The 115383-nt window shown below is 36.8% G+C and overlaps 3 protein-coding genes across 3 annotated transcripts; all 3 read right to left on the bottom strand.

Annotated features, from left to right (window-relative positions):
- Nucleotides 1-2508: 2508 nt before the first annotated feature.
- LOC126374307 (protein toll-like) lies at nt 2509-13475 on the bottom strand. The gene is made up of 8 exons (XM_050020854.1): nt 12825-13475; nt 10806-11547; nt 9921-10099; nt 9201-9331; nt 7665-7775; nt 5580-5999; nt 4471-4632; nt 2509-3549 (listed from the first exon to the last, which is right to left on the bottom strand). The coding sequence occupies exons 1-8, from the start codon at nt 12985-12987 to the stop codon at nt 2833-2835; spliced, it is 2625 nt and encodes an 874-aa protein (XP_049876811.1). The 5' UTR covers nt 12988-13475; the 3' UTR covers nt 2509-2832.
- Nucleotides 13476-16223: 2748 nt separating this feature from the next.
- LOC126374429 (putative phosphatidate phosphatase) lies at nt 16224-24577 on the bottom strand. The gene is made up of 6 exons (XM_050021078.1): nt 24244-24577; nt 20755-20906; nt 19717-19914; nt 18735-18887; nt 18262-18438; nt 16224-17563 (listed from the first exon to the last, which is right to left on the bottom strand). The coding sequence occupies exons 1-6, from the start codon at nt 24299-24301 to the stop codon at nt 17468-17470; spliced, it is 834 nt and encodes a 277-aa protein (XP_049877035.1). The 5' UTR covers nt 24302-24577; the 3' UTR covers nt 16224-17467.
- A 4348-nt stretch (nt 24578-28925) lies between these two features.
- Nucleotides 28926-112923, bottom strand: LOC126374411 (putative phosphatidate phosphatase). Its single transcript, XM_050021054.1, has 6 exons — nt 112641-112923; nt 82683-82834; nt 63941-64138; nt 33719-33880; nt 30802-30978; nt 28926-29261 (listed from the first exon to the last, which is right to left on the bottom strand). The coding sequence occupies exons 1-6, from the start codon at nt 112750-112752 to the stop codon at nt 29148-29150; spliced, it is 915 nt and encodes a 304-aa protein (XP_049877011.1). The 5' UTR covers nt 112753-112923; the 3' UTR covers nt 28926-29147.
- Nucleotides 112924-115383: the final 2460 nt, after the last annotated feature.

Here is a 115383-nt window from a genome sequence, read left to right as displayed (position 1 = left end):
TGCGTATACGGTCACGAGCATTAATATGTATACACTTTGGTACCATATCACATTAACTTTTTTGACAAATTGAACTGTATGTCTCACTAAATGTCAAATATGTTAGTGCGACAGAGTCCTAAAGTGGGTACATTATATTGCTCATGACTGTACATATCAAATATAGCTCCAGTCCGCCGTCGAGAGCTCGTGTTGCTCTATCGCGACCGTTAAAATATATCTATAAATGATTGTAACACTAGATGGTAGCCGATGCCTATAGGCTTGAGTCTATTTTAGGCATCAGCTGAAATTATTATTTTGTAACTTCAATTATTGTTAAATGGCTTTTTGTGGAAATTATTATTACGTATTACGAGTATTTTATGTAAAATGGCCGGTCACTCGGTGTAGATATTTTAAATGAGGGTCTTTCCATACAGATGGCGCTGTACAGATTTTCCTTCGTTTAACCTTCTAATTTCATGGATAAAAGACATTTGCATCTTGCTTTGCTTTTGGGTATAAATGTTGACCCTTTTTATTACACCCAGGCATAACCACATCTTCCACCCATTATTATTCTGATCAAAATACTTACAGAGAAGGAACATAGGTAGCAATATATAATTCTATACATAATGTGATCCAAATATCAAGCAACAAATATTTTTGTATATGCTTGTGCTATTTATTCACTAACATTGTATTTTGGAATAATTATGTACCCGAGTAATGAGAAAATAAGTAATTATCCCGCTAAAGCTGTACAACTACTTATATTGTTTTTGGTGAATGTTACCTGGAAAGTCTAAGTAAGTCTGGAAGTTCTAAGGGTAGAGGGGTAAAAAAGGGGTGGCAAAGTTTGTATGAAACTTCTATAGTTTTAATAGTAGGGTTTCACGCTTAGGATAAGATGCTTATGATTAAAACACGAATTATTACCAATTATTTATTATTTTAAATATTTTTTTAAACACATCTACCATAACATGGTATGGGAAACTTTGTTATCGACATCTGATATAACTTATTAACTTATAATTAACACTTTGTACAGGGTGTTAGTGACATCGTAACAAAAACTTTGAGGGATGATTCAGGCCATGATTCAAAGTTCATATCAAATGGAATTTTCCGTCGCAAGAGTAAGAAAAAATATTTTTTTAAAATACAAAAATTTTCATGACTTTTCCGACAGGAAATTCAACTTGATATCGATTCAGAATCATGGTCTGAATCATCTGTCAATCAATACTGAGAGGGGTATAGCTGATTATTCTGAGTTAATATCAAGTGATATTTTCCATCGCAAAAGTATATAGAATTGAAAATAAATTAAAAATCTAAAAAAAAACGTGAATTTTACGACGAAAAGTTCCATGTGACGTTAACTCAGAATCATGGTCTGAATCATCCCCCTTAATATTCGTTACGATGTCACTAATACCCTGTATACAAAAAAAGTTGTTTGAAGCGTTTCATATTCTAAAAAATCCTGCCATACTTAGGAACAAATTCCACAAATTCCGTCAATTCGTAGCCTACGATATGGCAGGATTTTTTAGGCTAGAACATATAATAGGTAAGTACATACGAATAGTATAGTAGGTACCTACCGTAAAAGTACTACCGTAAAAGTAATTAAACAAAGATGAGTTAAACGCTTGCACCCTCAGCGGTGGGCACGGATCGTCACGCATTGGGTGCCTCATGACGGGTACAGGCGTCGTAGTAGATCTCGAAAGAGATGGCGTAACGACTTGGACGCTTGCCGGAGGGGCTGGCCAGAAAGAGGAAGGGGAGGCCTATGCCCAGCAGTGGGATCTTGTAGGCTAGATTAGATTAGAGTTAAACGCTTGGCGCGGCGCGATATTAAACCAACACTATGCGGAACTTTCCAGGCTACGTTCCCAAAACCAATATAGATGGCGCTGTAAAGATTATCCTTCGTTTAACCTTCTACTGAAATGATGACCCTTCTTATTACTGAGACCCGGCTCAATTACATCTTCCATCCATTATTATTCTGATCACAATAAAGAGAATCAATATAGGTCTTAGTAACAATTCTATACATAATGTGATCCAAATATAAAGCAACAAGTATTTTATTATAATGCTTCTGCCATAACATTGTATTTTTTAATAATTATGTACCCGACAAATGAGAAAGTAGCTAATTATCACTGTAAATATCGAACGCGCAATCGATACAACAAAAAAAAAAAATTTTTGGGGAACGTAGCCTGGAAAGTCCCTTCTTCTTCTCTTCTTCTATCGTGTGGGTTGTGAGGTGGAATACCAACCCCATCAACCCTGGTGTCAGGGTTACTATTGAACCGCCAAAGGCCCCTGACATGGCTCATGTAACGACTACTAACTTGCATCAGTAAGTAGTATAGTAACGGCTTAACGTGCCTTGTGAAGCACGGATCATCTTACTTTCGGACAATCAGGTGATCAGCCTATAATATCCTAACGTGATTAGTAACGTGAGTAATGATTTTTGTGATAAGTCCCCTCCGAGATTCAAACCCGGGACCTCCGGATCATGAGCCCAACGCTCAACCACTGGACCACAGAGGCCGTTAAAGCCGGAAAGTCCCTCATTGGTGTATATTATCGTTTAGCTTAAAGAGTTAGTTTACTTATCGCATCGCGATAATACGCGAGTGCTATGCTATGGCTACTGGAGTACAGTCATGAGCAATATAATGTACCCACTTAAGGACTCTGTCGCACTAACATATTTGACATTTAGTGAGTCTTACAGTTCAATTTGTCAAAAAAGTTAATGAGACATGGTACCAAAGTGTATACATACACATTAATGCTCGTGACCATACTTATCTAGATTTTGGTTACCATGTCGTTGTTATCAGCCGGTGAACTAGAATTCATATTAACAACATTGGAATCTGACACGCGTTTGTGGGGCATCTCGTAACGCAACTTACCCCAGAACCTGGAATCGTTACATTTAAAATGGTTTCGAGGTAAATGCGGTTTCAGAGTTGTATACAGTAAATCAGAGTACACATCATCTAACACCACTACTAGTAACCTATCAGGGTCCTGTTGTACCGCTGCCATCACCATAAGCTTGAAATCCGCTGAGGAATGCATCGCCCTTAGCAGGTTCCTCGATAGTAAAAGAATCGTACGCTTTGAGAGGTTCACCGACCGTTCCATAGCAGACGGCACCCATTCTCCTAACGTCCAGTTTCTATAATTCACACACACACAGAAAGAGTTCGGTTTCCCCTCCAACTTTGGCAGAAATTCTTCTCTGACATAGTCTGTGTCCTCGTCAGCGAAGAGCAAAAATGCATCGTACTCTTTCCCAGGTTCGTCGTCGGGTTTGTACAGGCATGGCAGGCACAACCCACGGGAGTATAGGAATATTTTCACTTGCCGTCTGTAGAACCATAGGAACAGCGATGTTACAAGTAGTATTAGCAGCAACGCTAATATGATGTATGAGCCGACGTGACACGCCTTGTATGATGTCACAAAATACAATGGCCTCCCAGTATCTATGCACTTTATTGCCTTGAAGTCAACTATCTGGAACAATTGATAAGTTATGTTAGCTTTTTCTTTCCTTTAGGGTTCCGAGCGAATAAAAACATAGAACGTGTGATTTTATGTAAGTACCTAAGTACGTACAGTCATGAGCAATATAATGTACCTACCCACTTTAGGACTCTGTCGCACTAACATATTTGACATGTACTGAGACTTACAGTTCAATTTGTCAAAAAAGTTAATGTGACATGGTACCAAAGTGTATACATATTAATGCTCGTGACCGTACGAGACCTTTATTTAATATTGTTTTGCATCATGTTTCCTCTTTCAGTTATTGCAATACCTGAAATACCTATTTCGCTAGCTGCTCTACATCAAAACAATTTACTCACTAGGGAAGTAGGTACCTAATTGTAAATAAATATCTTTTAATTTTTCCTGTTTCAGGTACTGGTTTGAACTACTTAGGAAAAATGAACAAAAGAACATGTGTGTTTTCAACTTGACAACCTAGTATTATAGATACTTTTTACGAAACGTCAAAACTAAAGTATTCTTTGGAGATATTTTTTTTATTATTGCATGGAAACATGTATATGTCCTGTGACGTCATCAATAAAAGCAGTCAAACGACGCACTCATTGTTATCTAATTCAGAATTAAAATTCGAAAACAAGTCGAAAAGTAAAATGAGATTGATTTTTGATCATCTTAGACTGGCTTTTATTTCTAGATTAGCAATTTAAAATTTATCTTTGACACAGTCAAATACCCTATTAAGTATACATATTAGGCTACTCTGTAATACTGTATGTTTCTTCGTATAATTAATAAATCAATTGATGATTATATAATTGTTTCTCTTTCTATATTTCCTCATTCAGTTACTGAATCATCTTTCCTCAAAGAGTAGTTGAATAGAATTAACACACAGCTTTAAACTTAGATAAAATTTACCTGTTCCCTATGTTTATGCAATGTGTCAAGAAACTGTTTGTTGGCACAGTCGCATATTAGCAAGTTTCCACTCAGCCACACTCGCCGCTCAGGATTTGCAAAAAGACGAGATGTGTCATTCTCGTCCAAACGGGATATCTGGTTGTGTCGAAGGTCGATCCACTGGAAAATTAATCATCATCATCATCATCAGCCCATTAACGTTCCCACTGCTGGGGCACGGGCCTTCCCTATGGATAAGCCGTTGGTCCCGGCTGCATTAGCAGTCGTTAATAACCATCAATCCGCACTGGGCCCGCGTGATGGTTTAAGGCCCGATCTCCCTATCCATCCATAAGGCCCGGAAAATTAATAATTCATAATAATTATTATTAACAGCCTCCGTGGTCTAGTAACACCCTCCGTAGTCTAGTGGTTAGTGCGTTAGGCTCACGATCTGGAGGTCCGGGTTCGATTCCCTACGGGGACATTGTCGAAATCACTTTGTGAGACTGCCCTTTGTTTGGTAAGGACTTTTCAGGCTTGAATCACCTTTTAGATTGTCCGAAAAAGTAAGATGATTCCGTGCTTCGGAGGGCACGTTAAGCCGTTGGTCCCCGCTATTAGCCGTAAAAACACCTCCACCAATCCGTAGTGGAGCAGCGTGGTGGAGTATGCTAGATACCCCCTCCGGTTGATTGAGGGGACGCCTGCGCCCAGCGGGACGTATATATAGGCTGTTTATGTATGTTAATAATTATTGTTTACTTTACCAAACATGCAAACAAATACAATAAAGTTGACAACAATAAATAATGTAGTGACATTTTGTAGCAACGTCAATGTGGGTAGAAAACCAGTGGTCGCCGCACTAAGTACAGCTTGTAATTATTATTAATAATAATTAATCTGCAATAGTCCTCCATGAACCGGGGATTATCTTTGGGTGCACTCTCATAGTGCATACAGGGATAATCGCCGGTTGATGTCACACCACATTTGGAGTAAATGTGAGTGTGTTCTTAACCATTAATGACTACTACAACTAGTAACCAAATGGAAAAAAAAATATTTCCAAAATGACCGCCCTGAGAATCGGAGCCATAAAATATAAAGAATCAAAGCATTACCTCGAGCCATTCGTTGAATTTGATATGTTCTAGTGATTTAATTTTGTCGTTAGAAACGTTGAGACTTATCGTTCTGGCCACATCATTATCGTAAGTAGGATACAATTCGCGACTGTTTTTACCGCTACCACTATGACAGTCGACCCTTGAAATTTTTTTATCCTCTCCTTCGATTTGTGCAATCCTCATGACACACCCTCTTGCTCTTTGTGCTATGTCGCAGTTCATATTTTCGTACGGTTCGTCTATAATTTTTCTTCCGGTGTTCAGGCATCGCAAGTCAGGCGATGACAGAAAGTGTGGCATTTCTCGAATAGTCTTTGCAAGCCAATAGTTAGTGCAATCACAGTTTATCGAGGTCAACCATAATGTCACGTTAGTTGCGTTTTGGTCCTTTGTTCCCCAGAAAGCGCTGAAATTCTAAATTAAATAAAATTTAGGTTAGGTACTTTTGATAAAAGGAAGTCTGAAAGTAGCGCCCGTTAGTGAGAAATTGTGGAGCTGTTGCATGGTATGGGACGTTAGTATTATATGATCTGTGGTATGGGCATGTAATGAGAGGAGGGATGAAAGGCATACAACCAGAAAACTCTTCTTCTTCTATCGTGTGGGTTGTGAGGTGGATGACCAACCACATCAACCCTGGTGTCAGGGTTGTTATTGAGCCGCCAAACGCCCCTGACGTGACTCTAGTAACGACTACGTATTTACATCAGTAAGTAACCGGGACTAACGGCATAACCAGGAAAGTTATGAATATGAATGTGGATGGATGGATAGGGTGGATAGTGGATAGTGGACGACCCAAGAAAGTATGGATGGATTTTGAAGGATATGTGTGTGAAAGGCTCACACCTTTGATGACGATACTGAGATGACGACTGACAGAAATAAACGGAAGAGGAATACATGTTGTGCCAACCACACCTAGAGTGGGATAAGGGCAGGAGGATGATGACTTTTGATAAGAATGACTTAATAGTATTTTATGCAACAGTTGTATAAGAAGGGTCAAAAAATGCGAGTGGCGTGAGTTGCGATGTGAGCCTTGGCGAACATCGCAATAAGAGACGCCACGAGCATTTTTTGACCTAGTTATACAACGTTGCATACAATACTTTTTCTACGACGACGTAATTTTAAACGAAACACAAAAATTTTCCAATTTATTTTCCAACGCGCGGGAAAATGGCGGCAAATGTATACTTTTTTTTTAAAGTATATCTATGGCACCAAACAAAGTAAAGGTGCCAGTTTCCAGGTCAAAAAAAAAACAACAACAATGCTTTTTTGGCGACATTATAGTACAGTTACACTTTGTAAACAATGCTTTTATAGGCCATAGAGCGTACACTTTTTCAAAGAGTTTAATTATGTATGTACTTATATTAGACTTTTTGGTTATTTAAATGCCAGATTAAAGTAGAGGAGTAGAAAAAATAAATAATGAATAAAAAAATAAACAATAATGAATAAATAATAAATGAATAAATAATGAATTTAAAAAATAATGTTAAAATGAAATAGAAAACTAGGTACTTTGGTTGAAAATGTAATGAGACGACTGGACAATAAAGTATTTGAGAGTGTAGATAGAATGCTTTAAGATAAAAGTGAAAATTCTAACAAAGTTAAGTTTTTCAAACTTCACAAATTATGTTCTACATGGTCTTTATTTCTCATACTTACTTATTAAATTTCAGTTGATTGTATGCTAAACTCTGGTAAAACATTTACACATTTATTTATTTATACAAAGTTTTTGTTGTAGTTTGAGGTAAGTGACCTAACCTATATTGGGCTGGTATTCCCTTCGCGGGTCAGACAGGCAGTCGTTTTTGTAAATCGGACCTGTCAAATCGTCAGTTTAGGTAAGCGGACCCCATGTGGAACGGGATTAACGCTAGGGAGATGATGATAATTTATACGAAGTTTACTACAAATAAATTGTTTTTTTCTAGTAATTATATGTAGGTATTTTAAATATTATAAATTTCTTTATGTGTTCTAATATAAATGTAAACATAGCCAATACAAATAGAGAAATCGCTGTTTATGTGAGGCAGGTTTGTAGGTTTTACTTACCCCGTTGCGCAAGAGATTATAATGTGAGCGTCCAAAATTCACATGTTTGATCGGACGACCACGTAAGTCGACTTTCAGTTCCGTAGCGTTGGTCAGAGGTAACTTTTTAAACTGAAAAAAAGAAAGAAATAGGTAGGAACGGTCACGAGCATTAATATGTATACACTATGCACATGTCAAATATAATAGTGCGAAAGAGTCCTAAAGTGGGTACATTATATTGATCATGACTGTACTTATATTTTTTTTACGCAAACAGTCTTATTACCAGCTGTCAATTCTACAGTTTTATACCAATGGTTTTCTACAGATAGCATTTTGCTACTTGGCCAATACCAATTTCATACATCAAGCCCGTGTATGGAAGACATGTAAGTTTCCCAAGACGCAGATACGATCAACCAATATGCATACACTTTGTCACCATGTCACATGATGTTTTTTGACTAATTGCACTGTAAGTCTCACTAAATGTCAAATATGTTAGTGCGACAGAGTTCTCAAGTGGGTACATTACTCATGACTGTACCTCTCTTGGGAATGAATAAGTAACAAAACTTTACTATTGATAAACCCGACGGTTTATGGCGGATTTTCCTCAAACGGTATCCATTACTTTACCATGCAAATGGGTGAATATCTAAATGTGCCAAGTTTGGTGGCGAACTGTCACATAACTTTTTCGCGAAAAATTGGGGAAATTGGGAAAATAGGGAATTGAAAAATTCCTTTGTCATGTCGGAACCGAGGATCCTTTTGGATCTTTTTCATGTCGGAACCCAATTTTTCACGAAAAAACAACATGAAATTTCGCCACCAAACTTGAAATTCTGAGATTCACCCAAATGCGGAGTGCAGAGGGCTCTAATCGGATTGGACGTAATTTTAAGACAATTTCTTGGCGTCATTTACTGTAGTATTTTTATTTACTTACCTACCATATTTAACACATTTCGGATGAAATTTACCACGGACAAATGGAAAGCACTGAGGTCTTTCACCCGGTGCAAAACTCAAACTCAAAAAAAAAAAACTCAACATGTCCGACAAAATAAAAGATCAAGCGCTGTAAGTCGCAGTATTCGTTTGTGTCCTGGTGAGAGCCTTCAGCGCTCCCCATTTGTCCGGCCAAGTAGTTAATGCCATCTGCGTCAAATCTACAATCATTCACGTCAAAAAAAAATATATAGAATTATGTTGTTAACTATATTGCTTCTCTTTATTGTGATCAGAATAATAATGGGTGGAAGATGTAATTGTGTCTGGGTCTATAAGTACCCAAAAACAAAGATAAAAGATGCATAACTACGTCTGTTATCCATGAAATTAGAAGTTTAAGCGAAGGAAAATCTCTACAGCTTCATCTATATTGTTTTTGAGGAACGGAGTCTCAATAAAAGTCCCTCATTTATAGTTTCATCGCTATAAAGTCTTGTGTTCAGCTAAGGGGTAATGTTCTTTCGCTAAGATGTCTTGAAAAGATTAAGACTAACAGGCATTTTGGAGAAATGACAGACTGCCGATGTAGGTACTTACATCAAGTAATGGAATATTTTCTCCTGACGATAAATCCAAATATTTGAGCTTACTAAACTGTACTTTCTCAAGACAATGTACATCCACAGGCATCTTCCGTAATATTAACGTTTCTAAAGATGGTACGTGCGCTGGAAGTATAAAAAGCAAACTTTAATAAGGAATAATACTACGTATAGAATGGCAACTCTCCGCTCCCCACCAGCGGCTGAGCTAGGTTTACTTCACCCCCTCTCGAACATAGTTTAGACTTGAATCGTATGCGCCGCGCATCTACAATAAGTTACCGAAGGATCTGAAGGATGTACCTACTGATGCAAGTTTCATTGGTAAATTAAAAGTGCTACTCACACAAAAAGCTTACTATAGCGTTAAGGAGTTCATTGATGAATGAATAGTGAAGTGTTCTGATCTAGTTCTTATTAAATATTAACTACTTATTGTTACACAAAATATCTTGAATTAAGTATATAATTTAAATTGTTTTTTTTTTATAAAATAATGATGTTCAACTAAACTTAATGTTAATAATGTATGATAGATAAATAATGACAATGTATGATAAATACAAATAAATATATGAATATGAATATGGCGTCAGACGTCACACACACAGATGCGCGTGTCAACGTCAATGTGTAGTGTCTGTGTAAAATGAGGTTGTTTGTATGAAGTGTCCGAGGTGAGCTGTTGCTTAGCTCAATAAGATTTAGTACTTACATGCGAAGTCATTAAGTCGGGTTTGAAAGTTGCAAAATAGGTTGACAAACTGGTTGCCGGTCAGGTTCAAGAACTGCAGTGAGGGCAGCTGCTTCACCAGGTCAAACAACGACCAGCCCTTCAATTGATTGCGTGACAAGTCCAAATGTGTCAAATTTTTCATCAGAGGGAAGTTTGCGCTGGAATCAACGTACTTTTTTTATAAACCTTTATTCGTCTCACATAGCAATCGGCACAGTTATACAAAGAAGATGATAATCCTAATGAAATAATTATTAAATTATTATCACGACATTGTACGGTTACTAATGTGCAAAAGCAATATTATATGTAAGCAGTAAAATAAAGTAGTGATCGGCACATTGTTAATACACGAAATAAAAATAAACAAGTTTTGCATGTCAGTCGACTGCATCACTAAATCTTTGAAGGGGCAATGTTTATTTATACAATAAGATTCCCATTGACATTCAGAATTTACCTTTGAACAACTTTAAGGCAGTAATTAATAAGAAACTTTGTAAAAAAAGGTTATTATAAGATTAGTGATTATTTAGAATACATTCGTGCATGGGATTAACTGTCTGCTAATTGATATTAGGCAGCTAAGTTACTAAATTGTATATATTTTTTTAAAGGACGGCCTTTTGCCGTGGTTTTTTTGCAGCTTCTTTTCCCCGGCTATACAGGTTGTGAGAAGCTGCAGTAGTTTTAGGCGGATGAAACGTTCGTTAGTATGTAAAAACGATGATTCAAAGTGTAACTACTTATATTACCTAACTGAATAAAAATATTTTTGAATTTGAATTGAATTTACAGAAAATAGTTTCAGTTCTAGAGTACAGTTGACAAAAACATACACAACAAACATATACTGCGACTTACAGCGCTTGATCTTTTATATTGTTGTCGGGCATGCTTAATTCCAAGAGTTCTTTCGCCGCGTTGAGTAGTTTATACGGTGGTTCTTTATACTGACTAGACGGCATAGATAAAGTTTGGAGCTTTTTGCAACTTTTGTCGATACCACTTTCCAGAAGGTGGGTTAACGCAAATGCGTTCTTTTGTCTCAATCGTAGCGTGGTCAGCTGGGAGCATTCTTCTGGCCATTCTTCCGGCAAATCTGTTCTGATCAAGTTCAAAATGCTCAGTTCTTGAAGATGCTCACAGATGGGAAGCCAGCTTTTAACAATAGCGAAATTCTGTAATGACAGCACTTTGATGCGCACTGTCTCCGGCGTCGTTGGCACTTCAGATCCCCATATGATCAGTGTGCTCAGATTGGTCATATGTGTCATGAAATCCGGGTTGTCATCAAGTAGACTTGCGGTTCTCAAGTACGGTGCGCTAAGCCAGAGACCTTTTAACGACAAGCCAATCGTGTAGTTCCCTTTTGGCATCGGCGTACGGTTGTAAAACATTGAAAGTCGAAGCATTTCAAGTCTATCAACGTTTACATTGATTGACTTGAGTATCTCCGCAAAAGGAATATCCGTTGGAAGAGTACATTCTTCGACTGTCACCCAACGTGGGGTTACCGTATCAGCAAGGCGTCTGAATACAGTGGTGAAGAGGTAAGGCACTATACATATGAATGACAAAATGCCATTTCCATATTTTATTACACCTGTAATCATCAAAAAGTTTTAGTAATTGCAAATTTTAGTAAATGGAGGAGCTCGGTGGCGCAGCGGTAAACGCGCTCGGTCTGCGATTGTTGAAGTTAAGCAACTTTCGCAAAGGCCGGTCATAGGATGGGTGACCACAAAAAAAAAGTTTTCATCTCGAGCTCTTCCGTGCTTCGGAAGGCACGTTAAGCCGTTGGTCCCGGCTGCATTAGCAGTCGTTAATAACCACCAATCCGCACTGGGCCCGCGTGGTGGTTTAAGGCCCGATCTCCCTACCCATCCATAGGGAAGGCCCATGCCCCAGCAGTGGGGACGTTATTGGGCTGATGATGATGAATTGCAATGAGGGACTTTCCAGGCTACGTTCCTCAAAAACAATATAGATGGCGCTGTACAGACTTTCCATCGTTTAACCTTCTAATTTTATGGATAACAGACATGCATCTTATATCTTTGTTTTTGGGTATAAATGATGACCCTTTTTAATACACCCAGGCACAATGGCGTCTTCCACCCATTATGAGTCTGATCAAAATAAAGAGAAAATAAAAACAAAAATAAAAATAAGAAATATAAGAAATATGGAAATATAGGCAGCACATATACATAATGTGATCCCATTATGAAGCAACAATTATGTTTATATTATGTTGTTTTTGATGTACGAAGTTTGGAAAGTTTCTCAGTTCAGTAGTTTCCTTTTCAGCGGATAAGACGGGTATAACTTAAAATAAAAGTAGTTGCCCTCAAGATCATGTCAATGTGACAGTTCTTATATAAAAACAGGGACTTGAGCATGATCTTGAGGGCAGTCTCAGCTGAGATTAGTTTATTAATGGTGCTAATTCCTGTAAATACCATCTAATTTTATTTTAAGTTATATCTGTCATTTTCTTATCCGCCGAAAAGGAAAGGGACGGGTAATCGACAAGCATAAAATTAATGGAACACACGTCAATTTTAAGCACAAATCTAAACCAACCGTCTAAAAATTTTACATCCGTCAATAACCCGTCACAGTTAAGTAGACAGCACGTCAAACGGATTGCATACCAGCGAGGTACCTTTTGATTCGCCCGGGTTATTCATTCATTTACTCATTCTTCCTAAAATTAAGAGCTGTGAATCATCCGTCCCTTTCCTTTTCGACGGATATGAAAATGACGGATATAACTTAAAATAAAATTAGGCGGTGTCTGCAGGAATCGGGGCCAATGCCACCCTTAGTGTCTGCAAGAATCGGGGCCATTATTAACTTTAGTTTTATGCAACTTACCTTTTTCCTCGTCAAAGATAGAAGTATGACGTAAAATTTTCCACGTAAAGCCGTCTTGAATTTCTTCAATATCATACTTTATATCAATATCATCGTCAATATCATCATTTGCCGCAACACACACTACTAACACGGTTATAAAGTAACAAAATAAATTAAACATTTTGTTTTAAAACAATAAAGTAGATCTTACTGAGTATTTTATACTTTTTAATTGACACTGCATTCTCACCGGTGATTCTTACGCATATGAGGAGGTTCGAATTATAAACTTAATATAAACACAACAATATTACACATTTTTCCTGTTATTCTGCATTCCGTTATTCCCACAAGTTATCGCGCGCGGCAACTTTTATCGCGTTTGAAACTTTAGTTATTAGTTAGATTTATTATTTTCATTTATTGATTACTAAAACAATACATACTTTAAGATCTTTAAGTCAGAGAACGCAACGTCTTATCTTACGATGTTTACCATTTTATAACCTAAAAACGTCACAATCGAACTGGGAACTGGTAAGACAGGTTGTACGGTAGGTAGGTATGATACCTTAACATAATTTCTGCGGACTCAGCGACCTACTTTCCGTGTGCAATAAACATCGAAAGAGATAATACGCATGTGTTTCCTGTACAACTTCTAACTTACATACACTCCACTATCAAACTGCTATAAATACAACTTTACTAACTTCAAGACTGCGAGCTGTGAACTGCGGTCCGTACACAAGTTTTTTAATAAATGCCTGACAAAATATACACCGCAATAATCTCTGTGATTAAATTGCCCGTAGGTGTTAGCAGGCGTTTGAAGTTTTTTATCTTTTCTTCTTCTATCGTGTGGGTTGTGAGGTGGAGTACCAACCTCATCAAATCTGGTGTCAGGGTTACTATTGAGCCGCCAAAGGCCCCTGACATAGCCCATGTAACGACTACTTTCTTATATCAGTAAGTAGTAACCGGGACCAACGATTTAACGTGCCTTCCGAAGCACAGATCATCTTACTTTCGGACAATCAGATGATCAGCCTGTTATGTCCTAAACAAAATAGGGACCACAAAGTGATTTTTGTGATAATTATGTCCACCGGGATTCGAACCTGGAAACTCCGGGTCGTGAGCCCAACGCTCAACCACTGGACACGGAGGTCGTAATTTATTTAGGTACATATTTACCTATTTATTTGTTTAAACTAACTTCATTGTTAATGTGACCACGATGTTTCGGTGTTACAATGGGCCATGGTTGCGATAAACTAATAAGAGTAGGCAGGTACCAAAAACTCAGTGTGGGTACATAGGTATTTTAAACTACTTATATCTTATTTTATAGGCGTTTCTAAAAGTTAGAACAGAAGAGACATACCTACAAACAATCGTTTCTTGGTTGCAAAACGATTAACAGTGTTAACTAAAATTTCGGGAGTGATCAGTCAGTAGATTTGAACAGAACTGCTTCTGTGGTCCAGCAGCTCAACGTTGGGCTCATGATCCGGAGGTCCCGGGTTCAAATCCCGGCGGGGACATATCACAAAAACCAATTTGTTATCCCTAGTTTGGTTAGGACATTGCAAGCTGATCACCGGATTGTCCGAAAGCAAGTTGATCTGTGCTTCGGAAGGCACGTTAAGCCGTTGGTCCCGGTTACTACTTACTGTAAGTAGTCGTTACATGAGTCATGTCAGGGGACTTTGGGAGCTCAATAAAAACTCTGAGCTTTTTCCACCTCATAACCCACACGAAAAAAGAAGTCAGTAGATACCAAGCTTTCGTTACGGGCTCCTCCGTGCTTCGGAGTGCACCTAAAATTCTGATAAAAAGAATAAAAACAGCATGAATTGTATTTTCAACTTTATTGTTTTACTTAACTTACAACTATATTTAATTGGTCACATTTTTTACATTATAAGGTTTTAAACTTATTCGTACTTACATAATAATCTCACATTTACTTTCCATACTACTTACAAATTGCAATTTAGAAAGCATCGTAGCTTTCATAATCATCATCTCCTAGCATTATTCCGTTTTCACAGGGTCCGTTTATTTAACCTGAAGATTTGACAGGTCCGGCTTTTTACAGAAGTGACTTAACACGTACTTGACGAATATAACACGGACTTCACGTAGCTTTTCATAATTAACAAGAAAAAAAGACTCATCATCAATTTAAGACCCACGCTCTTGTCGGTGCAGCATTTTCCATGCTACTTTTTTAGGGACAAATAGGGCAGTGGTTTCCCTCTTGCCTTCCGCCCCAAAAACTTCCTTAATAAAAGAATTCCTCCTGAAAATCAATAAAAAGAAATAATCGCAATTTAAATAAGCTTAAGGCATCATTTTCAAAGCTAAAAATAGTAAGATCTAGTCCTCATTCAATGGCGATAAAAATATATAACCATGTCCCAAATGATATAAAGAATATGCAGGCGAATAAATTATTTTCCAAAAAATTAAGGGAACACTTAATTAAAAAATGTTATTATAATATCAACGAATTTTTTGATGATGACAATAAAACATAATAAAACAAATAAGTAAATATATACAAATACTACATAATAATACGTATACCGAAATAAAATTATTATTTCAGTAACAATAAACATACATAAATAAGATCACGCCTGTTTCCCATTGTGGTGGGCAGAAACCACGGAGTTTCACTCGCTACGATCCTGGCACATTGCTTGCTTCATCTACTTCATTAAATACTTAATACATGCTCGCCGGCTTAGAGTATGTATTCTTAACCTGGCATGATATAAATAAAGGTAAAAATTATAATAGTAAATAATGTAACTACATAGTTGATAAAAATTTTGATTTTATTATAATATGAAATCCCATACATTATTATTATTTGTATATTATATGTTAAATAAATTGTATAAATATAAATATAATTAGTAATAGTTATTTATAGCTATTGAACAGATGAACGTGATTACTTAATAAATGTTATACTTAAGTTGCTGTGCCCTACCAGGGTGTCACAATGTACCTACTATACCTTATACCTACCACCAATGTAAAACTGTGACCTGCAATAAATTATGATTATGATTATGATTATGATTAAGAGAGAGACAAAAACCTACCTTCTCCTTTTGTGAAGTCTAACTGACGTATCTGAAATTTTTAGCGAATCTGATTTGCACCTTTGTTATTGTCAATAAGACACAAATTAATTTGCCAAAACAATTGCAGATACATCAGTTTACAAAGTCAGCCATGATATAACGTAGCCTTGTATTAAGTGAAAACGTGGTGAAAACTTCGTAAGCGCTTTTTTGAATAATCATATTTAGACGTGATTTTTGTTAACAAATCCTCGCAATAAACAAACTAGTTTCAATCCATGTAAAAATTGAGACATTTTTTTTATCTGGATTGAAACAAAAAAAAAAAACAAAACAAACAGGTAAAAAAATGTTGTCTCAATTTTTACCCGGGTTAAAATTAACTGAAACAAATCGAGCATAAATGTATGTAAGATATTTTATATCGTAGCCTTGTAGAGAATCACATTTTCGATTTCCTTTAACAAAAACCCCTACCGAAAACAGAGGACTGTTATGAAGTTAAAAACAAGTAATTATAACGCACAAACAGATAAACCGACTATTTTTTATTTTCTTATATATAAAAGTGTTTGAATTGATTTGTATATGCCCACCTTTGCATTCGTGCCATTTTGTACTTAAAGTTCTTATACTGATTACGTACCTATATAGTTCTCAATTTTAATACTTACCCTGCATTATTGGCTTAAGTTTTTGGTCAAATGGTTTCCATAAAAGTTTCAGTCTCATTAACCTGGCTCGGGGTTAGGACAGCAGTGTTTGAGCAGACCGTTTGACGTGTGCTGTCAACTTAATTCTGTCGGGTTATAATTGGCGCACACATCAACGTCAAAATTTAGAAAAGGTTTAAGTTTTCTATATAAAATTAAGTTGTGTTCTATAAATATTTAGCCTGTCAAATAGCCGTCCTTTTCATTTTCGACGGATAAGAAATATAATGTTTGTTTCCTTTTGGTGGTTCCCTGGAAGAAATTGCTCTAGAGCAATAAGGCCGCCCAAATTGTACTGTATTCATGTGTTATTCCGATTATTGAAATTTACTTCTGTGCAATAAAGTATATTTGATTTAATTTGATTTGAAATATGATAAGAAAATAAAATTAGGAGGCTGCAGGAAACGGAACCAATGATGATCAACATAGTGACAGGTAACCAGCTTGATCCTCGTATTATGGTCCATCATATCGTTTCTGAACAGAAGTACACATTACCTTAATACTCCTGTAAACAGTAAACTCAGTCTACCAAAAAAATGTTCTGACCGAAATTCGAGAGCCAGGGAAATGAAAGTGGAAATATATCGCTTTATCGTGAAAACTACGCAGGCGCGATTTTGAAAAATCACATTCGAATGTGACTTTCGTTCACAAAAACTCGTAATATACACACTAGTTTTAATCTAGGTAAAATTGTGGTTCCAATTACCCGGGTGGAAAGACATCGAGGTATTGTTGAAGAAAACCGCAACAAAATGTGATTTTCCAAAAAGGCGCTTGCGTGGTTTTTACTAAGACGACGATAATCTTCTGTGGAATCACGCAGTCTGAAACGTAATCACCGAGCTACAACTGGTCGAGGTAGGTCTGCTTGGTTGTTCTCCGCCCAGGACTCCGGTAGACCATACTTCTTGGGTTTCAACACGAAGATGAACTGGAAAGAAATTTCAGAATTATATCAACTTTATTAAGACATTAACATTACGTTAAGCCGTTGGTCCCGGCAATTGTCCTGACGTTATCGAGAAATTCCTCTTACGTACCTACTTGTCCCATATACCGAAGCGTACGCTACTTACACATACAACCAGTATTATAATATAACATTTTAACAAAGGGAAAATCGTTTATTTTTTCAATGTTTAATATTCAATACGGTAAAAATACCTCTCACACAAGCATATTGTGGTGAGTGACAGAAGTTCTTGTACTAAAGAAACAGAGCATATTTTTTAGATTTTACGAGAGAGTGATTTTACTTGGTAGGTACCTCATTGAGATCTTCTTCTTCTACCGTGTCAGTGTCTGGTGTCAGGGTTACTATCGAGCCACCAAAGGCCCCTGACATGGCTCATGTAACGATTACTTACTTACATCAGTAAGTAGTAACCGGGACCAACGGCTTGACGTGCCTTCCGAAGCACGGACCATCTTACTTTTGGACAATCTGGTGATCAGCCAGTAATGTCTTAACCAAACCAGGGACCGCAAAGTAATTTTTGTGATATGTCCCCACCGGGAATCGAACCCGGGACTTCCGGATCGTGAGCCCAACGCTCAACCACTGGACCATGGAGGTCGTTATGTTATTATGATAATAAATACTTTCTTTCTAAAGTGACAGAGACTTACAACAAGAACAGCATAGACCGCTCCGATGGCGAAACCAGCGGCGACGTCACTCCAGTGGTGCATATGGTCAGCGACCCGCGACAGACCCACATACCACGCGGCCAGAAGTACCGTGTACTGGACCCCGTGACGGAGCAGCTTCGAGCCCCGCCACTTACACTTTGTTTGAAGGTAGAACTGAAAAAAGAATAATTCACCATTTTTTCATTAGCTTAGAGTACAACTGGTGTTATTTGAAATCATCATCATCTCAGCCCAATACGGGTTAGGTCATATACCTCCGAAAATGCATTTCTCGGGAATGTGGGTTTCCTCACGACGTTTTCCTTCATCGCTGAGCACGTGATAATCATTTATGATCCAAACATGAATTCGAAAACAAATTCGACAATCACCACCCAACCCACACGATAGATGATAGTAGTTAAGATTAATTTATCAAAATAAAACTATACTAGATAAAAGATACTAACGATGAAGAAGATAGCAGAGTACATAGAAAAGCTGGAGTGTGCGCTTGGGAAGGACAACCTGGCGTCTTTGACCAGATCACTCAGCCCGTTGCAGGTGTAGTTGGTGACATATTCGAACTCTTCCGGAGTATTGGTCGGAACTGGTCTGCATACCTGGGAAATGAGAATTGTGTTTATTAAAAACTTATTTGGGACTTCAATAACAGATTAGTATAAGTTCTCTCCTCCTCAACCCTCGATGTCACCTTCTTTCTTCTTCTATCGTGTGGGTTATGCGACAGATTACCAACCTATTCAACACTGGTGACATGATTGTTATTAAGCCACAACAACTACGTCCATAAGTAAGTAGTAACCGGCACCAACGGCTTAACGTGCCTTCAGTACCACGGATCTTTTTACTTTCGGACAATTGGGTGATCACAAAGTGATTTTTGTGATATATGTCTGTCCTCACCAGGATTCGCACCCGAGACCTCCAGATCATGAGCCCAACGCTTAACCACGGCACACGAAGGCCGTTGCTAGTTTATGATAAATATGATGCGGAAAATTTTGGAAGAATGAAGTTTAGGATAATTATGGCTATTCGTACTTTTGAATTCTCAACTTAGCCAAGTTTAACATAGTATTACAAATTTAGCTAGCATAATTTACACTGTTAGCAGTTTTTGGATTCAATGATGACGTTGTAATCACCTACGTTACTGAGTCGTCTCATCACAGTTTGCAGACTAAAAGCATAGCAGCTAGCATCTATAATTTTCGAAAGTATTGAAATGCATAGAGAAATAAAATAAAGACAACCAAATTTTCGCCATTTCTTCAAGAACGACACAGCAATGCATAAATGCATCTTTCTTTGAATGCTCATGGCCATCACAATCAGAATATGTAGGGTTTTGGATAAATCAACGAATTAGACCTCGAAAAAGACCCCATAAAAAAATAAATAAACTCACATACATCACTCTACACTTACATCGTAAAAATGTGGCCTCAATCTGCCAATGACGGGCTTGGCGAAATTGGAGGTGAGTTGCTGGCAGGCGGCTCCGAAGGTGAAGATGCCTATAGTTCTGTAGCTCTCCCACAACCATCCCGGGATCAGAGAGCCTGATAGGAACTTCTCGCCACCTCCTTTACCACGTTTGTCCCTGACCACTTCTACTGCAATTATCTGAAACGTACATGCATACATAAAACTCGCGTTTGTAATCCATAACGGGCAGAGACACAAGTAATCAAAGACAACATGCAGCCACTGTCGATACTTGTCTTGATCAGTCCTGCGGGCTTAGCACCGTAAGCGCGCGACTCTTTCTCGCCTCGACATACGTCACCCGTCACTCTCTCACAGTACTGCACAGAAAAAGATAGACGATCTCTGTCGCAGCGAGAAAGAGTCGCGTGCTTACGGTGCTAGGCTCGCCGAGATGAATATGATGAACCCTATGGTGACAAGGGATAAACCAACGCCATAACAGTTTGTTCGTCGTGTTAGACAGGACACAATCCCTCTGTCGGATTATCTGAAGCATTTTAAGGTAAATAAAATAGATGCTAGTGCTCTTATGATCCAATGTTGTGGCATATTATGGTGTAAACTGACAGTTTCCAAAGGATTAGTTCACGGGTTCACATTAGTTCAAGGGCAGAAGGCAAGAGGGAAAACCACTGCCCTATTTTTTCTAGCAAGTCGCATGGAGAGGAATGCTACACCGGTAAGAGCGTGGCTCTTAAATTCGTGATGATGATGAACAAAAGTTCACGACTATATCCCAATTGGAGTAGTCAGAGTTATATCCATCACGAACTTTCTGTTAGACCAACTTGATAGGTAGTGACCCGTATCGCAGTCTAAATGGTCGAGCCAAATGTAATAGTGATAAATTAATAACTCATTGGTGCAAGTCTGGTACCAGGGTTCGAACTGGCGCTTATAGTTTGAGAAGCAAGCCGGTAAACCACAGGACCACAGTGACATTTCTTAAAACAATGGAAAAGAAAGTCTACTTACAGTAGCAACGTTTAAAGCGAACCCAGCTAGAGCTAGGACAGCTTCAGATATGGTCTGCTCCTTGTAGGGTAGACGGATGGACTGATCGGACACGAAGTAGCCTCGGTGGTACGGCTCGGCCCATAAGCTGATCGCTAGCAGCGCAAAACCAACTGGAATTGATAAAAAATACTTATTATTTGTAGAGGTGTTTAACGTCTAATAGCCGAGACCCTCCAAAGCACGGAATCATCTTACTTTTTGGACAATGAGATAATTCAAGCCTGCAATGCCTTTACTAAACAAAGAACAGTTTCATAAAGTGATTACAACAATTTCCTGGACCTGGTCGTGAGCACTACTAGACCACGCAGGCTGTTGGTAAGTGAGCTCGCAGTGGAGCAGCTTGGTGGAGTATGCTCCATACCCCCTCCGGTTGATTGAGGGGAGGCCAGTGCCCAGCAGTGGGATGTACGAAGGCTGATTTGGATCGCACAACTGCTTGTATTGGGCCTGTAAATCAGTGGCTACCTCAGGGTAGGCCAAGACAGAAGGAGACAAGCTTTGTTCCTAAAGTGGATACCGAAAACGAGGTTACCTAGAACCCGAAAAAGTTGCGAGATGATCTTATCGGACAAACTGATGGCAGTTCTTTGAAAACCCTGCGGAGTGGAGAGATCAAAATCAAATCAAATGTTCTTTATGATCATGGCACACTTCTCTTGCTTCTTTAGTAAGACTTCTTCTTGGGTAAGAGCTATCATTTTATCCTGTCAATATAATTATTATTTACAATGGTTCTTACTTCATACTTACAGTACTTAACATACTTAAATTATTTTTGCCATAAATGTATTTATAACACTTGCTTCATAATACCCACTTAATCTTGTACGTGTGTTAGATAACATTGGGCTAAATATAGTTAACATACCTATATATTTAATCTGTATAACACTTAACCACATAGGAGCGTGTAAGTATTCAGGTATTACCTATAGTACGAAAATATAGTAGGTAATATTATTTTTATCAGTAGATAACAGAATAATGATGTCAGAGGATTTAGATAACAAATAATTAGGAAAATATTTGGTGTTCTGAGATACTTGAGATAAACAGTAGGTAATCCCTTTTTTTGACGTAGACAGCGCTGAGGGCTCTCACCCGGTTCAAAATGTAACACAACAGACCTGGGGGGTTAAAATGGCCACATCGAAGCAATTCATCTCAGAAAGCAATATTGCAATTTGACATTTGCGCATATACCTAAAAGTAAGTGCGCAATACAAACAACTGTCAAATAGCAATATTGCTTTCTTAGACGAATTGCTTTGATGTGGCCATTTTAACCCCTTTGAGGGTGCCCAGTTGGGCGTGATCCTCAGTTCAAGGTCTGAGAGGATTTGTATTAGAAAGAATTAATCCACCCTAGTGAGCCGATAGACACAAGCGCTGTATGAGGCAAATGTCGACCACGCCGCCGGGGTCCGTACCGTCCTGAAGCGAAAGCTATATTTATGGTAATATCAAGTTTATTTGTATATAAAGCAAAAGTTGATGGTAGGGCTGGCAGAGGAAGACCTAGAAGGACTGACATTGACCAAATTGGAGATGTCCTTAGAAAAGGTTTAGTACGTACTACTCTGAACCGGCGTGCGTGTATGAAGCGATTGATGAACGTGGAGGAAGCAAGAGAAGTGTGTCAGGATCGAAGCAAATGGAATTCTATAGTCTCTGCTTACCCCGGTGGGAAATAGGCGTGAGTTTATGTATGTATTTGTAGATCCAGCCACAAGTTTTTACAAAAACATTTGTCACCGGTGGAATTACCGCGGAGTAATTTCACGGCTTCATGACTCTTCCTTATTGGGTTAAGGCTGTTCTGTTTGCGTGATTTTAATGTTTTTCTCACCTTCAGCCATAGTATAATTGCTTCAGCTGATTGATAAAATATTTAATACCTACTCTTAAAAATCTTTTCTTTTTTAAAAAAAAATGGTTGGTAGCGCCTGGATACGTAAGACTGAGGATAGGGCTTTGTGGCCTTCGGAGAGGCGTCTGTCCAGCAGTGGACTGCGACCTTTTGACTTCTTGTTGGGTTAACCTCTCATCGCCGAGATTTCCAGACATAATACTTAGTAAAATAAAAGGGGTTTGGATTTTAAAAGAACACACTTACGACTTTAGAAAGAAAGAAAGAAACATTTATTACTTCCGGACACCATAGACACAGACAGACAGGTCAAGTTTCGGGTAACCACGCCTTAGCGAGTTTTCTGTTAGTCCAATAGGTGGCGAGCCGTATCGCTGTTTATAATGGGCGAGGCAACTGTGTTAATAGTTAGGGTAGATGGGCTATTAATAGACTAGCCAAACCTCCCCCCCCCCCCCACAAATACATTAGTAACCAATATATCTTAGTATAGTGGCTGTATGGTCTCCTAGCTGCTACTGTAATTATTACATTAGTATATCGAATAAGGCACGTTAAGCCGTTGGTCCCGGCTGCATTAGTAGTCGTTAATAACCATCAATCCGCACTGAGCCCGCGTGGTGGTTTAAGGCCCGATCTCCCTATCCATCCATAGGGAAGGCCCGTGCCCCAGCAGTGGGGACGTTAATGGGCTGGTGATGATGATGATATTGAATAAATATTATTTTGTTCTTTTCTTTCTTTCTAGCAGGTTGGCTGGTTTTTTTTTTGTACTATACAATTGCAATAAAACTCTTTTGATTTTGATTTTTTTTTTGGTACACTAACGTATTCATATAGTGACGCGAGCCGTGATCAGATCAAGGTTATGTGGGTGAATGTCCCCAAAAGATACTCCGTTATGGTGACTCAAAGCATACAGATTAAGTAAGTACGTACATACATTATAAGAGTTGGTAGGTAAGTACATATAACTTACAAAATTGCTAGTTATTACGTATCAATAAGGTCCACTATTGTTTTGAAACTACTCAGAAAACAGCTGTATAGCTGCATTGTATTCTGTTTTCCTGTAGGTAGGTACCTATTTGTCTTATTTCCAGTATTACGTACTTACAAATAACGAGTGTTATGTTTCCTTTGGCAGCTTAATAAAATAAACCAGGGTTGCTGAGATTGGTCATCCATCTAACAACCCACTCGATGGAAAGTGAAGCGGGAGTTGTGGTAAGTGGGTGACCTAATGTGAGTGGGGTGGTGGTGAGTGGGTAAGTGTGAGTGAAGTGGGTGGGGGTAGGGAAGTGGTCTCATGGTTTCAGGTTCCCAGGGCTATCCCCAACAGTGGGATGTAGAATATAGGGTTAAAAGTTAAAAGTTGCGTGAGTCCCTATAATAATTACTTAACGCTTATACCTATTTGAAACTTATCGTGAAAATATTTCACGTACACTATCGAAGTCGGAAGTGCAGATTACCAAGCCACAAAACAATTTGTTACTTTACACAGTAAAGTATTTAAAAAGCAGTAGGTATTTTATGTTATTATTAGGCGGAAAAAGTAAGTAGGTACTTACAGCCAGCCAAAATAACGAAATCCAATACAATCTTCCAAATCAGCCGGTCGACAGCCATCGTTCACTTGTGTAACACTCAAAACATTATTGCAAAATGTTTCTCTTTCAACCAACACTGAATTCGCTTCGTAAACGTGCCTCGCCGATAAAGGACATAGATAAAATGAGTAATACAAGGTGGGTAGTTATCTTGTACGTAATAAGTACGTACCTATTACACATCACAGTTAAAACTAAATTACCCGTTTTAATATGACTTTTATTGATATAGTAAATAAAAAGGACTTTGATAAGGATGAAAATTAAACAAGTACGCTTAACTACGATCACAGTTGAAGTGAAAGTTCAATAAATTATGATTAGGAAATATTGTCCATTAAAAGCGCCCTCTTTGGATTCTATGATAGAACTAATACATAACAGAGTTCAGTATCTGTTGCAATTGTGATTAAGTTCAGGCGTTGTCTCATAGATGGCGCTGGTAGTATACATTTCATAGGGAACTTCAACATTACTTTGGAGAGGAAATTGAATGAAACAAATTACCTCTAAAGTGTAACGTATTTTTATTATGCATTCTCATAATTTTAACCATAAATCAAATAAATATTTATCTGCCAAAATTGCTACTTTCTATAAGGCAGTGCATCTCCTAACATACATTTAGCTAGGCATGTTAAATAGGCCCCATAGTACAATAGTCCTTTTAAAATATAAAATTTATATCGTCATCTTATAGTTGACATCACGTAAGCGCCTTTTAACAAAACTTCGCAATAGACAAACTAGTTTCAATCATCATCTCCCTAGCATTATCCCGTTTTCCACAGGTTCCGTCTACCTAACCTGAAGATTTGACAAGTCCGGTTTTTTACAGAAGCGACTGCCTGTCTGACCTTCCAACCCGCGAAGGCAAAACCAGCCTAATACAGGTTAGGTCACATACCTCCGAAAATGCATTCTCGGGAATGTGGGTTTCCTCACGATGTTTTCCTTCACGGCTGAGCACGTGATAATCATTTATGATCCAAACATGAATTCGAAAACAAATTCGACAATCATTGGTTTAGGCTTGTGTTGGATTCGAAACTGCGACCTCAAACTGAGAGGCAAGCGTTCTACCAACTCAGCTACCACGGGTCAGATAAACTAGTTTCAATCCAGGTAAAAAAATTGTGGTAAAATTACCCAGAGATTTAGAATGAATGTAAGAAATCGAGGTTTTGTTGAAGAAAATCACTTCGGAATGTGATATTTGAAAATGGCGCTTACGTCGCTTTCACTACAAGAGGACGATATTGACAATCTAAGTGAAAAAGATAAAACTATGTATAAAAAACGATTGAAAAAACTGACTTGATAAGTAGGTATGTTTCGAGCTGTTTATTACAATATCATCATTGAATAAAAAAAAAACAACTACATTTTTTTCATGGATTTCTTATGAGACTCTTGCCTTGATAATCTATACATAATTCAGCTAAAAATTTAAAAAGGTAAATAGAATTTTAATAATTACATTCGTTAAACTAGCACCTAATTCATCTTAAAACTAATTAATCAATAAGAAAAGTAAACTAAAAATTCTGTTGTATAATATAATGCAAAATTACTAAGTCTGTAATATTTTTTTACAATTCTATATCACAGAATAAAATACAACCTCAGCGTCTTAGAGACTTAGAGGTAACTACGACTAAAATAAATTAAAATGAGCTGCGAAGTCAAATAAAATAAAAATATAAAAGATATTTTAGTATTTAGTACTACATGATATGGATAGTCGGGATTACGTACGAAGTACGGGATTACCTAATAATGTAATGTTATGCAGCAGTAACTATTTCTCCAATAAAAGGTTTTTTTTAATGCATGTAATAGACTAAATGTAAAAAAATATGAAAAAAAAAAATAGCGAAAAAAATTTTCTTTTTTCATCGGTTTTTTTCCGTACGCGCAATATAGTGCACACTTTAAACGGTTTACGCATTTAAGAAGTTGTTTTTTATATTCTGTAATTGTGAAAAATCCACAAAACACACCAACGCACGATCTCTACCGGCCCTACACGTCCTTACTTTTTAGTTCTACGCAAACATTCGAAGGTAGATACTTGTATTTCTTCTCCTTCTATCGTGTGGGTTGTGAGGTGGATGACCAACCTTACCAACCCGTACTTGTACTAATTCATTTACATTTTAAGGGACGTATAGAGGATTTGGTACCAAAAATGATCCGAATAATAAATGCATCAGAGCTATACATATACACTCTGTAATGTAATAAGAATATCTAAATATTTACACACAAAATATGCATTGAATAAAATAAGATGTTCAATAAAAGTTCTAACGACAATTATTGACAACATTCATTACAACACTAGTTAATAATTATATATGAAAAATCTTATAAGTATCTAAACTACTTAATTGTACTTTACACTGTGCAAGGAAGAACCAAAGATAAGATTCTCCGAAAATAAATAAAATAAATAACTAAACAAATAATTGCAATGGGATTCGTAAGTAGTAAAGCTGAGTTTATGAATAAGGAAGAACTATATACGTAAATATATTAGTCCTGAGAGAAGAACAAACTAAAATGTATATTAATTATATACACATTTTGTAAAATTGATATTTAAATATATAATTTATATATAAATTTTGAAAAAAATCTATATATAATTAATACAAATTTTAATTTGTCATTTATAAAAGTCATATCTAATTAGTTAAGAATAAAAATACTCAACAATTAGATATTAATAAGCCTACGTAGAACAAAGAAAATAAGTTTAAAAAACTGGAAAGAAAGAACGTTCAGTTAGCAATGGTAATATTATAAGCTTTTGCAAGCGGTGTACATTGTACTATGATTATAAATATTTATATCTTTTACCACATAAACTAGGGAGGCACGTCAAGTTATTTTTAAGTATACAGGGTGTTAGTGACATCGTAGCGAAAACTTTGAGGGATAATTGAGACCATGATTCTGAGTTGATATCGAGTGGAATTTTCCATCGCAAAAGTGTAGAACTGAAAATAATGAAAAAAAAAAACCCAAAAATCATGGATTTTGGGATGGAAAATTTCACTTGAAATTAACTCAGAATCATGGTCTGAATCATGCCCCTCAGTATTCATTATGATGTTATTAACACCCTGTATATGTAGATAGAGAGGAGAGAAAAACAAATCGACTCCTTATACAAGAACATTTTCATTATACTTCTCTTTTCTGTTAAACATTGTCTTGTAGCGGATTTTAACAAAAAAAGTCTGGAATTAATAGTAAAGTTGTATTGTTTTGCTAGCTTTAAAAACTCTTGCAATTGGGTCGTGTACTAAGTTCAAGATAAATTATGAAATTCTGATTACTACATAAAGACAGATCTACAATTAATGAAAAACATTTTCTTTTTTCTATTTAACTTATTTATGAATTTTGATTCAAGAAATCCGTATTAATACGTCCGAAAGTCACATTTTTCTATGACGTCACAGTGTGCTTTTTCAAACAAATTCCATAGTAATTTCGTGTTTTGACGTTTAGTAAAAAGTGACTGATTTGACCAGTTGGAAACTAACCTATTACTAGTCTATCTGGTATAAGATATAACCCAACGTTTTAACCTAATTTACTTTTACGTTACAAGCTACAGACTTACAACAATTTTGCCGAAAATATTTTCCTTTCAAATTACCATTTTAGATCCGAGATTATTTAACCGACTTTTAACGAACTGTAATGATTAGGAACACAACGAGTTTGTTAGTAATACTTCTAGTACCCGAAAGCTTCCTGCGAATAACTTGTCATCTAAAATTTTGATACGTTCCCAGTCAAATAATAAAACTGGGAATTACTCACCAACACTTTTTAGGTGGCGTGTGTATTTTAGAAGTGACAATCTTGAACTTCGAAGATTTACTAAAGAAAACTAGAGCTAAACTAAGTCTAAAATCATAATCCGCGCCATGAAAAATGTCAACGGATTTTAATGTTACACTAATTCTATGCAGAATCTGCAGCTTAAGAGCCGCGGAACTTCTTACATGACGCGAACTATATTTTAAACCTAGGGTGGTATTGATAAACTAATTTCAACTTTGAGACTGCCCCTGTGGACTGGCCTCATGTCAATGTGACAGTTCTTATATAAAACAGGGACTTAAGCATAGTGTACTAAGTAGTCGTTACATGAGTCATGTCAGGGGCCTGTGGCGGTTCAGTAATAACCCTGACACCAGATTTGATGGGGTTAGTAATCCACCTCACAATCCACATGATAGAAGAAGAAGAAGCATAATCTTGAGGGCAGTCGCAGTTGAGATTAGTATATTATTACCATCCCTAGTATATCTTTTACTCTTCGTTTTGTGATAACTCTGTTAGACTTTACGCTATCTAGTGAAATAGTTGATTGTAGATTCCGACCTTTTCTTTCGTTTACGAAACACAATAACCCTGTTGCATACAACGTCAATACACCATATTTGTTATATCTAGTATTCATAATTGACACGTTATTTTTCTTCCTCAAAATCAGACCATACACCGTGTATTCCGTTCGTTCTCACTTATAAAGGCGTTCACTTTAAAAAAGTTCATTTAGCACACCAGTTTTCCGAATATCAAAAGCGATCAAACTTATTGTTTTTATTAGGAATACAAAACGTAGAATTTTCTAGAAATAAAATACATTCCAATTTGCACTTAACAATTACATCGTTGCACGTTTTGTACACCCAAGAACACTTTTCCCTTTAGGAGTCCATGTAGCACTAATTGGCTATATATTCGTGGGAGATCCACGATATTTGGTTCTGTTGTGGTTCTGGTCATGTTACCTCCTCCTCCTCGCTTAGAGTCTGGGAGCCAGGCGGGGTGGGTTGTCAGACCTGCCAGCCAGTGGCAGTTCTAGTGTTCCCGTTGGTCACGTGTAACTCGGCATCATGGTTCGACAGCCGCGAACGGGGTGACTTCCGAAGATCAGAAATGAATGTGAACTGGAATTGAAGAAATACCTACTTTATTTATTTATCAAAAGACGAACACACAAGTTACGGGCTGTTAGTGACATCATAACGAAAACTTTGAAGGATGATTCAGACCGTGATTCTGAGTTGATATCAAGTGGAAATTTTTAATTTAAAAATACACTAAAATTTTAATGAATTTTCCGACAGAAAATTCCACTTGATATCAACTCAGAATCATGGTCTGAATCATCCTCCTCAATATATATTTATGTTACGTTGTCACTAACACCCTGTATACAATCCACGATTTTATAAATATAAAATATAGTAAGTAAGTAATTACCATTGCTTATTTAAATAGCATTTTTGTCGAATGACCTGTTAAAACTAGAGTTGTTCTAGAGATATAATCAAAAACTACTGCACTACATAGTTATACATATCGACAAACTTTGTTACCTACAGGTACGCCTACAAATTTAAAATTCGAACAATGTCCAATTTACTTTTGTTTTAATAACTATGTTAGTACGTAAAACTTTTAAAACTTTAACGAGATTAATAAATGATAGAAGTATATTCAACTGTTCTGCGATAATACTTAAATGTTATTAAGTGGTCTATAGTTGAAAAGTTTTTTCTTGATATTTTTGTATTGTTACTGTGGCGTTCTCTAATAATAAATACTTTATTTCTTTCTTAAAAGCATAATGATCAAAATACCCAAAAATTTTACGAAAAGTGGTGAAAGTAATGTAGCGACCTAATCGGATATTTTAGATCGTACCTTTAAATTTTGGGCCAACAAAGTAATATATTTTACTTGCAAGTAAATCGCCAGGTATGGGGTAGGCTGTGGTTGTCGACATAATTTGGTAGCCTAAACTGTACCAGGATGCCATGATATTCGTCGCTCGCCTTCCGAAGCTTTCGGTTTGACATCCTTCGCGTCATCGGTGCGGATGCCCATTGTCTAGATTTTATCATCAAGGATGGACATTTTGATACCTGGAGGTCTAAAAATGCCACATCAAAGCTGTTCATCTAAAAAGCAATATTGCAATCTGACATTTGCGTATATAAAAGTAAATGTGTTTTTTTCTTATTTGTTATGTGCGCAATGTCGACAAGTGTCGAATAGCAAAGTTGCTTTTTTAGGCGAATTGCTTCAATATGGCGTTTATAACCCCCCTGCTCGTCAGTAGCAGAATTACGTAGAGTGGTAATCCTTATGTCCTAAGTCCTAACCTAATTAAAAATTGTGGTCGGGACTTTTTTGTCCTTCTGCCAACCGCAATATACCTCCAAAAACATTTCTCATAATAATCTCATCGGTATCTCTATCGTAATATCTTTGGAGGGTCAATATCAACACCAGGTTTGCTGACACCAGGTTTTTTGATGACCATTCACCTCACAGTGCACACAAGCTGTATACGTGTGAGCTTGGGTTGAGTCGCCAAAGGCCAAAGGGTCATTTATGGAGAGGTCCCCTTTCTGGAGGTCCCTTGGCTATTGCCAATGTAGTCTATTCATTTATGGCATTAAATACAAAAAAAAAACTCACCACAATAACAGCGTATAGTGTGCCAATAGCGAACCCGGCGAGCACATCGCTCCAGTGGTGCTTGTAGTCGGATACCCTGGTCATGACGGTGTACCAGGAGAACATGACGAGGAGGAACTGCAACCCGTGCTTGGCCAGCTTCGAGCCTCGCCAGGTGAAACGCCGCTGGAGGTACATCTGCAAGGGGAATGTTTGTTTAGCATTGTAATTTTATCTTTAATGACACAAGCGTCCAAGTCGTCACGCCATTTCTTTCGAGGTTTACCACGACGCCTGTACCCGTCATGAGGCACCCAATACGGGACGGACGTACCGCGCTCACCGAACAGAGTGCTTGTGAAAAACATCTCCAACCCATTCAATCTGGTGGTTTTAGTCCTCCATCAGCTTGTCGGAGGGACTGGTCTGAGCGCGCACAGGACCGCGCAAAATAGAAAGAGAAAGGGGAAGCCGTTGCCCAGTAGTAGGATCTTGTAAGCTAGACTAAATTAGATACATACAACCGTATTTTGGTCGAAGGGCACGAAAAAGAATTATGATTGTTAGGTACATGTTGGGAGGGAGATAGGTACTTACCTACCTCAATCAGATGCAGCCACTTCTGATGAAATCTTAAGATTGATATGATGAACAGTAAGGTGACAGGTAATCAGCCAATTTTGTATCGTCCAATCGATTATATCAGTTGGGTTTTACGACAAGCCGAGAAGACAAGCTGAACGTGTCCTAGGTTTTAGTTTACTCCCAATCCAGCACAGAAGCAATCTAAAGATATAAATCTGTCTATCAATCAATCAAATACTTTAAAAAAAGAAGTTTCGCGTTTGTAAATAGGTAGGTAATACGTATTGCTTGTACAGAAAAAAAGGTAAGATATGTACCGCAGACTTTGATATGAAATCGGAAGCTATAACTGTAAAATCGTAATACCTAATTGACGTGATGCGCTTCAAACTAACAAAAAATCTGGGGAATTTTGCTGATAAAAACAGTTACCACGGAACCGCGCCTCGACAGTATGCCATAGATGTATCTAAGATATCCCCTTATCTTCTAACGAGTTTTTTTACGCCGTCGATCTAATTTGTGAACATTTAATCATGTTGCTAATGTTCCAATCAGCATAAGTCGAGATGCTACGAGCGTGACTAGTGTGTACCATAAATATCGCGAGCATACTTGTGTTAACGCGATGATTTAGAACTTTATACCCGTTTTGCCTTTAAGAGGCAACCGGGTGGTGTTTTTCCCTGATTCTTTTTCTTTAGCGTACCGTGTCTCATGTCCCATATCGTGAGAGCCGTGGTAGCCCAGGTGCAAGGACACATGACTCTCACTATGAGGTCGCAGGTTTGAATCCCAGCACGGGCCTAAACAGCTAATGATTTAGGAATTTGTTTTCGAATTCATGTTTGGATCATAAATTATTATCGCGTGCTCAGCGGTGAAGGAAAACATCGTAAGGAAATCCACATTCCCGAGAAAGGCATTTCGAAGGTATGTGACCTAACCTGACAAATCTTTAGATTAGGTAAGCGGACCCTGTGAAAATGGGATAACGTTAGGGGAGATGATGATAACCTATCGTGTGCCAGTGCTGACCAGATGTCTTGGCCAGTTCCTTTCGAAGGCATCTAGGTGGTCTTTCCATCTTCATTTGAGCCTGCCTCTGCTGCGAATTCCATCTGTGGACACCCATTACGTGAGCGCTCTGGGCCACCTATCCAAGATGTATTCTTTTTCAATTTCTTTCTAGGATTACGGTTCTAAAAGAAATCTATATCCCAATTGGGGTAGTCAGATGTATATCCATTGGAAAATGAACTAAGTACCCACGCGTTACCGAGCTTTCTGCTTTCTGTTAAATCCTTAAAGATGTGTGATGTGTTTAATGTACATAAAAAGGATAATATAATATAAAGCCATAAACTTCAAACGATAATTTGGACCTTGTTAATATCTAATTTTATGAAGATCATAATACTTCCTCCTAGAAATATAATTAGATTCAATTGGCAGTAATACCCAGTAAAAGGTCAGGTTAACGTTATCTTTTACGATTAAGATTATAAACTGTTAGTAATTAGTGGTTTTAAAACTACTTTTTTTTTGTCTTAAGCAGCATCAGCTCTAGCGTTTGTATGTATGCATGGGAACCGCTAGCCATATCTGAAGACATTGAAAGGTTTTTACAGAAGCGATTGCTATATAAAATAAATGATTGCTAGAGATCTAAAAGTGACTATTTAAGGCATATTGTCAATCCTTTTACACGTGCAAACTATGGGTCAACTATACTCAGGGGGCATTCAACGCCTTACGCGTACAGTATAATAACGCGTTTAGGATGCCGTTGGGGCTGCCGAGATATTGCAGTGCGTCCGGCATGTTTGCGCAGGCAAGTACCAATGGCTTTCATGCCATCATTAGGTAAAAAACTGCCTCTTTACTGCACCGGGTCCGGACCAGCTCCAACAGTCTCTTAAACGTGGTGACGGACAGAATTGACTGTCCCATTGTGAGGCATTGGATTGACGTCCATGTCTCACACTAGGTTTTTGTCATGTTATTAACATGTGCTTACTAACATAGTATAAGTCCCTTACTAACCATTATGGATGTACAAAAGTCCGAAATAAAGTTTTATTTAATTTTAATTTATATAACCTTCCAACCTGTAGGAAGCTGAAGAAGGAAGAAATAAAAAATAATACTACGTATAGGACGGTAACACTCCGCCCCGCACTAATTCGTATCAGGCGACGACTTCACCCCCTCTGAGTCTTACTATAGTTTTAAATGGCCTTAGGCTGCTAAGGAGTAAGGGACAGAGCGCGCGGACTATGTCCCGTGTTAGACGGTACACTATAAGAATGATATTATTGTATAGAATGTCCGGGTGTGTGGTAGTACTTACAGCGAAGTAAATCATGGTGTAAGCTGAGAAGGAGGAGTGCCCACTGGGGAAAGATAGTCGCATCTCTTTCAGCAGCTTAGCGTCGTTGTTGAGACACGTGAAGTTTTCAATATACCGCCACTTGTTCTCATCCAGGTTACAGTTGATGTCAGGTTTGCATACCTGGAACAAATAAAATCTAAATTAGGATACATTCCTTTTTCAAAAAATATAAATTATGTGTTATCGTCTGGCGAGAATGAAACACTATGCACGTTTGAATACACATAACACATAAACAGCCTATACACGTCCCACTGCTGGGTACAGGCCTCCCCTCAATCAACCGGAGCGGGTATAGAGCATACTCCACCACGCTGCTCCACTGCGGGTTGGTGGAGGTGTTTGGACTAGTAGCCCAGGATCAACGGCTTAGCGTGCCTTCCGAAGCACGAAATCATCAGCACCTTTGAATAGTTTTTTTTTTATTTTTCTTGTTTGTTTAACGCACTATTTCATAATCGAATCGCAAAAAACACCCTTTCACTTCAATATTTTTTCTTTCTTTCTTCTTCTTTCTTCAATTATCACACAACGTCTCCTTGCTTTTCAAAATCACTCTTCCCAATCCATTCACTCCGTTCATTTCAACTCAATCATCCATCTTTTCAGTCTTCGTTCAAAAATCAGACTCAGCCTCATACTTATCCCACAATTATGTTGAAGCAGTAGGTACGGTCACGAGTACTAATATCATATGTGTCGGTCCACCTTGTAGCGGGCCTACCCACTGAGCGTCGTCCGACACGTGGTCGCCATTCCAGAACCCTTCCGCCCTTCCAATAAACATTAAGATGGGAATATAGAAGGGGATAGTGCAATAAAGAGTTTTTGTATTGTATTGTATTGTATTGTAGAAGGATAGAGAGGAAGGGGAAGAGTAAGAAGAGCTTACATGGAACAAATGAAAGAGAAGACGAACCGGTCGTGTTTTATAAGGAAGCCAAAGAATTAGCATTTGATAGACAAGAATGGAGAATGCTAGACCGACAAGAGCGTGGCTCTCAATAAACGATGATGATGACATTTGTCTAACTTTTTCAATCGATTCCGTATATTAATTGGCATAGCAAACGAGATTTCAATGATAATTTCCTTTATGAATAAAACATGCACCATACACCATACATCACTTTCGTATGTAAAGTGTTCAGATCACCACCAGGGGTATCCAATTACGACAACAATGTCGGACTGGTCCCGTGCGCCATAAATTGTCGGACAATTAATTCTTTTTCGCTTAAATACAATCATCTTTGAGTGATGGTCAGTGTGCTTGAGGGCTTAAGTTTGTAACTAACTGATTACGAGCGTATAGCGATTTAATGGTGAATGACTTAGACCATGTTCAGCAGGCGCGATTTACTCGCGTTTTCATACCACAGAGTAATTTGATTACTTTATAGATTCCGGCACGCTTGGAGATGTGCGTCTGTATCCGTACGATGTTAAGTATTCTGTGGTATGACAACGCGTGTAAATCGCGTCATCTGGACAAGGACTTAAGTGTGTAATGCGTTCGAAGTTAGTAGTCTATAGAGTTTTGAGGTCGCGGCACAGGCCTCCCCTCAATCAACCGGAGGGGATAAGGAGCATACTCCACCACGCTGCTCCACTGCGGGTTGGTGGAGTCGGGACTTAAATAAAAAAATAAGTAGCTTACTCGCTGGCAGTGGGATACCTAAGTATCAATCCGGTTTAACAAGTGCGGTTGCAGTTTGGACGTGTATCGCTTCACTTTTTACTTTTTCAATAAATAACGAACAAGAACTGGCTTGAAGGAAGCGTTCGTTCAATACTTACACTAAAATAATATTTAATTATTCACTCTTGGTAAGTACTTAGTAGGTATGTGTATTGAAAAAGTCTACAATAATGATTTCGAACGTTAATACTAAGTAGCTTCCCGCCGCGACTTCAATCGCGTAGACTTCGGTTATCGCGGCCGACATGTCTTTTTTCCACTCCTTTTTAGTCCCTTTAAGAGATGATGAGACAGACAGAAGCACTCACATTTATAACATTAGTATGGACGTTCCATGCTGAATCACTTGACCACCATAGGGTTAAACAGGATATGACTTAGTCGGATGACTTAGGACGGCTCACCACCTATCATCACGTTGGTCTAACAGAAAGCTCGGTGAAGTCCCAATCACAGTCCGACATTACAGTCTGATCACCTGATTGTCCGAAAGTAAGATGATCCGTGCTTCGGAAGGCACGTTAAGCCGTTGGTCCCGGTTACTACTTGCTGATGTAAGTAAGTAGTCGCTACATGAGCCATGTCAGAGGCCTTTGACGGCTCAATAGTAACTCTGACAGCCAGGGTTGATGAGGTTGGTACTCCACCTCACAACCCACATGATAGAAGAAGAAGAAGAAGTCCCAATTGGGATATAGCCGTGAGTTTATGTTATGTTGACTTAGGACGACACGTAACAAAAGTGATTTCAAGTAGTCTACTGATTACACTATTGAAATGAAATATATTCGTTCTAGAGCAGTAAATACAGATCTAATTAAATAATGTAATGTGTACTACGTAAAATTAATACCATAGATGTTGTCGCCGAACGAAGCAAATACTTCTTTGGCCAAAAGCCTATGGTCCAGTCCTTTAAGAAAATATAATGGCGGACATTTTAAAAAAGAAAAGAAGACAGTTGACGATCGGGAGTGAAAAGGATTGGTCATATAATATTCATTTAGGCAGCATGGTCTTACGATCTTAGCCTGTCCCTTAAATGGGCAAAAGGAAAAGGATTGGTCATGGTTGAAGTACAAATGTTTAGTTATATAAGTTGTGTTGAATAAATACTGGTATTTGGTAGATAATCGAAACAAATGTCGATATAAATGTGTGTACGAGCACACTCGTCACATATGTAACCGTATACTATGCTTGCAAGCGTCTGCATATCGACATTATTACATGAAATCTACAAATTATTTTAGTGTGTGAATAAACGCCAATCGGCAGTTACGTTGAATTTTCTTTCTATCAGCTGACCACATTTAAGTAAAATTTTATCTACTACAGTAATAACAACAGACATACTTAATACAAACCTTTACATTAATAACATTACAATATAAATGTTGGGACACACCCCAACAATGTGTATGAACTAATGTGTTTTTTTTTTATACAATCCTTGTAGCTCACGGTCTACGACCCTAAGGTACTGTACCCATAAAGTACCACAGGTACTTTCTTACATAAATTCTGGTCGAGCTACTGCAATTTATACAGCGATAACCTGTCAAGTGGATAATGATAAAATTGTCAGCACTTTAGTAACTGCGGAAAGCGAAAGTGCAATGGAGTATGGCCCCTTTGAAGCATTGCTACTTGTGTAATAGGATACTTAAGGTGCTACGCTAGTATTCAACACCGCACGTAAGTAGATGATTTTAAAAAAATGCAATCAGCAGTAAAACAAAGAAAAAAAAGATGGCAATAATACAGGGCAATAGTGACACCGTACCGTAATTCTATATTAAAAATAAACGGATCCGAAATCAAAAACAACTTATTCAAAACTAATAAAATAAACACAAGAAGCTAAATTTTTCCGCCGAATGATAGAGAAATTCAATTTGCATTGAATTTCTTTGTTCCCTTTTATTTGTAATCTCTCTCTCTCTCTCTCTCTCTCTCTATTTAAGAGCTGCGCTCTTGTCGGTGGAGTAATCGCCATTCCTCTCTTCTTCCCGCCAAAACTTTCACCTCCCGAAACGACACGACCTGCACCTTCTGTTTTATTATTTGTTTGTTTTTTTATTTGTAATAAAGTGTTGTATTATATTTCTTATGTTTCATCGACATTGATGTTGTATGGAGCTTCCACCTTAAACAGTTCGCAAGTCCTAAGGCGATAAACAAGTATCTGTCTATACTTATTTACATTTACGGCTCTTTTATTGCCCATAACATGATCAAGCTTATTAGAAGACCTGCCATTGGTAACTACTTGCCCATAATCATTTATAAAGGCACCTAATAGGATTTGCCTAAGGCTCTGCTTGCGTTGAATTTGTGGTATTCACCAAGAACTCCATGGACAAAAAACGTAAGAGACTGGTTTAAGGCGGACAGCATAGCCAAATAGAATAAGAAATAATACCACGTATAGAACGGCATCTCTCCGCTCTCCACCAGTGGCTGGGCTAGGTTTACCTCACACCCCCTCAATCTTACTTCAATCGTAGGGCGTCAGACGTCACACACACGGATGCGCGTGTACGATAACGTCAATGTGTGGTGTATGTGTAAATAAAGGTTTTTTGTACGAACTGTCCGGGATGTAGCATAGGTTAACTGATCCGCATAACTGACGACAGAACGACATATGGACAAATGGTCGTTGACCTCCGGTATGGACATGGCACTTGAAGAAGATCATCTTCAAATCGAGGCTCTATCAATGCTATATCTAAGACTAAATAATAAATAAAAAGAGAAAACCAGACAAAATATACATTAAAATATATAGGCCTTCTCTCTTCTTCTATCGAGTGGATTGTGAGCTGGATTACCAACCCCATTAACACTGGTGTCAGGGATATTACTAAATATAGGTATCTATGAACGTTAATTATTTAACAATTCATACTCCATTTCTTTCTTATATTTCATAAGATATTTGCAACATAATATTTTTTCAACTAAAAGTTATTGTTTTTTTTTGAAAGGAAAATATTCTAACACATTAAACATAGTATCACAATGTTTGTAGAGATAAGCTAGAGATGTGCATCGTGGTTTTATTCATGATAAAGAAGTGTTGCCTGTCGCTAGTGACATATGTATGGTTTTAAAAAAAAACAATAGTATTGCTACTGCAATGACTACTGCAAGAACTATCGATAGTTCGGCAACAGTATGATAAAGTGTTATAACCTCTTGCGGCCAAGATTTCCAGACAGAATAGTTAAACAATGGGGTTTGAATTTAAAAGGACATTCGGTCTTTCGACTTTAAAGACGCGTAACGTCGTTAACACGTCCACGCCAGACGTGCGTTCTAAATCTGCATCACAAAATAACTTCACACTTACATTCCCAGACGCCCAAACGCCCTTTTAATATTCCACCGCCCCCAGCGCCGTGATCGACCTCGTCCCGTAATCACTGAATTACCAACTTACCCCGTTTTATTATTCAAAACACGAAAAATAAATACTTTACTCGTTTATGAACGCAACAAGTCGTTAAGTCCGCCAATTTCGTCCGAAAACCACCAATAAGCGGCCATTATCGGACCACTTGCGAAACTTGAGATAAACTCGTTTCAGAACGAGCGCCACTACTTGATTGGATGATTGACGTTACCATATAAAGTTGAAAAATTATTAAGAATATTCCGAGTAATAACATGTTATCGATATTGTAAACAAAGACGTAATTTCTAATTATCTTGCCGGTTTATCCTGTTACGTTTGATGACTGAGAAAAAGACTTATCGTTTTCATGTCATTAATCGTAAATGGAGTTTGATTTTTTTAATATTCAACTGACGATATAAAAGATGTAATTGCCGAATACTGCTTCCTGAGATACAGGTCTCCTAGTTCAGGAAGCAGGGTTATACTTCTGTAGCATTTGTGTGTCCTAGGTATCCAATGTTGTCAACCTTTTTTCTAATCAAGTAAACAATTTTTCATTTGTCATTTTTTCCCTGATGAAGTAAAGTTGCGCTTGAGCGGGATTTGTGCCACGGGTAACATCTTCATCATCATACCTACTATGTAAGTTGAATGACAAACTGCAGAGCTAGTAAGCTACGGCCAAAGTGTTCCACGAATTTGCCTTATATAGGTAGGTATTACTTCTAAAACTAAAAATCACATTCGCTTATTGATAATGTAGGATATCATCAGAGATCACCTTATTGAAAGTACAGATTCTGTTTTAGTTCTAAGCTACAATTTTATCATTTATCCGGCTTTGAAACGTGTTATTGTTCTGGTGAAGAAACATGAAGAAAAGTCTATTTTTAAAAGTCAATTAAAAAGACAAAGGCGCCAGTCACGCCACCACTGGCTGCGGTAGGCACATCGTGATTCCCAAAAACATTACGAAAGAAATAATTGGAAAAACAATTTATCATTCATCACGATACACCACTTATTGGACATTGGCGACGACAAACGAACGCGTGTTGAATAGTAAACGTAAAGGCGATCCCACATAGGAGTTACATAAATGTTCACGGATATAAAAACATCAAATCAAATTATACTTTATTGCACAGAACTTAATTTTAACAATCAGACATCACAGTGTATAGTTTATAATTAACAATATCACTTAGGTAGTAAAGTATGCCATCAGATATGATGGTTAGCTGCGAATATAAAAATAAGCAGTCCCCGACCAAACAGCAGCGACAGGATTAGCAGAACGTAGTGAGTAGCTCACTGGGACGGGCTAACCTATAAATTACTACTTAGGTTCTATGACGATCTTGTGACGTAGCGAGTAGGCGCCGCTACTTCAAAAGCGCACCCCTGATGCCGGGCAGCAGCGGTATCAGTACTGGTTTAAGGACGAGGAAATGGATTCTGATAAGGTTCTAGCTAGAACATCACCGATTGAGAAATTGGTCGGTGTACTGCGGAAAGCAAGGCGATTGTCACAGACAAAAAAAGTTACGTATACGTAATATATAACTATTTACTAACACTTTTAAATAAGATCAACCATCAATAATGATATATATCACTCTGTAAAATCATGCACAGTGACTTTTTTTTATTAATGGCTTAATTCGATAGAATATCTATGATATTACAATGACACGACGGAAACAAAGGTCGATAATAAGATAATTGAGTTGTCAATGGTTGTATACTTTTTATAAAAGATGCACTTAGAAAAGTTTATAGTCACAAATCTGTTAACGCCAGTGATAGAGCGCCTTATTAATATTATGTCGATAAAGGTGCTGATTCTTGAAAATAAGTGGCATTACTTTATACTTTATAAAGCTTTTTTCTTTATTTTGTCTAAGTAATGCAATTGTGCCATCGATATAACGTTAGCAGAGTTTGGGTTTCATGAACTTTACTATATTTTCGTTTGTATTGTGCCCCGACCAAGTATTTAATGCAATGTGCGGCAAATCTAAAATAAGTCTATAAAAAAGTTTATATTGGGCACAGTTTTCCTCATGAATCCGAATTCATGAAGAAAACTGTGTATCTAGAACTCATTTTCAAAATATCTGTTAGTAGCGACATCGGTGTCCAAAATATCCAACCATTAACATCATATATCTATTTATTTTTTAGCACTTACAACTTTCTTCGTTGGGTGATTTTAATAATGAATGTAACCAGACAAACCGCATGTTTATGGTGTATCTCTGTAATAATTGATCCTTTACATTTATAATCAGAGCCTCAGAGGTGCAAACTCAATCATTCTATTTTTCCAACAGTATTATTTTCATGGCCAGCTCCATATCCTATCATCAAATTTAAAATTCCGAGCAGCACCATATAAATCGATTATCGTGCGTACACCATGATAAATTCTAGAGGCGATATACGGCGTATATTCCTTAGATAGCATCGAATGTTTTTGAGCTGGACCGTGCTGAAATGCCTTAGAGATACAAAACCAACGCTAAAGGTAAAGTAGTCTTTAAAGCTGAAGAAGTAGGGGGCAAAGTGGAAGTAGCCAAAGATAGGGAAAAGGTAAAACAAAATGCAAGACAAGAACACGACACGAGGCCTATTGTGTCTAATGAAATTAGTGTTGTGGTTAAAGCAACCAGTGATTATGCTGGTAGGAGGTAATGAGATAAGAAATTTACAAGAAGAGGAAAGCGACACTGAAGGTGACAATGTAGAAATATAATTTATTAAAGTTCGAAGAAGATCGTACTTTAATAATTCATTGAATGCGAGTATCAATAATATGAGAGAATTATTAACACAATTACTATATTATTCCATAACTTGTATTCATAATAATATCATCAAAGTAATGGAATAAATTAAGCAAGTAACAGGAAATAAACAAGATAAAACAGAATGAACTTCTATTTTGTACTTTGCAATTTTCCCACCATCTATCTGACGTTGAAGATAGCACAAAATAAAGAAAATAAATGGCCTAGAGTCTAGAACTCATTTGCAGACAGGCGCGGAGTAGTGTGAAAATATTGTGGCGTTTATAATATAGCGTACAATGCCATTGAAACGTGGTGTCTTAAGCCGTGAAGGATTGATGTAGAGGATGTTGTTAAAAGATAGCTTGAAGATATGTGCAGTGATCAAGTTTGTGATATCTAGCATCTTCGAGGAAGTGATTGAGAAATTTTATGGTGAATATAACTGATGTTTATCGGAACGAAATATTATCGAAGAGATTTCTTTTGCTGACATGACAAATAATAGGGCGCCTTAAGATTTAAAGACTTTTTTCTATATCTTACCTACTTACATTTGATCGGATCTTATGTAACAATTGCCGAAAGAAAAGGTTTTTTTAATACATAACAACATTGATACCTTATTTAGAAAACCTAACCTAACCTTACTAAACGCTTTCGGAATAAAAATGATACTGTTTCGAAACCACACTGTGCAATACGTGAGGGGCAGTGAGAAACAGAACTGGTTCGCGATCCTGGCGAGATAGACGCAATTATAGAATCGAATGGGATGTATATTACCGACGAAGATTCTGATAAAGATGATACAAATCTTTACAGAAGCGGTATTATCTATGCATAAGATGATATTAGAAAGTCAGCTTATGAAGGTTTATCATTGTGTATACAAATATGTAATTTAGGTAATAATAGATTTAACACAAAATCAAGAAACTAACAATACAAGAATCTGATCCTAGAATATGGTCTGGTCTGGATACGAGACTCTGGAAACGAGAGTTCTTGAGTGAATTGTAACATGTGAAAGCAAGGTCTCCAGCCTATACGCATTTGCTCACTTTCAGTGGAGTAACATGAATGAGTATATCTACTTCATAAAGCCCCTTTCCATGTTTAGAACTGTGGACAATAAATATTATGCCAATAGAAGTGGCATAGAATAAACATTAACGCTAATTAGTAGTGCGACATAAACTGATAAATGATAAATTTGTAACTAATAAAGTAACTCTTCAAGATGTCTGACCCTTGGCAGTCTTTGGATTTTGTATTATGCAGATGTATTGTCCTAAATCACAATTCCTGAATCCAAGTAAGATTTATTACCAAGACGTAATGAGATTACCCTAATCCCAGCTTATTTAGCATCATGACTCACAGAAGCCGACGTGACAAACGTAAGGTACAATGGAAGGCTGCAAAGGAAGCTAACAGACCCTCGATAACTCTGACGCAAGTCCAGACAATGGAACTATCACTTAAACGTTCAAATACTTCATCATCAATATGACGATTGCTAATAAGGACAGTTTTATACTTAATTATTCCTTGTAAAGATATCGTCATGAATAACGCGTTATTTCGGTAACTGGTAATGTAGAAAACTGTTGCGATTGCTTTTGTTTTATTGATTTATTTATTATTGTATACACGGAAATGAGAGACAAATTGATGAGATTGGTAATCTACCTCACTACCCATACGAGAGAAGAAGAAGAGACAAAATGAACATAAAAAGAAAATGGACAATATAGGTATGTTTCTTTCTGACAAAAACGTTTTTTTTTTCCAATTATCCTAGATCTTTTATCATGTCTTCATATTTTATCATATCTGTATAATTTAATACTAAAAGTGCGTACATTTGCCTATTCTATTACAGATATAAAGACAACGTGTCTAGTAAGAAAAAAAAATAGAATTGAAACCGTCTACCGTCTATCCTAATTATTTATCCAACTCTTTATTGTTTCAACAAGTATTAACAAAGATTTAGCATGAGGTGATTTTATTTAAAGTGCAAAAAGAGCCCAATAAAGAAAAACTTCTACACTCAATATCATAATCATCGTGAGAAAAATGATTGCAAGACAAACATTCGAGTCAAGTGTTATTGCAAAACAAATGTTGAAGATGATTAATGCGTCTGATTTTGATATGTTACACTTATTAGCTACTTCGAATTGAAGGTTAGAGGCTAATATTTTGAAAATTTAACTAGTACTAACTAGTTATACAAGGTTAACAACGACATAAAAATAACGTTCACAGGTTATAATTAATTAAATTTGAGTGATACTGATCTCTTCGACAATGACACTGGAAGCGTAAATAATAACATATTCTTAATAGATACAAAAAAAAACAATACAAATACACTTTGTTGCACCAAAACAAAAATAATGACAAAAAGACTCTTAACTAAGTACATAGACAGACAGGTAGGATAGAATAGGGTAGGGTAGGGTAGGGTAGGATAGGTAGATATGAGAACTATAGATATAAATGTAAACTACGCTATATTCGTCCAACTTTTCGATTATCAAAAAGGAGCATAATATTTTTTACTGTACTGCAAATAGTGAAAAGTAGAATCAGAAGTAGTAGTTGACCGATTACCGATTGTAAGATATGTGGTGACATGCGTAAAGACACAGCTAAAAATCTTTCATTATTACCTTTAATTTCATAATATCTTGTAGACACGTGTCCTTTGCAGCGCGCGTCATAAAGCATAACTTTGTTAATTGTTTTGCATCGACTATCGCTAAGCGCAACAGTTTAATAAAATATTATGTTATTATAGGAAATATTACACAATACCCCTTTCTAAAACAATAACAACAAAATTTGGAACGTGACTGCATTCAAAACAGTGGATGTGGAACACGAATGACATCAACGTTCCAATTTTGGAATTCAAATGTGCAGTTTTAGTGTTCCGTCCCAACCTAAAGGGCAAACGACACGTTCGTACAATCGATCTGTTAAAAGTTTACTGTTGTGCTATCGTGTGTGTATGGTGAACGACTGGTCTCACCAACCCTGACTTCTTCAGGGTTATTATTTAACCGCCAGAGGCAACAAGACGACAAATGTCAAATAACAATATTGCTTTTTAGGTGAATTGATTTAAATTTTATTCTATTCTAATTACTCTAGCCATAGAAGCGGGCAATCTACTCGCAACAACACTTCAGGACCCCAGCACCGACCCCGCCAGCGTAGTTGACGATTTCCCTCATTCAGCGCTTATCGCTATCAACCCACTAGAATCGATTAATGCTTTCAAATATAATCCCCTCAGGCGACGCTTTGAGCTCAGATTCGCGACCAACTGGGCACTCTCAGACGTATAGTCTTAAATTTTGTACCGGATGTGTCCGCATTACATTATGTACCGCATTTGGCAGCCCAAGTAGTTAATTCCACTTGCGGTAAACGAACAATATGTCACGTCAAAAAAAATGTTGCATAACTTTATCAAAATGGACGTACCAATTTACTCGATTCGCTACGTTTACATCTTCTGAATCTTACCTGCCTGCATTATACAAATGTTTTTGTTCAACACAGAACACTTTTATAAACAATTTGATTCAGTCTTCACCTTGTTTCTCATTAATCTCAGCGTGGGAGTCAAATTGCTTTTGGACATGAATGACGTAATGAAACCCACACTGGCTAATAAATCCAGTGAATGAAGCACTAAAGATAGCTTAAGTGCAACGACAGATAGGTACTGCTTTCCAACGACAACACCGTTTGAATCCATTCACTTATTTACCTGTTTATTTATTGACAGTGTCGATATTTTATCGTCTGTGATAATAGTGACGTCTTGATGTAGTTATATTGGTATCTATGCTAGTAGAAAAGTGTTTTAAGCGTAATTCAAATAATCCTTCTCTTTCGGACATATTCATTTTATTAGATGTGAGAAGCTGCATATACTTTTATGAATTGTAATATTACAGACTACCTCATCATCGTATTGTAAGATATAACCTACCTTTTTAAGCATCATAATAAAAAAGAAATTGATATCTTTCGTGTGCATATTCAATGATTCGTGCATTTGTGTGCACACAAAATAAGGATGTTAAAATTTTGACTGTTATTTTTTTAATGTTTTTCTTTTCATAAGATCCTACATAAAGCTATTAATACATCACACTTATATGAAGGAAGGCTAAAGGTAAAGCAAGGTACGTGATATGAGGTAAGGCGTTAAGCATTTTGTATACGATGTGTGGTGAATAAATCTTTTACCATAGGAGTATAACGCTGTGCTGTTTAATTTACGGTACATTGGAGTACGGTTTACGTAAAAGCTTTTGGACATTTACAATATGCGATCCGATACGGACCCGAGGTATACAAAGTTGTCACGCTTATAACCACAATGCGAAGTTATTTATTTACTAGAATGGGAGTAGAAAAAAAAAAACAACGCGATCAGCTAGCATCCCGGGCTTTTCGTAAAACAGTTGTAATGTTACTATGTCGATAGCATAATTTATTTATTTATTTATTTCAAATTGGGAAACAAACAGCTTAATTTTTTTTGCAGGTTTCCTCGTGATGTTTTAGTTCACCGCTGAGCACGTGATAATAATTTATGATTTAAACATGACTTCGAAAGCAAATTCAAAAATCATTGGATTAGGCCTGTGCTGGGATTCGAACCGGCGACCTATAAGTGAGAGGCAAACGTTCTACCAACTGTGCTACCACGGCTCTTACAGTACATACAACTCACATCTATTAGTGATATTATTTTATTCGAAGATTAATATTAAGTACCTGTCTTTAATTTTTAAATTCAGCCTACAGTCGTCTAATGTAAAAGCTATGTTGCGTCTGTAAGTAATTTAACTAGTTATTTGCAACACAGTAAATGCTTTTCAATGGCTTGTTAAATCTTGACGGTTGAAGTCAAACAAGCTGTGTTCAAGAATGTTTTGGTAAACTATTCTAAGAAGTAGATTATTTTAACGATTCTTGTAGGAGTATGCTAAGTCATTGAAGATTCTTGGTTCATTTACTCTTTTGTAATATCTATAACATATTGACATAGCATTACGACTGTTTCTTCTAAGGGTTAGACAGATATGTATACTTATCATCGCCAGGTATGTTTGAGAACATTTCTCATGTAAGTAAAAGGTTACTTACTTAGCAGAATCTTCAATGACTTAGCATACTCCTACAAGAATCGTTAAAATAATCTAACGAGCGTTAAGCGATTCTATTGGTTTTTAGCAAACACAACCCTAGCTACGCAGCCTCGTTTATCTTTGGTGGAAAAGCCTAATACAAATGAAATTTACACCATACTGTGTCACGTCGTCAACAACCATACTGTTATTAGTTGTCATGAAGACACTAATTATGTGTGCGAGGTGTAACCATAGCAACTAAGGTGTGATACTAGTTTAGAAATTATGGGCTTTACTGTCACCGTGAGAGAAGATAATAATTAATAAGTATTTTTTTTTAATTTTTAACGAGGCTTTGAACACACTTTGTCATACTAGCCTCATAGGTGCTTTCGTGTACCTATCCCTTAGGAAAAGGATTGGTCAAACAGATAATATAAACTAAATAAAAGCCTTACATGATAGTGGCTCTGCCAACCAGCAATTGACTTCTCCGTTTCGGAAATCACCCCATGAGAGCGATATTATTTCGCTCTCATGTATTTGGTTCAAAAAGGAAAAAAAAACAGACTAATGTGGTAACGTCACATACCTAAAAGCGGTGCATAAGGAGCTGTTACTTAAGAACAAAAAGAAGAGTTGAAAAAATTATTAATCATGTTGAGCAGGATGTTTCCCTTGGTAGGGCTCCTCAGAAGTTATCCGTATTATCATGGTACTAGTTTTTAAAATTCTAGTTTTTCGTCTGCGACTGCGTCCGCGTGGATTTCGGTCATCATGCGCGGCTTGTCTTTTCCACCCCTAAATAATATAAAAAATATCCTATGTTCTTACTCAAAGTCTAAACCACCTCTCTATCAAATTTCGTCAAAGTCGGTTCAGTTATTTTGTCGTGAAAGCATCACAGACAGACAGTTATTTCGCATTTATAATATTAGTAGGGATTTGACTCATCTTTCATTTTAGTAATTAACAACCTGTGTCTCTTTGTTCACGATAATCTATTTTTCAATAAGGTTTTCCTAAACTTACCGAGTAAGATATCAGAATTCATAAATAATTTTTAAACCCGACTGCAGGTAATTTCCGACGACTTATCATTCCAAATGGGATTAATGTTGGTGAATGTTGAACTTTTGGGACTGTTGTCTATTTCTTCCTTTCCTTGTATTTCCCTTTAACAATGTAATTGATTTTTATATCGCTGTATTTATCCTCAGTATTATTTACTTGCCCAAGGCTGACATTATCCCTTTCAGCCATATAATCACGTCCAATTGCAATTAATAAAGGTTCACAATCAACAATCAGTCAATCAGTGGAATTGTGGTCTTTGTTTTATACCTTACAAGGGTAAGTATTGAATTTCGAGGTCTTTAGAAAGTGTTCGTAAGCATTTTCGTTCCCATTCGTAAGCTAAAGGGTATCCAATTTCTAGTAATTGATTCATATTGTAAAGACGTGTTTTGCAGTCGTCATAATTTTAGTTCATGCATAACCGCTTCACTACATAGTATAAAACAAAGTCGCTTTTTCTGTCCATATATCCCTATGTAGGTACGCTTAAATCTTTCAAACTACGCAACGGATTTCGATGCGATTTTTTTTAATAGATAGAGTGATTCAAGAGGAAGGTTTATATGTGTAATAACATCCATTAAATAGTGGAGAAACACTTGAAAGAAATACTTTTTGGGGGTTTTAATGTGATGCAGTAAATAATTTCATTTTTTTTTTCCTCAGCATTTCACCCGAGCGAAACCGGGGCGGGTCGCTAGTTTTTAATAAAATGACGTAGAAACGGTGGCGTACGGACCGGTAAATGTGACAGATGATGTAAAATACTCAAAAACAAGTAGGCCCTTTGGCCATGAGCCCTGCACAAGTAGAAGAAAAAAGTAAAAACACTTTTAACAATACCTTTATTTTTTACCAAAGATGTTGCAAGTTCTTTAAGTGAAGATGCTACAAGTTACACAGGCAGGTAAAATATCTTTGTGTCTAACGACAATTGTGCAGTGACACAGGGCAAGCATTGTGTAAGGATGATAAAAAAGATGTAAGGGACATGACAATTTTTGTAAGAAAAAATAACGAACACGCGTAAAAAACAGAAAACCCAGATCGATTTTACCTTGACACTGCTAATCCGTCGCGTGGTATAAAAGGAGGGAAGGAGACACATAGAGGTTTGATATTCATTCATGAACACTATTGTTAAAATAGTGTGCAACCAGTTCTAGATGAAATATCTACTCTTCAAATATTCAAAGAAATAGATAAAGCAATATAGGTCTAGCTACACCGGACGGTTTAGGTCAACCAAGGGGCGAAACGTTAACAAATCAACGAATTACCGCTTTCAATAGAACGGTTTCACACTAGCGGAAATGGTGATGCGTCACATATTTTAATTAAAATGGAACATTAAGCTGGGGTTGTCAAAACTATTATAAATGAGAAAGAGAGAGAAGATCAAGCATCCGTAAATATGTCTGAAAGGGATAGAAAAGTGACAATAGATATTGGCGTGTAATTGATATTGAAATACGATGGGAATGGACCATTAGATATTGTGTCCGATGAAATAAAAATGTTGTTACGCTTATAAATAATAGTAGAGGCTGCCGTCACTGGAATTTTAGAAATAGATATGTCAGTGTAGTTAATAACCTCAGCAACAAAGATCAACAGCATTTCTATACCTGTAAATCGTACTTGCTTTAGCTTAGCATGTCGAAATTCAGTAGGAAATAAGCAATCCAAGTATAATACATTATATTTAAATGATAAAGGCAAGTTAAATGATTATAATATTTTTCAATCAGCCGCAAGAAGCCTGTAGCGTGTACGAGTTAATTGTCGAGCGTTCGATTATCTGTCGACATGGAGCACGAACTGTTGCCGTTACTATGGAAACTCGAAATAAAAAAATAATGGGCAAAAATATCGATAAATAAAAGTGTTACAATGTGACATTAAATGTCTGTGTTTTAGTCTGCAGTGCTTCGGCAACAACATCAGACCTCTACATAATTATGCACATAGATATTTTGTATTACTACAACGATATGGAAATATTTTTACGGTAAAAACACACTAGTCATTTAATGTCACGTTGTGTATACGTGTCATTTATGTCGCGATAATTATAAACGGATAACCAAACCATTAGTAAAACATCGGACATAAATAACTGAACTAACAAGTTTAAATTGCAGTATGTGAGTAAGCGATAACTGCCGGCAACTAACCGAGTAGTTACCTTAGGCATTATAAAGTATATACTTATTTACAACTACATTAACTATAATGAAGAGTTGCATTTGCAATCAGGCAGTATGCATTTAACTTTAAAAAATACACAACTAGACTGAATCACATAAAGTAATACTATTGCAATAGAAATTGAATGCCAATAAGTGTTACATGAATTAAAAGTTATTATATAAATATTTGAATAACGACTACACTAAAAGAGATAAAGTTCACAACCCTACATTTAAATACGAAATATACAAAATGTATGCAATTGAACTCGTCGAGAACTTACATTCAGAAAAAATAAAAATACTAAGGATAAAATTGAAAATAAAATAAATTGTGTTTATTGCATCTGGAGATAATTCTACACTTAATGTGAAACGCAATGCTATAAACCTTTATGCAACATTGAGTATTATTCACATGCACGTATGATGTAAAATGAATTCTGATACAAATGAAAATGGAATAAATTCCGTTAAGGCACTAAAAGAGAAGCCATTTCAAAGTAAGCTAAAACTATAAAATTTCGTAAGATTTTACACTAAGAGGTAAGTACTTGGAAACATATAAACGAACATAAAGACATATAACGGAGAATAGCGTGGCCAATAGAGGGAAATTGTCTTAAAATTAAATGACGACACAATTTTTTACGACTCGTGCCCAGAGGTCACTGACTACGATGATTGCTGTCTTGAAACTGTACAGTTTTATGTGTACAATTATTTGGGAATGTGGGTTTCTTCACAATCGCGATGTTTCCCTCACTAAGCACGTAATGATCATTTATGAGCCAAAAATGAATTAAAAAACATATTCGAACATCATTGGTTTAGGCTCGTGTTGGATTTGAACAGACGTCACAGTGAGAGTCAAGCGTTTCTCCAATTGGGTTTAGTTAATAAGTAAACTCTGTATTTTCAAGAGGATGCAGTGCTTAATAACGCAATGAATTTGAAGTTAAGTATGACAACTAGATTTTGTTTCATGACGTCTGTTTTCGATTTAGGTGATGTTCTGGGCATCATAAGGTTCCCCAAAGTGGGTCATTGGTTGTGTGTGACGTCATAAATGGCACATTAATTCCGAATAGTCGTCAGCAATAAAATTCGAGCCACTATTAGGACGTAAAACGTCAGTATTTCAATCATTCGCAAGTATGTTGATTCTGCAATTTCAAGCCATCTGTGAGTTCTCAGTTGTGACATTTCTATACTTAAAGCGTCCTTGGCAAATGCTGTTAATGCTTTTGGTCGTATATACTGTGGAATATTGGTTTTTAGGATTGCGTAATTTCAATAATAAGGAGAGATCGATCGCAAAGTAAGCAATACGATTAATGCGTCGAAAAGCGTACCTAAGAAATGCAAACCTGCTTATCGTGAATAAAAATGATCCTTAGGACATAATATCGTCCATACCATCGGATGAGAAGGTAAAATACCAAAAACTACTGCAATAATATTCTAATTCGCATTAATGCTGATAAAAGAAATGATTTAATTGACAACAAAATAGTACATTTTCAACCTAAGTATTTTTTTTGCACTAGGCAATTCTTAATCTTTCTGTCTGAATTCCTCTATTAAAAAAACTGCAATAAAAACAGAAAGTTTCCTATTACCTAATCACGCGTTTGTTAGATATATTTAGACTGGCGGAATTGTCTAACCTGAATAAGATGATATTCAAAATAAAGTCAGAAATAGATTGACATAGACCAACGTGCAGATGTTATTTTATTTGGCCAACATGCCTACTGAGAACTGCGGTAATTAGGTGTGCTTTATGTTATGTAACCTTATTTTTTGCAGAAACTCAATTACAAGAATTGTTTCAAGCTATTTTTGTTATAGGTATTCGGCAAATACTAGCTTTGATATTGATATTACTAAGTAGTATTTAAAGTATCATTAATAATTCAGCTGTTAGATTGAATCGACTTTAGTACTGTTAATGTTTTGGTTATGTAATAGCATGGAATGATCTTGTTTAGTTTATAGTATAACACTTATTTAGGATGTTATTTTTATTTTTTTTAACACAGAATGTACATTATTATTTAGTAAACTTTTCAATATTTTCGACGTGTTTATGCAATATAATTAACGAGATAATTCGTTCGGTTCAGTTGGAAAGTTGTATTTTTTGTGCTTTTGATTTCCACCACTTATTTCTAATTCAGCACCAACATAAATATGGCACTACCTATCAGGAACACATCGTCGAAAGCGACTAGGGAGTCTCTTATTCATCTGATGTCGGTATTTTAGACAATTACTATGGGTAGATAACTTACCAATATACTGCCCAGTTTATTTGAATGAACAAATATTGTAAACGACTAGAGGATGTATTCTGAGTTTCTGACGGCTGGTGGCGCCACTTATTCCAATAAGGATTATGCGCGTGAGTTTATGTGTAAATAATTCCATCTGCATGCATAACGATACCCGGTTTTAAATTATATTCCTCCATCACTGACTACTTAAAGATAAATTATGTATCAAACGAGTAATAAAACCTCACATACATTTCCAGAGAAACGTATTCGTTACTGAGTATCAGAATATTATCAGTAACAGATTTCGAAATGTTGAATAAATTAAAAAGGGCTGCTTGATTCTCCATTCGTTTCGAATTAGATTCAATTACCCATTCATGTTACAAAATAAATACAAGTGACAGAAATGGTTTGGTCCAAGTTGTAAACCTAAACCTTTTTGAAGTACTTATATGGAAAGGGATAAGTATAAGGCACAAGCGAAATAAATAAGTAGAAAAAGAAATGAGAAGAAATGAAATGAGTAGAAGAGATGAGAGAAATTATTAGATATATACTACAAAACCCTTTCGTCAAAACAAAAAGCGTCCAACCAAGTGGTTAATGCCATTTCCGGCAAATCTACAATGAGCCATGTCTCAAAAAAAGACAAAGAGCAACTTTGGCTACATTATACGGAAAATGAATTCGAATTAAAACCTACCGATACAAAATCCAAAGATGTTCAACGGAATAATATGATGTATCTCTATCAACTCACGGTTGAATAGCTCTATGTAGTATGTTGCCTAGTTGTCCAGGATCTGCGCACAATACTAAGATGTATAAGGTCGCCTACTACAACCGCATCAGCCCAACATTTATACCACAAACAACAGTCAGATGTCGCAGCAATCGTCGCCGAATAGATAGCACTAATTGGTCGTTTGAGACGCGCCGCTAATGCGCCCGCGCACCATAGCTCAGCCATTGACCCGGGTGACCGAGCTATTGTGGATGATGCGGTGGAAGAGAGGAGATTGGCTCTTTCTATCGACAAATTGTTCAATGATGTTGAAGTAGTAAAATACGAGCATAATAATCATATGAAGAGTATATTTCAGGTATAAAATAAAGATATACTATTTATTACTCTCAAGATTATTATAAAGGATTGTATATTGTATCCTTATTAGACATAGGTGTATCCCAAATCAAAGAGAGATGTTTGAATCATACTCCAAGAGCAAGAGCACAGAGCGTTAAATATTGTTGAAATCGTAATGGAATTACTTATTACGCCGTTTAAAATCTTGCTAGGTGTCAATATTTATGTTATATACGAATATAAGTAAATAACCAGTTCATTAATGAAATAAAATCGGCATAAAACTCAATATTACGCAAAACATAATGTGATTGCTGACAAATTAATCGCTATCAGAAATTATCACAACGCTAAAACTGACAAATATGAGTGACATTTGACTCAATGGCGATTATAGAGGATGTTTGAAATAAAAATAATGATCGTACTCATATGATAAGATGAACCTGAGTTCAAGAATTCGGTGATAATTGTGGAATATACGAATTCGCGTAAAAAAAATTAAAACAAGTGTATTATCGGAGAGTGAATTAGTTAAAATTAATCGCATATTTATACAGTACTTAACAAATTGTCGTAATGTAACTTGTTACACAAGTTTCGAAAAGACTACTTGCTTGAAATTGTTCCTATTTATTTATCATAAGTGAGCAATAATTAAAATTTAAAGTCTTATATAATACTTGAATTATTTTCAAGAAATGTTCACCTATAAAATTCTAGTAATTCAAAAACTAAGAACGTCCAAAAACTTAAACTGTAAAACGGTTTATATTAAGAACATGAGATTGAAAGGATACATTACCAAAACAAAATAAGCAAGCCCCATATAAATCTTCGAACTCTATAATTTGTGCTGCGTCCAAAAATACCCACGTAATAAACATAAACTAAAACAGGAGATACAAAATCACTTACCAGACGCCACGTACCGCTCATCATTTGTCAAAGAATAAAGAGTTGGTCAAAATAAAATGTTCAGAGTAAATAAGCTAAAACGAATAAGGAAAAAGACAGAATAAGAAAGAAAATAAGCAAACTGAGTCTGTATCCGGTGGCAAAGGGACAAATGATGTGCCAAAGTTAATGAGTGTGGACACTTTTGAAATGAGTTCGGAATGGAAGGGAAAGAATTAATCTTATTTCTTTAAAATGACTACTGTCAAACTTGTGAAAATAATTGCTTTGAGGGACAAATTCAAATGGATAAATAAAATGTAAGATACAATGTACGAAGATAATTTACTGCGAGTAATATTTCAAAGCCTGATGATATTCACCAACCTGAATATTAAAACATGAAGCGCTTAATCTTGACATTTTTAAATGAGGCTAATGTATAAATACGACAACAATGCAATGCAGCAATGTGAGATATGTAATACCTAAACATACAGTACATTGGCTGACAAATCACAATGCGAATGAAGCCAACAAAACACAAAAAGTTCTGGAATCAAAAAAAGACTACACAATTACGTAATTTTGCAAATCACCATCCACAGCGATCAATTGTCGCAATGACACAACGTATTTAATTTAAACATCATATGTCACGTAAATATACTTCAAAGTGCTTCTAAAACATCGCGTGAGTGCTCTCATTCATACAGACAGGAGTGGCGATGACGAGGGCAGATTTTGAAAAGGCGGTCGAGATACGGAACAAAGGGCCCTAGGTCTAAAATATGTCAATAATGATACGTAGAACGTTGAGGGAGATTTAAAAAGCTGTCATAACAGTTTTAATAATAAGGTATGGTTGGGTACTTACGGCAAGCAATCTAACACATTGAACATAATTGTTAGAGAATTTCAAAGACAAGTTACTGATGATATATGAATTATCAATTTTAAAATAAAGTTGCAACCAAATGAAGAAATAAACGTACACTTTATACAAAAATCTTGTTTTTAAGAACACTCTACAATTACCAAAATAAAATTCATGCTTAGAAACATCAAAACATTCTTTTTTTATAATGCTCAAGTGAAAATACGTAATTGAAGCTATAAAAAAAATTATATCAGAGCATATGGCAACTCGCTCACGCATGGCTTACGACGGGACAATATTGTACGTGACAGGATTGTGGACATTAAAAATGCTAATATTATTTTTAATAAAGAATACTTCAACAATAGTGAGAAACCAGTTGAGGATCATGATGGGAATTTTATTTTAATAAAATGAAGAAGAGTAGCACATAACCGTTGGAATTCAGATACTACTGGTATTTTAATAAGAGACAACACTTGAAATATGCTATCATTATGTGCAAGCTTCAATAGAAGCATCTATCTACAATAAAACAACCCGTTTAAAGTCAAAAGCTTTTGTTTCTTCTTTTATACATACGTCTAATGCGATTACAGTCTTCTTTACATCTGTGGTTTAGTAACATCTTGGCGCCATTAAAATCTCATTAATTACTTTCATTACTTCATCTTAATTCTAAGAAGGAAGTAGCGTATTAAAAAGCCACAGTGGATAGGACAGTACTAATAGGGTTAAAACAAGTTTCTTTTTATGTAGCTGGTTACGTACGCTGGTTAAAGAACCAAGCTGAATATTTGATATTACTCGTACAGTCATGAGCAATATAATGTACCCACTTTAGGACTCTGTCGCTCTAACATATTTGACATTTAGTGAGACTTACAGTTTAATTTGTCAAAAAAGTTAATGTGACATGGTACCAAAGTGTATACATATTAATGCTCGTGACCGTACTTTGGAATAAATTCTAAAAATCTATATTCACTTCAATTATGATTCTATACTTTTTTTAATCGGAGAACGGTATACCTATAGTAGCTCTTGTTTTTTCTACTAAAACATCGATGGCCTTAACCTTAAAAAGGTCGTCTGGGTTTAAGCGTTTCGCTTTACCAGTCAAGCATTGCAACAGCTTTTATGCACTATTGTTTGAGTATTGACAACTCGTACTTTCGTTATTTATTGTTTGAAATGGTTTATGCGATTGAAACTACTTATGTTACAAGTCAGTTTGGTTGTTGAAATATTCGAATTGTCCGTTGAATTATTTGACAACATTAAATTGGTTTATTTCTATGTACAAAGGTTATAAATCTGATATGGTTGTTACTACATTGGTAAGCAGATTTCTACCTTTAAATTTATAAAAAAAAACTCTTAATAAAAAATATATTCATGTGTGCAACATGTTGACCTTAGCAGCATTCACTGGGATGCTGTGTATGGTGCTGCGACTGTTGACGAGAAGTTGGAGATATTCAATTCTCTCCTTATCCAATTATATGATCTTCATGCTCCTCTTCGTCCAGTTAAGCTCAAACATCTTCCAGCTCCGTGGTTGACTGACGAGATCAGAGTGCTGATGGGGAGACGCAATGCTGCTAAGGTTAAGTACAGAAATGATCCGTCAGATGGGAACAGTTCCAGGTATAGGGAGTTGCGCAATCGATGCAGTAGAATGTGCAGGGATGCGCAGCGTCGTCACATACACTCATCTGTTGAGAATGGGGATCCAGCCAAGGTGTGGTCATTTTTGAACTCACTTGGCATAGGGAAGACCAAATCAACTGCATCACCTACTGTTGACCTGAACTCCCTGAGCACTCACTTTGTCTCCACTTCCCCTATTTCTTGCTCTGTCAAACAAGCGACATTAAAGTCGATCTCTGATTTACCCACTCCTTCACATGTTCCTTTTGTTTTTAGATTGGTATCTGAGCGTGAGGTTGAAAATAATATCACTGCTATTAAATCCAATGCTGAGGGCGTCGATGGCGTTAGTCGCAGGATGATCCTTCTCAGTGCGGAGGTGATAGTTCCGGTGCTCTGTCACATTTTTAACTTCTCGCTCAGTACCGGCACTTTTCCACGCTGTTGGCGTCAAGCTTCGGTTATTCCAGTTCCTAAAATTAGTAATCCTACATCTTTATCCCACTATCGTCCCATATCTATCCTGCCTTTCCTGTCCAAAGTCCTTGAGCGACTAGTTCACCATCAATTGAGTGTGTTTGTGAACGTCCATGATTTACTGAGTCCTCTCCAGTCCGGTTTCCGCCCGGGGCATAGTACTGTGACGGCGCTCACCAAAGTCTCCGATGACATACGGTTGGGGATGTCGAATCAAAAGCTTACTGTTATCGCATTGCTCGATTTTAGTAATGCTTTTAATACTGTAGATTTCGACATCCTTTTAGCAATGCTAAAGTCTCTGTCTGTCTCAGATTCGGTGGTTGGGTGGTTTCGCAGCTACTTGGTGGGTCGGCGGCAGCGCGTTCGAGCTGATGACAGAGTCTCTGCCTTTAGCGATGTTGTTGCTGGTGTGCCTCAGGGTGGTGTCCTCTCCCCTCTCCTCTTTTCCATATTTATTAATTTCCTTACCCCTATCCTCTCCTGTCACTATCACCTGTATGCTGACGACCTGCAGATTTATGCACAGGCTACTGTCGAAGAGCTGGACGGAGCCATTGCTCAGCTCAATGCAGACCTTGCAGCTGTGCACTGTTGGAGCCGTAGTCATGGCCTTACGGTCAATCCTGATAAGTCGCAAGTTATCGTTGTAGGGGGCTCGCGACAGATCTCGCGTTTAAACATGGCTGACATTCCAGCTGTTACCTTTAATGGTGTCATCTTGCCCTATAGCAAATCTGTCAAAAATCTAGGTGTCCTTTTTGATAGTACACTTTCTTGGTCTGACCATATTGCCGAAACCAGTCGGAAGATTTTTGCTGCTACAGGATCACTTAGAAGATGGAAAAATCTACTCCCCGTGAAGACCAAGGTTGAACTTGCGCAATCGCTCCTTATACCTATCCTGGACTACGCCGATGTCTGTCTGATTGACCTCAATGAAGAGCTTTTAAACAAGCTTCAACGGCTTCAGAACCTGTGCATCCGGTTTGTTTTTGGGTTGCGTAAGTTTGATCACGTGTCTGAATACAGGAGTAGACTTAAATGGCTTCCAATTAGACTGCGGCGAGATGAGCATGTCTTGGTTCTGCTCTATAATGTGCTGTATGACCCTCGTTCCCCTCCCTACTTAAAGGAACGTTTCCAGTTCCTGGGTAGCGACTGTTCTCGTGAACTTCGTTCGCGGACGGACAATGTGCTGAAGGCTCCTTTCTCAAGGTCTGGATACTACAAAGATTCCTTTACCGTAAAGTCCACGCACTTGTGGAATGATTTGCCTGCTGATATCAGGCATTCGAAGTCATTAGCTATATTCAAAACTAAACTTCACCATTTTTTCTTGGCTAAATCATCGTCCTGTAACTAATATTTTATTTTTACTTATATGTATCATTGTATGTATATATCTATAGTATGTGTATAATATATATATTTAGTATATAAGATTGTGTATGTATATATAAAATGTGTCTATTGTTTTATTTTACGTATTTGCGCGCTACACTGCAGCTGTACAAATGTACCATATCCTTTGCCGAAGGTTGTCTGGAAGAGATCGCTCTTAGCGATAAGGCCGCCTTTGCCCACCTTAGAATAAGTTTATCCTGTAAATGTTTTGTGTATTTGTGTGCAATAAAGTGTTTTTATTATTATTATTATTATGTTGAGTTGAGTTGTATTAACAATACCCATAGCAGCATAACAAAAGAAAAGTATAAAACACACAATGTAAGTACGCTGGCAAGTACAATAAGTCAAAACCACACGGAGCCACGCGGCGAAGCGTGTCTTACATTTTTTATACTGTGTTCGTTCAAGCTACTGCAACTATTCACGAAAACATACGGACAGACAATAGCGATAATACAGCTCCGCGGCTCTACATCGGAAACGTCAATGAGTAGGATCGTTAGAAAGTAGGTGGGGATATTTTCAGGATTTGGGATTCGAGATCATAAGATATACCGGAAAAGTTATTAAACTCATTTCCAACAATAAGAGAACGCAAGCGAAATATATAAATGCACGTACCTAATATTGTATGATTTAGAAAAACATACACTTCAAATCTTGTGTTAGCATATTATCTACTTAATAATTATAAAGTAGCTTAGCTTTTAAGAAAACAGCTTGAAGATAAGCTATACTATGTCTTATGCTTAGTCTGTTATATAGAAATGCAAAAGAGAACAATAAAATAAATTATTTTAGTAGCAGAGATAGAACCCTTATATTTTCAAACTCAAATCGACGGGGCGCATTGAGCCACCCAGACGCCAAAACGTCAGACAGGACTATAGACTTAAATATAGACCGAAGTGATTTACTAGCTATTAGCTTTATTCAGGGATACTCGTACGCTGATTAAGTACAGTCTACAGTGATGTAGACCAACAAATCTGCACTACGGCTGCGAAAGTGTCGATTTTGATCGAAGTGTAAATACGCTGTGGTTTGTCAGGAACAACAACAAAGCTAAACATTAAATAAACAACGAACAATACAGATACATGATACAGCTATACTAAGATACTCTTAATTTGTAAACAACATAAATAAAAATAATTGTATAAAATTGCAATTATAGGAACGTAAGATAAACTAAATTGAACTCTTCATACATACATAAACTCACGCCTATTTGCCACCGGGGTAAACAGAATCTATGGAATTCCATTTGCTTTAATCCTGAGACACTTCTCTTGCTTCCTCTACATTCATCAATCATTTTATACACGTACGGCAGATCAAAGAGGATCGTACTAAACCTTTTCTAACGACATCTCTAATTCTGCATGAAATCTTCAGGGTTACTTAAAAAGTATACCGTGTATTTTGTGGGTCGAATGTTCAAAATAAGATCATATCCTAGTATCTAAATGAGCTTGTCGACAACAATTAATAAAATTGTGCAACTATCACAACTGGAGATAACGGTCATTTTTCTGCCTGTACAATTTACACTACTGTTATGAAACAGTCTCCCTTCACGACAGAATGTGTCACTCACAACATTCCCATATCACAGTGGTCAGAGGAATATGGAGCAACTCGAGCGTATCCAATTAACCGGCGAGGTCAACGGAATTAATCAAATTATGCAAAATGGCTCTACGGCACGATGTTACGCGTCACGTTGCAGAAGACATGATTATATTAACTTGGATGACAATCGTATGTGCAGCATTATGGCTTTGTTGTAATGACTAGTTGTATTTAGCAATTAAATACATAAAGGACACGCTCATAATTCCCAACGAGGTGGGAAGTGTTACAAGTTTTCAATAAGACAACTCCACGGATGGTATTTTCTCAATGAAAATTGACTTGTGCAACGAATTAGGAGATAATGCAGAGTCGGAAAACGGGCATCCAAATGGTTTCCCTGTCGATAACGTTAATACTAATATTCTTGAAAGTCCAAGTGAAATCAAAAATGATAGAATTAACCAGGATGAAAAAAATAGTACAGTGACAGTTTGCTTAGTGTGGGCCTTTGGCCACTCAATAGTAACCCAGATACCAGGGTTGATGAGGTTGGTAATCTATCTCACAGAGTACTCGACACCGGCGACTATGGATGAAGAAGAACCGAAAGTGTTATGTGTTGTGTGTTTTACGGCGTGGAATTCCGTGGTCTTTACCTTTTTATAATTGAAAATAGATCTTCGATCGATCATTACAGACGGCGATACGGCTCACCACCTATCACGTTGGTCTAACAGAAAGCTCGGTGAGGTGTGGGTCCCTACTTAGTTCATCTAGTGATGGATCTACTTTTGACTACCCCAATTGGGATATAGTCGTTAGCTTATTTTGTGTTATAGACATCTAATGTAGCAGTAACCAAGAATTGCATACAATACGACTACTTAGTAAGCATATTTCATAAACAGCTGACACTAGTGATGTAAAACGGTTAAATAGGACAAATGAAAACTGCAACGGCGATTGGCGTTGTATGCTGTAAAACATAATGTTCTGTTTACGACTTCTGATTTCCATGAGGTCTTTAAGCTGTACATTTACACATTGTACCTATAAAACAAGCATTTCAGATACAATGTTCGTATTTATGATCAACTAAAACATTTACGTTAGCGCCATATGTTATTTTCAATAGCTATTTGAATATCGTAAAGTTTTAACTACGTATTGATGGCTTTATTATTTAATTATTAATAGACAAGAAGTTATTTCTAGGTTGCGTTTCTATTATTGTCATGGCCCTTTAAGTTGGATTAGCTTATTTATAATGCTTGAAACTTTATAAAATAATTCGTAATTGACGATTGGATTTGTTCATAATAACATCATAAATGTGAAAGTAACATTTTTCACGCCTAAAACGCTAGCTCGATTTGGATTAAAACTACACATAGATAAAGCCAAACCCGGTGATGGGGATAGGATGGCACGGCTTTATTCACCGAAGTCTGAACAAGTCACACTAACACAATCTATTTAAGTATTATTACATTTTACGTATCAAAAAATTAAAAAAAAAAAACTTATGTCACTCACTCCTGACATACATTTTGTTTGCCTGTTAGCGAATGTTGAGATAATTTATGTAATCTTATTAACAAACACGTGCGTGAGCGCACAAAATCTGCTGTCACTCAAAGCTTAATGTCATCTGCTAATGAAGTAATCAGCCCAACAATCTGTACACAGACAGACACAACTATTGCCCGTTACCATATTGAAAGGATTTTATGAACTTGCCACCCTGTGGGTATTACGTAAAAAATCCTAATGGACAGCACCTAGTAAATCATCATCATCTCCCTAACATTATCCCGTTTTTCACAGGGTCCGCTTACTTAACCTGAAGTTTTGACAGGTCCGGGTTTTTACAGAAGCGACTGCCTGTCCAACACAGGTTAGGTCACATACCTCCGAAAACGCAATTTTCGGGAATGTGGGTTTCCTCACGATGTTTTCCTTCGCCGCTGAGCACGTGATAATCATTTATGATCCAAACTTCGAAAACAAATTCGACAATCATTGGTTTAGGCCTGTGCTGGATTCGAACCTGCGACCTCAAATTGAGAGGCAAACGTTCTACCAACTAGGCTACTACGGCTTCTACTACTAGTAAATCCATTCGACAAATAAATATCTTTATCAACGTCGGAAACAATAGCGCTAACACAATATAAAGCTGTAAAATATTAGGTAACAGAGATCACTGTAGATATTACTGTGACGTTATTTGCATTGCCGCATAAGTTATTACACAGCACAGGCTGTTCGAAATAAGCACAGATATTATAAAATTAGGTCAAGCCGAGTATCAGTATTAAGCGTATTTTTGGGAGGGTAAATATCATCCTGGGGTCCATTATATGCCCGAAACTGGACCTTGAGATTTTGAGCCCGATGCTCTAACCACTAGACTACTCATACATAACGTACATACATGAAGGTAAGAAGAGGCTATGGAATTCCGAAGTACGAAAAATAGGAGAATGTAACCATTTTGGACTTTGAAAAAAGTTTCACATAGGTTTCACTTCATACAGCTACGTTCCGCTCCTAAGCAATGTAGCGTGCTCTTCTTTTTTTGAGGCTCTTGTCTATTGTTTTTATAAGGTCCTCGATGTTTTTTTTTCGAATTTTCGATACCTAATTTTAATTAAAATTATTTATCTTAGTAGAGTAAATTTCTAAACTTTAGCTCTTGTTACAATTACGAGTCAGTGTTGTGTGCGTCCATAATTGGCAGGCATATTGGAACTTTTCTTAAGTGTATTTTATTTTGTGTGTATGTACTGCTGTTGATACACCATAATAAATAAATCATGTAAATTGAGTTTCCCTTCAACTTTACCTACGTGATTGAATTCGATCTACACTAATGATTCGATATATTCGTTGCGTATTTTCATTAGGTCATTGCAGTATTAACACTTCACTCAATTATTTGTTTTGGCGCATACGATTTTGCAATATGTAAATTGAACTTTGCACTTTGCGTATTTGCAACAGGCTCTATAACATATCGTGGTGCAATATTCATATGCAGTACATAGTTGTTGGTGTACGTGAATACTATCACGGTTTCATTCACATACGTAATATTATTATGCACGTGGGTATGAAATTTTCCCACGTAATCATAGTAACATGTGTCGATTTGTGTATTGATATTGATTTCTCTTTACGTGCAACTCGGTCACGCGAATCTAGTGAGATATTGGTTTATAGCTGTAACACTTGTTTGGATTGGCCAATTTAATTCGTTTTTAGAAGGTGTATAGATCAACTATCAATAACAACGCAAGCGATATCAATATTGTACAATTTCAATAGTCGTAGATCATTCAATAGTACGGCAATTAATATATCTGAACACTTCACCTGTACCTGTGTGTCGGTAATTTATTGCAGATATGCCTTGGAGGGCATTATTTACATAGCTGTAACGAATTATGAGACCTGAGGGTTACCCACACTCACCCGCACTCTATTTTCGTTGCCATTTGCCAGTATGACAAAAAACATCTATAACTCTTCAGACATTTACTGCTAAAAAAAGTTGAAGAACCAACTGGTACTTACGTCGAAGAAATGCGGCCTCAACCTTCCGATGGTGTACTTGGCGACATCAGTGGTGAGCTGTTGGCAAGCCATGCCGAAGAGGTAGACGCCCACCACCTTGTAGGCCTCCCAGAGCCAAGCGGGGATGTCTTTACCCATGAGCGCGCGCGGTCTTCCACTCTTGTAGTCTCTTAGCCGCAGCCATTCTATTAGGCACATCTGTGGACAAGGATAGAAATATTCAGTTTGATATTTTTAAGTGTCTTGTAGAAATTCTTGCCCTATATCTATCATAACGACGCCGAGCCTAAAACTAAAAGTAGCTCAGGGCTCTCCGACATGACGTGATGCGAGTTTATGTATGTGAAGATTTAGAATGTTCAAGTGGATTCGATAAAGAAGATGAGGATTGGTGATGGCAACTTTAACTCTTTAAAAGATGCAACTGTCATTGCTCTGAAAAATGTTTCTTTATGTACCTAAGCATTTAGGATAATCTTTATTTGACATTTTTATACTCTGACATCTATAATTCAGAGTTCTACCATGACACAAAAACTCAAAGTAATATAAGGTTAGCTATGTTATTATGTATTCTGCGCTCATTTATGAAACTTAAAAAACACATGACCCCTGCAAAAACAATTATCATGACATTTGAGGAAATTTTGGCAAAAACTCTTAGCCTTGCTCGGTACCAATCTACCAATGTTGCCAGCATATTGCAGACCAAATGAATGTAGGACAACACGGTCATTAAGAAGCCAATCTCGTCAGAAATGTTAAATGTAAGGCTGAATATTTCAATTACGCTACCTTCGAGAAATAACTTATTGTAATGACAATAAAGACACTGGGCAAAAAAGTATATATTTTATTGACGAAAAATGTAACAAAATCCTCAACATTTGGTGTTAGCGTCTTTAGTGTCCCTACTATAATATAAAATTAAACTAATTCTAACACAGAAAATCAAATCATATCTTCTGGCGAAATCAAATATGACAATTCAAATTTACGTATAGGCGATTTGGTCGATTTTGGCCTATCTACAGTATTTAACCATTGGTCTTTTACCGTCAATTGACACTGGGGTCTAGACTTATAAACTGCCTATACAGTTTATGAGTCTATATATGTATATTGATTGGGGTCTAGACTCATCATTGCTATTAATAGTTTTTGATTCTACTGCTGAGCCAAGGGCCAAGGCCTTTACCATGTCTTTCCATCAACAAATTATCAATCAATCATTAATTCTTTATTGCACAAAAATATAAACTCAGGACATGTACAGACGCATATAATAAGCACAATAGACGGCCTTATTGCTAAACAGCAACCTCTGACAGGCAACCTTAGGATGATCACGGTGTCGTTTCCTGTAAATAGTAACCCCTTGCGGCCGCGATTTCCAGACACAATAGTTAAACAAAGCGGTTTGAATTTTAGAAGGACATTCGGTCTTACGACCTTAAAAGGGCGAAGGTTGTTGGAAAGACCTAGATGATAATATTAATCAAATTCGGGATGTTCTTAAAAAGATTCAATAAGATCTATTCAGAGCCGGCCCGCGTGAAAGAAACGATTGATGAATGTGGAGGAAGCTTCGAGGAAGCGAGAGAACTAGATATGTCAGGATCGAATCAAATGGAATTCCATAGTCCCTGCTAACTCTGATGGGAAATAGGTGTAAGATTTTGTATGTATATATTTTAAAAAGTCCTAGTATACAACACAACAACAACAACAACACAACAAATGTTGTAGTACACAACAAATGCTCTAGGTATTTTTCCAAATTGATCATCAGTTTAGGTCTCTCAAAGTATATTTTCAATTGATTGATTCACTTAAAGTGAATACAACTAACCTGTCAATAATAGTGCCGCGTTCGAAGTAGTGTAAGTATTTACTTACATAATAATTATGATTAATTTGAAAATTTCGCACAAGCTGACATGCGATGCGTGACCTTGACGAATACAGCACAGGGTCGGGTCGCACGCGCAATGAATACGTCCGTACCCTTATTTGGCGGTAATGTGGCTAGTGATACCACTGCATTTTAGATGCTATGTCTGTTGTGAATGTTCTCTGAGATTAAAAGCGAGTATTGGTCAACTCTTTGGTTTTATTTGCATGTTGGTGAGGGTGGTTCATCTCATTGTCACCCGATTCTCTGAAAAAAAGTAGATCTGTACTTCAGAGGCCTGCTAAATAGTTGGTTCCGGCTACTATTTGCTTAGGGCCCTTAGGCTCAATAGTAATCCTGACACAGGCTTGATGACGTCAGTTGTTGGCTTCACAATCTACACGGCAAAAGAACAAAACAATCCTACTGTTGTCTTCGTCATCTTCCTGGCGTTATACCGTTCTTCACGGCGTCCGCTTACCTAACCTGAAGGTCTGACAGGTCCGGTTTTTTTTACAGAAGCGACTGACTGACCCTACAACCCGAATGGAAAACCGGCCCAATACAGGTTAGGGCACATATCTCCGAAACGCATTTCTCGGGATAACAATACTTATTGTTCCATTTTATCTAAATACTGAAACAAACTTTAGGAATGAATAAAATTGCATCTCTGATGATCACGTGCACAGTACAGGACTGAAACAGAAACAATTTAAAAGCAGAAACAACGATCGTTTCATATAATGATATTGATAAGGCAGGTTCCTAGGAATGGTTTGTTTATACTAAGGACTTACTAGTAAATAATATTGGTGTAAAGTACATGTTAATAGCTCGCAATTTCATGCTTCGTTTCTATGTGGTCACGGATGTGATCGCGATAATCTAGAAAGTTATGGATAAGCCACATTATAGGATATTTATGTTACGGAAAATAAATTACTTAACATAAACTAAACAGCCTATATTTGTCCCATTGCTGGGTACAGGTCTCCTCTCAATCAACCGGAGAGGGTATGGAGCATACTCCACCATGCTGCTCCACTGCGCGTAAGTGGAAGGGAAATAAATGACAAACCAAAAAAGATTTCGGACATTTTTTTCAATTGCTGTTTTATTTTTTACAGAAAAGAACCGAAAATTATTTATAAACAGTCACTATTTAATAATTGCTTGCGTAGTAATGCTTCTACTTATCTTTTTAGTCGATTTTTATTAAAAAGCCTACGACGACATCTGCACAGAACATTAAGTAGAGAAATGATTATATTTAGCAAATTAAATATTTGAATTGTCTGTATCTCGTTCCAAACTCAAAACGGGATCAAAATATCCTATTCCAAGTAGAGCCGCAGACAAACTTGAGACTTTATTAGCTGAACATATTAAACATGTTTAGTGTGAACACGGTGTAAAAGGGTGTTAATAAGACGATAACGAGAGTAAACAAGATTCCTTGCTATTTAGCGAGTATAAATATACATTGTTTACATTCGAAATTTCATTTACACCGTGAAAGGGGAATATTAAGGGCGAAAATGCTGGAGTCCCGTAAAGGGCTTTGTTTTCCATTTATTTCATAGCTGTTTACATTGGTTATGGCATGGTTTAGTTTGAAATAGCTTTGAACCAGTTTGATAGTAGTGTTTAAAAGCAAGGGAACAAGTGGTGATACGGCCGCGCCTAAGTCTTTTCAAGGCGTGGACAAAGAAACATCATTAACATCAAAATTGTGCTACATTGTGATAAGCTTTGTGAAACTATAAGGCCATTTAGAGTTCAAAGGTATGTAAAATTTTATAAGAATGAGCGATGATATTGCAAAAGTTTTAACATTATCACACGCGGAAGACTTTAAATTATAACGGGATGGCACTAAACGTAACTTTCTTATTTTTTTGCAAAAATACAAACAAGGTGAGAGACAAAATAAATTACCGTGTAAAAGTCGAAAGCGTGAACAGTGAAAATTTTGATCTTTATGACTTTGATAAGAATTAAATTGTTGAATTCTTCTTTTACGACGTTTTACGGTTCTTCTTATCTCACGTACGTTGTGAAGATACACAGCAAGACAGATGAGATCAGATAATTCAGAATTTATTCATTGTTGTCAACTACCTAAATGGTATTGATAATGAAGAAAGTTTTGCTAGTTTAAATACGAATGAAAGCGTTATAAGGCTATATAGATATGTAATTTGTAGTTTTAACCCTTACATTTCTGACTCTCTAGCCAGAAATCAATATTTCATACAAGAAACAAAGTCTGTTGGAGAACATCTACAACGACAAGTCACGTCAAAAATATTATACGGTACTTGTCTCCACCAACAAGACAAGAATTGGTGAAAGACCTCAACAACAACATAGCGTCACACCTACATCTCAGAAGGGGTAGGTAGTCAGAAACAATTCGAAAAAATCAAAATCAAAATCGATGTTCGAAAAGGTGATTTTGATTGGCGTACATAATATGACTGAATAGAGAATCGAGCAAGACTTAGTCACAAACAGTGAACAAAAACACAGTGAAAACAGTAAACAGTGAGAGTTAATGTATTCATCTAACAACAAAAACAGAAGATATTATACAGAGGTTTCGGACAGTAATGATAATGTAGAAGAAAAATCCAAAACAGATTTGCTCTAGTCACGAATAGCATAACTATGTTATGTGCACGAGTATGTCATGTGAAGTTATCTATGAAGAAGACGGATGTGATGTACGTTTGTTCGTTGTCACCGGTTCGCATGCGTACCGCCCATTTGAGTAATCAGGACCAATAATAAATTCTAGTATCCGTATCATAGAGAGAGCCGAGTCTGAGAATTGTACGGTGCGCAAAGAAGAGTTATGATCAAATTAGCATGAAGTTATTTACTAGTTATAATGTATTCACTGTAAAGCGAAACAAAACCCCGCTTTTAGAAGGAGAGTGAATACGCAAGTCAAAGTACGCGTGTGCCGTCATTCACTTTATCATCGCTTTCCATCAAGTGAAACGGCGGTCAAACGTGAAACTTATTCGGAATACAGATACAAAAATGTACATTCGACATTGGTATGACTATTTGAGAAATACTTAGACGTTCTTCCAAACGGCCGTCCAAATTGGCCGACAAATTCGACAATATCATAATTCGTCTTCTTCTATCGCGTGGGTTGTGAAGTGATTTACCAACCTCATCAACCCCGGTGTCAGGGTTATTATTGAACCGCCAAAGGCCCCTGACATGGCCCATGTAACGACTACGTACTTACATCAGTAAGTAGTAACCGGGACTAACGGCTTAAAGCACGGATCATCTGACTTTTTGGACAATCAGGTGATGAGCCTGTAATGTAACCAAACTAGGGATCACAAAGAGATTTTTGTGATATGCCCCACCGGGATTTGAACCCGGGACCTCCGGATCGTGAGCCTAACTCTCGCCCACTGGACCACGGAGGCCGTTCATTATATTCGTCTGAAACGTTGAACGTCATGGGTAATCTACAACGATCAATGCCAATATTGCGAATTCTATCACTAAGATGGAAAGTTAAGTTCCAAAGGGCTAAATAAGTATGCCATAGTTGTATTGACACAGCGACGTACGAGAAGATGATTGGAAAATGTTTATTCGTCGGCAGTGAGACAAGTAATAAATTTCCACAACACTGACCGTACGTCCCAGACGCGGCCCATAGTCCATTGCTCTGGCGGTATGTCCGACAAAAAACCTTCTGAAGCAAGTTGCATCAATGAACAGTTTATGCAATCTCTCTCGTCATTTGCATGCTTTACGCGACATGCGACAAATGCTAAATGCTCATTATTTGTCACGCTCTTCGTTATGTTTATTTAATTTTCTACACAACAATATGTATGCAAATCTAATATTTGCATGCGTTTAGTAAAAGTTGGCGTGACGGTAATTGGGCATGCGTGCTAGGACTTGCATCGTTGAAAACTTCGCAGTGAGGTAATACGTAATTAAAGTTCAATGGTTTGCCGTAAATTGTACTAATTAGTTACAATAGTAATTTAATAAGATCTATATCTATGACAAACGAGGTAATTGCAGGTAATAATGAGAAAATTATCGAGATAAGTGTCAATGGTTTTTGTAATAGCACTTTTAGCTTTTTTGTATGGTGAGTTGTCATTCACATCAACGCAGAATACCAGTATGTTACTATGATAGCGCTTACAGGCACATCCATTGACGACGTCGCTAATTGACGTACCTATCTGAAATTTTAGCGAATCTGATTTGCATCTTTTGTTATTGTCAATAAGACACAAAATTATTTTAGCAAAAACTTGCAGATAGGTCAGTTTGCAAAGTCAGCCACGATATGTTACTATAGTGGCACAGCCAAAAGACACTCCTTTTACGCAATATTCCTTAACACCTAGGCAAATAAATTATTAGCGATAAGATAATGAACTATTTTGAGTACGTGTATTTATGGATACCTGAATCATCGATTGCTGATTTTCCACAAAAATCAGCTGCGTTAGATTGATAAGATAACATAATAACAGGGTATAATCACCTTTCGCTATTATCAATAAGACACAAATTATTTAAGCAAAATATTGCAGATGCGTCAGTTTTCATAATCAGCCACGATTTGTACCTACTATTACTCACGATAATCGTATAGACGCTCCAGGTACGTATGGGCCATCTACTGCTCTTTACACGGTCACCTATCATGTAAGTACCTTCCAAACGTTCTCGATGACAAGCATATCGTCACGGTACATTCTTAGCATTTATTTGTTCTTGACCAGACATGGCAAAACTTTAATACTTTCTCACGATGTTTTTAAAATTAAAAATTTCATTGATTGTAAATATTGGGTATGGCAGATAAAGCATGAAAGTAGGATCAATGCCGTAGAAATGAGGTTGTTGCTTAGCATCTGCAGTGTTAAATGGATAGAGTGAGAAATAGTATGATAAGAGAGAGAGATGTGGTGTGAAAGACAATATAGTGACTAAGATTGAGAAGATAGAGCGGATGAAGAATATTGGGATTACGAAAACAGTATATAAAGCGAAGGTTGGTGGTAGTGCTGGCAGAGGAAGACCTAGAAGGACCAAATTGGAGATGGCCTTAGAAAACGTTTAGTACGATCTACTCGGACAGGAGTACAGCGTGTCAGAAACGATTGATGAATGTGGAGGAAGCTAGAGAAGTGTGTCAAGATCAAAGCAAATGGAATGTCATAGTGAGTTTATGTATGTTAATTGTAATGAGAATTGCACCCAGAACAGGGGTGTAACCTGTACAAACTGTTTATGATATTTAAGTAACATTTTTCCAATGACAACAATAAATGAGCTGGCTTAACGCTTCGGGGTGAAATATTAGAGCAGCAGTCGCTTCTGTGAAGAACTGGACCTGTATATAACCTCTGTAAACGGACTCCGCAATATAAACGGGATAGACAATAAGAAGGTGATGACCGTACCGTTGACGAATTAAAGACTAAATCCGTACATAGGATTGAAAAGTAAACCTGTACCTGAACGCGTATCTTCCGTTACCCGACCTCGGAGTCAAAACTATCAATTGTTTCGTTTCACCGATAGCTAGAACTCAGAAAGTAGGTATTGTTATGTCTAAATGCTTCTTTTGGCTAGCTCGTTTCCTTCGCGCGTCAAAACACCCTTGTTGATTTGAACAGCCACTGTGGTCTAGTGGTTAGGTATCTAGAGCGTTGGGCTCGCGATCTGGAGATCCAGGTTCGATTCCGGATTGTCGAAATCACTTTGAGAGACTGTCCCTGTCCTGATTGCCCAGACAAGTTAGATGATTCTGTGCTTCGAAGGGCACGTTAAGTCTTTGGTTACGGCTATTGGCCGTAAAGAAACACCTTTACCAACCTAAAGTGGAGCAGTATGGTGGAGTATGCTTCTTCTTCTGGAAATCAGTGATGCAATTAATTATGATCCAAACATGAATTCAGACTCACAAAGGCGAATTCAGTAAACAATGAAAGTCATGCGTTCTCCGAACAGGGCTATCACGGATTGTTTATTATCAGACTAGTATTCTTTTAAAAAAGTGCTGGAAAGAGTTGAAGAAAAGAGAACCATATTGAAGACTATAGAGAACCGGAGAGGAAATATGATTGGCCACCTGATACGACACGATTCATTTATAACAAACATTATAGAAGGAAAAATTGAAGGGAAGAGAGGAAGGGGTAGACCTAGGATAACATTTATGAAACAAATAAAAGAGAAGGTGCAGGTCGTGTCGTATCGGGAGGTGAAGGTTTTGGCGGGAAGAAAAGAGGAATGGCGGTTACTCCACCGACAAGAGCGCAGCTCTTAAATAGAGAGAGAGATTCTTTTTAAAAAAACCGGTCGAATTGAGAACTTCCTCCTTTTTTGAAGTCGGTAAAAGTAATAATTGTATCTAATATTTACAATAAAGAAATAACTAACTCATGTTATTTAAACGATACTTCACTTTTAACAGTATCATTACTCTTAATCAAAGATGATTGAGACATTTCGAGTTCAAAGTAAAATAAAAACTAAAAATAAAAAGCCTCAAGTCAATTATAGTGAAATAAAGAGTAGATTCCTATGAGTACACCCATCAATCAGTGGTTAGAACAATGCGCAGGCGATCTTTGATTCATGAGTTTATCAGAGCGGCGTATCGATTGTAGTGTTGAACTTGTGATTCAGTGAGTTAAGTCATTGACTTGATACCTGAGAACGGAGAAATTAATGTGATATTTAAATTGGCCTCTTTTTTAAGATATTTATTGATTGTATAGATACATGTTTTTACAGTAGTAAATAATCACTACATAGTATAAAACAAAGTCGCTTTTTCCGACCCTATATCCCTATGTACGCTTAAATGTTTAAAACTACGCAACGGATTTTGATGCGGTTTTTTTTAATAGATAAAGTGATTCAAGAGGAAGGTCTACATGTATAATAACATCCATTAAATAGGGGCGAAATACTGTTATTTCTGAGGTTTTTAATGTGAAGTCGTAAATAATTTCATTTTTGCCTCAGCATTGCACCCGAGCAAAGCCGGGGCGGGTCGCTAGTACTTAATAGATGAAACTACTATTCAAGTACTACATACCATCAGAGAATAATATATTATAAGAAAATTTGTTGATATTCTTTACCTTTAAAAAAAAAATAGTTTACAAAATGTAAAAATACTATTAACTGATTCGATTAAGTGCGATAAGGTATATAAGGTATATTTTGATTTTATCACACCATTTATAATAATCATCATAATTACTCGGGTTATTATAATCTTAGACATTTAGTATGACTCATAAGGTACAAGAATCCAAAAATCAGTTCCAATCATCTTTAACGTCACTTAATCAAATCGAAAAAGAGTCAAGTCATTTGAAACTTCTTCAAAGAGCGCATCGCTCGCATCACTGTGTTCCCCTCCCTACGACTCACGTTTCAATAAGAACATACTTCACAATGAGGGCGTAACGACGACAGGAAGGAAATCCGACCTTAACTGCTATTACCCGGGTTTTTATCGTCATTTTACCCGATTATCCTATTAATAATATAAATAAATACATCAGTAGAGTATGCTTACAATACAATACAAAAACGCTTTAATGCACATATAAACACAACACTAAAAACAATTAGGTACATAACGAACAGGTTCACAGGTTGTTTTTTATACAAATTGTATAATAATTTAGCATTTTGACGTTTAATAAAAAGTAACTGATTTGATTAGTTGGAAACTAGCCTATTGTCTATTTTCCATGTCCTTAAATGGTCATCATAAGCATTATTATTCTTCGGTTGGTGTATGGTATTCCGCCATTAGGGTCCGTTTGAAATTACTAACACGGTTTAAACGTTACATTCATCATACTTGAAGTGTTTAGGTTAGTTACCTCTAATAGCTGAAATGCCTCTGGCCATCAGACAAGTATGAATTATAATGGATGAACGTATTTAGTTTGAGGCTCTTTGCTTTTATAAATAATTACCTTTCATAAGTTGTTAATATTGAGATACAAAGTCGTTAAACCTTGTAAGACTGGCATTGTCAGAAACAATGAGCATGTGATAAAAATGATACAAAAAATACAAAAACATGTCGACAATCTATATATTATTTATATTTCGTGAACCGCAGTAGCCCGGCTGGTAGAACGCTTGCTTCTAACTTTGAGGTCGCATGTCTAAACCAATGATTGTCGAATTTGGTTTCAAATTCATGTTTGGCTCATAAATGATTATCACGTGCTCAGCGGTGAAGGAAAACATCTTGAGGAAACCCAGATTCCCGAGAAATGCATTTACCGAGGTATGTGACCTAACCTGAATTGGGCCGGTTTTTCCTTCGCGGGTTGGAAGGTTAGACAGGCAGTCGCATCTGTAAAAACCGGACCTGTCAAATCTCTTCAGGTTTGGTAAGCGGACCCTGTGAAAAACGGGATAATACTAGGGTGATGATGATGATCTATATTATTACACGTTGAATGTCTCTCTCGTCACGTAGGTAAGCTGGAACTGGCTTTTGTTTAGAGATAAGCTTACCTGTACTATCTGTTCTTTTGTGTCTGTTTTATTGTGTACAAATAAATAAATAAAAATGAATTTAAAGAATACAATTAAAAATGATAATATTCATTTGTCGGCAATCATACGTTATCTAATATGTGAATCCAATATAACATATAAATCCTAATTTGTACAGTTGCAGGTAGTAAATAATATTCAGTTAATATTGAAGAATCTAAACGCTCAATAAAAAAACCTGTGGCAGAAACCCTATCCAACATGATAAAACAAAACAAAGAACCCATAGGGTGCCCCTGGTGTACCGTAAATAGTGAAATGAAAGGGGGTGAATGCAGGTCACCCCACTGGGTATGATTCACTATTTACGGGAAATCCTGTATAACAGTGCTTTTACACTGGAGTGGGCGCGAATATTCAATAGGACGTATAAAAACCGATAGAGGGATAGTGTTCTTTTTACTATCAGGTATGTGGGGGGGAGGGATGTCCTGATGACCAGGGGGGTTAAAATGGCCACATCGAAGCAATTCATCTAAGAAAGCAATATTGCAATTTGACATTTGCGCATATAAAAGTTAGTGCGCAATGCAAACAAATGTCAAATAGCAATATTGCTTTCTTAGATGAATTGCTCCGATGTGGCCATTTTAACCCCCCTGTTACCATGCGATTCATAATATCCAACTTAGGACTTCGTATCAAAACTGGCTGCATGCTATCTACTCTTTCCTTGTGGCTTACGGGAGTATCCAAATTCTTTTATGAATCCAAATTCATTAGCTTAAGCTAGATAACTATCTGTCAAGGCATTCCCTTTGTCAACATTAAAGCTATCTTTACAGCCGTACTTAAACCTTTTGCTTCAAGAATTTCGTCGTAACAATGTCGTAAGAGGGAAGGGATTACTGATTTAAGAGCTACGGACATAACTTGAGGTAATTTCAACTATTTGTAGACGCAGATAAAGAAAAAAATGTTGAAGAATAGATCTTTGTTGGAAAGCTACGCATGAGTTCCTGATGCCTAAATTCAACAATAGTGAAGAGGGTTTATAAAAATATTATGAAAATGGCAAATTCTTTGATGAGAATGAAAGTCGTGGTGTATCGGAAGAAAAAGAGTGTGTAAGAAGGCTGTTTGTACTTACTGCTCAAGTTCGTTGTAATTAAAATCAGTAAGTCTAGATCTATGAATATTCGGGCGTACCACGTCACTCGAAGTGACCAGGCATAAATATTATGAGTATGGTACTAACACTCAGACAGTTTTAGTTGAAACTATTCTAAACAATTATGTACTTCTAGCCTAAACAAATTACTTTATAGAGCTAGAAACAATAAACAATAATACAGAAATACAACACATTACCAAAGCTTTTCTATTAGGTACTTAAAATTCCTATACGTCCAAACTAGAAATCCAAGTAATCAATCTCTTTGAACGATATAACAAAATTAAATATTAATAGCTCACTTGCTACTCAAAGATGAACAACAGAGACAAAAAATGTCTACTAGCAGCATGAATAACAAGACAATAAAAAAATGTCTGCCAACAATTCATGAATATGTCAAGCACCTAAAGACGCAACAAGGTTGACAAAACAAAAGACCTCATAAAAACATTTCAAACCGCACCTGATGTAATGTCGATCGATACACAAGACAACTACAAATAGAACGGAGAAAATCATACTGAAAGCGAAATCGCCCGTATGTCTATCAGTCTATATTTAGAGGTGGCATTGACATCTTTACATACTTCCGAGGCAAACTGGTTAATATGTAAACTGTATCTATAAATATAACCGCGAATGTGCTTAGTAGACTCCATAGGACATATTTCATTGGACTATAACGATTAGATAATGTAATTGTACCTTTTGGTATTAATGAGGAAGTTAAGGTAAACGAGGTAATTCATTAGGCTTAGAATTTTAAAGTATTTATTTTTAGTCGAGATACTTCCACCACTTACATTATATGAGTTCGGAACTATCCTAAACCTACTGATAATCTATACCCTATGTTGTTAAAAAATGACAATCGTCAAAGTAAATAGACAAACTACTCCAGAGAAATTTAAATCTATATTTCCAGCAAAGATCTGTGAAGATACGTAGCAAAGAATATGTTTTTAAAAACCAATATAATCGCTTCATTTACCTAAACTCGCTCAGATCCTGTGAAGCAATTCTATAGGTAAGGGTTCTTAACAAACACATCCCTCGCAGGGATTTGTGATAAAGGCAGTGTGGTCAGCTACCCACGCTCAGCAACAACTTGTACTTACCTATAAAGTAAATGAAGGTAATGTTTGGAATATAGGAGAGACGCATATGTATGACCGCATACATTACCTACATAAACCCGGTGTAGTGAGTAGCCAGTAACAATTAGTTGAGTCACGCAACTTATCGGATTTCCCAACGTATGCTTTCCATTAATTATATTTCGTAACTATATTCGTACTAGGATTACTTATTATTAATGTATTTGATAAAATATGTAAAGATGCGGCCGGGTAATGTGACTTAGTAATACCTAGATTGGCGAGTGTCGGGTAATATGAACAAAAACAAATCAGATACAAATCTAACCCTTCTAAAGTGCGTGATTTAAAAGTCACAATTGTAAATAATTCAAATTGTCAAAAACCCGTTAAACACCAAAATAAATCTTCTTACAATAAAAAAAATAACAATACAATCTCAAAAATGTTGGCAGAAAATGCCTAATGCGGTTTATAATTGAAAAAATAAAAGTAGTAGGCATTTGAGGTCTGATGCTTAACCGCATCATCTGTATTGGTTTTCTTCAATCAGTAGAATAATAATTATAAGAAACAATGACACAAAACTCTTAAAACTAGGACTTCAACGTCTTTAACAATAGATACTAAAATTGTTGCTAACAGCAAAAACATTCAACTTTACAGCTAAACCACAAAACTGAATTTTCATTCACTGTTCCTCGTATTGTTAAAGGCTTAGGAAGGTTTCTTTTAGAAAGTGTTATGGGTTTCTAGGTTTCCTAATAATTTACAAATGTAAGTGGCAAAGAGCCGTCTAAACTGCAAATTGATTTTACATGTAACCACGTCTGTAGAGAAACGTCGCTATTTTATTCATAGATTTTATGAATACTTCTTGCTAATATACGCAGACTCATTCTGTTACATACTTTACTAAAGCTCTAGTGGTAAAAACACTCAAATACCAATCAATACAGACGACGTTTACCACGTTGCGAAAAAAAATCTTTAACCAATACGTAAAAGTCAATACAAGCAAAAGTCTTATAAAGTCATAAAGAAAATACATAAAAGATAAGAATGTGAGCCAATACGTGCGTAACAAATCTGTTACTTCACATAGAACACAGCAAGCATGACGTCAACGAGATATGATAAACGAGCGAAAGAACATACATATTATATACCTAATTAAGTATTTGTATGGATTTAAACTTTATAACTGAAACGAAAGGACCCACAAATCATATATAAGAAAATAATTGAAAAGAAGTGGCCCCAGTTTATCCTAGTGGTAGACGCATCGGATTATGTCGTTATTAACATGATCGAATGGATAGATGTACCTAATTTTACCATAATTTTATTTATGTCATATGCAATGGGCAATTAGTAATTTTATACAAACACCGTACGGCTGATGATACTGAAAATCAGTAGCTAAAAAAATATATTTCATGCAAATAGTTCAACTTACATACATACACATACATAAACTCACGCCTATTTCCCACCGGGGTAAGCAGAGACAATAGAATTCCATTTGCTTCGATCCTGACACACTGCTCTTGTCCTCCACATTCATCAATCGCTTCATACACGCACAACACACACACGCAAATAGTTCAAAAACAAGGAAAATCTTCCATAAAAACTACTGTTTTTATTGACATAAGATAAAACAGTCGAAACAATACTAATATTCAACCGAAGTATCACATAATCCAAATATTTACCTAATAAACAGACTGACATACGCAAAAAAGATAAACAAGAAGAAACGATCGTGAATAAAATGGGAAATGGGTGCTAAAATACGAAAATATTAGTAGGCGAAATGCCAAGAGCGCTCATTCATATCAATATCAGTGTTTCAGAAAAGTCAAGGCAACAATAAAGTGGGGCGTAGGAAACATTAGTGAATGTCATTTCGCACGAATATGTTCGTATTTCGGGATTTTTTTAATAGAATTTAATAAAAAAAAACTATTTGTCATCTGTGCAATCCACATTGATATGAATATTAAGTCAAGTTAAGCCATTAAGTCCAATATGATTTCACTTCAATTTCCGCCGGTTTAGTGCACAATTTAATGCGCAAAGGAACTCCAGTCATAATAATAATACAATGAAATACACGAGTTGTCACAGATAAAAAAACAATTAAATGTTTATTAAGCTGGGAAACTCATGCAGATTGTATCTCACAATTACAGAAATCAAGATGAACAGGAAAAGAAAACTTAAAAAGTCAACATAGACGCAGCAATTAAATAATAGGCACAAGCAATTAAAACGACATGGTGACATTACGGTTTCTATAGGAAATGACAAGCAAGAAAGCGTGAATGTTGGTAGATCTAATGGCACACATTAGGATAGTGAAGCCGTTTCTAATTTAATTACAAACGAACACAAAACATCAAGGGAAATGGACATAAATGACGAGAAGAAAGACACGCATGGTTGCACAATTTGTGCGAGAGATGGTTTAGATTTGTAAACTGCTTGAGGCGATGTAATTGGATTCGTAACAGTGGACGAACTTAGAGCGTGTAGTTAATGTGATAATGTTTAGGTGCACAGTTTGATGTAGCAATTTTATTTAAGCATATTCATATTCAATCAATATTAAGTATTAGACTATAAAATGGTACCGTAACTAATAAGGTGACTAGTTGAGGTATTATCTATCAAAGTACAGTAGATAACATCATACCTATTCATAAAATGTGAAAAATATTACAATCGGTCTAACTCAGAATTTGCTAGTAACAAATATGTATATGTTTAGGAACCTCTATGAAACACAGTAAATGTAAATAAATACTATGCGGATCTCCTTTTAAAGGTACCTAATGATCCAATACTAAAGAGATATGCTAAGTAGGGACATGAAAGCAATAAATTAAATCAAGATTAAGGGCTTGAAGGCTCTAACACAGTCACTAAGGTAGTAAATAGTATGCGAAGGACAAAACGTATTTGTAGCATTTAACCAGGAGTAAGCATTCCTTGGTATTCCATTAGGGGTGTTTAAGTAAGCAAAGACAAAGCTTCTATTAATGGTCATCACCTCCAATTATAAAATTAACACCATTAATAAACAAAAAATATATATAAAAATCCCACGTCAATACCACTTAGCGATATACTTAAAGGATAGATATTATCAAAGATCCTAGACGCATCACATGAAAGCGAATATTAAAACGATCAGAAGGAATGTCGAACGGTTAACAAAGGATCGAATATCGCCAGTCATCCGAATAATCAATAAGGAATCCTTATAATCGATACCCATTTGATATCGTTTTAATTTAGAAGACATCTGATAGCGTGACGCTACGTATTCAGATGGTCAAAAGTTTTCAAAATGTTTTTAGTAACCCAAACACACAATTTTCACCTCACAGTAACAATGTGGTATACAGGATTCCACACCACTACCTTGTTTTAACACCAGGGTTGTTGAGGTCGCCAGAGAAGACGAAAACTTGATTCCGGCTGTCCTACGTAGATAACAGTACACACAGTGACACATAGTTAGACGCGTCACTCTTATTTATTTGAGATATGACGAGGAAAAAATTCAATAATAATACAATGTAACGTAATTAACAACTATTTTTGCATGCGTAAAAAATCAATAATGGAACGAAATCAGATTGCCCGTAACTAATTTAATTAGGTACCCTAACAACCAACCATAAAACCAAATAGACACTATCTCTCAATAGTAAATGTCAACGAGAGTAGGGCCATAACCATATCGGGTCGATCTAGTTTAAATTATTGAATGGGAGCCGATAAAGTAAGGGTTGTCCGTGGGACTCACACGCACGTGTTGGCGTGGACGATATCTATGATCAAATTAATGGAATATTAGGTGGGATTTGAACAGATTGTGGTACTGATAGGGGAAGTCAAAGGCTTCAACGGTGTTTAGGAAGATAATGATACAGACAGGTGTTGTGATTTATAAAATGATTAATATGGGATTGACGATTTTGGGTGTTCAGATGTAATCGATCGACATTGGATTAAATAAAAACAAGCCTGTTGAAAGTGATAATCTGGCTTACAGAATGTGCGCTTTTAAAGTTGGTAAACAATATAGATTTCATAACAATACCATTAGTGCCAAAGTTGGCAACTTATACGGCGCCAAAAATAAACAAAAAGATACAAAAAAAGGAGGCAACAGAAAGCCCACCCAAGTTTTAAAACACAATGCAAACACTTAGAACAACAGATAACAATGCACGAAAAACATTGTACAAACGGCGCCAAAGACATTTTCTAAACCCTTGCTTGTCATCTGTGCCCGTAATAAAACGGATTAGAGCGAATATTCGTCCAAATGTTTGTGTTAGCATTTCTTTCACAAAATCACGCCTACATACGACCCAAGTTGCACCAATAACGATAAGAATGTAGGGTCCAGTGCAAACAAGTAATCGATGGGACTAATATTGACAGACGTTTGGTCTTGGAAATTTTTACGTAACCTCACACCTATGGTATTTCGTTCGGTCGTTGACGCGGTCTAAGTGTAACATGTTTACTTACAATACATTATGATTACACGTTGAATGTAGTTCAAAAAACTACTTACATAGTTACAAAATATTTACTTAAAGAACCCGCTACTTATCGGCTATCATCCGTCAGCACTACGGTTTCTATTACTTAGACGCAATATTACATTTTACACAATCATAATCTAAAATATATTACCATATTTTTGTATCGAAAAGCAATCAAACGAAAGTAACTGTGTCTTTGGGGAAGGACATAACGATAGACCTATGGACATAGGTAACTAACTTACGCATCGTTTGGCACATTGCCCAGACATTTAATAGCAGTCTCAAATAGATTTATGGCAAAGTAAAATCATAAATGTTTACTTGAAAGTTATGTCGGAACATAATTATGTTCATCATTTTCGATACTGTGTTCCTCAGTGTGTGCTGAGGAACACAGTATCAAAAATGATGAACATCTTTAATGTTCTTACATTGAGCTATTTTATGCGTTATCGAAGTTTAGACGTTAGAATTATGATACTTAAAAACGCTTAAAAACGTTTAAAGATAAAGAAGCGAAAGCATCAGTAGATAATATAAGAATAACCACCGCAAATACTAATGAAGAGAGACCATGAAATTAAGAAGCGATATCCGCAAAGCGAATCGTTTTTTGTCGAGCAAATAAACAAGTCAACCGTTAAATGGTTGCGGTTGAATCTCACGCGCCGCGGTGCTTTACGGTTGACGTAAACTGTCAAACAGGATTTGGCTGCCTTCACATTGCTACTCCTGGATATTGTAACTTTATCCTTACCTACCGTACTATCGACTCATTTTTGTGCTTAAATAATTTCAACATTGTTGCTCAGAGGATGAGTGCCAATTCTTTTTTAAAACGGTAAATTCCGGTAGTCTTAAGAATCCTTGGAAAGTTGGACAACTGTGTGGATCTTTAAATCAAGACCTAGAAACCAGTTATGGTACTCATTTACATATTTCAGTTGTAGCAATAAATCTCTCGACAAATGAAACTGAATACATGTAAATGAAAACGACATTTTGAACTAAGTCTTAAGATGGAAATAATGAACTGCGTAGCTTTAGTGACAGGCTATCTGTTCTTGTTAGGGTGTCAGGCTTAACAAGTTAGACACAACAGCAATACTTGTACGTATGGTATTACTTCTGTCTACAAGACTAATTAAAAGCGAACATACCAACATTGCTACAAATTGTTATATTTGGGCAAAAACGGTGCACGTCCCAAGTCAAGACAAAACATTTTGAAAAACGAAAACTACGAAAACCATAACGGGGTTTTCGTACTTACGAGTAAGTAGTACTTTTAAAAGTCTAACAATATCATAAGTATTCTTGTTTATTCTACGCTATTAGCTGACGCTCGAACTATCATTAATTGTATATGATTTCTTTCGAAATCATTTAAAACTCCTACAGTACATGAAAACATCTGCAATATACATAAATAGATAAAGATACTCACCGATATAGAAGGAAGGCCGATTCCAACGATGTAAAGCATAACATTGGTGACTGTGGAATCTTTATAAGGGTGCTTCAGGGACTCATCATCACAGAAGAAACCTCGCTTGTACGGTGTACCCCACAAGTAGAACGCGAGGATTAGGAAGCCAACTGTAACAAGGAAGATAAAGCTTTTATTTGGAATGTATATAGAACTACAAAATAAGAAGGTAAAGTCAAATTGGTAAGACGACAATTATAATTACAAACATGTACCTACATCATTAAAATCAATATATAAATAGAGCAATTACGTAGTAATGAAGTTAGTAATGTTAAAATTAAGTAATTATTCACAGTATCACACCAAGATGAAAAAAAAGTATAATAACAATATTAAATGAATGCTGTAAAATTTATAGAGTGTAAAATTAACAGAAAATAGGTGTAAACCTGTTCTTATCTCACCATCTAAGTATCCAGATAATAAAAAGAATCATAAAGTCAGACACAACATAAATAACTAAAACACATTCTCTCTATAAATCAGAATCATAATTACTGAACAAGAAATGCATAAAAAAGAGGGATGATTAAAATCAACCGTAACCCGTCAAGATGGAATTTAAATTGGAGTAGATGACGGAACCAACCCTATTCGGGATACCAAATTAACTATTGTTTCACGGATTTGTTTCTTCAACAAACACGTCTAAGGATAGACAAAAAACAGCAGGTACTGGGTGGCAGAGTCAGTCATGCTGGAAATGACTGGAGAATATAATATTGCATTATAAAAATATAATATTTCATAAAATATAATTCTAAACAGATATGAAGCACTATAATAATTTATGGCCTAATTTACTCATTAGGATTTATAATCAGCCACTGAGTTCAGATATTAGGCAGAGATACCAGATTTTGCACCTGTTCAAAACATCAAATTATAAATAAGAACTCTCTCAAATAAAAGCTCTAATTATTCAGAAATTCGATGAGCATTTTTGTTGTTTCGGACAATACAAGGAAACCAATAGAGCCACTTCCAGAAAAACTATAGAACAATTGAAGTCAGAAAAGGCTCTCCCTTTGTTATTGATCTTGGTCTTGGTAAAAATAACAAACACGCTTTATGGCCGGACCATTATCGAGTTACTGCCACTCCTGCGCTGAGTGGATTGGATTGTTCCATAGAGACTTTAGTTCCATGGATAATTCTTTGCTTTCATACTGATTACTTAATTGGACGACATCGTTTGAAATTTTGGATCCTTTAAGTAGAGGGTACAAATTGAATAATGATTTTGTTTGGATGCATAGTTTTTTGGATGTAACCTCTGATAATAAATTATAAACAGATATTATAGATATATTGAAAGACCTCCCTGGTGCAGAGGGTCTCAGTCGAAAAATAAACAATCCTTCATGAAGTGGACAGATTTACAACATAAGTGAAGTTGCTAAAAAACTTTATGTAGCCAGTAGGTATATAAGAAGGACGTGATGTTGGCATATTACGAACTAACGTGCCCATCGCCTGTCATAGTACAATCACCGTAAATATTACCCTTACTTCATACTGCTTTTGGATGCCAATTGCAGCAAAAGACCACCCATGTTTGAAGCCACGCAATTTGGTTCATTTATCGACTTCCTCATATCGCGTCGCGAAACACATATCCCAATTGCAGAGTGGGAACTTTCAAATACCCACTATATAAAACCAGTTACGTTGCTTTACATATCATCTCGGCCATTCATTTATATAATAAAATCAGGACAACTATTAGTTCTAAAAACGATGATATAAAAGACAGAAGCGCTAGTAAAAAAGTATAATCGCTATCAATGATTCGATGAGCCACAAGTTAACAGAAATCAACATGAAACTACACTTGTTATTGATGGCTGACATTAATGAGGGACCATAAGAAATAGATATTATTATGATAACCGTATCGTCCATATAGGTGCAATCCCTCATGTTAGGGAGCACATGTCATAATGCCTTCAGTCAACTTATACGATATACTCAGGATGATAAGCTACTGAAAGCAATCTATATTTATTTTTACTCCCAGGCTAGAAAATAAGTAAATTAACATAACAAACGGCCTCCGTGGTCCAGTGGTTGAGCGTTGGGCTCGCGATCCGGAGGCCCCGAGTTTGAATCCTGGCGAGGACATATCACAAAAATCACTTTGTGATCCCTAGTTTGGTTAGGACATTACAGGCTGATCACCTGATTGTCCGAAAGTAAGATGATCCGTTCTTCGGAAGGCACGTTAAGGCGTTATTCCCGGTTACTACTTACTGATGTAAGTATGTAGTCGTTACATGGTGGCTTTTGGCGGCTCAGAAATAACCCTGACACCAGAGTTGATGAGGTTGGTACTCCACCTCACAACCCACACGATAAGAAGAAGAAGAACATAACAAAAGCTCAGGACCATATTTAGCAATTGAGCTAGTCATAGGTACATCTATCGCAAGATGAATTAAGTACGCACCCTTTGACGAACTTTCTGTTAGACCAACGTGATAGATTCTACTAAAGATAAATTATTAACTCATCAAGTCCGGTATTGGGGCACGAACCAGTGCTCCCCGTTAAAGAGTCCAATAAAGAAACAAAACTACTTAAATAAAACACAAAAAATCTAATACTAATACAAAAACAAATTATGGTCATACTAGTATTAGAGCTACTAAGGAAGGACACACGTGTTTCAAGTTCCCAAGTAAGACAGGTGTATAGCAGAAGGCACCTGCTAATGTCTGCTATGAATAGAGGCTATGCGACTAATTACTAATGCATTAGTTCTTAGTATTATAAGTTTTGTTAAACGTTACAAATAAGCAAAGAATATACGGCGAACGACAATGTTGTTCAATGGCTATGAATGCACGTAGTATGTATTCAGTCTTGTAAGATCGTAGCAAACGCATATTTTTAATTAAACAGCATTTTTAAAGACATTGCAGGGTGATTACACAATGACGTTACTTTAGTAACATATTATACGTCAATGTGATAACCCGAAAGTAACATGATCGGTGTTTCGAAAAAGCTCGTTAAGCAGTTGGTTTTGCTCGACTACTATCAACTTAAATAAGTATGTGGGTGTTACATGAGCCATGCTAGAGGCCTCTGACGGCTCAGTAGTAACCCTGACGCCAGGCCTGATGAGGTCGGTCGTGGAACTTACAACCCACACGAAAGAAAAGAAGACTTCAAGAAGAAAACGGCAAACTAAAAGACAGTCAAATCGTAGTACTACTAAGTATATGTATTAAAGTGCATACTAGGTATTCCTCATCATTTACCACCACCCATAACCATACATAGCTAGCTAGATTACACTACGGCACACATCGTAAAACGCAATATATGGTAAATGTTTTCCGCAAACAGAAGCTTTTCCAATACGCAATACTAGAAGACACACCGCGCTGCATTTGCATAATAAACCCACATTATGTAAAGGAACGTTAACTTCACGCCTTACAATGTTTTTCCTTTATGGTGGCATGAATTTATGACGTCAGTTTAATTTTTCCTCACAGGTGAAACCTTCTGCCTTCATATGTGAAGCGCTACCGTTTTTTCCTTAAGAATATTTACAATCTGTGAAATCTCTGTCTTTAAAGATATATTTAGATATAGCTATATTTATTATTGTTGGTATATATTTGTTGCGATCACAAACCTCACTTTCCTCTTCTAATCTAGTCAGATTTCGCCTATAAAATTCCGCTTACAAAAACCACCTCGTTTACCAACCCTAAAAATACATTGTCAACATTCATAACATAATATAAAACAATGCCGATTTGAACACAAACGTTCTAAAAATAGCTAAGACTGGTGACACAGTCAACAATATAGTAACTAACAATAACAATGAAGGCACGAGAGCAGTAAACCACATTAGACTATCCCACCCAATCACTGACCTTTACACAATACGATGGACAGGTTGACAATGTCTTTTTTTGTGATTGTGACTAATCATGATCCTTGCTATGTTGACAATGAATGTCAATAGTAAGTCGAAGTGAAAGTTCTTATAATCAAACTTAGAATAACAACAGGACAGAAATATATAGCCTCGTACGAAAAAGACTTATCAGGAAAATCCAATCTTCTGACAGACGTCAATGTAATAAATCTAAAGTTAATGAAGTATAGGAACAGATTATTAACTTTCAGTGCGCAGCTAGTCCAGCGTATTATAAAGATGTCAGTGATTTACTAATACATACATACACACCGTTCATAAACCACAGCATGATTCATGCGGTCAACAAATTAGGTCGATGACTCTACTTATATAATGAGAGGCTAGACGCAATCTTAGATCGCGGTGTTAAGTTGTTAACCGCAGTAATCCACACGGAAGAATAGAACAATATGGGTAAGGAGTGTTGAATTTCACACTGTTTATGAGTTTATGTTGAATTTATTACTTGGAGGTAATAAATAATATTAGGTATATAACTCTAGAAACATATTTTGAAAGAGGCAAAAGGTTTCTTTTTAAAGAAAATATACGCCACAAGCAGCAACTTATCATCTCAAAGTATTCAAAGTAAAGTCAGATGTCTTGTTTGATAGGTAACTATTGTTATCTATTGTGATAAACATAGCAAGAATAATTGGTATGATCAAAAAATCTGCTCGTTTCCCAAATGGTCATTGACCCTTCTTTTTTAAACACAGCAATCGGACGCATGGATACATAGGCAGAATGAGTATTGTAAAAATAGTCAAGGGATTTAATGAATGACATTGACGTCAATAAACTAGGCTCAGTTCCAATAAATAAATCAGGAGCAGTACGTATTAAATAGTTCACAGACGAATTCAAAAATTTGGAGCGAATGACAAATAGTCAAGTAATGAAAGCAAATGGAACAACGGCATTTGAAAATAACAAATTGGTAGAGTCGAGCTTTGAAACCGATTTAGATTTCGTATGTTTTTAAATTAATGCAAAAAGTCTACTAATAATAAATGTTCACCAAGTCAAAGTTTTCACGAGTATTTTAAAAACTAACATGCTACATTTCCCTGAAATCACGATCTCGATTTAACCCCAACACGAAACAGTATAATGACTCTGGCAGGTGTATACAAAGTCAATAAAGTGAAAGACGCCATTAAAATGTTTGAATAAGATAACATTAGTTTCTCTTTACAACTTGATTTAGGACTTAAGAAAGAAATAAACAGGAAACCACTAAACATCAAAGAATGTAAACGGAACGACATGTTAAAGTAAACTAAACGCAGCATAAAATTTACTCTTGTATCGATTAATCGGAACTTTCACTGGATTTTTATGGGATTTGTATTACTGTCTTTGCTTAAGCGGTGTGTTTGATGTTTTAAGAACTCATGGCACAGCAGACGTTAACCACGAGGCTCTTTGGATGGTTAAGAAATTGCGTAACTATACGGTTGATGACCGTGGAGTAATTAAGTAATATAGTAACTACACACGCTTCCTTTACTTAGAGAAGGCATAAATATTTCCGTAACCACATCAAGAGTTCTTTAACCACGATTTTCGAAGTACTCTAAATGTAAATGTTTTATTTTGGAGTTCTAAGCATGGGATAATAAGTGTGCTACCATATACTCATTAATTGTAATTGTCAACATATAGATTACCTTCATTTAATAATGTTACAAGGTAATTCGTAGCTGTCAAACCACGTCACAGTTAATGTTTACAAATTCAAAACTGTCAACTTCTTGATGAGAAGATTAAGAACATGCCATTCAAAACGGCAGCTCGTCTAAGTCCGATAAGACAATTATAACGCCACCTCAAACATGCAAACTGTGTTAGGTAAAGATGACATCACAACTTGACAAACTTCACGAAATACACAAGATACTTCCCAAGCTCCTAATTAACAAGAATAAGAGTCAAAATCTTATGATACACTTCCAACGGACGGTAAAAGCGATTTGTTATAAAATGTTAGGTTGCCAAACAGAGGTCAATGACTCCGAGATTGTTTATAAAAAAATTGAGCAACCTATTCGCAGCCGGTCGGACAAACCGGTCGAAGGATGTCCCTGGACCGTAACTTCTGGGTAACGACGTCTTTTGTATGTTAAAAGATATTTTATAGTTTTCATTTAAGACCGTAAAGAGCGAAACGCTTAAATGCACGCGATAAATTTTAAACGTGTAGAATTTAAATAACAGTGATTGTAGGATTATTAGTGCTCTTAAATTGTATCTGCACGAATCTTGGAAGTTCGAAGCTAGGTCAGGAACAAAAAGGGATAATTGGAGCATTCAGAGTCTCGTTAAACACGCAACGACATTTAATAATATTTCTTGTTAGTTTGCACGCAGCAGCTACAAAGTAAAGGCCGGTAGAGTTTTAATACACAAAGGACAGAATAATTTTCCATGAGCGGAAAATAACATTTATTCTACACATAAATATACCGTCTTTAAGTAATTGAAATTGTTTGAGCATAAAACACTAAACGCATCGCATAGAATATGGAATTCTTGTTCTACATAATGAGGAATATAAAGTAGGTGGTCGACTTCGATGGTGTTCTTGTGGAAAACATGTGTATGCATATTAGGCGTTTGATGAGTTTACAAACTAACTGCGAGTGCATATTCACACGAACAGTCCAGTTGTACAAATACAAGTGGGAAATCAAATAGGAGACAGCATACTTGAACACAAGAACAAGGCATCGATAGAAATAGACGTGAATACGAATGAGTTTGAGAAAACGGGGCAACCTGAAAATCTATTTAAGCGATTAGAATTTATATATGTACATGAAAATCCGCCCCATATAGTGGCAGATAAAATAATTCATCATGTTAGAATAGTATTAGTTTTTAAGTACGACGTGCCAGAGAAGATCGTGAATGCACGCATCCCACTTTTTTATTGACATTGTGATTGGGATTCAATCGTCAAAATATGTTTTTCTCACACTTTAGTGAAGAAAATAAAACACAAACATTTATTAAGACAAATATGTCTTGCAAGTGCAAGACAAAGAAATTAATCGGTCTACAATTATCGCTCTCCGTGCGGGTGGTTCAGTTTGATTAATTGTTCTTTGGCTAATGGAGTAATTATGCTTGTACTGAGAACTAACTGCTACAAGTTCCTTGTTCACTGCGGTCTTTATTTTATTCCATTTAAATGGATGCTTCAACTAATAACCAGTCGCAAGCAATTTACCTTCAATAACTTTCTTCTTCACATTTATTTTTTCGTACTACCCACTTCTTTCAACACCAGTGAAATCTAGACCGAGCTAAAATAGAAAATACTAATCAATTATTGGAAATTCAAGTTTCTATAAAGCCAGAGTATTACTGCAATAGTCTCACGCGCAAGCGATTTGTATTAAGGAGATGTGTGACATGACAACATGATGAGAAGATATACAGGATAGATAATCCATGAGATTAGATCAGATATTGGATTAGAAACTTAATGCAACAGAATCTTTGCTGGGAATAACTATAATTTGTTATTACGTTGTTACTCGCGCAAGAAATTCAATATAAAATAAAATTACTTTTAACACTGCCAGGAAATATTAAAATACTAGCGACTCTACTTAAGACTTCGTACGAGTACAGACTACAGATCATAACAGTAAAAACCAAATGCAAATCCATTCAGTGGTACTCGAGAGTAGCCTTAACATACATATAGAACAAATCTCTCTTAACTATATATAACAGATAGATCTATTGATATTGAAACGCAATATACCTAATCTAAACTAAATCATGCATATTTAACACATTTGTGTAATATGAAACGTTGTTATTTTAATTTATTGTAATAAGGCTTGCGTAACTAGTTTTGACATAATAGGATTTGCAAGTATGTACTGTATTCATTGATCTCTAGTTGAATAGAGAAACGATCTTGTCATTGTGCCATTGCTATTGTCAATCGTTCTCTAGGTTAGAGGGCCAGCTTAAGCTTCTAAAATAAGTATGTCTTTGCCACAACCATAGAAAAAATAACTAAAAGAATTATGTGATGATATCAATATACTTGAATGTACCTAACTACTTTTACGTAATCATGTGAATTATATATATGTCTATATTTATAAATATTTACTGTCTCGTATATCTTTTCAAAGTAAAATATCAGGCGTTAAAAAGAACGTAAAAGTTGGCTATTCGAGTTGTCGATCAAAAATCCAAAAGTAAATTCAATAGCCGAACTTCACAATAGCCTTTACAAACGATGTTCGTAAGAACACATCAGATATGAAATTCCATTCCCATCATGCTTTCTCCTCCCACTGAATCTTCAATCAGTGACTCCCCCACATTATCGGTGCATTATATCCCAAAACAAATGTTCCAGTGTCGACTTCCATTCCACCCAGGAGTGGGGGTCAATGTGCGACTGCCATCAAATGACCACGCGCGCCAGTTACGTATCGTTATGGGAATTAGAATGTACGATCAAATGTGGGGGCACCAATTGATTTGATTGAACCGTTGGACAGCGCGAGTGACGCTGTCAAAAATCGAAAGGGGTATTATTAATAGTTGGTAAATTGAGAGCAGAAGAGTTCAAAATAAAGCTGAAAATACATGTAATGAGCGATAAAAACAAAATACAGTAACATGCTTGTGATTGCTAATGATGTAGATAGAGACACAAGTAATCAAAACTCAACTTGCAGCCATTTTCGATTCATACGCGTATGAAGTCTAAGACGAACATGATGAGCCATCGTTCCATAGGCTGATTCGCTCATGTAATAGTCCATTATGTTAAAAAGGACACTATGTATCTAACAGTTTTTACTTGCCTGGAAATATAGGTAACTGAAAGTGTTCTGCTGCACCGAAGTGCAGCATAGAAAAAAAAATATGAATAGAATTTATTTGTCTAGAGAAAGCAATTAGATGCCATCTAGACAAGAAGCGTAGGTAAAAACCAGTAAAGAACCAATCAGTGATAATGAGGATAACTCACAAGAAGTTAGAGATACGATAGCAATCGACATCTCGAGACGTAATAGTAGCTCGAATGAAACAGCGCGCCCATTCATGCAGCAATGCTTGTTTTTATTTGACGGCTGCCACGAACAAACATACAATATGTAAATCGTATTACACGAGTCAACCGAACGTTATTGTGCTTGTGGTTCTGGTAACCGGACGCGGAATTGTATGGAATTTAGTACGTTTTATTAGAGGGCCTAGTTATGCGTGTCGATCAAAAACGATCAACAATGCTAAGCTAGGTTGTTATGGTCAATCAGTGGATGAGTTGTTAAGTAGCGCTCGATTTCAACTGATAAAACTCTTAATTAAGCCATAGGCACTGATTAGAATGTACACACACATACATTATATAAATCACACCCGTATCCCTATCTCGGTGGTCATTCGGTTTCATATGGAACTGAAACCATAAAAAATTATCCATCATTTTTACCAAACTTGGACATTGAGAAATTATAATTTTGATCAAATGCCGTTACGACTGTAATAGATATTTAGAAAGTCTAATTCAATCAAACACTTACACCCAATATTCGAATGAAATTTGAATGAGACTCTATAAAGTAAGCCTACGAACAAGTCTCTAATGGCTTCTTTTAACAACTGGCCATAAGCAACGCGTAAACTTATGGGAAATTTACTATGGTTTTATTATGGTGTGAATGGACATGATGAATAGTGTGCTATGAGATGTTCCATGGTATTTATGATGTCTAGCCTAAGGACTCCTTAATTTTATAGCAGTTGTAAAATGCTCTCCCTTGTAATTATCGTGGGGCTAAAAGTATCAGGAATTCTCGACGTAATTTCTTTACTTAGGGCTTCTAAGAATAGCTGAAGTAAAAATATAACGTGCCAAAAATGTAATCTGTAAAGTAACTCGGCTACTATTACATATGAAATGATATCGCTTTGTTTACGTTATGGACAAGGAAAATAATCGCAGTTTTATTACCATAGAGTTTCAATTGAACAGAAAAAAGAAGTATTATTATTATATTTTTTAGCGTGTTCAAATCCCGTCCGAGCCAAAAGTTTTCGATTTAATTTGCTCTTTGTATAAAGGTTTCCTTTGTTAGAAACAGTTACCTACGTAACAGCTCACCATAGCAAATACAAAATCAAAAGTCAATGAACGAAATCAAAATCAATCAAACAGCGTTCGTCGATTCGCCGCGCTTAGCTTGATTAATTAAGAACCGTAAACACACACCGGCTATTCAAATCAACGATTCCTGGTTTATTCCTTCGTCAATACAGAAGCTATAAAATTACGCAAATTTGCGTTTCTTTAAGTGAGTTATATTAGCCGATTCCAACGTAGTTAGGGCTCTAACTACTATTGTGCAAGGCAACACGAAAGCATAGAATAAGGAATAAAAGAAAGACAAAAAAGAGACTAAGTAGCTACAATCAGATAAATCGAGATGACGTAATGTTGCTGATCTATACTTGACTACACTAAGGTCAATATAAGCCTGATAATTCTGATAAAGACATCGTACAGTGACATGCGGTCAAACACACGACCTATAACCTGAAGCCAATCAGTCAATGTTATTACTATTAAGCATTAATACAGCAATTACATTACACGGTATTAACAATACCGACGGCACATCAAAGCAAAACGACAAGGAATACAGTTGACTTTTCAAACGTCACTGAGGTAAATAATAGATTGATTATAATAAACGGGGCAACTCTAGTGACATTGACATTGGTCAATCGCGCCGCTAGTAATGAATCACAATTATGCATGCGCGGGAGTTGAAGGAGGTACTTGTTTAGATACGATGTGAAAGGGTTTTAGTAAAATGTATACTTAATGTTGATTGAAAGATAACCTACACTTTATTAATTTCCTACTTTGGTTTGGATCACGTTTGGATTAAAATACACCACGAAAAAGCTCAAAGAGGTTTCAATCTACAATAATGAAATCAACAAAATCCCGAATATATTTTCCTTTCATATTTTTATTTACTAAAAGAATATTTCGCCGCTAATTAAACTCATTATCCATTTATCCGTTTACTGTTATGTCTAATAATATTGTTTTGTCAACAATTTTAAAATTGTACTATGAACCCAAAACAGTAAGAGGTCTATGCCCTTCAGAAGGACGCGTTTGTTATGATATCCGTACTGCGTAGCTAAACCAAAGACTGTCTTTTAGTGTATTTTATGTCAACATGTTAAAGCTTTCATTTGAGCGTGTAGTGCCAGTAAAGTCGTCTCCTTGATGAGTGTCAATGTCATCTTTCCGAGCTCCTTCACTCTGTTACCTTTCTGGCTTGGAGCCAAATTCTACATGTATTAACATTAAATAAATATTTTACTCATTTCATATTTATATTTCTGCTACTACTACTGTTTGTTTAGCGGCAATGACTGTTTGACACTTGTTTCATAATCCTAAGTTGTTTTAACATAATTGTATATTATAAAGTGATATCAATGTAACATTTCTATTTGTGTATCATTATCAATTCTATCAAATCTAACTGTGCCAAGGAAGTCGTATATTTATTAGATATATCCTTTCCCTTATAACTTGCTGATAACATCTATAAGACTGTTCGAACCAATATTACATGTTAGGATATTTTAATTATTTACAATACTTCCGTACTGAATATATAATTATTGTGCTGCACTATAAGAAAAATATTGTATCACGCCCGAACGTTGTTTTGCTGTAAAAAACACCGTTTATACATTTTACGATATCACGGTCTTTAAAATGTTTACTTTACAAAAAAGTCATATTAAAAATGCACCTGTCCCTCGTATAACATTTTTTGATAAATTCCGTTTATCTTCAAAGCTCCAAAGCATAGCTTAGTTTTAATCGCCTCTCGAACAATGTAGTACGAAGCGAGAAAGCCTTTTCTATGTTCTAGTCTTATTTTATTAGTCCATGTCTGCAGAGGCGGCGGAGGCGTGGCAGGTTCAGTCTCAGTATTAATTACTTCCAGCGATGCCGCCGATACAGTCAGCCTTTAGAAATTTATAGTCCCAATTGAATTATACTTCACAAATGTTTATTCTACTTATTAAATGATGTATATTATTACTACCGATTTATATTATTTTGCAAAAGACACTTAGAAATCAAAGAAGCATAATAGGGCTACTACTGCTAGCAGCAGCGTAATTATCTTTAACGAAACCACTCTTTTGAAACTCCTAGACGCGGTTATAACTTCATTCATTTGTATTTTATTTTATTCGTGTTACGTAAATTCAGTATCTAATAACATCGGAGTATTTCATTGACTCTCCGCTTTACAGACAATTACCACATCGTTATAGTCAAGTAAATAAATAATGATCTCGATAGCAAGAAGTGAGTGGTCATCGCCTTTGGACATTTACAACATAAACCGTCTAAAGATAGACCAAGCTACGTTGAAATTTATCGTCCAGCAATAGTCTAATCGATCGACTGTATTTTCGTCTACTTAGTTAATTTCAACAGCATAGTCAATTAGTTTGAATAGATTTCCAATCAAAAGTAGGTACCTAAAAGTAACAGAAGAATACTTGCGGGCTAATAATTGAAGAATATGGCTGACAAGGCGCAAAAAATCAAGACCGAAAATATCAGGATGAATTTGGGACTCGATCAATCTTTAATGAAGAGCGAAGAATAGTTACGTTAATAAAAAGGTACTGATTACTAAACAAGAAATGATGGCAAAATCTAATTTACCAGTAACCAATGTTTCATAAACAACTGTACCTGGATTGGTGCTTCAATAGTCCATAACGTCAACAAGCTGTGTGCTCAATTATGTTGCATTGGCGTGCACCAATTGTCCATTAACAACAAGAACAACAATCGCTCGTGCCTTCAATTGAACAATGAACTGAACTTATATAAGGATATTTTAATTTCCTGCCAACAAAGTCTAGATTTTAGGCGTTGCAGTGAAACCTTACACTGTTTGAGGCAGGATGACATCGTTTATACGTCTCCGGTCGTAATTGGAACCAATCTGTAGGAATGCACGTTAAACTCAATTCAAGTATTGAAGCTATTTATAGTAAGTCAGGATATTATATTAGGTTTCTTTGTGCGAGTTTTACTTACCTATAGACATCTTTAACACTTTATTTAAATCAGCTTGTAAAGTTTAACAAAAATTAAATTCAATTAAATTTAATTCAATCTGTCATAAACCTTACTCTTATAATTTCAACTGCTGTCCACCATCTTTCCCCACATTGATTCTGTCACATCAATGTTTTCACACTTATCATTAAAGAGCACAGATGTTTCTGGATCGAAATTCATAACATTCATTAACCAAAACATTACCTTCCGTTAATTTACTTTGTACTTCTTTACTTAACACAAAAGAACAATGAACTAACTACTAACCCAATTTGATGAATCGTTGTCTCCAAAATAATCTAAACAATCTGTCTCAGTAAATATGTCTTAAAAGGTAAACATTTCAAATTATGTCGTACATATTTCAATCCACACCCAAGTCGGTAGCAGTATGTCAATCTTCAGTTGAGAGGCCCTCAACGGTGAAGTAATTTAGCGATGTTCACGAAACGAATATTAGTTCCTTCCTTTTGTCACTAATTTCTGAAAACGATGTGATTTTGACAGCTTAAGCATTCTATAACAATATTCTTCCAACCCAGATTGAGAAATAAAGAAGTTATTTCTTACATGTACTTAAAGGTATCTAGGTAGGGAGGTAATTTGTTTTGCGTCACTAACATCTTTGATGCCTAGCCTAAGTTGAACACGCCGGACTAGAGGAATATTCATTTTAGATTCCAGCTTTAAAGATTTAGGAATTAAAGACGACTGGCCATGTCATTGGAGCTAAGCGACTATTTCAGATCTGTAAGACCAAACACGAATGCACACATCACTACACTGAATAAGCATTCAGCATTCAGATGTCATTTAGCTCGACTGGCGATTCCGTTTCTCTCAAGCGTGCTTTGGCATTGTAGTGCCAATCATCGACGGACAAAAAGTGCTTGAAGTAATAAATGTATCTTTCTTTCTTTTTTTCTCAAGTCATGCCGTCTGCAGTTTTGTTAGTCGATTTTAAATTGCCTTTTTAAACGTTAATTCTGTCGTAATTGTCAATGCGTATGCGTATCGATGCGGTGTTCAGTCACTGTAAAGGATTGAATGCAAATTGTTTAGACTTGGATGAATTTCATCCACACATGAACTCAAAAATTCGTATTCAATACCTTACGAGCCCTATTAGGAACTTGTGTCAGTAACCTTCTGAGTTGAAAGCGTGCCTCTAACCATCAGCTTCCTCAAATTATAGAATGATTCTTTGAACAATTTTTCACAGCAATAACCAACAATGAACTCAAAGAACTTTGTCATTATTCACACGACTCTCTCTAAATCTTAATAAATCAGCTCCAAACGTTATCTCTACTGTAATGAAATAAAAATCGTAGCGTGCCCCGTTCGTATGAGAACGTAATTAATGCTCTCAAAGATTTATGTTTTCTTAATGTTGAGCCCACGCTATCGAGACTTATCGCGATCATATCTTTCATTGAGACAGGTACTTTAAGTAGCATACAGACTTTGAGATTTGGTCCGGGTCTAAAAGTCGTAAGTCCGAAGTCCTTTTAAAATCCAAACCCCACTGCTTAACTATTGTGTCTGGCAATCTTGCCCTTAAGAGGTTCAAAAGGTAAAAATCCCACTGGCCTCCTTTCTATATTCTATAGGCCTCCCCTCAATCAACCGGAGGAGGTATAGAGTATATTACACCACGCTGCTCCATTGCGGGTCAGTGGAGGGGTTTGGTTAGGCAAAGGTAGATAATTGCCTACGCAAAATAGGTACATAGTAGGTACGCAAAATATTCATAATAAATATTCCTGCTTCAATTTCAATTCTAAAATAAGTATTTCTTAGATACGGAGAAGATGAAGCATAGACAAACTTAAATAAGTACTGTAAAAAAAACTTTTTCAGCAAATCTTAAGACTGCTTTTCCTGTAGGTTATCGAAAAAGGGAGGTTTTGTCCAGCAACTAATTTTTAAAGCCTACAATGCAATTAATTTCTGGTAATGATTGGATTTTCTACATGTCAACGAACCAAATACGCTCGTCTACAAAGCAAACCAAATGCAACCCTGGTAAGCGACAACAAACGAATTTGAACTATAATACAGTTCAAAAGGAGACATTGTGATTTGAAAAGCTGAAAAGTGACGGCAGAATTATATCCCTTTTAATTTTGTATGCCGCCTCCTTCAAGAGTTATGACTTTGGGTTTGCAGAATAAATGAATGAACATGCATTCAAGTTTTGTTCCTGTCGGGAGTTGCATGCAATTTATGAGTTAGGATTAAAGGGTAACAACATTTTTAAAAGGACAATTAAGATGGGTTATTTTGTCCTTAAAAGGCACCGCTTATTATGTCTTAACATTGATGTTTGTATTCAGTCGGTTATTACGTAATGAAATATGCATTGCGCTGAATGTTAATAGGACTTGATTTGGGTTTGACCAAAGCCTAAGTAAAGGAAAAGCAAAGAGTATGTAATCAGAATCACCTAAAAAGCAGTAGGTAGGTAAGTACTTCAGTATTGAATTTGTTATTTCTGCGTAAGAGTGGCAAGTCGTCAAATCCGATAGTAGTAGGTACATTAGTAGGTTAGTTTCCAACTAGTCAAATCAGTTACTTCTTACTAAACGTCAAAACACGAAATTACTATGGCATCTGAATGAAAAAGCAACCTAAGACGTCATAGAAAAACGTGACAAAATGTCGCACTTATTAATACATTTTTCTTTATTAAAATTCATAAATAAATTAAATAGAAAAAAAAACATTTTATGTCACTTTTAGATCTGTCTTTATTTAGTAATCAGAATTTATTTTTGACCCAAGAAACTACCCAATTGTTATGGGCGATAGGATTCCTTGTAAGGAAAACGTTCACCACATCCATCTTAAGACTTCGTATCAATAGTGGCTGCAAGTTCTCTTTGATTACTTTGGTTCTACCCACCCCATTAGCGGTAACGGCCGTGAGTTCATGTATGATTTGCGTAAGTATAAAAGGTAAGTAAATAACGCCATAGCAACAAAAAGTTAATCCCAGTGCGTGTTTTATCAACCATAATTTGCATTGAAAATGCAATTAAAGTCGATCAAAATCAGTCACGTTTGATTGATTAAAAAGGTTATTACCTTTTTTAACCAGTATTATTTTACATAACATAACACACATAAACTGCCTATATACGTCTCACTGCTGGGCACATGCCTCCCCTCAATCAACCGGAGAGGGTATGGAGCTTACTCCACCACGCTGCTCCACTGCGGTTCTATTAGAGTTTTAATTAAGTAGGACTTTGCCCAGCAGTGGGACACCATAGGCTACACAAGACAAGACAAGGTTACCTACATTGTACTTACTTAAGTCTCTTAAGAAGCTATACTTAATTTTAATCCCAAATTATATAAAATTCAGAGCAAGATTTCGAAACTTCTTCCAACATTTCCGTGGTCTTTACCACTCCGGAACATAAAAAGTAAATAAAACTATTTGTCAAAAATAAACCCTCGTCTTTTATTGAAGTCGGTTAAAAAGCCCTAACAATTTCATAAAGTCCTTGCCAATCCTGACAACCTAACAAGCTTAAAGCATATTACAGCAGAGGGTGGTATTACTTATAGATAATAGAATGTAGCGCGTAAACATTGTAACATGGTTTACGTCATTATTACCCTCAATGGACCGGCAGGTATACACTTCTCATCATCCCCTAGCATTATCACGTTTTTCACAGGGTCCGTTAACCTAACCTGAAGATTTGACAGGTCCGGTTTTTTACACAAGCGACTGCCTGTCTGACCTTCCAACCCGCGAAGGGAAAACCAGCCCAATACAGGTTAGGTGAATGTGGGTTTCCTCACGATGTTTTCCTTCACCGCTGAACACGTGATAATCATTATTATCCAAACACGAATTCGGAAACAAATTTGATAATCGTTGGTTTAGACCTGTAGTAGATTCGAACCTGCGACCTCAAAGTGAGAGGCAAGCCTTCTACCAATTGGGCTGCCACGAGTCTCCCTATAAACTTCTGATATCAGGAAAAAATCAAGGCGGATATTTCTCGAGCGTAAAAAGCAAAACCCAGATCGCAATCCACAAACATCACTACTTCATTTCCTAACCTGGTACTAACAAGCTTCACAGTGCATAACAGCATGGTATAGTACCCAGTCATTGTTGCATTATTTCCCTCAGTGGATTGCCCTTAATATGGCCTACTGATAGGAAGAGGAAGCAACCAAATTATTGCATCCGCACTATAATTGGGTGCATTTGGAATCGTGGTTTGCTAGTTTTCAGAGCTTGGACTTCCCTGGATATAGGTATAGGCACATTGCACACACGCTGTAAATTTTGGACATACATGCACACATACTGGCAACTTTTGAATTGCAATCTCTTTTGGGGTAGACCACAAGTCGTGTGAAAACAACTTAAGTAAGTTTATACTTCTCATCAAAAAATCGAAACACTTTTTTGTTGAACAACTTGAACAAAACACAGGGTTGTTTCATTTGGAAATTTGAATATGGAACATTAACATTAAAAAATAAAAACCTTATAAATACCTACCCACTGTAAAATGACATTCTTTTTTCATTCGTATTACTCGTATTAGATATTTTTCGATAATCTTTACGAAACATTATATCCTTGCCGGGTGATTCGATTGTTTTGATGAGAAGATATTTGTTAGATGATGGAATATTACTTGTTATTTTCACACCCTATGATAACTAGTCCATCACTTTAAGCAGAGACGACAGTTTTAGATATTTTATTAATATTCATATTCAAATTGATAAAATGTTGAATGAGGAGGCTGTTCTAATCACTGTTACTTTGAAAAGAGAGTTACGATCAACTTGTTTTTTTTAATTACTACTACTAAATTATTCGTTTTTACATGGCCTGAGTTAATGTATTTGTGCAATAAAGAATTATTGATTGATCGATTGACTAGGTACATTAAAAATAAAATAATAAAAACTATTTTCATAGGAATAAGCCGAAGTTCCCATGTGTATTTTGTATTTTACGAATGCAAATAATAAAGCTACATAAATGCAGGTAATAAACTTTGTTTTAATAAGATTAACATTTTATAATGCATTGAATCTTTAGTTAACGATCTCATAAAACCTGTAAACTATGTGCAGGTTTAATGTCACAGTAATATAAGTATTCCACAATAAAATATAAGAGAATTGCTTTTATAATTATATTATATCATATAACGACGATAATGTAGTTGTTACATGAGCCATGGGCCTTCGGCGGCTCATTAATAGCCATAGGGTTGATGAGGTTGGTAATCTACCTCATAACCCACACGATATAAGAATCTAGACACGGCAGCGTGTCAAGCCAAGTTCAAGAGACAAAACTGGCGAGCAGCACCGTGTGTAATATTACACGAACCATTTGGAGCCACATTCGACCCCCTCATAATTCAAAAACTATTTCACATACACGTGTCTTTCGCTTATAAGTATATTGAAATTTACGAGATACATAATGTGCTCTAAATTTCATATTTATATATCATAAGGAACTTTTTATATTATTTGTATTGGGTGCCTCATGAAGGGTAGCAGCAGCAGTAAGCAGTAAAATCGAATGACACCACGATAATTAGTCGTGTAAGTACTAGGTTCAAGATATAGAATTATTCTATTATATTTTCTTTGTTTTTGGCTGCATCGTTCAGAAACGACGATTCTGCCAACGTCAAGGTTATATAGAATTATGAAATTCTGATTACTAGATAAAGACAGCTCTAAAAGTAACGAAAAACATTATATTTTTTCTATTTAACTTATTTATGAATTATAATCAAGAAAAACGTAATAATAAGGCCGACGTTTTATCACGTTTTTCTATGACGTCACAGTGTGCTTTTTCATACAAATTCCATAGCAATTTCGTGTTTTGACGTTTAGTAAACAGTAACTGATTTGACTAATTGGAAACTAGCCTATTGTTAATAGTGACATTGTTGCTAACTAGGAAGCGATCGCAATGTTTCGTCTGTTTTCGTTTTGGTTTGTGTAACCACGATTTAAGTCGATTTCTAAACAAGGTCTGTAAGCAAATACCCATCCAATCGCCAAAAGTGGCTGCAGGTTTATCGTTGACGACTTGTAGCTCTTCCCATTCCAATAGGATTCGAAGTGATAGTGTAGTGGATAGGATTCATCATCATAGGGAGATATCCCGTCTCACGGGGTCCGCTTACCTAACCTAAAGATTTGACAGGTTCGATTTTTATAGAAGCTGCCTGTCGAACCTTCCATCCCGCGAAGGAAAAGCCAGCCCAATACAGGTTATGACACATGCTTACGAAACGCACTGAATTCATATTTGGATCAAACAATTGGTATCACAATTAAAACACATAATAACGGGTTCTTACCGCGTTTAAAGTAGGGATATGAGACTCCCGATATTTCGACACTGTTGTAAGTGCCATTTTTTTTTAGCGTTGGGAAATGCGTTACGCATACCACGCCGCCCGGGGGGGCGACGTGGTTATGTGGGACTCCCCGGGTGTCACCACCCGGTATACCCACTAAAACCCAACGGTGTTCCTCCTTGCCGCCGTGTGGCGGGGATACGGGAACGCAATTGCACACAACCGCGTCCCCGCCGGCGGATGCCCTTTGGGGCCCAGCGCCCATGGGAGCGCATCAAGCGCCTCCCCCTCCGCCGAGGGCTGCCCGGAACACTTGGGGAGCCCTACAGCACGGGACCTATGTTGTGGACGGCGGTCCCCCGACCACCGTCCACAGGTCCCCGTCAAGGCGGCCCTCGGTCAATTGCGACCAAGTACGCCCGTCGCCGCCTTCCTGGTCGCCTGCGGCGAATCGGGAGCGAGTCGACAGAGTCTTCCCGTTCCCTCTCCGCCGCTTCTCGGACATTCGTCGGACATAGTCATGTCCGCGAAGGTGGCGACCGCTCTCCAGGCACTGTTGCAAGTGCCATAATTACGGGATGACTGATCACACGCGACTGAACTGACTGACTACTTTAAACGCGGTAAGAACCCGTTATTATGTGTTTTAACATACATAAACTCACGCCCGTAATCCCTAATGGGGTGGGCAGAGCCACAAGTAATCAAAGACAACCTGCAGCCACTGTTGATACGAATTCCAAAGATGGATATGATGAACCTTATGGTGATAAGGGATCAGCCTATCGCCCATAACATTAGTCCATCATGTTAGAGGACACAATCCCTCTGTCGGTTTTTACGACATGCCCGGGAAGAGAAGCAGCTGAACGTGTTCTATGTTTTTTATATGCTCCCAGAACAGCATAGAAGCATATTATGTGTTTTAATTATGATAATAACCGCGTAAACTTAAAACAATTGGTATCACGTGGTTTCCAGGATTGTGCCTGGTTAATGGCAATAAGCACACCCTCTTTTACGTGGACTTAAACATAACTGACGAGGAGTGCGTATACTTTACTATACATCACTGCCTACCCATATTATACCCTATATTATCGATAAAACGATATCCCGAATATTCGAAGGTACTTCCTCATATGAATGTACCTATCCTGTTGCTGACACAGGTGATAGAGAATCCAAATATTGATATAGGCAAGCGCCACACATTTCGTGAGAATCTACGCAACAAGGATACTGTACGACATAGATTAGCCACCGTTAACAGACGCGACTAGCAATGTATTTACGCTGATTTTATACCTACAACTGAAATCTGAGAAAATTCAAATGTATATACCAGATTATATACCAGAGCTTAAATGTTGTGTTGTGTGTTGTTGTGGAAATATGTTACTAAATTCTATATCAAAAATGAAGCTACTTATCTACCGGCAAACAATGCTTAATACGTCTTCAATATCATTTATAGTCAACCCGTGACCTTTCTACTTATTACCACCTATATTAAACACTTATTTTCCTTACAATACATTAGTACCAGATAATTATGAATCATGTGTATTCGATACTTGTTGTCATCACTGATGGGTAACTTATAATGATAATGTGCTTATTTAATTATATTTAATGATAATTTGCATTTTTGTTGCAACTTTATACACGATGAACGATGAGTAATAATTACCTCATTATTACAATCTATAAAACATTAATTGATTAACAGATATAAATCTTATCGAACAAATTCGTCATAGTTTAAAAAAATATATCGATATACGCATAATAGATTACATAACAATTCAGTGAAAGTTGTAAATTATACCCAGCGGCTAGATTATGAAGGACCACCGACCGAAGACGATTGGCTGATGCAGGATTTGAAATGCTAAAGATGGGCCTCAAAAGACAAAGTAAACCCAGAAATAAACAACACAGGTCGATCAACTACCGGGTGAGAGCCCTCAGTGCTCCCCATTTGTCCGGTCAAGTAGGTAGTTAATGCCATCTGCGGCAAATCTACAATAAGTAACGTCAAAAAAAAGATCGATCAACTTTGATGATGATAATGCCAATACTTAGGTAAAATACACAAATCTTTTGTTCAAAGACTATGTCACCTCTGCTTGGGTACTTAATCTATGCCGTCGGCTTAGCTACAGAGACATTCTACGGCTAATTGTAGAAGACGCGACATGCGGGGATCGTAAAGATAACATAGACTCTTAACGCAATACTGCAGCCACTTAATCGCTAAGTTATTCTTAAGTGAGCTTTTAAGCTGGGACGGGTCATAAACTTCTTTGGCCAAGGAGTAAAATCCACAATAACTTACGTCAAAAGTAAATTTTAGTCTAGGCAACTTGGCAAGATTTTATTGCCCGTTGTCAGTAGACATTCAAACATACAAAGGTAATATATGACCTCAGAGGCACTAGTCATATGGAAATAACCCTATATACTTTTGGGTCATAATAACCCTATATACTTTGTATATTTGGTCGGCAGGCTGATAAACTGTTAGCATATTCCTTCTTAAAGTGAATCTGGTATTCAGCTGGAGGTCTAAAGATATAACATAACATAAATAGCCTATAGCATACGTCCCACTGCTGGGCACAGGCCTCCCCTCAATCAACCGGGGGGGGGGGGGGGGGGGGGGGGTTGTGTATGGAGCATAGTCCACCACGCTGCTCCACTGCGGGTTGGTGGCCAAGCAATTAATTTAAAAAGCTGTATTGCAATGTGACTTTTTTTAGCTTAATTACTTCGATGAGGCCTTTTAAACCTCCCAGGAGCGGCTGCGGATTATCTTGATGATAACTTGTAGCTCTGCCAGCTTCGACAAGGATACCGACATTACTAGCACGAGTGTAATAATAAAATGTTATCAAAATTCCACAATACGCAGGAAATACAGGGTGTTAGCAACATCATAACGAATACCGAGGGGGATGATTCAGACCATGATCACAGTAATGAACTAAATCATCCCCTGCAGTATTCCTTACAATGTCACTTACAGCTTGTACAAGTACGTTCAGGTACCCATACAAGTTCGTATGGGTGCTAGTGACACCGTAACGAATAGTGAGGGGATGATTCAGACCATGATTCTGAGTTGATATCAAGTGGAATTTCCTGCCAGAAATTTCTATGAAAATGTTAGTATTATTTTCAGTTTCATAATTTTGCGACGGAAATTTCCACTTGATATCAACTCAAGAAGCATGGTCTGAATCAGCCGTCAAAGTTTTCGTTACGATGTCACTAAGAACCTGCATTTGTCAGGACACAGAGTGGTATTTATTACACAATATCAGTATGTTAGTATTACATGATAGACAAGCGTACGTACATTTGCAGTGGCAGTCGTAACTCGATTGCCATGGGGAATGCACGCTTGTTTTTAATTTTTATACAAAGATTCCCGCGCTTTACGCTACTTAACTAGCTTGTATTCTTTGTATGCTTTTGTAACTTCACGTTACCTATCATTCTGAACCTGTATCTTCTAGCTAGTTCTATCTTTCATTCTTACTGCTACGCTTATATCTATTGTGCCATCTAGTGACTTTTGTAAACCTGCTGCTTGCTGTGTACTCGTGCAAAATTAAACTTTATCTTAAGTGTCGTATCGAACTGGATTGTTTATTCCACCGCACCCGGTAGGGCACCCACATTATCAAAATTCCACAATAGGCAGGAAATATAATGTCCTTGTCAGGACACAGAGTGATATCTATTACACAATATCATTATGTCAGTATTACAGGATACATTTTGCACATCCGAACTACCCACTTATCACAACTGATAGTGCATCCTGATATTTAAGTACCTAACAATATACCTCTCTTTGCCTTTGGTTTTGGTTTCACACAAGACTATTAACCTGGCCCCAGGAGCCAACATCTTTGTCTTCCACTTGGGCAAATCCTGTTCGGATAACGTAGAGCCCTTGCTCAGGGATACGGGTGAAGACCTCGACGGTTGCAGAGGCGGAGATGGGAGCCATCGGTACGGCAATGCAGGACGGAAGGGGCAAGTCATAGGGACTGTAACCTGGAACCTGACAGAGGACAGCAGTAACTGTCAGTAATATTCAGAGGCGGAGGACAGGAGTCCTAGTACGGCTTTGAAATACCACCCGACTCGCGTCAGACAAAATACTTCGGAGCGGAAGGCAAGAGATGCTACAACGACAAGAGGCTCTTAAATTAGTGATGAACAATACACCTAACTCAAAGTTAAATTTAGCATCATTAGAAATTAGTCCAATTTTGTTTCGCTTGTGCTTAGGCCAGGAGCGTAGGTAAGTCAGGAGATATTCGATGAGTTTTGCATTTTAAATTGTTTCTGCTTTCTTTCGTAATTTGTTTCGAAACCATAAGCCGATACAGAGAGACTTAGTGGAGAAAAGTTTTCGACCGAACGATAATTGCGCAAACCTTAGTTTACATACATACATAAACTCACGCTTATTTCCCACCGGGGTAAGCATTGACTGTGAAATTCCATTTGCTTCTATCCTGACAGACTTTTCTTGTTTCCTTCACATTCATCAATCGTTTCAAAATCGTTTCGAAGTAGATCATACTGAAGATTTTCTAAGGACATCTCCAATTTGGTCAATGCACGTCCGTCTAGGTCTTCCTCTGCCAGCCCTACCACCAACCTTCGCTTTATATACTGCTTTCATAAACATATTATCCTTCATCCGCTCTACGTGTTCAAACCAACCTAACATTCCTTTCTCAATCTTAGTCACTATATCGTCTTTTATACCACATCTGTCTTATCACACTGTTACCTTAATTTAAGTGGTAATTATATATAATCTGTGCCTTATTCGCTTATAATCCGACCCACTAGGGTCAATTAATTCTTTCAAATATTTTTTCCTCTCAAACAACGCCCTGAGCCGAGCCAAACCCTTACATCGTTTCTCAATTACATTGTCGTTTTTCGTAATCGTTTGCAACTTGGCTAAAGCCCTTGGCGGCTCTGCCTGATAGAAACTACGGGTGAATCGTGTCTGTCTGAAAACCATAATCAAAATGAAAAAGGTATATACTACTTCTTCTTGTCTCTTTAATCAACCCCGAAGTCGGGGTTATTGACCCGTCAAAAGCTTAAGGAATGGCTCAAGTAACGACTACATGCTTACTTAATTTACAACTGCAAAAGCTACATAAAAGCGCAAAGCCCAAAACCGCATTCTACCTTTCGCATATCATTGTCAGAAATTGGGCGCAAACCACATGTCATAGTGACAGCTATTTTTTTTTATTCCCAGCGGCGCGGCTGGTACCTCCTTAACGGATACAGTTAATCTGACAGGTTGAACCGTCGGATGTTTTGACACCGCGGCAATTACCTGCCACTTTATTTCGCGATTGTACACCGTTCAGTTCACATCCTGCGCATGATTCGGTCCGGCGTTCAGATAGCTGGGAGTTGGGGTCTTGTTTTAGATATAAATCTACTATTATCGTGTAGGTTGTGAGGTGAATAACCAATCTCAACAACCCTGGAGTTAGAGTTATTATTGAGCCGCCAAAACTCCTGATATGGCTCATGTAATGACTACGAACTTACATTCAGTTAGTAGACACCGCGACCAATGGCTTAACGCGCCTTCAGATGCACGGAGATGAAGAGAAGTGGGAAGTCACTTATGTTGGGAAGTAGTTTACAGCTGGACTAGGTGTAAAAAACATACGATCCGTTTAGCTGCTTATCTTCCCGGGATGGTCATACAAAATTAAAGGATCATTAATTCGTGGCTGACGACGTACGTATCTGCATTTTTTGCTAACATACTTTGTGTCTTATTGACAATAGGAAAAGGTGCAAATCAGATTCGCCAAAAATTTCAGATACCTCAGCGAAGTCAGCGACGAATTATGATGGATTATCTATTCAGGTGATATCCCGCCGTAAGTAGGGATGCTGGTTGATAGACGTGGGGTTGTTGGAAGGCGTGTGAGTGTTCCACACACCACTGACGATTCCGAGCACTCGAGAAGTGTTCACCGAGCCAGGTGCTCACAGACACCGCCTGGGAGTCGCGGAAGTATGCGGGTGCGTTCCCGTGACTCCCACACAGGCGGCAAGACGAACACCGTGAGGTTTTAGTGGGTAGGCGGGATACTAGAGATCCTGGAGTCCCGCATAACCTATCGTCATCCCTATGGCGGCGGGTATGCGTAAATGCATTTCCCAACGTAAAAAAAATCTATTCGGGTGATAGGCTAATAACCCGTCCATATACGGTTCATCATGTCCATAAGACTTCCAAGTGTGGCAGCAACTTGTCCTCGGGTGACTTGTGGTTCTGCTCCACCCCGATCCTGGCCCTGATCACACATCACTATGTCTGTTTGTCTGTGTTTATGATATGACGGGAAGTTCCCGCGTCTCGCACGTTCCGGTACACTTAACAAGTGTGTACTGGATTCAATAATTTGATATATGAAGGGATATGAGAACTGGATATGGGAGGTTTTATAACGGTGCGATAGACAGACCAGCTGGTCACACGGTGTTAGTAGTCTTGATGAAAGGAAAAAGATGCTTTTATCCAGAAGTGGGACGTACGCGTATAGAATGGAATTTGCAGGAACAAGGAATTTATTAAAGTCTCCAATCAACAATAACAAAGTTTTACACAAGGAAAACAAAGTCGCTTCCCGCTGTTGACCAGATGATACATTAGGATGGAGAAAAACCGTCTATCCATGCCAATCCGCCAAAGCGCTAGTTAAAATATAAACTGAAGTAGCTTTCCGTCCTAGTCTCCGTCCCTGAGTTATCGCGTGCGACATTCTCCATTCCATCCCCTTCCGGGATGATTTTGGAGATAAAAACAATCCTATGATCTCTGGTTCTCAAACTATTGCTATAGGTACCGAAACCGAATTTAATTTAAATCGGTTCAGCGGTTTAAGCGTGAAAGGTAACAGACAGAGTTAGTTAGAATTTATAATATTAGTATGGAGTGTACATTTTTTTTAATAATATAGACTCGCGTTTGGTTACAATCTCACCTGCTGGTGAGTAACGATGTGGGCTAGGATGGATCACGTTTAATTAGCAAATGCCTATTCACTCTAGCCTCCAGATTATAATGAGTTGGAAAAACAGACGACGGCAGACAGTTCCAATCCTTCGCTGTGTGTGTTATTGTAGGTAAGTACGTTTTTAGCAATGTCTAGTAGACCTCCCTGGATTTCAGTAAACAGTAACTCTAACTAATTAAAACCCCCATTGATATTGAATGTTTGTTGATACTTAGTCCTTTATTGCACCCTTAAGGATAGTAATAGCTTTAGCAAGTGACTGGTAGTAAGTGAAACTGTAGCAAAGGGCGTTTATGGTGACATGGACATCTGCCGTGGTAGCCCAGTTGGTAGAACGCTTCCCTCTCACTTTGAGGTCGCAGGTTCGAAATGTTCGAATCCAGCACAGACCTAAACCAATGACTTTCGAATTTGTTTTCGAATTCATCGTGAAGAAACCCACATTCCCGAGAAATGCATTTTCGGAGGTATGTGACCTAACCTGCATTGGGCTAGCTTTCCCTTCGCAGGTTTGAAGATCAGACAGGCTGTAAAAAATCCCAAACTGTCAAATCTTCAGGTTAGGTAAGCGGACCCTATGAAAAACGGGATAATGCTAGGGAGATGATGATGATGGACATCTGCTTTGGGTCACTGAACTGTCATATTATGTTACCGTACCGTCACATAAACATTAGTTTTACTTTATTTATTGTCTGAAATGCAAACTTACCTGTTATATCTTCAAGTTAGGTAAGCGTATTGCCCCTCATGTGGGTCGATACGACATTAGCCGAGCTAGTACCCTTTTCAGTTTTAAGTCTTACATTTCATATATGTTCAAATTTTAATATTAAGAAGTTAATGTAACGTCGTAAACGTAAATAAAGATTTCATCTACCTATATAAGAAAGATGGCTGAAGAAAGAAGCGGCGAGACAAATTTCCCCAAGACATTTTTTTTCATGTTAGTACTAGGGCACAAGAAATTCTCCAACAAGATATTTTCATGTCAGTACTTCACACAGCAAGTGCGTGTGTATCAAAGTATCGCAATGGCAGCAGTTTACACCCAGACATTAGCGGGCTGCAGCACAGTGGTTTCATTGATTCAGTTTCAAGTGCATCCATTCATGCTGTCCCGCTTCCCAACTCCGAGAAGTGTTGCATTGTTGCTTTATAGGTTTGTTTTACAATTTGTTATCATTGGGTTTTCTTCTTCTATCGTTTGGTTTGTGAGGTGGATTACCAACCTCATCAAAGCTGGTGACAGGGTTACTATTGAGCCTATTATTGACTACGCACTTACATCAGTAAGTAGTAACCGGGACCTACGGCTTAACGTGCCTTCCGAAGTACGGATAGTTTTACTTTCGAACAATCAGGTGATCAGTCTGTAATGTCCTAACCAAGCTAGGGATCACAAGGTGATTTTTGTGATATATCCCCACCGGGAATTGAACCCGGGACCGCCGGATCGTGAGCCCAACGCTCAACCACTGGACTGGTAGTGATAGTCTGGTCTCATCAGGAATCTTATCAGAATAGCATAAAGGTTCTGGCGTCAAATTCACGTTTGTGGTACAGAAGTTTGCAGAGATCGAAACGCACATACATATAAATTACGCCAAAATAATAATTAATAAATTATTAATTAAATTAATTAATTATTTAATTCACGCCAGTGCTCCCTAACGGGGAGAGCAGAGCCACGAGTACTCAGAAGATAACCTGTAGTGCAGTCACTTTTTACCCGACTGCGGCAAAGCAAAAGGGAGGGTCATGATACGAAGTTCTAAGATGGTGACAGGTACTCAGCATATAAGGACCCTAGCAGCCACACTTGGATTGCGCACATACAAGGACTCACGCCCGTGATCCCAAATGGGATGAGCAGAGCCACGAGTAATCAGAAGACAATGTGTAGCCACTTTTGACATGAAATCCAAAAGCGCCAGACAAAAGTATGTTTTATAACAAATAGGGGTAGGGGCAGGGTTGATGAGGCTGGTATTCCACCACCTCACAACCCACACGAAGATAACAAATGCAGACAGATTTCCATAACAATTGTTTTGTACAATGTGAGGCAAATATATGTAAAAAAATATATATGTATGTATATATGTAAATATGTGTAAATATATAAAAAAATATAATATTAAAACAACTCCCTTGAGGAAATGGAAATCATTTACCAAGGGCATCTGGTTCCTAGATAAAATAACAAAGTTAGTATTGTAACTACTATTGTATTATTGTTGTAATTTTATAATTATAAACTATATATTTCCTATAGTTTTTTTTAAATACGAGAGATACTTTAGAGACGAAAAGGAAGGCTATTCTCGGTATGTTGTAGACATTGAGGAAACAGTAACCCTTGCATTGCATATGGTCAAAAATGCAATCAGCCAAAAAAAAAATTCAAAAAAATGTATAGTTCACCTCTAAGACCTACTCTATTTATTTATGAAAACCTGGGAAGCATGTGACAACAGTTGTCAATTCAAACATGAATTCAAAGTCATAAAGACAGATTAAGTGTTTTAGCCCCGAGTCGAAATTCAAACCCGTTAAACCAAAACCAAAATATGATATACCTATATATGAATGGATTTATCAATTTATTTAATTCTTGACATGAAAAAATTACAAAACATTATTAATAAAATATATGATAACAATTCTAATCAACATTAGTTTTAATCTTATAGTTATAAAAAAGTTTTTAATTTAATAACAACTTTTAAATTTATGTAAATGATAAAGTGAAGGATGTATCCAGCAGTGTGGGACATTTATATTATTTAGGTAAGTTACAAGTCTTTATTTAGCTGCAAGTAATTTCAAAATGCTCTGACCTACTGTGCTAGCCCTACATTTTGCACCATTGAGTGATAAAACACCACTTCCACAGTTAGATTATGCACATAAACATAACTGATAAATATTTTAACTGCATGCAAAACCGAACTGTGCCGTATAAAACACCTAGACATTTCGCATCATAAAATATGCGAATGCGTCTATTGTTGATAGGCTGTGTTAAAAAACCAAGGTCCTACAGCTACCAACATGTCTAGACAGACACACTTTGAAGCTTTATAATGACTTTATAATGTAATCTGGCGAGATATGAAGCAGTTTAAACACATCGTTACTTTTTCTACAACACCTACCTTTGCGCAAAATATATTTATTACAGTTCTCTAACAAGTCGTTAGTAACAAACGACCATCCTTATAAGATTTGATTACTATCAATACTCAACGCATGTACTCAAAACTTATTCAAGAGTATTCATAAATACAAAATAAAAGGCAACGAAACATAAAATCATATTTTCAAACTTACCGCAAAACAGAACGATGAAATCCATCACAATTTTTCGTAATAAAAACCTAGAATCACGGTCAACGGTTAACGAATGATTACGAGAGTTCGACTTGCGTTCATTCCGCTCCATTTTCGCGTATTTCCTCAACGATTTGTTTTGGAAAAATCAAAAATCCACTTGCACACACAGATGTTACGAAAGAAATGTCAATAGACGAGGAAGAAAACGACGTTATACCCACACGTCAAACCTGAAACGCATGCGCGCGTTGACTGCGCCGCGAAACGTCAAGCCGGTGCGTTTACGGAGCACGCTATCTTCATTAATAGTAGCGTGTTATTTGTATTGTGATTTTTTGTGACGTCTTCGCGTTTTACTTCGCACACTAATTCATTTAAATTATTATAGTCTGATTTTAACATATTTCATTTTATAAACTTTTTTTTAATAAACACTGGCATGATTTGCATAAAAAAACATTTCTAAATGCCATTAAAAACATTAAAAAGATAAATGTTACTTTTTTTTCAATGAAATGGCTCTTCTAATTATTTTATTTACTGTTTAATAGCCAGTTACATTATTAGCGAAGAGGTTTTATTTAATGAGGAACTTTCTAGGCTATGTTACAAAAAAAAAGGTATACCTATTTAGACGGCGTTGCGTTGTAAAATGTTGCCTTCGTATAGAATTGAAAATAAGTAGGTAATTTAAAAAAACACGAAAAAGGAAACATGAATTTTGCGACGGAAAATTTCCACTTAATATTAGTAACTCAGAATCATGGTCTGAATCTCTCAGTACTCGTTACGATGTCACTAGCACCCTATAATATATTATTTGCAATATGCAACTAATATTAGATGCACTACTTTTACTTAGCTATGTACTTACACACCTTTTCATTTTTACGTTGAATCATTTTTTAAAACCGAAGGTTGAATGCGACAAAGGCCCTTTTAATCCCTTTTTTTGAAGCCACAAAAAAGCAAAGGTATGCCGCTTCAATAGTAAATCGGTAGCCATTGAGATGACACCTGTGCTCTGTGGGAGTTATTAGGTAGTATTATTTACTTAGGTCAACGATTAAGTTATAAAATATTAAATTTATGAGTCGTAGGTCTTCAGAGAGCCAAAACCCAGTTTTGAAGACTCGCGAGATCGACGATACTTAGAACTACCAACAATTGCAGAAGAAATTAAAAAGCACAATACAAGGCATATGGAACGGTTGACCAACTATCTAAACCCCTTAGGAAGCATGCTGTTGGAGACCAGCAACAGGGTGAAGCTCAGAGGCTCAAGAGAACGGATGTTCTTGGGCAGTAATAATTATGGAAGAAAGTGACATTCGTTGCTTTACTTCTAACAAATAATTTGCGACTGATTGCAGATAAAAGGAACAGAAAAAAAAAACGAATCGAGGTATTACTAATAACATTTATTATTTTAAAGTCGTTAGGCGCTATTAGCCAAAGTGTAGTAAGTGTAATGTAATGAGCAGATAAGTAGGCTACCCTAAAAAACAATAGGTAATAAGCTTACCTATACTAAATTAGGGGATAGTATCTTAATTCCTTCTACGACTGGGCGCGAATAAATAAATATAGGCCACCTTTAGTTGCTTATCTTCCCGGACGTATCGTAAAACTAAAAACTGACAGAGCGATGGATGTTTTCTGTCTCATAAATTATTATTAATGACCAAAGGTAGGATTTTGTATCAAAAGTGGCTACAAACTTTTGTTCCGATTACTTGTGGTCTCTTCCAACTCCATCAGGGATTGAGGGCGAGTATAAACTTTGTATGTCGTAAAAATAGATTTGCAAAAAAAATGTCTATAGTTGTAAAACTATTTCAAATTCCCGCCCATTTTACAGAGCCATCTACACAAAGGTTTGAGTACTACAATGCATTACTGCCATCTAGTGACATATTTCAGAACTAATATTAGTCCTTGTGTCTTATAAAACTTTCGTTGGATCTAGTTTGAGAACTAATTCATAGATGGCGCGATTAGATTTAAAAAAAATCCAGTAGATGTCGCTGTATTAATTACATTTAGGGTAAAATAGATGGCTCTTCTAAAATATTTTGTAAAATACAGACACTTTTGATGCGCAGTCCGAAGCTGAATTATGATGACTGGTGGGTGATCAGCACCTTGATGAGTAGCTGAACACTTTCTATGATCCTGATATTTTTTAATCGCCCCCAGTTCATCCAAGAATCACATAGCTTTTATATACAGTCAACAATATCATGTGAGCACTTCTAGAACCCTGTCACATTAATATATTTGACATTTAGTGACACCTGCGCAGTTCAATTTCTCTAAAAAGTTAATGTGACAAGGTAATAAAGTACCTACTCTATGATAGCATTATTCTACATCTATGCCGCAGCTACATTATTTCTTTCAAAAAGCCAAGCGTGGTCTAAGTTTACCTTCGTATGGGGATAATCCTAGCCTAGCCTCACGCTTATCTTAGCTATTGAAATGTTTGGTTAGCCGTCAGCTGAGCTGGATCAAATATCTCAGCAGATAATCTTTGGAAGGGATACTTTAAGCTTTCTGTGACGACGCGACGATGTTTTAAGTAAGTATTAGATATTTAAAGATGACGGCTTTTTTTTGACGTGACTTATTGTAGATTTGCCGCAGATGGCATTAACTACTTGGCCGGACAAATGGGGAGCGCTGAAGGCTCTCACCTGGTACAACGTTTAAGACAACAGGCCTGATGGTGGCCAGTTGG

This window comes from Pectinophora gossypiella, chromosome 17 (assembly GCF_024362695.1).
Source record: "Pectinophora gossypiella chromosome 17, ilPecGoss1.1, whole genome shotgun sequence".
Lineage (NCBI taxonomy): Eukaryota > Metazoa > Arthropoda > Insecta > Lepidoptera > Gelechiidae > Pectinophora > Pectinophora gossypiella.
Note: the sequence above shows the minus strand (reverse complement) of the source record. Positions and strands in the feature narration are given on the sequence as shown.

What these genes read in the sequence shown, in the direction of transcription:
- LOC126374307 (XM_050020854.1), bottom strand. Translation starts at nt 12,987, where the DNA reads ATGTTTAATTTATTTTGTTACTTTATAACCGTGTTAGTAGTGTGTGTT. An exon ending in AATATAAAAGATCAAGCGCT is followed by an intron (nt 10,100 to 10,805) that starts GTAAGTCGCAGT and finishes CGTTGATTCCAG; the next exon opens with CGCAAACTTCCCTCTGATGA. An exon ending in ATAATCTCTTGCGCAACGGG is followed by an intron (nt 6,000 to 7,664) that starts GTAAGTAAAACC and finishes TATTTAATTTAG; the next exon opens with AATTTCAGCGCTTTCTGGGG.
- LOC126374429 (XM_050021078.1), bottom strand. Translation starts at nt 24,301, where the DNA reads ATGGCTGTCGACCGGCTGATTTGGAAGATTGTATTGGATTTCGTTATT. An exon ending in TCGCTTTAAACGTTGCTACT is followed by an intron (nt 19,915 to 20,754) that starts GTAAGTAGACTT and finishes TGTACGTTTCAG; the next exon opens with ATAATTGCAGTAGAAGTGGT. An exon ending in ACTCTGCTATCTTCTTCATC is followed by an intron (nt 18,439 to 18,734) that starts GTTAGTATCTTT and finishes TTCTTTTTTCAG; the next exon opens with TTCTACCTTCAAACAAAGTG.
- LOC126374411 (XM_050021054.1), bottom strand. Translation starts at nt 112,752, where the DNA reads ATGGAGCGGAATGAACGCAAGTCGAACTCTCGTAATCATTCGTTAACC. An exon ending in TTTCATCGTTCTGTTTTGCG is followed by an intron (nt 82,835 to 112,640) that starts GTAAGTTTGAAA and finishes TCCTTGTTACAG; the next exon opens with TTGGCTTCCTAATCCTCGCG. An exon ending in CACTATACGCTGTTATTGTG is followed by an intron (nt 29,262 to 30,801) that starts GTGAGTTTTTTT and finishes CTTCAATTCCAG; the next exon opens with TTCACATTCATTTCTGATCT.